Source organism: Mastacembelus armatus, chromosome 24, assembly GCF_900324485.2.
Source record: "Mastacembelus armatus chromosome 24, fMasArm1.2, whole genome shotgun sequence".
In the NCBI taxonomy this organism is placed as follows: Eukaryota; Metazoa; Chordata; class Actinopteri; order Synbranchiformes; family Mastacembelidae; genus Mastacembelus; species Mastacembelus armatus.
The window spans coordinates 10,453,761-10,597,939 of record NC_046656.1 but is presented as its reverse complement, the minus strand read 5'-3'; the positions used below and the strand labels follow the sequence as shown (position 1 = coordinate 10,597,939).

The following is a 144,179-nucleotide window of genomic DNA, read 5'->3' as shown; positions in this document are numbered from 1 at the left end:
ATTTCTGCAGCCAGTAACCAACCCACCAGCACAAGGCATAGGCTCAGACAGATTTATTGCAAGACCAGAACAGTAAGATATGTGTAACACTATATAGTTTACTGTGATGTACTTTTTTTTTTTTTCCATTTTCTATTGTTTCATTGTTGCAACATGTGAACTAAGTGGAGCATTTAACTATATTAATATGTTTTAGCCACTCATCCACCCAGCTCATTTTCAAGCTTTGCTGGCCACAGTCATAATGTAATTTAAAATGATTTGCCAAAGTGAAATATCTCTTTAATCCAGTCCATCCAGTGGGGAGGAAACCACATGACATTCTGTGAAAACCTCAGGGCACCATATTTATTATTTTACAGCTGCAGAAAAAAAAAATGGTCCTGGACACCGCAGTATATTTTAGTTACCGTTGGGTGTGTGTTTGGGATGATCTATCCATTAAGCAAGGCATGTTCTCCACTTCCCTCCACTACACACGCTACCACACACACACTGAGATATTGCAGGTGTAACAGGTCAGCCTTCGAGTGAATGAAGCTGGTTTTTCACTAGTAGCACTAAAATTGTCTGAGTGTGTGTCTTGTCCAGAGAGGAAAACAGCTCACAGGATGCTGCTAATGCACCCTGTATTAAGCAGAAACATAAACAACAAATACTACATTAAAATAGAAAGAAATGTACATGGAAAATGTATATATGTGATATATGTAGTATACTAGTAGAGAAGAAAGTATGAGCTGCTGCAATGTGGGTTACACAGTGATTGAAATATGACTACAATATGACAAAAAGGAGTCATCTCTGAATACTGGATGTGCAAGTCTGCATGGTTGTATATGTAGAAAAGTCCAAAAATGAGAGTACTTTCCAGAAAAATAGTTTCCTGCTTGCATGTAGGTGTTCCTGTGTGTCATTAGACACTTCCCCTCAGAAAGTGCAAGTTGTCCTGCTTATTTGCAAGCATTTTGCTTGATTGCTGCATATAATTATTAAAAAGTCTCTGCAGGTTTTGGGCATTAGTTACATAGCCAGTGATTTTTAGAAAAATGTTTTGGAAATCTGCATGTATGTGTTCCTCATTACCGCATGTGTGTGGTTTTACAGAATTCATGAATTCAGAATGAACACTGAAGACCACCCACACTGAGCTGCACATTAGTGTGCAACTCAAAAGCAGAGTGTGAGATGTGTTTAATGTGAAATGTAGAGCTTACTTCAGTTAAGATTATCAAGCTTTCCTGGGCTAAAAATGAATCAGTGTTAAATAAAGAAAAACTTAGGCAATTAAAAACGTAAATCTCAACAATTACAACAGCAGAAATATTTGTATACACATATAGTTAGCTGTTATACAAACAGACACACTCTCTAACACACAGTTGATGTGTGTGTGCCTGACATCATAAATATAACATTAAACAGGCAGAAGCATGGCCAAAGACTTGTTTTCTCATTTCTCCCTTAAACCATGACAACTTAAAATGCCTGAGAATCTAAACATTTGAATGATTATCAATGATGTTGCCACTGTATGTCTGTATATCTGCTGTTGCCATAGCAATGTACTGAGCTTTATGATCTGCTGTAATATAGGCTATTATGGTGGACACGGATGTTATTCCAGCAGGCAGTATGAGATCACAGAGTGATATTACTGTGACAAAATGATGAGGTCTGGACTAGCCTTTCAGTATTGGTATACAGTGGCAGCTGAATTATACAGCTAAAATGTTTTCATACTGTTATTTTGAGCTTTTTACAAAACAAATAACAATAATAAACAAATAGCATGCAGGCAGAAACACCCTTATCTTAAATGGATTATATTTACTTGTTTCTTCTGTTCAGAACTAATACCGTGGCACAGGCACGCACTCACACTTCTCTAAAACCCTGCTAGTTCTACTCACAGTTGGCACACCAAGAATACCATTATTAATTAATGAACTCTTTCACTAAGATACCAGGATTCAGCGTTAACCGTGCTTGTGTGTTTTTCAAAATACAAACAAAACAAATCCTCAAGCCCGACTTAGCATTTGTTTGTTTAGAGATTTACATTTTATTTTAGTTTTTACCTGGTGGACAATAAGTACTGACATTTTCCAAATTAGTCTGTTTACCTTTATTGTACTTCACAGTTGTGAAATGATGTTTCTAAATATGCAGAGGAGCAGAAAAACAAAGCTTAAATAAGTATTTTTCTAATTCTTAGCACAAGTTGTAGTACCACAGATATTTTGTTTGTTAATCCTACCACTGATGGAATATATAGGGTGAGGTATATTAATATTTGGGGAGCTGTGCATTTTTTTTTCCATATATGCCACATATAAATTTCAGCTGTTCATCAGTGGTTTCTCTCTCTCAGAGACCTCAGCCTCTGTCTTTCTATTGTTGTATTTAAAGGGGCTTGAGAAGAACTGCCTGAAGCCTGCCCTGACTCTAGTCGATTATTATGCATTCACCTAACTAAAATATATTCAGCCTCTATTCCACGTTGCAGATGGCTCTGACCCTGTATGCACCAACCCTAGCGGTGTCATCTGTATAAATACCCATCATTCCAGATATAAATGAACTGAAGTAAATGTGGCAAAACTATTTGCAGTTCAACAACAGTGAAATAAAAAGTACCACTTATAGGTCCACATGGAAACACTGGCTGGGCTCTTTAAATGACTGTGATAAATCTTCACCTTTAAACCCATGTGTCATACTTAACTTCAGTGCTTCCTTGAAAGAGCAAGTCAAGAAGGTTGTTTTCTGTTGTAAAGAACATCTCCAAAAATACATTTTCTGTCTTTCAGTGACATAGAGAGGTCAGACATGCTTTTATCTTTTCCAGACTTGACAACTGCAACTCTCTGTACTCTTTCCCCACTCAGAAGCAACTTTCATGCCTCCATCTGATTCAGAAGTGAGAAGTGGTTGTCCTTGTACTATTTCATTGTTTTCCCTCAGATTTTAGAAATAATTTTAAAGTTAAGTAAAGGCCAGCACACAAGTTATAAGACTGGCCTCAGAATATTTAATAACTCTTAGTGTAGATCCCCTGAATATATGCATACTCTAGACTAGACACATAATATACATCATAAATAGGTATGTGAGGTCATAGGCTGAAGGGAGGATGAAATGTACATGTATGTCATCACATGACATGACAATGGTTTCTTTAACACACACACACACACACACAAACACACACACACACACACACACACACACACACACATAATGACCATATTTTTTTTAGCACATTTTTCAATATAGTCTCATTTTTGTCCTTCATTATCTATAATTGGAAAATAAATAAAAGCCTTAGTACTTCTTCATAGACAACACAAATTTATCTATTTTCTACACACCAGGCATCTATAACAACTGCCTCAGGAGTTTGGGCACACACAGTGCAAACAGGGGATCACTGGCAGTGGTAATTTACAGAAGCCATTTGTCTGGTGCAAAGGCTACAGAGATTTTGGTGTCTACCTAAGAGAGGAGACGTGAATGGCAACAAGTCAGGAGAATCTAGATTCTGACTCAGAAATGAAGGTTGGATTTACTTAAAAAGTTTCAACACAGGTGTTGAAACAGACTCACTTATCAACTGTATATAAATGTTGTTTACCCACTGCTCAGAGTGTGACTTTTTCACACACACACACACACCCTGGGGTGGCTTAGGCAGTTTACTCAGATCAGTATGGTGTCTTTGCACCTTCTTGTCCTATAAATTCTGGGGTTGTTTGTTTGGTTTCTAATCAGTCATGCTTATGTAAGCACAGAGCAGCCATGAACCTAACACCTTATACCAACTCATGCTTGGCACAATGAAAAGAAATTATCCTTCTGTATGGATAAATGAATGGTGCTGAATTTGGGGGCGACCACAAAAATAGGTTCCCTACAGTCTTTGAGACCTAATATATTAATAATAATTACAATTACAATGAGTGCTTGTAAATTGTTAACAATATCAAGATTATATGTCAATCAAGGACTCACGTATGTTTTTCATGAATGAGTCTACATCCATGCTTGCAGCTCTGTAAGGCTGTAATAAGGCAAAAAGCTGCCAATGTAGTCACAGAGGAAGTCCTATGCTTGTTCCCACACACTGTGGGACAATGATATGGGGATGGAGTGGTGTCCAGCTGTCACACAGGCTTTGTCCCGTACTGTGCTTAGGGGCATCTCCAGGTCTCCTACAATTCTGCTGTGTTTAATACTGATCTGGATGTGTATTTACACTCGTATCTATGCAAGCTCTTTGTGGATTTCCCCACTTTTAGTGGCTTATTTTGTTTGTCCTGCTTCTTACCCTACAAATGTAAAGCACATTCTTCATGTATAATCCTAAAAGGTCTCCTTCTGATGCACAGGATGATCAGGGCGATGATAAGTGACGTGACATTCACTGGTTGAGCAAAGAGCTGCATCTCAAGTAGCTGTGTTGTGAACATAATATGAAATATAAGCTTGTACAGTAGTAAGAGAGTGAGGGTGTGTAGGATTGTGTCCTTCCACTCAGACATTTTTTTCCTATAAATGTAATCAAAATGTGATGATGGAGTGGAAGCTGTCCAATCCAGAATACTAATTTTTCATTAATACCTGCCATGGCCGTTTCTGCAGCCTCTGACAGTTCGCAGTTAGTGAAGTGACAAATCTCCAACATCCACATTTTTATTAATATATCTCATTTTATGAAATAGTGGAATAAAATGACATGCGTTCCCAGTCTCTAATCATGGCTTTCCCCAAAAGGTCTGCAGGGAAATTTTAAGAATATCGCATTTAATGGAAATTGGATTACCTTTTAGCTTTCATGTCCTCTCCATGCACGGTTCATTTCATTTAACTGTCTCTCTGATGAATATAGCAGGGAAAATAGTTTTTTAGTCCTTACAGGGAACAAAACACATCAAAAGCAAAAAGTCAAAAGAAAGGGAAGTCAAAACTTTACTCCACTAAACAGCTATCTCAGGGGAAACAGCTAAATCACTGATAAATTTATATGTGAACATATTATCCAATTTTTGATAACAAGGTACAATGAGCAATTTAATGTGAGAAAATATTTGATATAATTAGTTGTTGACAGGAATTCAAACGGAAAACCAAATTTAATGAAATTTGCTTAAGGCAACAGCAATAAAAGATTATGAAATACTGTACAGTCCACACAAGTGTCTCTTCGTATTTAGACTAATGTGTTTTCTGTAATATTATCAGACCTGCTTTATATTAAGAAGCCACACAAACGCTTGGCCTTGGGGTATGCACGGTGGGATTCAAACCTAGTTGGGGGTGGGGTGGCATCATGGTGGCCTCCTGCTCTTGCTGTGTAAAATATTTGGTAACAAATTCGCACATACACACACACACTCACACATAGCTATGCACACATTCACATACACACATTTTATGGCAGCTGTCATATCTGTGTATCATTGCTGACACTGTAAATTATATTATTGTTATTATAGTCATTATTATTGTTATTACTATTATTAATATTGTATTGCACTGTTATCACTGACAATAGTAATGCATTGTTGTTATCAGGTTGTATTGCTGACATAGTATAAGCACTGATATTGTTTATATTGAATATTCATCACTGCAGTTGTTTTCTATTGTCTTTTTCTCTCTTCTCTATTACTCTCTTTCTCTTTCCTTGTCCCTCCTGTCCTCCTGTCCACCGCCTGACTTGTCCTGTAGCTGGCATCATCAAAATAAGATCTATTCAACAAGAGGAGTTGGTTCAACACCTCCTGGAAAAGCAACACTGTTGGCTCAACAAGGCATCCAGATCGTTAATACTGTATGCCAAGCAGCTGGACAGGACAGGTTTAAAATAAAAGAAAAAAAAAAGAAGCCACACAATGCTGATGGAGTCTTTTCTTTACAAAGAAAGTTGCTCTACACTATGTCTCTATAAAATGCAGTGGCAAGCATTCCTCTGAGCCAATTAAAAGATTAGTGTAGGTACAGTACTTTAGATCAGCCGACAGAAGCTTTGTTGTCTGCTATAGGTGGAATTAAGAGGGAAAAAAACATAAAATAAAGTTGGTCTATTACATAAAAAACATGTAATCTCGTCTAACCAGATCCCCACCTCCCTGTCCTCTTTTGTTCTTGTCTACTCAGCTCTGTGTCAGCTGAAAAAACATTTCCAAATCAATTAACTTTGAGAAATGCAATGAGGCCTGAGGTGCAGCAGAACCACTTGCATTGATGATGAGAGGCGGACAGGCAATTTGCCACTTGTTTGGACTTTAATTGTACAGCCTAATGTTTAGAAGAGGAAATCTATTTGTTAAACCCGAGAGGAGGGTGGGGATTTAGCAACTACACTGACTCTTATATACAACAATAATTTACTACTTAATCAATCAAAGCATCGCAAATAAACCATTTAAACTTGATATTTCTCTCATGAACATCTCTTTATATACCAGTATAAACTAAACATTGTTAGCGTGGAAACTGACTAGGCTTAGATAACATGAAAGCCAGTAAAAAACATGGAAGCTCCTGTAGAAATTGAAAAACAACCCTCAACAGACAAAGGTCATATCTGCAAGATTAATAGAAATTTCTGCATTGATTATATTTGTTATACCTGACCTTTTTGTGCATGAAGCCTTGATAATCAAATGGAAGGATGCAGGCTTTCTGTATATTTGCGTGTGATGTACAGTGTGCTCCATTCATGTTACCGCCTTCTATCATTACTGCGACATTCATTGTGTCTATTTATTACTTTCCAACACATGAGCTACTGCTTGACATTTTCTTTTAAGTGTCTTAGTGATTAGCTCAGTATCTTCAAGATTTCTTAGATTTGTTTAGACTTTAATTTCATGATTGGTGAAACACTATTGCTTCTTTTTTTTTTTTAATTTGGATTATTCAAAGGAAAAAAAAGAAATATTCCTAGCATTTTGTGTGTTTGGCTTCAGTGCCATTGATATTACTTGATCACACATATGCAGCCACCTTCATCATCATCGTCTTCATCCCTAATCACAGTGGAACTACAAAAATACCAATTAACAAAAAAAAAAAAAAAAAAAAAAAAAAAAAAAAAAATATATATATATATATATATATAATATATATATATAATACAGTGACTGAGGAGCCTGTTTAGAATGATGACAGTTTTATGTTAAATGGTATTATATTGTCATGTAGCATGTATAATATTGTAAATTGGTAAAACCTCATAATATAATGTATTAGAACAAATCACCTCAAATTGCAGAGTTTGACACAGTCACAATCAAAAGCTTACATGTATTGCATTTCCATTGAAGTGGCTTACATTTTCCTTTACAAGTTGTTGCATCCAGCCTCTGTATATTCAAACTGATGTAGTATAAGAGTTACAATGCACCCATACAGAAGAAGTAATAAATTATATTAAAAACGTGCAGGTTCTGGCATTTAACAGTTAAGGGAACAAAGATTCAGTTTAGAACACACAGCACAATCAATGTGGCAACATATAGTATAACATGCCTACACATGCCCATAAACTCAGACAATAAAGAAAAGCGTGTTGAATTGTCTGTTAGTGTGCCGGTAGCAAAAATATCTATGAAATATTTCCCATGCTGTCTGAGCAGAGAAAAAAATAGTTTCTCTTCCTCCCAGACTCATCTCTCTGCTGTTATCTTTGTTTTTCTTCAGTGATTACACCTAAAAATGTAAGGACTTGTGTTATGGTGAAGGCACTCTGTAAAAATCAGTTGACTTGCCTGTTTTTCTCTGACACTCTGCATCTGTTTTTCACAAAAATGTCACCCCTAGATTAACGCACACACATGTTGAGGTAGTTCATTGTTAAGCTACACATACACCTCAGAGAGAGGAGAGGAATATAGGGAAACCGCATCAGGTAGAGTAGGATGGCAGCTCATTAACTGAACCAGTGAAACATGCATTCAGACTCTGCTGCTCTGACCTGGCTTGGAAGAGGAGCAGACAGCAGTGTTATCACATACTGATTCACTACGACCATCCTGGGGACTGCGTGCATATATGTGTGTGTGTGTGTGTGTGTGTGTGTGTGTGTGTGTGTGTGTGGGTATTTCTGTGCATGCCTCAAGGCTGACCTTAAGCTGCACACACGCCCACACACACCCACACAAACACTTAGCTAAATTGGTAAATGTGGGGAGGAAAGGGCAAGATTGGAGTCCTAGTATTGACTTCTGTGGTTCTCAGTTCAGTTTCATTATGAACAGGGCTTCAGTGTTCATACCGTGTGATACCACTAAACCTCTGTTTTATGACCTGTATGCCTGTGGTTGCCATGGATGAAAAGCATCACTGTGGAGAACTGGTCCACAATATAGGATTACAGTGTTTAGTTTTACAGTCTTTGTTAATGAGCTTCATGGTGTTGAGCACAACAGATGAAAAAAAGCAGCACTACTGCACGCTGAAGTACAGTAAGCATAGGTTGTTTTCTTTATTCAAGTTTATGTTGACACAGTACTCACATACTGACAAGTGTGTTCAGAGGAGTAGTTACTTTAAACATTGCTGTAAACAAGTCAAAATACACATTTTAAATTTTAAAATGATTTAGTTTTTTGTTTTTTGCATTTTCAGTATAGTATTTTGGACAACAATGGGCACAGCACAGATGATTAACTTTAACCATTGTCAGGACTCAAATATTATGGTGAGTACAAGAATTTTATTGTTAGTTTTAGGTTCAATATGGGATTTGTGGAAAAATCATTTTTTGGAAATCTGGTTATAGTATGCATTAACTTTTCCAGTCCATTCTGTTGCATTTGTAGATTGCACAAACAACAACTCAGTACAGTCAATGTGAATTCAGCTTTTACCAGCAACTGTTGCTGTCCATGGTGCTGAACCTTACTGGTACCATCACGACCAGGACTGACTTTGGTTTTTACATGATCTGTTTTCTATATCAACACAAATAAGCACTGTCCTGAAATGCTGATTTAATGATTTTTAAAAAGATTTCTAAAAGGATGAATATATTATAAAAGACAAAGAAACAGAGAGGTGTAGAGTGAGTGGACATGAAGCAATAGAAAACAAAGAATAAGAAAAAAGCAAAAGACGATGCAGGAGTAAAGATGCTATAGAAGGAATAAAAGACTGTTAAACTCTCATTTCTTCCTACTCTGTCCATGACTAAGCACCTCTTTGAAGATGATGGCACTGATCTCACATTCAGAATAAAATAGTCTCTTTATTGTTTGAGAAGACTTTGAAAAGAATGAGATTTTGGTTATATAATAGTTATGGAGACAAGACAGTGGAAAATTGTCATTTTTGAATTGCAAGGAGTGTAAAGCTGCAGGGGTGCTGTTTTCAGGGTTTGATTCAGAATACCTTGTTATAATCTACTTTTAGTTCACATTTGAAAGAACAAACCTTTTCAGTCCATGTACCTTCCGTTCAGTCCAAATCTGTTTTGAAGCAGAAAATTGGATAAATAAAGTTCATTTTTTGCATTTCACTTTAAAAATACTGAACAACAAATAAGCAGTTACATTTTCTCCTGGGGGCAGAGGAATGTCAGGCCTTCCTTTGTTTTTCAGACTTTATTGCAGTTGTCATTTCAATGAAAACACTTTCAGTTTAAGTAATTCTTGTAAAAGGACAGTATACTGTCTTTGCACCTTCTTGTCCTGTAAATTGTGAAACAGCGCCCCTGTAAATGTCATGTGGTGAAACACTGTATTGCACTTCTCACTTGACCTCAATTTTTGCTCTACAATTCGCCACCGCTTTAATTTAATAGTATACATACTTGACAAATCAAGCTCTCCTTTTTTTAAGTAACATCAAAGCTTTGAATGAGGAGAGCTGAATTTTCTAATTGTTGTTGTAATTGCTAATTTGCTCAACCAAAGGTTTACGGAAGCTGCTGCATAGCTGCTGCATAACATAGTACAGTATGTCATGGCCATGCATGAATAATGCTTAGGATAAAGATACTCCATTTGCCTATTTTTGTGTATGTAAAAATTTAAATTAAACCACATGTAATAATACTATTCATTTTTTTCATATATATTTATTAAAACAATATTCCTCCAGTGATACCACATATAATTTAATATAGTTTTGCACCTGCTTGGAGGAATACTGGCTGCATCAAGTTGATTTTGATTGGAAACACAATCATTACTTCATAATTGCCTTTTTGTGTTGTTCTGATCACAATAGAAAAATATACATGTGTGCATACATGAAGGCTGAATTATATTAGAACTGTGGTAGCTCATCACTGGGAAAAGTGTTAATTACAGGAGAATGATGGAAATGTTCCCAGGGGCTCCTGCTGAATGGACTTTCATGGAGCAAATTAGAGGGCTAGACACAGGATTCATTTTCTCTCCTTCTCATATACGCACATACACACTTGCAAGCTGTGTGCATATGTCTGTGTCGACGTGTGCCCATGTGTGTGTCCTTGCAGTCACAGCTGTCACAGAGCTTCAGTTTCACCCTGGTCGACCCTTTGCTTTCAGGCCATTGTGTGCTCCCTTTCAATTTCAGTACACCCCGCGGTGGATACAAGCCATTTTGGAAACTGCTGAGTGTATCGAACTTTTCTGCATGGCTACCGAGGAAGAAAAATCAGCTCATCAGAAAAAGCTCTCTGGGGTTTCCAGACAGGCTGAGACAGGGATTGGTCAATTTACACCTCGGGAAGGTGTTTTACGTTTGTGTTGGATGGTTGTCTCTGCAAAGTGTCTCTGCAGTGTGAGAGTTTACTGTTGCTAAACTGCTCTATTAAAAACATTTCATTTCAATTATATTCTCTCAAGCCACTGCTTATGCACTTAGATGCCAGGTTATAAGGTACACATGACTGATATTAATGCAGTCTAATACCAAAAATTCCAAGTTAGTTAGTGTATGCAGTATATTTTTAATTTTTATATTTTGTGACCCTCAGTGTGAGGTAAAAGTTATTTTTCTTGTCTGTTAAAAGCTAAAGTTCGCTCAGCAGTGGCTGTTTGCAAAGTGAAGATTGGTTTGAATCATTTTTCCATTTTAATCGGTTCAGCTGCTGAAACTATTACTGTAGATGTGTTCTCTCATCACTATTTGCTTTTCTCTCTTCCTAATACCACTATTCCCCATCTGCTCCTATCTACCACTGTGGATCACATATTTCTACCTCTAGCTGCGTCGTAACCTTCCAACACCTCACACACACAAACTCATATATCTCACCTCTCCAGTGCCTGTCTTTGATTTTGATTTGGGTTCAGCCGGGGCATGTTTGCTTTCTTCCTTCTACTCAGCAGCCAATACAGAAAAAGAGCAGCATGGTTGATTACTGTTTGTAGGATGTGTGTAATGGAAGAGGAAGTACAGAAAAAAAAAATATAACCGGTGACATAAAGATTGCAAAGATTTATTTCATGGAAAGAACCTCCTGATGGGATATGTGGTGTTGAACTTTTCTGTGTTTGGCAGGAGAGTTCATGATCCCACTGCACTGCTTTAGACTGAAGGAGGTGAAACACTCATTCATCCATTCATCAATCTTTCAGTTGTTCTCCATCTACCCGGTACCCCTACTGCACCATCAGGCAGTGCACACAGACAATGATTTTTGACTGTTTTTATATATTTCTGACACTGGAAAGTCTCAAGACAGTTTTGAATGACATGAAAAATCCATTTGTGAATGCTGGCTGGAAACGAGAGCTCGGAGTGTCACAAACAGCCAGTAAAGCATCTCAGATTTCCACAAGGTATACAAAAAAAACAAAACAAAAAAAAAAGCACTAGAGGTTAGAGTGCAAATCCACCAGTTTAGAAACTCTATCAGATAAAAAAAGAATAACATGACTTTGGGAATTGTATAGCAAGTCCTCCACAAAAAAGGGTTGTCACAACACATTTATTATGTGCAGTAATGCAATATCGCTGAAACATCCCAAAAAAAGTGAAGCACGGTTTTATCGTTTAATCACCCATTTGTTTAAAAAAACAATGTGTTTATCCAAATCAGAATGAATGTTTGTAAACCCACCAAAAATCCTGCCGTTGTTGTACCTTTTTGTTTATTTTCACAAATTATTTCTTAAAAAGTTGAACTGTGCCAGAACACTGAGCAAATGCAACCACACAAACCTATTCTGTTCCTGTTCCCTTCCTAAACACTGACCTTTGTGTGGACCCTGCCAACTCCAGAACTGATCAGGCAGAGAGTGGTCCGGTGGGGTTGCTGTCTGTTTCTGTCTGTCTGCCAGAGTGCTGTTGCCCTTTTCGCCTACAATAGCACTTCCATTTGAAGCAACTGATTGTTGTGGCTGTGCCCATGGGTCCCATGGAAGAGACATTCAAAGCCGTGCCCTTCTGCTCATTTTGCGGCGCACAGACCACGACACCATTGGTTGGACTCCTGCACCAACTTGAATGTGACCTCACAGCCAAACACTACCACCCATTTCCTTTTGACCCAGGAAATTAGAGAGCCCAAACTCTGCAGCATACTTTGTAATTATTTATGTGGAATAGCAAGAAGAAACAGCAAGACTAATACCATAAACCTGGCTGAACTAGGATTTTTTAGACAATCGCTTTATATAAACTAACTTCTTCTTCTGTTTTTACTATTTGTCATGGACTATGGGCTTATCTCACCAAGATGGTAGAAGGAGAGGAGAGAGATTAAGGTGTAGGGACATTGCTCCTAGCAAAAACACAGAGCACAAATGAAAAACAATACATAATTACTGTGGCCGCTGTGGAAAAAGCATAATTGGTTTTCATCCTTGTGGTTATCTCACATGTAGATAGATGCCAGGATTTACTGAGCCAATGTTTCTACAGTAGCAGACGCACAAAAAGAAACAAAGTACCAAAAAATTCAATGATTTTTTTGTGTGAGCTCTGTAATAAAGCACTTGTGTTTTTGAAGCTTTGTATGAATCTTTGGGACATGCAGATTTCAATGTGATCCGGGAGCGCTTGTTACCCCTTGTGGCGAATGCCTCAATGCCCTAAGATACACCACAACAAGAGTGAAAGACAGAAACGGAGGGAGATAAAACGAGGAAAAGCAAATGGAAGATTGCAGTAGTAGAGAGAAAATCTCAGAGTGCTGGAAAAGGGGAAAAAGACTGAAAGTGTAAAGATAACACTCAATAGAATATTCATGAACATTGCCTCATTTTCATTCATGTTCTGCCGCTGCTGGTGATGATGGGACCTTGACACCAGAGCCCCTGTTTTCTGATATGCATTCCTTCGTGTGCCCCCACCCACCCCATCACTCCAACATGGCCCCAGCTTTCTGACACCTCTGCACCACACTAATCCTCAACCTTCATTTGGATCCCAAGCTGCAGGGGCCCTAACTAGTCTTCTTACCCAGAAGCCTTCAGGGCTCCAGAGCTGCAGTACTTGGGGTGTGTAATATGATCAGGCTGGAGCAGAGCCCTCCACCACTGTTTCCTGTGGAGATAATTTGGACTGAAGGGAAGTCACATTTCTTACTCTTACATGATGTGATGGATGCAGGCGTGCACTCAAAGAGAGGTGGAGGAAACACATAAACGACAAATATTTTTGTTATACACTATATATAAAACACTATTATTTAAACCCAGGATTTATGTCCATATTGGATGATTCCTTGCCATACAATTTATGTCCAGTGGCAATGTTTAGTACTAGTGCAGTAGTGTGCCCTTTTTGTTATGTAGGAAATACAGTATGTGGAGATCTGTGTATGGGCATGTTATTCATCTGTTATTAATAGAGTCTTATTGCATCTGAGTGGGCCTACATGTGTATGGTGACTTCCATTACACTTGGTTAAAGTGAGGGTAAGGGTTAGCCTTCATCTTGTCATTTATAGCCACATGCAGAGGCATGTCATGAAGTCTGGAGAGAAATTGGTTAACTTGTTTTTAATACAGGTGACCCATTATTTGTGTCAACACCAAAAACCACTACCCTACCTGCATAGCTGAACCCCTGCACAACGCTGCAGATGCTCAGTGTGAAAGGAATCTAAGTAGATACTGATCCCATCAATGACATCTGCCTCTAGCCGGCTCCTCTTTATAACACACTATCCTGTTCAGCATCACTCTCTTTTTCATTCCCATTTTATGTCCTGGCTGACTGCAGCATTCACTCTTATTCAGCTCCTCTCCTTTTTTCTCTGCTGCCAGCTCCATTCATGCTGCTTTATGTACATGTGCAACCATGGCAACTGCAAATAGAGCTGTATGGTGTCATTCAATTTTTGTTGTGGATATATTATGTGGAGGATCTGGGTATATCACATATGCAGTCATATACTGGGAAAAGGGCACATTTGCACAAATGTCTCCCTAGACTATTTTACCTGTGTGTTCATTTTGAGGATTGAGAAAAAAAAAATGTAACTTTAGACTTCTCTGTCATAAAACACATACAGAGCTGTGTGCTTATTGTCCAACTCATCCACCTGTAGTTACCTCAAATCTGTTTGTGTTCAAAATTATGACAAGCAAATGCTTTTTTAGTTTTAGTTTTGATCCATGTTTATTTTATTTTCAGACTAGTTTATGCTTGTGTCGATGATTAAAACAGCCAGATATTAGTTTAACTGAATCTGCAGATGAGCTGCCAGCAGTATGGCTTTTCTTTTATGCATCAGTTCTCTTCAGGTACAGCCTGTTCCTTCCATTGCTGTCTCATAGTTTCAGACATACCAGTGATATTCTGCTCTGAAATATATGCATCTGCAGGTTTAGAAAGCAGAGAGCACATAGTCAACACTGAAGCATTGGCATCTACACTGAGGCCTGATATTGAAAGCACTCACTGTTTATTATTGAATAAATGTCAGATTTTCATCCAGACTTTAGTTTTGCAGAACATGTAAGTAAAGTTTAAGAAAACTTTTGCTCTCTTAAAAAATTTCATCACATTTCATCAATAATAGTTAAAAGGAAAGTTAACAAGGCAAAGCATAGGTTTAACAACAAACGGTAAATATCTACATACCAAAGGAAACTATTCCAGCTGTCAGCATGGTGAACAAGGGTGTATGAATGAGGCCTGACTAAACTGGAGTTAGAACAAGGACAAAACATAATGCTAGCTGGAAAATCATGTGGGGGATCTGTCCATGAAACGGTGCTGCAGGTGATCAAATTGTGGAAAACAAAGGTAAACATGAAAAACATGGAGTAAGGCAGCTTGGCAGAGCATGCACGTAAGCCATGATAAACACTTCTGAGACAACTTCTCTGACATGTTTCTCAGGGGCCATGTCTGACAACAATCTGACAGCTGGTCAGTCTGGGCTGCAAATTTAAAAACAAGGTCACCTGGTAACTAATGAACAGGCAAAACTCGTCATGGTATGTCAAAATCAAAGCCTAGGATCAGTAACATTATGTGATTGATGATGAATATGTGATCTTAGGCTCATAAATTGACAAATTTTACTGTAAAACTCAATAAATTGGCCCAGACTTAAAACTTTTTGTGCAAGTGTTGCTCAAATATTTCAGGTATTACTGTATCTCTTTTACCCATAAATACACACATTGCGCAATTTAATCCTCAATTCCAGCTTGTGGCATCAATATCAGTCTGAAAAAATAATAATAATTACAAGCTTTATGTCCAGTTGACATATTGCTGATTGCAAGGGGCTCAATGGAGATTACAGCCTGTGGCACAGACATAATTGATTTTCTGTGCACCTGTGAACACCATCCACTATACCAAGTTCAAGCCTGTGAGTTGGCGTATTAATTTATCAAACTCTGATGTCTGTGCAGGCTCCCTGGGCTGAAACCTCCCTGTAATATGTCACCTTTTACAGCCACCTCTGCAGTGACTCCTCTGCAGTGACATGAATATGGTTTGTCCCTCATTTACGCTTCATGTCTGACAGGACCCTGCCTTCACTCTTCATCTGTCTCCCTCAGTGAATTTCATGTGATCGCAGGCAAATGGTCCCACTGCTGCTGAAACAGATTAGAGCGGCATCAAAGTCTCAGCCTGTGGCTTTTAATACTTCTGGCATATGTCAGCTAATATGAGAGCTGTATTGAGTAACCACAGCCCAAACATCTTTTCTCTATCTACTGTAATATCCTCTTAAATATAATCTATAATATATAATCTATATCCTCTTAAATATAATGTTCATGAAATATAATCTAACTGAGTTCTCTGTTTTAAACTTTGTTAAAAGTTTCAGTTCATTAGCTAGATCGAGTGGTTTGAAAACAGTCAGATTTTAATTGTTTCTCTTTGACTCCTACCAAATAAGGGGCTGTAATTAAAACAGAAAAAGACAGAAAGGTGATAAATTGAGGATGGTCTACAATGTGCCCAAACAAGTAGAGGAAGTAAGGGCTTGGAAGTGACTTCCCAGATACCAGATAGAAATTTTGTTTGTTTAACATTACATAATAATAGCTTGCATGAAATATATGCACATAATTCTATCCTCATGTTTACAGAAATATAATGGGGAAAGTTATGCACCTAGACTTAACGCTTGTTTACCAAGCAACAAAACAAAAATGTCAGAAATGTTCTGTCTCTCCAGCAAAGTTTGATGCTGCCTGTGATCATAAAATACTGACAACATATTTGAAAAAATTGAAAAATCCTTTTAAACTGTATTTCCAGCCTCTTTTTGTCTTTATGTACAGTGATGTCTTACGAAGCAGCATTAACACTGGGCAGGCCTGATGCCCAGGCCCATTTTAAATGATAACCGTGTTTACACTTGGACGATATCCTGTTAAATGTATATTTTTCCACCACCAGTGAAGCAGGATTATCTCTCCGTTGACCCACAGGCTGACCTGTACTGTTAACAGGTTATGCTGAAAAGTGCTGAGTGGTCATTTCTTACAAATGGGATTTCCTTATCTCCAGTGTGAGAGCGTTCTGTCACCAGTAATAGATGACTCTCTCCATTTTGCTCTCTAATTCATTTCCTGGCTTTCTCTTTGCCTCGCATTCTTCCTCTCTGACAGGTGAGATAGATAAAATAAGTGCGTGGAGGTTGTCTGCTGATGGCTTTTGAGGATCTCAGCTTCACGAGGAAAGATAATAGAAATGCAACAAGCCTGTGTTGATAATTTAAAAAGGTGAGTTAGAGACAAAACAGATGGTCATAAATAGCATACAAAGTGTATTTTATAATTAAAAATTGATACACACTGTAAATTATTTAACATGCAAAGAAAAAAGAAAAAGATCATTTTTAATTTGTAAAATCCTCTGCAGTTCTGAGTTATGTTTGTATGCTAATCTGCTGTGTTTTTAATCTAACATTTGCATTCTGCCAAAATGTTCTTATAAAATACCACACAGACACGTAGAACACAGTTAATGGCTTCAACATGGTGGCTGGTTGGTGAACTGTCGGGGGCCCTGTGGCAACAAAGTACCATCTCGTGGTCTTCAGTTACACAAATGCTGCTGAGAAATGTGTAACTTATTGCAACATCTGTCAGGACACACTCAGCATGCAGTCCAATGAGTTCCAGAACCAGGGCAGAAGAAAATAGCAGTAGTCATGGATGAATGTAGAGAGCTTTAAAACTATGGATAATGCTCTCCCCATCCATGTCCTTGGCAGTATTGCAGTTCGTCATGTTGACACTCCTCTTGCTGCCCAAGGTAGCAGCAGACAAGAGCCCCCTTTGCTATAGTTGCCGGTCAAGGTCATTAGTGAGTCATTACAACCTCCTCCTCGCACATTTTTCAACTCTTTAATGACGCGTGCATACACCTGCCAACAGGCAGCGACGGAAGAGTGAAAAATCATCCGTCTCTTTTTCTGACCTCCTCTCAGGTGCTCGCTCTTTTAACTCCCCATCTCCACCCATCCATTAACACCACCCCTCTTCTCTCCTGCTCTCTAATGTTGACTAGGTGCAATATCTTTCCTCTCCTCCTTGACATTGATTCCAGTGATTTAAATCCTACGACTCGTGACACAAATTACCTGTAATTTACAGCCTCCCCTCCAATTTCACTCATAACATGCTCCAGTGAGATTTCAATGTTCCTTCTGTCACTTTCTCTTTTTTCCCTTATTCTTGTTCCTTGCTCTTTGTTCTCCTCAAACACCTTTCTCTCAGACTCCTTGCATTCTAAACTTTACTACATCACTATTTATGGCCCTGGCTCTTCCTTGTAGCAAAAAGAAAGCCTATGCAAGCACAGAGTGAACTCTGACAAAGGCTAAAACCCTCCTTTTGAATGGATGCTGGAATGTAAAGCTGAAAATGAAGTGTCAGCCCTGCCACTTAAATAGACAAAGAGTTGATCAGTCAATGCTCAGTAAAAGATAATGCTGGCCTAAATCACAAGAAAAGCCTGTTTTACTGTAATACTCCAGTTTGAAACACTCTCACTAGCTTCCCCTAAAAAGATCCTCAACAGGCACCAAACTGTTTTAAGTGAGAAAATATTGATGGATATTGTCAAGTTATGTGAGCGTGTTTTTCATTTTATTTATTTATTTATTTTTTTACTTAGGTTCACCGGTTGATTCAGCTTGTGAGAGCCTGAATCATGTCTCTAGTTTTTCCCCCATGAAGGAAATATAAGACTACAAAAAAGAATCCGAAGCACTTTCCTCCAACTTGTGAATCACATGAAAAGGAAAGAGGGGGTTGGACTGTGTCACAGACCAGTGAGTGGAAAATTTGTCACTGTGATGTCTGCAGGTAGAAACCTCACAGATATGACGCTTCAAGAATGGAGGCTCCAATCACCTCTGAAATGGAATTATAGAGCACTTCACAGCTCAGTGGCATTTGAATGCTTTCAGCAATATGCCATGAAGGGGAGGAGGCTCTGACGGCAAGAAAATGATACAGACATACAGAGACCGAAGCAGGCACATTAAGAATTCTTCTTTTTTGTGTATCTAACCCTCTCTGTTCTCAGTCTACAGTCTGTCTCCGTTCCTTTTGTCTTTTTCTATATTCTTTCATCAAACTGCACCATCTCTTACGTCAAGACCTTTTGAACTTCACAGTTATGATGTTTATAGAGTGCTGAAGGAGTTGAAAACAGGTATCAGAATAACTGCAGAGAAGAACTTTTATAATAGTGGATATCTATTTACTTGGGCTGGGCGACCACAGGCCACTTTTTATTTTCAAAATACTGTTCAAGCAAAATGTCTTCCACTGAGTGATGAAAAGACTTTAAGTATTTGCAAGGAAATGCCAGTTCACTGACCTTCAACTACTGATTAAAAGAAAATAGCTCTACAGCACAGAGATGGAGACACAGCAGAGATAGTGAGGTACGATCAAAGATGAGCAGACCATAAGAGAAATAAAGAAACTCTCCTTTAGTGGTGCAGGCCGGTACACATGAATCTAACAGGCTCATTTAAATGATAATGGAATTGGGCAGCGTAGTCCAGCTTGGCTCACAAAGTCCACAAAAACAATCTTCAGTGAATTTAACAAAATCATATTAAGGTTGTGAGCAGAGGGAGATTTAACAGTAAACAAAATGCTTGACATTTCTGTTTTTCATTTTGTGTTGAGCTGTAACTTACTGCCAATCAGTGTAATGGAAAAACCCAAAGACCAAAAAGGCTAAATTGTGTCTATAATGTGGACTTTACATAAGACAAAAGAAATACTGTAAATATAAATATTTAAGGATTTTTCTCATTAAAATTTCATCTGGGTGATATGATTTCATGTGCCTCTTTCATTTTTCTTTATTTCATTTATCCTCTTAAAAATTACTTGTTTTGTTTTTTGTTTTTTTTTTACTTAAAGAGATACTTCTCAGTTTATTGAAGTTGATTTGGTGTCTGGTACTGTACAGTTAAACGCATTAAAGTGATGAAACTTCATAGGTCAATAGCTGGCAGATCTGCAATTTCATTACACTTAAAGTATGGCAGCAGTCCCATAGATCAGGATTTTACCTTTTATATTTGGCAATTCAGATACAGAGCAGGGACAAATTAAAGAAAAAACAAGCTTGGCCCTTGCAGTGAGCTATGATGTTATAGATTTGGGGCCACTTGTCCCCTTAAAGGGAAGGGTCACTGCAAATTAACAAATGAATTCCTCATGGGCGTGGTCTCTTCTAGGTGAGTAAGAAGGGAAGGGTTTCTTCACTCTCACACCCAAACGTAACTTTAATCTCCATCGGATAGTTTGTCCCAGACTGATATTATTATGCTTTACAACCAGCAAAAATCCCTGGAGAGCTGGTTTTAGCACCAAAGGGATTAAAGTGTCAGTCCAATTTAAATTTTAGTATTCTGCTGCTGTGGCCAAAGGTAACAGCTCAATGACAATATAATTTTTATTTGACATTTCTGGTATATCCATTTCCAAATGAGGCATAACACCTTCTCTTTAACTCATTTGTACAATGATTCCTTTGTAAATCATGATCCTCTAGTCATATCTTTGCACACCTGCCAGTGTTGAACTGCCTTGTGCTCTCACTTACTTCTTTTGATCCATCTTTACTTTCTGCTTGCAGCTAAGTGCCCAGTTGAACCCACCCCTAGTTTCTTCATTGTTTCAGTATCTGTGTTTGTGAATGATGGAGGAAGGAGAAAGCCTCCTTAGAGTTGACTCATCTGAACCTTGTCCTAGCCGCATACTCTGACTGCTTGTCACTTCACCTCTGACTAACTCCACGAGGAGATTTTAATTAGATGGTGTCACGGCTTCACACAGCAAAGGTGTGTGGTGGCCCACTAGGACGGCTTAATGAGAGGAGAGTGAGCAAGGTGAGGTGAGGGGTTATGAGGGTGTCATAGAGAAAGTGAGATGTCTGAGAATGAGACATGCCAGTGAGCTCTACTTTCACCATCCAGCTGCTGTGGAGTAAGATCGTGGTTTATCAGTGGTGTACTAGTAAACCAGTGTACCAGCAGATAGCTGCACAGCTGGTGGAAAGACTGAAGATGAAAACAGATGATGCAAATCACTGATTAGTGCTGTGAAAAACGAATCTCCAAAATCTCAACTTTTCATTACGTGACAACAGCTCTGAATTTAACTTTTTTCAGATAAGCCAAAGGGAGTGAAAATGGTTTATTAGGATAAGAACGATAATTCTCTGATGCAGTATGGTGCAAGCCCTTAACACAGACAAGAATGAAGCTTAATGCTGTGCTTCATTAGTTTTAGCCTGCTAACAGACCTTTGAATTGACACTCACATCTCAGCAAATTAAATAGGCCGGATGTTGTGCCATGCCTCAGAGCACTGAAGTCACACTAGCATTGGCTGAATGGCTCCAGTTTGCAGAATGCTTTATGATGTCTGGCATTCACAGCTGTGAAATAATATACAATCCTCACACCCACGCCAACCCCCCTGCTTATATTATATTTTTTGTATTGTTGAATTAGGATTAAGATTCATATTTAATAAGGAGGAATCTGGTCTCCTAGCAGAATCCAAATTGCTGCATGGACTCATTGAGAGCTTCCTCAAATAGCAAATCCTAGTACCTGTAATACACTTTGAAAAGCCAGATGATACCATAGGATCAGCTAAATAACTATAGTGTAACTTTATGCAAACCAGCTAGACATAATATCTCTGTCGAGCCAGGTTTTCAAATGCCTCTGATATATATATTATATATATATATAACATTAACCAAGAAGTATCTGACTTAATTCCCTCATCACAAACACAAAAGGGACATTTTCCTCTTGAGAGAAACAAAAGAAGACACAACGGAGCCTAGTGTGGCAAACACCTGAACAGGAAACAACATTTACCTTGAGACCAGCCAGTCAACAGTAGGTGTCCAGTCCTCTAAATAATGCATCTTCAAAATATCTCTTCCTCTTTCATGTTTACCGGCATAGTAATACATTTCTAACAAATTGGTCAAATTAACCTTATTATGGACAATCTAAACTCTACAAAACATCTTCTCTTTAATTCCATGCTCAGTTATTCCTGTGTAGCCGCTCACATAAACAAAAACCCAGGCCTTGTTAAAATCCTTGCAGAATATTGAACATGCTCCATTTCACAAAGTGCACAATCAATATCTCTGGATGGACAATAAAACACTAAAAGAAGGAAAATGTGTGTTGTCAATTGCTAAGCAGAGCACAAGAAAGACTGGCAGCAGTTACTCAGTTACTCTTTTGCAGGTGGATGCTCTTCTACATCCAAGCCTTTTCTGTGTTTTTCATGCCACTGACTTCCTGTATTTACTCCAACCCAAACAACCTTCCTCCAACCTCCAAATAAGACCCATAGAACTCCAGTTCCAGTAGCATGCTTACATGTTGTAATAAACTGCTGGGACAGCAGGTCAGTCTTGAATGCCAGCCAGCGAGTTGACCACTGGTCCAGGCTGAAAAACCACGTGTCCTGATGACTGTGGTAATGCCGTGTTTCCTTATCATTTCTAGTTTTTAAAAATGTTTCTGCCAGTTCTGACAGGTTCATATAACTTTTGATTATCTCTTAGTATTCTTCTAGTATCATCAACAGTCAAAACCTCAGTTTGTCCAGCACTTTATATAATATTTGTATCACCAAATACCCACAAATCTAACATCTTTCCTATTACTCGCAGCAGTAGGCCACTTTGTGTTTAGTGCTAATTAACAAATGTTAGCATACTAACATGCTGTATGGTAAATATTATACCTGTTTAACATCAGCATTGTCATTGTTAGCATACTGATATTAGCATTCAGCTTAAAGCACTATTTTGCCTAATAATTACAATTTCTTTCTTCACAGAAACTCTAAATTCCTGGCTATAACTCATGGTCTCAACGGGCTTGTACTCTGTTATGTCTAGCTTGTAGAACAAGGTACTATATGTCTATGCTATCAAAAAAGCATTTATGTGCTTTTGTAGTGATGCTCTGTGCATGATGAAATTATTTATGCATAATTACCTCCTGTGAAATGATGGATGTCACAGCTTGCATTTTACACTGTGTGGGCTAATGCGAGGCGACAGGAACAATTCCTCTTCATTAGACCATTCCAGCACGAGATGCAAACGTTCACACCATAGAAAATACACCAAGCAACACCACTGCCACATGCACTCTTCCCCTGTCTGCAGTCTTCATTAACACTGAGCATGATAGAGCAGTGTCGGAACAGCTTCGTCTAACCTGACAGCACAGTCCTTCCAAAATTGAGGACTCCAGGTTTCCTTGTAGTGATAGTTGTTGGCAGGCACCTTCTTTAATCCAATCACAGTGAACCATATTTTCCAGAATGTTTCACTTGGTGTTGCATGTTGGCAAATGTGACAATGAACCTTATTGTCATAGTAGATGCATATGTGAGGCAGCAACAGAGGAAGCACTGTTCTCTGAAGATAAGTCTCTTTACAGAACGAAAACACAGCCTCCTGGATGTATTGTGTACAGCATGTGTTGGGTTGTAGTGTTTTTGTTTATATGATGTGGTTATATATGTGAACCATTGTAAGTGTATGTGTGCAACAGGACCTCTGTATCTTTAGTTAGTCATGTTTTTATGGAAGTCCAGGTTAAAATTTCACAAAAATTTCTCTTGGGCAGTCAAAAGTTTGAGGACACCTCCATCTTTCCAGTTTTGACATTTACACAGTTTAATGTCTGACATTAAAGCATGGAACAAATAAACAATTGGACATAAATACAGAGATCATGGAATCGTTTTGTTTAACAAAAAATAATCTAAATTTTTGACTCACAAAGTAGCCAGCTTTTGCAGATACAGTTGTGCCCATAACTTTACATACCCCTGACAACTGCAGTTGTGATTATGATTTTAAAAAGACAGACATAGTTTCTGCATGTTCAGTTATATTTTGCAAATATACAATACTTTTCAAATTGTGCCAGGCACAGGTATTTAAATTAGTGAGTAACAGGTGGAAACACTTCTCTCTACAATGGATATCAAATATTATGCAGAAAGTTCTTGCCAACACTGTTGCAGAATTTGAGAAGGCAATGAGAGCAACATACTACTTGCTGCAGAACAATGCTGACCAAATGTTGCTTAAGAGCGTGTTATAACACATTCTGTTCTAACACTGCTTTTATAGAGACACAGGATAATCCACAAATAGTGCACACATGTAGGAATTGTTATCTTCAACCTTCAAGGCTTAATTTTCCATTGCTGCAGAAAAGCTGGAAATTGTTAACCCACTACTTCTTCCCTGGAAAAAGGCCTTTTTTGGTGTAACTCTGAAAGTACATTATTTTTCCAGTTTCTGGCTATCTAAGTTTTTTTTTCCCACCTCTGACAATTCTCTGACAATTTCAATAAAAATTGGGAAAATTAGGGTCTTCTCAAACTTTTGACCACTGTTTAATACAGTATGTTAATATGTTCTATGTATCTTATGGGACAGCACATGTTTTTAATGTAAAACCAACATTATGTGAATGCTACATTCACTTTATACCTAATTAAAAGACATCAGCAACATTACATTCTATACCAGTGTTGAACACCAGTCTAGGTTTTTGAGAGTTTGGACTAATCTTAAAGCATTATTGAATGGTATGTGGGAATGAGCTGTAGGTGTCTGTACGTTTGGGCCAAATGCAGACAAAACCAGAGCTTTGTATTTCTGTTTGTTTGTGTCTGAACAGGTCTAAGATAACATTGTAAGCTACATTAGCACTCAAGAGGAAGGTTGAGCTGCTGAACACCTTTTTGGAACTCACCATTTGGGTGCCGGTTGGTGAGCTGGTAATTGAGGATATGAGGGGTTAGAGACAAGGCCCTTTTAGAAATCCCCAAGGGATCAGTCATTATTCTGCGCTGAGGACAGTGTAGCTGCTCCACTGGTGACATTTCAATACATATCTGTCACTGAAAAACAGAAAGAAAACAAGACGCAGAAGATAAGGAAGTAGGATAGTAGTTTTAAAAGCTTCTCTGTGGCTGTAAACAAGGGTTTGATGCATCGGTGTATGTGATCTAACATTAGATTGAGGCGTTGGTATAAGTAACTGCTTGTGAGGTGAGCTAGGGGCTCAAAGTCTACCTCTCGAGAGTCAAATTGCTTAGAGAAATAAGATGAAGCACAGTGAGAGCCGGGAACCAAATGAACAGGCAGGGAAGCTGCTGTCTTAATTCTATTTGTCTATAGTGTTTTCATGTGAAATTAAAGCAGATGTGATGAAAAATTCCATGCATGCAACGATGCATGTAGTTGGATTGTTGAAAGTTTTTCCTATTTGACATCAAAAGCTTCATACTTCTGACAGCACGCTGGCATTTTCTGATTTTACGGAGGTGTGACAAACCACTTCAGAATAATGAATATAATGAAGAATGCTGTCATTACCACCATTAGCAAACATCACCTAAAGCTATACTAAATGCAATTTTCAGCAGTGACGTTTCAATAAGTTGCCATGACAAAAACCGTCTCGCCTGCTGTTCCTCTCTAAGGCCTTATACATATGCGCACCTATCTGTTACCCACACAACTACAGTATGTGAATGTATAATTTTCTTGCCTTTCTGTAAAGTGCTCCCACTGAGACGTCTAACAGCATATATTCTCCAACTTTGTGTAAAATCCTTTTCATTTGGAGAGATAATTGCACCCTTCAAAGTGGCATAATCAGTAGAGGAAACAATTAAATGGAAGAAAGGGGAGGAAGAAATACGGGGGAAGAAGACAGGAAGTGAAATATGCAGTGAGAATAGTGTACCAATATTTTTTAAAGTAATCTAAAACATAGCACTTAAGGTCTTAGTCTTTTTTGGAAAGTGGAACTGGTTTTTAGAAGGGAGTAAGAAATGCATTTCCCTCATAAGAATATGGGTCTACAGCATGAATGCATTGGAAAAATCATACACATATTGATTATTGCATTTCATTTGATTCTAACCTGACTTTTGTAAGTTGTTTTTGTTTGCAGCTTGTCCCTTCAAAAACGTTAGTAAGCCTGAAGGTAAATGAATAGAGGGAAAATTGCTCACTGAGGAAGCAAAGGGGGTTAGGGGTCTTACACAGGTTAAAAAACACACCTCTTAGCCAAAACAGTTGCAATTTATATGTGGTGGACACCCACAGGCCATGAACTAGAGGGATCTATCCACTTGTCTTGGAGTAAAAGGCCCATGGAATGAGCTTGGTGTTAGGATGAATGAGGTGTTGTGCCTGACACCAAGAGATTCCAGTTAATAAATGGTGTGCTTGATCTGGGGCTGGCTGAGCAATTGTATTTGGACAGTCTGATGAATTGGGGACCAGTTGCTGTCCTCACTATTTTCCTGAACAGAAGTGATAATTCATGTCAGAAGGCTTGGTGTCATCTTTAAACTGTAGGTTTTTCTGTTAGAACAGTAACAGAGAGCCCTCGCCTAAATTACTGGAATATAAATTAGTGTTCATTTGTCAATGTACAAGTTTGCAATGTAAATGGAAGACTGAGGTGAAACATATTTAAAATTCAGTTTTGTTATCATAAGACAATACCTGAGAGACTTTTGTAAATGAAAAATGTGAAAGATTCAGATAGAATGATCTGAATGACTTGATTAATTTAGGTCCTCTCTCATCCAAAACAGCATCTCTTCCAAAGTTGTTTACTACACTTTTGTTTGCTACACTTGACCTTGTTGCATTTTACATTTTAGTTATGTCATGTCATTAATAGTTATGTAAAACAGGAACAATTTCTCTTCATTAGTGCTATGCCAGGAGCAAATAACCAAATTATGGACTGTCTTCATCTACATCTATGGCAACAAAACAGCCCAAATGAAAAAACAACAAAAAAAGGCTGTTACCATAAGAAATGTAGGGGAAACAGCTGGACTCCTACGAAATCATGACAAGAAGTTAAAATGCAACATAAAGAATTCACCAAAATGATAAAGAAAAAAAAAAAAACCACATTAGTTAAATGTGACTTTAGGTAAAAATACTAGGGGTAAATTCAAATAATATGCCACAATTAAAATTAGTACAGAACCTGAATACAGAACATGTGATATGTTGGCATTTCTAATTTAACAATAAATCTGAGCCTAATCAGGATTAATTCTTATTTTGTCTCACATCATTCATCTGTTAGTCTGTCAGCTCCTGTGACTCATCTGCATTTTTTCATTCAGTCAAACTGACTGTTCATTTTTCACACCCTAAGAAAAAATATTAATGTTCCAAACAATAATGATATGCACTGTGCTAAATCAGCAAATGTCATATTTATAACAGCATTTAAGTTTGTTGTTGCCTCCTAATGCAATGATCTTTTTTTTCTCTCTAAGGGTCGCAAAGTTATAAATCATGAGCTATACCTCAAGAAAACTGTGTGATTGCAGATTTATACTTTGGGTAAAGGCCTCAGATTTTGGTGAGACTGCCCTCTTGTACTTTCACAGTCAGACTGACCTGAGCACTTGTAGAGTTTCTGTTTTGGGAGCCTGCATCAACATCTATGAGTCACTGAGTACAAGTAGTGAGACTAGGGAACTGACCTAGTCTCACTGTGCCACGCAACTGAACTGTATAGCATAGTTTTGGATGCATGAAACTGTGGGAGGTCATTGCTTTAAGGCACAGTGGTAGACTGGAGCAGATTGTCCTCTGTTACTATATTACCTGAAACAACAAACCACATATCACTATTTAATTTCTCTCCAGCAGAGACATGGAGTATTTGAAGGACAAGGTGCACTGGTGCAGGTCTCCACAAGGGAAATAATGTAATGAATAAATCTATGTGTGAGTGCATGAACATTATTGAATTGGTTAGAATGTGTCCTCTAGTTTTCACATGTAAAAAAAAAAAAAAAAAAGTATTCAGTTCCCCGCAAAGGAAGGTACTCCTCAAACGTTTGACCTGGCTCTACCTCACACGTCACATCAGTTTTCCAACTGTTCATTAACTTCACAGTCAACAACAAATAGTTTGCATATTACGGAACAAGCCATAAACCGATGGCAAAGTTTTAAAATGACCTTCAGTGTTACAAAAGAGACACATCTATAATTTTGCCAAACCATATAAGGGCAAAATCACAGCTTCATTTTTGTATTCAGATAAAGCCTCAGTCAGGCTCTGTGCCCAGAATAGCTTGTGAATGGGTACTAGGCAGAACTCACTATGGCTATGCCAAATTACTACCTGCTTACATGGAGACAAAACATGAAATAGTACTGCTTGATTTGCCCGTGTCTCACACCAGATGCATAATGCATCAAGAGTATGAATAATTTACATAAACTAGTGGAAGGAATCTGTTTGGTGCTCTGCCAACCCTTTTCTCTTCTACTTCCACCTAAAAGCCTGTTTTTTAAAAATTTGTAAAATAACCAAAATAAACCTCCATATTGGAGAGACAGATGGCAGACAGGGTGAAGTCAAGACTCCTATCCAAAATCACACTGTGATGGAAATGGAGGTTGCCATGGAAATCAGGAAATGGAGCAATTTGTTGAAATTCCCCAGAAAGGACACGGTGGTCACTTGGTGGACTCAGACAAAGTCATTCACATCTGTAAATTTTTCTGTACTTTGTGAAATTTTGCTACCAAAAGGTGAAATAAAGGGGTTGTTTCAAAATGTCTACTTCAATGGTATTAACAGTGATAATGTAACCTTAGTTTCAACTTTTACATGTCGGGTAACATCAAAGTCAAACCTTCAGATTTAGAAGATAACTGCAGTCAAATACCTGCTTCATAGACTGTGATTTCCTATCTGAAAACACAGTGGGTACATTCTGTGTGATAACTGTATGAAGTCAGTTATTGGAGATGGATAACAGAAACTCCCAGGATTTTGTGCTATGTACCACAGTGTTTCAAGCTGACACCACAAGAAGGTTGTGGTTGTTGATGTGTTAAGTAAGATTAAGGCCAGTTTACTCACACTCACTCCTATGGGCAATTTAGAGTCACCAATCAACCTGACATACATGTTTTTGGACTGTGGGAGGAAACCAGAGTACCTGGAGAAAACCCACACAAGCACAGGGAGAACATGCAAACTCCACACAGAAAGGCCCCTGATGGGTTTCGAACTAGAAACCTTCTTCCTGTGAGGCAAGAGTGCTAACTACCAATCCACTGTGTTGCCTGTTTATATAGACATGAGATCATCTAATGCTAGCCCACAAAATGAGCAACCCAGAACATCGAACTAGTCCTTTAACTATATTTTGACTGCACTACTAAAAGTCTCACTCAAATGCAGCATGTAATTAGGCAAGTGTAAGTGGAATAAATTTGCACATGTGCACTGTGCTTTACAGTGTTGTCTGAATATTACATACATTAATGGCCCTTTATCTCACAAGTCTTCTTGGAAATTAAAATAAAAAACTTATAAAGGGTTTTGTGGACCATTAGGACATACAGTCCAGTTCTTACGTTCCACTCACAGAGTTGTTTTTTTTCCTAAGCTGTGACACAGGTTTTCTGTTTCACAGCTTGAATGTGGCGATAAACTGTCAGAGGAGTGGTGTTGGATACCAGTTTCACATTGGGTGTGTTTTTAGACATGAACACATAACACACACGTGTTTTACTGCCCTCGTCTGAAGTGCCATGTAGTGTCTGGTTTTAATCAGGGACTCATTTGCTACTGGTCCTGCAATCTTCAGCTCCCATTAAGAAAAAAAAAAAAGAAAAAACAGAAAGAAGAAGAGTGTTGAATATGTCCCGTTGCTAGGAAACTGAAACATCATTTTGACCACATTGTGTTTCGACGTATTTGTATATAGAGTGTGAACGTTCATGTTGATTTATGTTCATACCACGCCTGTTCATTTGATTACATTCAGCTAAATGAAAATGGTCACAGTGCCTAATGTTCCAAATTGGATATATTTTCATTTTGATTGTTTAATGATTAAATTGATTACTCTGGTGTAGCACGGTAATGTCACTCATAATTGCTTCGGAGGTACAAAGTTAGGCAAATTAGGAGCAATAAAACTTATTACAATTGCAAATATCATTATCATTAATCACCAACAGTATTTTCAAATCAGTGGCTTAGCTTAGTTCTAGTGTTACTTGTTGGCAAAGTTAGAACTTCAACGTTGAAGCCAGCCCACACTTGATCCTAAATCTGTATATTTGCTTTAAAGTTATAATCCATACACCCCCTGTATACTTGCACTGCATGCAGTCTCTTTATTTAGTAACTATCAACATTACTGTAGATGTTGACCACCCACATGGCCAACAGCAGAACAATGTGTTGTTGAGCTGAAAAGGACTCAGAGTGAGAGCAGCATATGCTTTGGCTCCAGGAATTTCAAAAAGAATGCACCTGACTGTGATTATATGGCTAAATTAGAAGGAAAATACAACTTTGTGTGTTATCAGTGCTCTGGGTGTTTTTGTGTTGTGTTTACTGTGTTCACAGTGCCTGGTATCCATCAGTCATTCACAGTAGCATCCTTGTAGACAATGATCCACTTAATGTCAATGAGAAAGCGTGTCTGGGGGTTTAACTGTCTTCCATGGAGGTAATAATGTTTAAGATCCATCCATCCATTATCTATACAGCTTATTGTGTACAAGGTCACGAGAGGGCTGGAGCCAATCCCAGCTGGATTTGCGCGACTGGCAAGGTACACTTTGGAGAGGTGCATTATAAACATATTACAAACACATTATGTGGAAAGGAAAGCACAATAGGCTTTGTTCTGAAAGGAGGACATTGTAAGTTTTTTTTTGGGTCAGAAAATCCATGTTCAAATACATGTGCATTTTCTCCAAAGACCTCAAACACTCTTTTGTTCAGCTCTCTTCATACTTCTCTTCACAGGCTTTGTTGATGTTAAGTATGAAGTTCACTATATCTGTCAGAAAGCTGTAACTCTTGCTGCATCCATCATCTTTTAACTTTTCTGTTTGTCATGGATTGACAACATCCAGACACAGCTGGACTTATGAATGGCCTACTGTGCCTCCAGTTTACCAGATTACCCAAACATTTTTACCTGCTCACAGTCATGTAGGGTTTTTACTGTCAGATTACAATGAAAAAACACAGTATAAGCATGAAATCCAGCATGATGGGTCATGTATTTCCTGGAAAATCAGCTCATAAGCTTTGCCTGGAGCCATGAGCAGCAGAGAGCCCCAGCATCACCAATGGGATGTTCTAAAATCCTCCTGCAGCTTGGGGATAATAGATTTGCTGTACTTTATACGTTTATCTGATTAGATATGCAAAGTGTGTGATCACACTGCACATCAGCTATCTTGAGGCTCTGCTCTGCTGCCAGAATGCACAAAGAAAACCTCTTTCTCAGGTGTTTAGAGGTTTCGCGGATGACTGGAGCTCAGGGTCATACCTGTACTTTCATCCCCGTTTCTAATGTCCATCTGGTGCCTACTGATGCGAGAGCTGTGGGTGTGGAGGCACTCTGCAGATGCATGTGTGAGAGCCAGTTTAGACAAATCACGGCAGGTAGCCATTACTGCCACTTGTCTGCTTGTTAAACGATGGCATGATGGGACAGCCCACATGTCCAGTTCACTACTGTGCCCAAATGTTGCTTATTCCAGGCTGTCATGTTGAAAGGGGAAAAAAATAGCTGGATTGCTGACACATGGCTTCATGTTCAGTTTATACTAGGACACACACAGACATGCAATCTCAGACTAACACCTACCACTTTACACTTGCATAAATACTAGGGGTGTAGACATTATTGTGAAATGGACAGGTACAGATACAGATAATAGTTTCGTGTTACATCCATAATAAATGCTTAAGGTTTTGTGTTATTATTCTTGGTTCACGTTTGACAGTCTAACATTAGCAGCATGATGTTTTCCAGCCCAGTAGCCTATTTTGATTTGTGCCCATATTAAAAGATTCTGCACTTCACTGTTTACATCCAATGCCAACATTTAATGCTAGTGTAGGAAGGTGGGCTTTATGTATCAGGAAAGAGGTGGGGGTATGACCAGTGGATGATTGTTTAGCAATTTACCATAAACATGCTTTTTATTTTCTATTGATCGTATATTAGCTGCTACAGTATACGCAGATATTGCAAGAAACACACACACACACAAACGCACACACATAAACATAGTCCAGAGTTTTGCAGAATCATTATTTTCTGAAACCATGGTTCGGTTTTCATATCTTTGTTTTTATTATGTATTTTTAATTTATGTACTGTGTATGTTGTGAAGCTGCATGAAATATGTATCATATTATCAGGGCTGATTCAAAAAGCAATAGAGGACCAGATCTCTTGAATCAGAGGTGAGATGATTAATAGAAATAGACACAGAAGAGACACAAAGAGAAACAAACAGACAGAGACCTGACAAATGGTTTTCCCACGCCAAGAATAGAGAAGCTAAAACAAAGAGTCAGTTGTGATGTCTGTGAGACGTTGTTATGGGACGGAGCATCTTGGGGTTAATTAGAGTCTTTAATTGCATTAAGAAGTTGAGGCTGAGAAAGGGGCTGAATCTGCCACTTGACATTCAGCTGGCATGCTAGCAGCTCATTTACATCTCTCTCCTAGTCATTCAAGCTGTGCTGGGTTGTACTGGCCTGTCACTTCTGTTACCTCAACATCAGGCACTGTGGAGGGATCAGACAGGCAAGCACTGAACATCCTGTGCTACAGTCCGAACATCATCAAAGTTTACAAGGAATCTGATTGGACAGACAGGCTCTAATTGCTCTACTGCTCCCTGAAGAGTGATTGTCCAGTTATAATTAAGCACAGTGCGTCTGTTCAGCTTTGGAGTTCTCCACTTGTTGAAGTGGCATAAGAATAATATTTCGAATATAAAGCTGTAACACCAAAGTGTAAGGAATAGATTAAACATGAGGTTTATGTCTCTTATTTAAGATGAAAATAAAATCAAATAAGAATTTATGTCCAACTCATTTGGTGTCCTGGAAATACAACATTTTCATGACGTTAGTCTTAGCTCAATAGCTATGTAGCCATAGCTGTACTTGGGACCCTTGTCATTTCAGACAAAACAATCTATGCCTGCTAATGACATACAAGAAAACTAAAGTAGGTGAAGCTTATTGTAGAAAAGATGAATTCCAACTGTAGCCATACTTTTTCATATAATCATGCATGTACACAAGCACACACACACACACACACCCACACACACACACACACACACACACACACGCACACACACAATACTCACAAATATTTAAAAAAATGTTTGTCTTTAAGGAAGCTTTCATTGAACGGATTGAAAAAAAAAAAAAAAAAACTAAAAATATAAGCCTGTATCATAAAATCATCTGTTTTCTGATAGTGGTGTTGATTGACACTGTGGTCCTACAGTACAAAGCCTGGCAGATACAGCTGCTCCCAACTAGGGAAACATCGAGAAAGTGAGGATATTGAAAGGACAGTTTTAGTGACAGCTTAGAAGGCACAAAGGCCTTTTTCTAGGGAAAGAAGTCAACTTTGGGGGAGTTTTCTGTAAAATTGGCAGCAACGATCTTACTGTAAGTTGCATTTTGATTAATGTCTTTCATCGAATGCCTAGAAAATATAAAATTCATATATGCTAACTAAAAAAATTGTCAACATATGTTCTGCGGATCACCAGGTGTTTGGTAGAAGATAGAGAACATATAAAGAATGAGAAATATTATGAGCATGAATTGAGATAAAAGGAATGGGAAGATGTCAGGAGAAAATATACATTAAAAACACAAGCCATTACAAAATGGACTGAACTGTGTCACAAAGATAAAATGGGAGCAAAACGGTTCTCAGGATGGGCAGGAAGTGAAAAAGCTTCAAGGGAAGAAAACTGTGGAAAAAAAAAAACAAACTTGCCACTTGTCATATCTTTTGAAAAGAGAGAAACCTGCCCTGAATCATTAAGTCGAGAAAGACTGAAAAAGTTTTTAGAGAAATGAAATTCCCCTCAAATCCACCAAAATGAATCAGCAATTGAGCTGAACAAAATGTCGACCCAAAGGCTTTCATTTGCCTGAATTCAATTTGGGAAATCAGCTTTGTATTTTGAAGCATAAAGAAAAAGAATCCTGTGGGGTAGTGTTGCAGGATTAGTCCTTTGAAAGCAGCAGACAATTCTTTTCACATTTACAAATAGGTCTAAGCTCAGTGAAATGCTTTGTATTTCTATTAGGATGGACCACATTTCCACACCTATAAAAGGGACTTTGTGTTTCTCAGCTCGTACTTTATCACTGACAGACCAGGCAGCATTAACTTAATAAGAGCCAAGAAACCAAACCAATACAAATTACACTGCAGTGTGATAATGAAAACTGTCAGCTCAAATAAAAAAAAAAATTCCACAGGTGCTATTTCAGTTTCAAATGTCATCAATATTACAATATGAAAAAGGACTGAAAGGAACATTAACTCACTGCAAGACCAAACCAGACATCCTTTAAATAAATCAATTAAAGGAAACCCTAATATTGATTTTGTTTTGATTTTCTCCTTTTTTCATAGCCTCAAAAAACCTTAAGGGCATTAAAACTTATTAGGAGAAAGACAAAAGGCAAATGTGGAATTTTTCTCTTTTAATGTCACAAAGTAAGACCCAACAAAATTCAGCTGCTATGGGATATCCACTTAGTCTTTAAAGGAGTTCCCAACCCTGTATTCTCAACCCATCAGGAGCTGGAAGATACCAATTCACTTTATGTTCCCCAACTCCACCCTCAGCTAAATTGGTATGTTCCAGCTTCTGCTTTACAAACATGTGATGGTGATTAAAGTTAAAAACTAGTACTAGACAAACCATGTATACAAGCATCAGTCTTACAATGAAAAATACTATACAGAATACTTTATTTACATCAGTATAAATATATCTAAAAACTTCTGTTGGGTAAAAAAAGCTGCTAGGAAAAGTTCTGCTTGCAAGTTTTCATCTAAAAGTATCTCTGTTGTGATCCACAGAGAATTTAAATGCCAGCTGCTCTGTGTGAACTCCATTTAGTCTTTTAAAAGGGCTACTTCACACCTGAAGCCTTCCCTGAGGACCACAACGAGGCCGGACAGGGAGGAACCGAAGTGCTAGGAGGGAGACTGGGTTTCATATATGATAAAACCATTAAGACAGATACAGAACAAAATACGACACTTTAAAATGCTGAGTTTGATTCAAATATATGAAAATATTTTTATTCACATTTCTGTGTGACACAAAGCCATTGATGTTTCTTATGACCTTATTTGTGTCTATTATTGTTGCCATGACAACAAAGGTCTGTGGCACAACGTTCGTGAGATGTTCCTGTCAGTCATATCAAAGGTTATGGATGATAATAGACATAAAGAATAACTACATATAATACAAGATTATCTAGTATTAGATATATATTAAATATCTAAACATTCCAGATAATCATCTAACAGTATGAACTGCAAATTGCTGAGAAATGCTGAGGTCTATGATTAAAAGCAGATAATGAATGCATGTCCTTCATCACACCTATCGGCCATCAGACTTTGAAATACAAACCTGGGCCATCTCACTAATGAAGCTCAGCTAGCTTGTAAACAAAGCGTGGGGTTTTCAGAGATGGCAAAGGACAGAAATCAGCTTCCTTTCTTCTTCTGCTTCTTCTCCCTGGGGAGCAGGTGAACTTGTGAGCAGGTGGACAGGGGGCATTTCTGGGATTACTAACTATATGATGCTTCGAGAAGCGAAAGGTGACATTAAAGACGATGAGGCAGATAGGCAGCCACAGTATCTGTTTTCATTTTATCCCAGGAGGTGGCACATTTGAAAGTAGAAAAATGGCTAAAGGTCATTCTTTCATTGACACATCTTACAGTGACAATGGTATCTCAGCAACAGCGAAGCTGTCACGTTGTTGTTGTTGGAAGTCACCTTGGCATATGTCAGTACTACGATGCTTCCTCATTCTTACATGATTTTTAGTTTGATTTTACCTTAAATTTAGCTTGATTTTTCCTCTGATTGAGTTTTAGCATCAATGTTGCCTGTTTTTTTCAGTTTGATTAAGATCTCAGCATTATTCTTACTTGTCATAATGGTTTGAAAATGCATTTTCTTATGGTCTACCTGAAAACCCCTCTGAATGTAGTGTAAGACAGACACTTGGAAGTCATGCATATTTGATAGTACATTAATATTTACTGCAGGGTATTTACATTACATCAAGATAATCCATTCAGAATTTCCATTGCATTTTACACCATCCCTGAAGTGAACGTATTGTACTATGCAATTATATTTATTCAGCATTGTAGTACCAACTCATCTTATAAAAATACCAGCTCAAAATTAGTGTTTTATTTCTGGGCTTATTTTTCACATTTATAAGCCCTTAATGTGTTTATCTCAAGGTCAATGAAGTTGAAAAGCAAAACCATTTGGCTGCTGGATGCCACTTACAACATCTACCAGATAAAAGTAAAAAACCCCAGTGGCTTAATTTGCAGTCGCCTGTGAAAATGAAAAAGTCCAAGTCAAAAGGGAAGAATAACGTCTGATTTACAGTGTTACTGCGTTTATCTTGATTCAAAATGTCACACTGCCCCTGGCTGCCAGCAAACCCTTTTCATTCCCTGCACCCCATGTGGTCACCAGGACAAGCTAAAGTAGTTTGCACACATTTCAGAGTGGTCAAAGAACTATACAAAATTGTGTTACATATGCATCAGTACAGGTGCTGCTGCTTTTAAAACCACTTTGAGGCCATTCTAAGATTACAGAGACTCAGGCAGAAATCACCATGATCCAAGTGTGATCATGGTTTCCTTAAACCTTTTAAAGGAAATGATGGAGATTAGAGGGGATTGTTAATGTAAAAGAACATCTACAGTACAATTCCTCTCAGCAAGGATCTTCACTACAATAAAATGCTGAAGTCCAGATCACAGTGAATATCCATCAGTGATTTCTGTAGACACAGTTAAACACACTGATAAGAGGCCATACTTGTCCTCTATCTGCCAAAAAGGAGATGTTTGCAATTCAGTTTGTTTGTCTGTTTGTTTTTTAGCAGGGTATCTGAGGTCAACAGATTGCATGGCATTGCAATGACATTATCACCATCACCATATTGTTGAAAGCATTTCACTCCATGTGAATGCAAAAATATTAAAAAGGATTTCTCACAGCTCAAGCTGTGTGAGCTACTGTAAGTATTTTCTTATGAAACTCTGTCTCCATATAATTCTTAGTTTTCCTGCAGGATTGCCACTAAGTCAGAAATGTTAATGTGAGATTTTTTTTTCTTTTTTCTTTTTTTGCTCGTGTTGTAGTAATTTTGTGTGTTCAGTGTGTTCTTGTCAACCTGCCTTATCTGCTTCTTCTTTAAACAGTTACTTCCTACATTTCCCAGAATTGTTTTCAGGAGGAATTAGCTTGTTCTAGTCACTTCTCAGTTACATTGTACATAAGAGAGCAGAGAAATAGGCTGTCTGAAATCAGACACCTCAAAATGCTTTTAGTAAAGAAAAATCATGACACTGCTAATCCCCAACCAAACACTGGTCTCCTGGTCATAAGCTGGACTTCTAACTTCGTCAAACTCATCTTTATTACTACAGTCACCTAACCATATACAGGTCAAAATAACCTGCTGCCACAATTGATGGCTTAAATAATCAAATAAGAAAGTTCACAAAGTACCCAACATAAAAAATGAATGACTGTGCCGGGCTGCTATCATTACCAAGGCAGTAGGAGAAGATAAGTTTAGACTGAGTGTCATACTAACTAAGAGTCATACTAACCCTGCCTTCATAATGTGCCTTACATCTAAACACAATCTAAATGAACTCTTTCTACCCAAGCCTGATGTATTCTCCTCTCTAAAACATCAATTTAGAACAAAAGTACAGTATATGATATACCCATGTAAGGCACTAGTACAGTTTTATGTCAGAGTGTATGTCTATCCAAACCCATTACTGGCACAGCACACAGACAGGCAGCAAAGCTCTGCTGTGAAGCTCTAATGACCTTCGAAGTGGATGGCCAGTCTCTCTGCGACTATAAAAAGATTTCAGTGAGACTACACTTGTCTGGCTGAGATAGTAGCAAGGGGGGGAGTCACAGCTGTGAGCACTGACTCTGCATGCTCTACCATGGGGGTCAGGCAGCAGCCGTAGAGTCCATTAGCACATTACACGGCCCTCTCAGCCAGGAAACGAGAAAGAGCCATCGAACATCCCATTTCACCCTGCCACACAGATTAGAGTGGTCCTAATGCAGCTGCAATAAGGTGTGCTCCTCATGAGAGGGATGGGAGGAGAGGGAGAAAGGAACAAGAGGATAAGGGTAACAGAGGGTGAGCAAGTGAGTGGGAGAGGAAGGCAAAGAGGATATAAAAAAGAGAAATGAAGAAGTAAATGAAGTGTGAACCACTGATGGTCATTCTCTTTGATGGCGTATCGGTTTAGCGGGTACAGTATAATAAACCGCACCATCATTACGGACAGAGAACAGTGTGTCTCCATATGCGCGGTGAAAGCAGGGCAGAAGTTAAGATAACAAAACCTAACGTGCACTGTATCACTGTTAATCCTGCTTTATCAGCACAATGATGCAATTCTAAAAGTGTCAGTAATGGCTTTTTATTAACAGTCCCCCCGATAACATGTCTGCAGTGCAAAATGTAAAGTACAGCGAGAAGACGATGTTCAACATGTCCCCTGTATGCTTGAGTTGGACGCTACTTTATGGAATCTACTGCATCATGTTAATACTGTTTGTGGGTTTCTGGGCCATGGAAAGTGTGCCCAGAATGTGTCAGTGCGTTTGTTGTGTATGATGAATTATCCAAATCTTCTCATACGAGTTAGGAGTGACGATAGATAAATAAATAAATTAAATAAAATAAAACCTGGTCCATACTAAAGGTGACAAATTTAAATGACTCTAAAGTGCTATATTCATTTGACATAAACCCACATATTACTGCTCCCATTGCTAAGTTATTTTGTCCTTCCCCATTTGTCCTTTGGGTTCAGTTTGTTCTTTGATTTGTTTTCCTTACACACACTGTAATGAACATTTGTGAGAATACATAAAAGTGTAGTTGCATACTTTTATCTCCAAGGCAGTCTGATATCAGCCAGAGGCTTGGTATTATCATGCCAACAACAACACAAAGTGCCTCAGAGGCAAATGAAACCAATCCATTTAATAAACCTTCTCACAGCCTGTGTGTGTCAGGCTTTCAGTGTCTTTAAGAATATGTACCTCCTTTGTAATTTGCTTGAGGTCATTAAAAGAAAAGCACTTGTTCTTCTTGCTTCTCATTTGGTGCACTTGTTGATGGAGGCGATTGGTTGCTGGGAAAATGAGAAAACTAGACAACTCAACCCGCATGCATTTATTTCTAAAAAAAAAAGCATTATGGAGAGGAAGAGAGTGATAAAATTTGAGATACAAGGGAAGGGCCTGGGTGCACAGCGATTCATTAAAACTGATTTGTACGCTTATTCGAATTCCCCGCTATCTGCCCCTGCAGACATGAAATGCCTTTGGGTACATTAAAGCTACAGTGGGAGGATGTGATATGATGGATGCCCTGTCCAATGGATTCACAGATAGATAAACAGACAGTGAAGCCCCAACAATATTTAAATCACTTTTAATATACCCCTGCCTGTACATGATGTGAAAGCCTCTACATGCAGAAATATGAATATCTTTCCATTCTTGGGAGCTGTGTGAGAATACAACCCTCGAACAGAGGTTTGGTCCTTCATCCTATGCACAGCCTTTCATAAATAATGCTTTCTGTGGTATACTAAAAAAAAGTGAATCATAATGTTTTTCATTAATAGCTCTATGAGTCTAGTGAGCCCTCACTGTTTAATCATTGAGGAAAACACATTTGGCCACTGTGTCACACCAGTAATTTCATCCAGGGACATTGACACTGTCTTTATGCTAATATTCCATTAAACTAATCAGTGTGTGCCGAATTATATGCAGGCACGCTTCTGGTAACTCCTGTCACAACAGGTTGCTATAGTGACTAGCTTGTCTTAGCTGATTTGTGGCTAGTATTGATATTTTTCCAATATGTTACATGAAGCTGTCATTTTGTCCTGGCACTAACTGAGCGATTAGTTAATTAGGATTTCTTATCATTTCCAATTAATAATTTTATTAGTTGTTAACCACAGTGTCTTCACCAGCAAACACACGTATGTTACCTCATCAAAACTGTGCAGTTATCCTGAAAACTTTGATGCAAATTTGTCACAGCTAAAAAGTGAGCTCATTTTTGTGTTATGTATTTAGGTTATGCTTGCGGTTCGCTACCTTAAACGCTGCCTTATCTCCAATTAATGAAATCTCTCTACAACTTAACTGCAGCTGCAAATATATTTTTTGAGGAAAACATTTCCTATCCTAGTAAAATGTTCTTCAAGCAGTTAATGCTGTGGACTCTTTTTCCCACCCACCTGCTCTGTGTTTGTTCCTGAACCCGCCTGCTACCGTATTTTCGTGCCCCCAGGGTCTGATTATCATTTGTTCTAGTAAAGTTACTTTACTGCACCAACTTGCCCACTTGTGGGTCTGCATGGCCGTCCTGCCTGTGCTCCAGCTGTGTCAGCTGTGACAATCTCTAGAAGATCTAAAATAACACTTCACATTTATTTAAAGTATCATTACAGACAGAGATTTGGGTGAAAAAGTCTGAAATTAGTCTTCACAATGAAAAAAATTCTAACACTGAAAAAAAACCTTGTAGAAGCTTGTTTTTTTTCTGTGCATAGGTGTGTATGTGCACGTTTAACCGTGAGATGCTGCTACAGCCTCACCGTCACATCTCCAGCTCATTTCCAATCTAACACACAACAGAAGTTGACATTTTCTCTCCTAAATTTATCCCTCTGTACAGACACTCCTGCCTCTTGTTTCAGACCCAGAACACTGGAGGCTCATTCATTTCTGCAGAAGTCTGTCAGTTTCTACAACATGCCCCCAGTGACTTGCGCTGAAATGCCAAGCAACGGCAAAGATATTGCAGAAAGACTATGTTTGTTTTAATCACAGGTTTGTCAGATGGAGGAAATTAAAATGAAACTTGAACGTTCTCTTGGTTATCCTGTGTCTAGCTAACCTGTGCAGGACTTTACAAGAAAGTCTGTCACCTGGAGTCTAAAATATGTCAATTTGCCATATAAACCTCATGCAAATCAATTTATAAGACTCATTTTCTGGATCATACTGAAAGCAATCACAAGAAAATCAAAGTGGCGGTAAAATGGTGTTTCTGTGGCAGATCATATACATCCAGCATGAAATTTCATTGATATGTATCTGCAGTGAAATAAAAGTTTTATTCCAGCAATTATCTTTTGAATTATTGCCGTAATTACAATTAATGAAACAGCTCCCTGACTGTTTTGCATTCAGGTGTGAACACTAGTTTCATGCTAACAAATCTGTAATGTTACATTTTTAATATGCTCTATTAGTGTTTTAATATGCAGCATTGTGTGGAAACACAAAAAGGGAAATTGTTCTTCAGCTAATACTATTTCAACCCAATGATTCTATTACTCATTTTCTCACCGTGCATCATAAAAACATGTATTCATGATACACTGAGAATCATACAGATTATTGTGAAGAACAACACAAAAACAAAGAAGACATGTGACATTGCTGTCAATGTGGTGAATGACTTGCATCAGTAGCAGTTCCTCTGAGAAATGTATGTTTGTAATGAAAAAGCTTATTTTAGAAAAAAGCCAGGCAAGACACAAAGACCCAGACAGGAGGGATAGACAACAAAACAAAACACATCAAACCCCGATGCCAAAAATGCTGCCTCTTATAACATCCTTTCCCATCCAGATTCTAACAGACATTGTCAATCTCGATCTGTCACTCAGAAAAGCCAGCATTTATGTGACTTTTACTGGCTATTGTGGTTATTTTGGTGACGAGCATTTGAAAAGAAGGAAATGGTGTACTTACATCCTCATGTGCATTTGCAGCCTATATAAACACCGGTGAAATACAATGGGAGAAGACAACAAGCTGATTTAAACAGCCAATTTGAACAACAACGTGCTGGTGTTTTAAAAATAGCCTTACATGTAAAGCCATTTCAATGGCTTTGCCTGGTCTGAGCTTGTTCAGTTAGTCTTTTCAGCTTTCCACAGCATAATGGAGCAAAAATTGCCTCTGCCTGCTCAGGGATGAGGATTTTGGAAGGCAGGAGCAGTGTGGGATGGTGTTAACAAAAACAAATAAACATCATGCTATTTTTGGCCAGATTTCTCACTGTTAATATTGTCTTGATTTGGTAGAAGACTATATATCACTCAGTGTTTTGAAAAATAACATATCCACATACATAAATAGCCCAAGCCCAAATACTTTTTTTTTGACAAATACTGCACAGTGTGGCCCAAACGTTTTTTTTTTCACATTTTGGAACTTAGGTTGTTTTACTCAGTAGCCTAAAGAAAAATATCAAGACAGAGAGTAATGGAAAGAGCATGCAACAAGACACTGCACTGTTTTGATCTCAGTGGTGCTGTCAACCTGCTGACATGCTCACAATGACAATACTAACATGCTAGAACAAGTATAATGCTTTCCTTGTTCACATGCTATTATTTGCTATTTAGCAATAAATGCCATTTGGCATTCACTTTGCAGGTATACGATCACAAAACAGTAGCACTGGACACATGAAAACCTTGAGCTGATGATGGTGACGTTAAGAGATGACCACAGATAAATATTGTTCGTCCTTAGAGGAACAGGAATGTCTGCAACAAATTTTAAGGCAATCAATATAAATTTTGTCAAGACGCTTCACTAAAAAACAAAAATGTGAACCTCATGGTGACGCTACTGGAAAAATGAGGGGATTGCAGGGCAAAGTCAGCAGTTAATCCAATTTCAGACATTTCAGTCTGGACAAAAATGATGGACTGACTGAGTGACAGACACACTTTACTGTGCCTAAAGGTAGTCTGTCTTCATCCCAGTGTACTGGGGGAAACTCTAATACTAAACTATTAATATGTAATATATAATGTTTGGAACTAATGGCATACAAGTATATGTATATATCTAATAGCTCCTCTGGCCCACAGGGGAGCTGCAGACTTTCAGGCTTGTTTGTATGTATACTCTGCTACCTCATACAGCAAATTAGGGTGTGAGTCACTGCTTGTATGTGTTTGTCAGAAATAATATCAGAGTACTCAACATCATTTCAGCGATTACCTACGACACCCCTGCAGGAGAGCGGTGCTGGAATACAGATAACCTCTGAAAGATATCAAACAAGAAAAAAAAAAAAAAAAAACACAGACCAAAAGCAAATATATCTCCCCCCTGACAGGACTAATGGTTTGGCAGCTGTATTAATCAATCCTCATCTGTAAAAAAAATATTTGTATTATTCACACAAAGCTGCACTTTATCTCTCTCTACTAAACCAAAAATGATATGCAAAAAAATTGATATGTTTTGTACAAAAGATGCAGGATCCTGGAATTGGAATTAAAAGTCAGGAATTGGTTTTAACCAGAACCTTCAACTACTCCTACACAATATGTGAAGTCCCTATTTACTGACTGGACACCTTTTGTGAGCTCAGTTTGATTTGATTTCTCTTTTCCAAAAAGATTATTCTATAGACATGGCAAATAGATGAAAACATGACACAATAAACATAAAGAGCCCCACATAGCTGAATAGAAACCAGGGCAAGTAACCAAGGCAAATAACATGCAAACATTGGCACATGCATACTTCCTAAGTACTGATTAGTTGCGTTGTATAAACTTAGTTGATTTGATTTGCTTTCTGTTTAATTATAATATTGACCTTTTTTGAATACACTTATTAATACTCAAAACAAAAAACTGCTCTAAGTTTAAGGCCAGCCGACTGTAAGAAATTAACCAAATGTTCCTTCAGCAGCCTGGCTGCTATTCCATAGTTTTAAGGTTGTTGTTGTGAGTTGCTTTGTGGAAAAAGTAATTTGCTTAGAGAGCAACCATTTGACTCTCCAACATTTTTTTTTTTTACCTGTTTTGTCTATTTCTTTGTTTTAGAGAATATATAATACACCCTGGCATTATGCATAAACCAACACAAAGTTTGACATTTTAATCAAATTTACAAAGAAAAGGGCCAGATTGATTCTCTGAGCATGTTATAATAACTCCAAGTTCAATTTGATTTCCAAAATTCACATCTGGCTGAGTTCAGTCATAATCTTAGTAGCTGAGTGTTGTCATCATTTTCTACAAAATGAGTGGAAATGTATTATTTCATACATAACCCCATTCAGTCATCCGTGTCTTTTACAGAGCCATCGGGCTATATGAGACATGCTAAATGAGACTATAATTGAATTAGGGCATTAACAAGAAGCAATTGTCAACTTCATATTTGATTTCACTCAATGGTGAGTACATGCTGTTATAAGTCTATGGCCACTCTGTGGACCACAAAATTATAGTGCAATGAAGAGATATAAATATGCCACAGCATAAATGAATAAGTCCTCATATTTGAATAAAATCATAGACATAACTTGCACTACTTATGAAATTTCTTTTAACTAAGGAAATTAATGTGAAAATACTGGTATATTAGCACACCATCCTTATAATCACAGCAGTAGTCATATTTGTCATGCCTTTGGATTATATTGGAAAATGTATTTAGAAGTATTTGCTCCAAATATAGATTTGTAAAGCCTAGTGACAGTGCAAGGGTGACGGTGGCTCTAACTATACATTTTTATCTTAAATAAGTAAAAGGTCAAAAGTGTAGAGAAAACATTCTGGAAGTAAATCTCACATAAATATTCTATTAATGTCAAAATGAGCTCATAGTTAGATTCTGTCTGAGCTACAAACCAGTGAGGCATGCACTTGAGTCTGTGCCTTGTTTTGTAATAATTTTGGTCTCTCCAGGTGTGTGTGTGTGTGTCTCTTCTTGTGTGTTTGAGAACTCTTGGCTTGGCTGGTGATTAGACCTCTTTGCCTCCTTCAGCACTCAACAGTGAATATTTCTGCTGCAGTCCCTCATTGTGCATTCTGACTCATCTAGAGATTTCTTTAGATGTCTGCCCACAGTGAAGGTGACTCCAATAACCACCTTCACTGCAGAAGTAAGACATGTTTACACTGTCTGTTAGAAAGCACTTGTTGCTAGATGCTAGAAATATGCATGTATGTTTTAAATCACTGAAATTTTGCCTTTATGGTTAAGTTGAGGTCATTTGTTTCTGAAAGCTTCACATCACATAAAATGAACTTAATTTTTAGCCTTTACTGATTTCACAATATATATTAAGATATTTTAAATAAGGTAATTAATGTAAACCAAATTTCACATGGATACATTTTGGTTGTGCACTACAAGAGAATACTGAGGAGATAACAGTTTTCACGTACTGAAAGTTGACAGTAAGAAATGGCAACATAGAGCTTAGTGTCATCTGCATACAGGCATTACTTTATGTCAGAACTACAAATGTAATTGAATATTTACGATTTATGATGAATTGCAAGACCAAGACTTAGGGTTACTATGTCTATACAGACTGTACATAAGAATATGGAGGTATCTTAAATTACTAATTAAATAATTACAAAAAACTATTACTTTGAAATAAATACAGTATTAATTATGAATACCTCTGTACATTTTCTATACATTTTTTTCAATTACTATGTTCACTTTTTTCAAAATCATTCACTTTGGACTAAAGTATGGATCATTTTCCTTGCTTCGACACAATTCCAAGAACATATCTTTTAAATTTTGATGAAAGTATTCTTACTAAACTGAACTTGACCATACTGCTCAACTACACTTTTGCATATTATTGTAAAATTTATGTTCTAAATCTTAAAAAAGCATAAAATGTATGTAAATGACACTTCAATTTGCGATATTTTGCCACATCTACATATAAAAGGAAAGAAAAACTGCAGAATGAAATTGAATAAACTCCTTCCTGGGACATATGACAATGAGCACCTATTTTTATTCCTTTATTACCTGTATGATTCGTGCAAGCAAGAGAAGGTGATAAGTTAGGCTGGATCTGTTTTTTATCAGAGGAGTTTGGCCTTGAACACAAGAATGCAGGTTGTTTGGACCCATGTAAACATGGGGATGGCAGTAGCTTGTTGCCAAATTCAGAAGTTGGGATTGACTCATACTGTTGTGTTTATCTGTAGCTATCCCACAAAGTTACTTTATTGGTTGTATTGGGAATGTGTATGGTTTTGTATTGCACTGGTAGAATTTTTTTAGTTTCTTTTTGTGCTCTTGGAATTTCTCTATGCAACTATGGTGACACACAGAGATAGACAAACACTCAGACTCAGTCACCAATTAGTCCAACTATCATGTCTTTAAATTGTGGAAGGAAGCCAGAGTACCTGGAGGAAATTCATGCGGAGAACATGCAAACTCCACACAAAAGGGTCCCAGGGTTGAACAGGATTCAAACCTGGAACCTTACTGCTGTGAGGCAACTGCTAATATTTTCTAAAGGAAATGTATTGGATGAAGGTCAGGTGTTTAGCTGGGAGTACAGATAAACAATTCTCATAAAACTATATTAATGTGTTTATCATCCACAAAAATATCAGTTTGATCTTTGACGAGCATCTATGCTACTGGGCCAACACAGCAATCTGACCATGATTCTGCCCAGACTACTGTCCCTCATATTCAGTCAGTGCTGCAGTCTCAATTTTCCAACATAAGCAGAAAATATATGTCGTTCCTAATCAAAAAAGAAGTGAAAAAACACAGAAAATCAGAGAAACTGTAATAATATGTGATAAATAATTGGAAAATATTTAATCAATGTAACCATGCTATCACTGCCTGTTAAAATGTGTTCCAGCCACTTACACAGAGCAGATTACACCACCCCAGAGAAATAATGAAAGTTTGAATTGATGATTAGAATTAGCCACGAGGACTGCATGTAACGGTGGCATGGCAGAGTGGTAGTTTGCATTGGCACCTCAGAGCAAGAATCCCATTCCAGCCTGGGGCCTTTCTGTGTGGAGTTTGCATGTTCTCCCTGTGTCTGTGTGGCTTTTCTCCAGGTGCTCCAGCTTCCTCCTACAGTCCAAACATATGCAGGGTAGGATGAGGCTAATTGGTGACTCTAAAATTGCCTTTAGGTGTGACCGTGAGTGTTGAGTGGTTGCCTGCGCCTATGTGTCAGCCCTGGCAATCTGTCCAGGGTGTACCCCGCCTCTCGCTCAATGTCAGCTGGGATTGGGTCCAGCCCCCCTGGCGACCCTGGAAGATTAAGCGGTAGATAATGGATGAATGGAACTGCATGAAATATCAGTTGTGCCCTTTGATTGGCATTTGGACATGCGGCTCTACTGATTACCCAGGACTGACATGCTGTTCATTAGTGGAGACTAGTAATCAAAGGTACACAGGCCCTCATTAAACATTTGCCAATCATGTATCCAGGATCTTCACAAGTCAAAGACAGCCACAGGAAGCTTGGCTTACAGGCACTGAAATTAAGCCCACTATTCTGACAGACGCCCTTCTTTTTATGATACCATGCCAACTAAAAAATGCTAATATAAATTTGGGCTTGAGTTGTATTTTGCTTTTATGTAGATTGTTAATCCTGGAAGAAGCAGGTTTTCCTTCCTTTGAAAGAAGATGAAAATTAATATATATCAGGTACCTCCTCCGCATGAAAGAAATGATACCAAATTTTAAAAAAAATGCAGACTTTAAAAACAACAGTAATCATAGAGGCATATTCTACTATGTAAATGAAATATGTTTCAATTAACATAATTAAGAGCCAATGGGGGTGTGCTGTTACGGTGCACACTGTAGCATTTGATGGTGTGATTTTCTTCAAACTCTGATGGCTCAGTATTCACTGGTGGGTGGGTCATGTGACTATAAAGCAGCCACCTGGGGATATCCATGGTCACACAGAGCAGAGATGCTGCGTGGTTGGGAGGCTGAAGCAGTCATGGCCAGGCACAGCACAACAAGCGCAGTCAGGTGGTGGATTCAAAGAAACCAGAGTGAGATGCTTAAGACGACACCACAAGGGTGCCAGTGATACAGCAGAGATAGGGAGGATCAAGATCAAACAGGATGAGCTGAGATTAGTCACCGGTGAGATTCAGTCCCAGAGAACTGCCATAGTATTTTGCACTGTATCTCATATATAATTATAGTTAAACAAAATGCCACAGATTGATATATACAGAACACTCACTATTACTACAAAGAGAATATAGGCCTTAATGCTCAGTAATAAATCATAACACTAGGAAACTTGTCTGTCAAGATACATTTGGAAACGGTTTATTCCATTTGTTCACCGAAAAAAGCCTGTAATTATTTAATTCTCTTATCGTGAAAGATATTCATTAAAACAACTGACAGTACAAATTACTATGCACCAAATGAACCATGTTCACTTTGCTCTGACAAGTGACTTGGTAACGGATTAATCGCAGCCTGAGCAGGTCTACATGACTGAATTAACCCTCCCTGTGTTTTTTGGGTTTTTTTCTACCTCCACTTTTAGCCACCAGAATGGATTCATCGAAAAGGACATCGAAACAGAGTATCTTACTTAAACCCTGTGTGTGGATATCAGAGAAATAAATTCACATGATCCACATGGGATGATTTAAGAGTTAAATTAAACTGCAATATGACATCTATGATGCTATTAGCAATTATTTATTAAATTCATTCAATTAGCAATTTCTTTTTTATTTGGCCTTCCTTTATGTGAACAACAAACATTAAGTATCCAGATGTGTGCCATTACTCTGACTAGAGGGAGAACTGTGAAGAGTTTCTTTTTAGGCAAAAACAAATGGATCTCTGGTAGAAAATATTGCTGCGTGAGGCAGTAAGTGCACAAGATTTCTCATCAAGAAACTGAAAAAATGAGCCTTGATGCATTCCAAGTGACGTGCATTGGTGAAAGACCAGTTACTATAAACTGAAGGGTGCTTACAAGGATAAAAAAAACAACTCATGTTTGACATGGAGTTGGGCAAGAAGGAACGTCATTGAAGACAAGCCTCCAAATCAAATTGTAGCCCTGAATGTACATTAAAGTCCTGGCTGTATTGGAGAGATATGTGGAGACGCAGTGTGTTTTGACAGCCTCAGCGCTTTGTACAACAATCCACTATGACTGCTCTCTTCATATTCAAACAAAAATTCATGAAAGACCTTCAGCGTCCTACCAAGGATGGGTCCACTTCTAGCTTGATTATTTTCAGACATTTTTTTGTTTTGTTTTGTGTTTCTTTTGGTGGACAGAACCCAAAGCTTTGTTTGAAAAACCATGTGATCTGCTCTCATTGCGAGTGTAAAATCCTACCACTGTATAAACAAAATTAGAATGACCTCTAAAAATGAATAGGATTTCCAAAGCGAGTCCCTCGAATTTAAACAGCTGAAGTGAAAAATATGAAGCAGCAATTAAAACCTGTACTTTCTGATGGATTTCTTTGTGTGCCGAGTTCAGAGATGACAATGGTGTGTTGATAACACGCAAGCAGCAATTCCGTCTCTTCACAGCATGAAATTATCTGAGAAACTGCTGCAAAAGTGTGTAGGCTCTTTGCTATATAACTGAGTGTATGTGACTGATGTTCTTACCTACTGATCTTACCCTGAGCTGAGGGCTTAAAGATATGGAGCCCACAAAAACATATTTTCTTGTTTACCTCAAGGTGGCTGTGTTTAGTATTCTGCATGCAGACATGTAGCTCTGCTGCAATAGCCACATTAAACACACAAAACTAAGGTTAGACTCTACCCACTTTGCAGCTTTTACCATGAGACCACACTTTAGCCTGAGGGTCGTAAATTCATTCTGATTCAGAAACATGACTTGTGGCAGACTCTGGGTAACTTCTGCCAATTATATTTACTCTGTTTTAGATGAAATTTCTCTTACCTTAAGGAAACCTTTCTTAAAGCATAGTGTATATGGCAGGGCTGCTAAATTAATATCTATAAAACAGAGAAATTGCAGCTGTTGTACATGTATTAGTCGCTTTAATAATCTTGGTTTTCCTTTGTGTGATGTAGTTTCAATTGTTTTGAGTTTGTTTAATCATTACAAAAACTGAAGTGTAGCAACAACAACTCCACATTTATGGAGGGTTATGCACCTGGCCATTGTTTTTGTTAAGGGGCAATAACTTCCTGGAGTCTCTACTAGTTGCCTAGCAACTGTTCTTGGTCAGAAACAGTCAGGGACATTACTACCCTGTAAAACCACAACCATCATTGTTTTTACTGTGTCTTCTGACGAATGACCAGGAATTAAAGTTTAGAAGAAACTAGATGCATGAATCCATTTTATTAACATACAGAAAGGAAATAACAGAAAGAACCAGTTCTGCAAACTGTAGAGTGGCCGCAAAGGTGACAGCATTTTTATATATATACTGTTTACATAGCAGAAGAAGAAATCAAATGTTGATAAAATATATATATACGCATTAATATATTAAGAGTCTACTGACAAATAGCTCCTTGCCTCAAATGCTGAAGCTCCTGGTTCAATCTTCTTAAATCATTGACATGATCACATTTTGGACTGGGAGAATCTGAATGCTCAGCTTTAGTCTGTCGGAGTTGGAACTACAGAAACAGCCCACACTGATTGTTCACAGGGGAAGCTGACGTGGATATACGCCCACACACAGATGATTTTAAGAAAAAGTGGTTGCTGTGCTATCATGCACACAGAGGGACTACGTCAGGCACAGTGTCAGCTGATAGTTAGCTTACAGCTAACTCCCAGTTGGTACACTGGAACTGCTGCTACTGTAGTGACCTAGCTGTTTTTGATTGCTGACGCTGAACAGATCCATGCTGTCTCCCCATTCTTCCAGTCTTTAGGCAAAGCTAAACTAAATATAGAGTCACCAGTTTAGCCTAACCACAGTTGGCATGTGTTTGGACAGTGGAGAGAAGTCAGAGTAACCCACACCAGGCATTGGGAGAACATGCAAACTGCATACAGAGAGGCCTTGTGTTGAGCAGGACTCAAACCCAGAACCTTCTTGCTGTGAGAGGACAATACTAACCACGCTCCACCAGGCCAACCCTATTTATGCATTAATGAAATACTGTATTTTATGGACTTTAAGTTGCATGAAAATATTAGTCGTGTTTAACAAAAATGGCCTTGTTGAACAGAAAAAACATATATATACAAGTCGTTTCGCTGTATTAGTTGCATTTCTAATTATACTAATTATAGTCTAAATTAGCCTATGAAGAATGTAGGTTAGCCATAACGACAAGCAGAAGAACATTACAATATTCATTCATCTGTGTTAAGTAACGTTAGACAACTGTGCCAAATCTATAGTATAAGTTTTCCTTTTGGGCGACATTTTCACTTGTGTTACACTAGGAGTTATAGTTTAGCGTGAACATAAAACATTTTTACTTTTTCAACGGTGCAGTATTAGCTTCAGTTGAGTCAAGAATGCCAAGAGTGCCATCTAACACTACTGATTACTCAACAAAATAACTGTAAATATACATGCATAAGTCACTTCGATATAAATCATACTACAAGCCAGGGGAGTAAAAAAAAAGTGTAACTTATAGTCCAGAAAATACGGTAAGATAAGCGATGTGTAATACATGATGTAGATAGCATATGGGTTATCATCCAAAATATGCAAACATCACCATCATCTGGCTCAGCTGTGTAGAAGTTATGACACTTTAAAACTTTATTTTCACATTGTTGCTCATTTGTATTCCCTTCTGTTCCTCCCAGTAAATGTAAGACTGACAACAGATGTTCTAACTCTGAACACGACACTATAGATGAGCCTTTTACCTTCTAAACTCGTCTGTGAGAAGGTCTCTAAAGGTGACAGATGAAACCATGAGGGGAAAGGAAGAAAAAGGTGGGAGGGGAGAACAAGGGTTTATAAAGACATGGTACCTCAGGTTTTAAAGAATTCTCTCCATGCATCTGCCATTATCCCAGTGTGCCTGTCTCTTGTCTCGAAACAGACCTGGGAGTTGCTGAGCCCAAGGATATTAATTTGCAGTCCTAATGTTCTGTGGCAAAGGAATTGGAGTCATCTCAACACAAACAAATTGGATCTTGCAGCTCATCTGCAATGCAAGGCATGCCTAGAGGTATGGTGGCGAACTGGATGACCAGCTCCAACAAGCAGGGCAAGATACAGCTCAGTTCTCTGGTGAGACAGTGGTTTAAGTGGAAGGAAGAAAAGCTGTGTATGATATCTATGATTGATAGGTTTCTGATGAGGTTTTGAGTGCAGCTGGCCACTGGATCTAAATCTATTTGTCAGATATGATTGCAGTGATATTGAGTTAAAGAAAAAAAAGGAGGTGGATGACACTGTGGGGAAAAAATACTGAGCGAGTGAGAAATAGAAATAACAGGCACCACTGCAGGGTAAGAACACAGGATGGTTTGGGAAAAATGTTCAAATAGAGGTGTGATTAGTGTTTCAGAACACCCAGGCTATTACACAGCCTGTCAGAGCCACCTCCCTTTGCACATGCCCTCGTTTCTCTCCCCTGCTGTCCATCCATTGGTCATCCTCAGCAATGATCAGTGCAGCTACAAGACTATTTTTGATCCTCTCACTTTCTGGCTATTTGTTGACCTTTTTTCCCCCATTCTGCTCTGTAGCGTGCTGGTTCAAATGCCAAATGGACAATATTGTACATGAAAGGAAGGAGGTGTCAATACTGCAGATCCCTGGCTGAAAATGGAGGAGCTTTTACTTTAAAGATCAAAATGACAAGATTGTGGTCAGGACTCCGGTTGTGTGCCGTAAAAGGAGATTTAGATCCCAGATAATGATATGGGATTTCAGGCCTGGTGCTTAGGTATCTTTGAAGTTCATCCACTTAAATGAGCTACTTGAACTACACATTAACCCCATGAATACTGTCTAAAAAGTTTAAATAATGACCTCCATTTATCATTAGAAACATAAACCACTCCTAATACTTATAGCCAATAAATTACAAACTACATACTTTTACCCACATATTAGCATTTGTCCTTATGTAAAACATAAAATATTAAGACGTGCTGTATGCTTTCATCTTCATCTACACTGCATTGATGTCTGTGTTTACTTTTTATAATCGGATCACCTTCATGAATATGATATGCCAGTAAAATTCTACCAGTGAAAATGACTACATTTATGGAGTGTTTCAGCAGAACAATAAGCTCTTCAATTCTTTTCCACACAGTTATTATATCAATTATTTTACAGATATTTGTAGAATCTTAATCTCTTCTATTGCATGCTTCTCTTGCATTATTCGAACACCAAAACATAGTTAAAAACATCTCATTTGCATTAAAATGCACGGCATGAAATGTAACAGAATTAAGATTTGTCCACCATACGATGTGTATTTGCAGTGAAGAGTGCATTGTGTTTTCTTACCAAGTTATTTTTATGTGTTGGTATAAAACAAGACATTCAAACAAATAACACATTTAGTCTACGGTATAAAAAAGCCCAGACACTGAAACACATCAGTAGAAGTAGAGAGCCTATGCTGTATATTTGTATTGGAGTGTATTTGACCAACAGCATGGATGGTGAAAATAATAAGCTTATTAATATGCGGTGGATGGGGCAGGAAGACATTTGCAGTGACTGATCAGGTAGCTGCTCCACCTACAGGGAGGTTGAAAAATGTCTTCACAGCTTGGCTGCCTTATGTTAATTAGAGCTCAATAGATTTTTCCAGTAGATAATAATCAAACATTAGTTATGTCCAGTGCAACAGAGATTTTAGAAACATTCCAATTAAGTCTGAATTTATTTGCTATAATTAGTGAGAGTCAAATTAGTTTACTAGTGTGTTTGTGGAGAGTTTCAGCTTGTTGAGGTCTGCTACAAGACATAGAGGATGGCCAAAGGGACCACGTAATAATGTTTGGAGTCCAAAATTGTGATAGAGGTGGACAGTTCTATAAAGCATATATATTCTGTAATTAAGCCTATGAGGTACTTTCATGGTACAGTCTTGGCAGTTGCCAGTGTTTTATCAAACAGTTTCTGCAGTGTCGCAACAAGGGAATAGTTTTGATTTATTGGAATGGAGTATCTGCAGATTTTCAGAAAGATTAGTCCTTCTCGGCTACTTACTGAAAGGCTGTAGACTGATCTACCAATATTGCGGTCCACTGACACAACTCGAGATCAGGGCTGAACTTGGTATGCTATTACCCAGCTCTAATCCTGTAGAGGGTTGCAGGGGTACTGAAACAATCCCAGATGACGGTGGGCGAGAGGTGGGATACACCCTGGACAGATCACCAGTCCATCACAGGGTCGACAGACAGAGAGAGACAAACATGCACACGCAACTTCACACCTTTGGTTAATTAAGTAATAAGTCACCAATTAGCATAACGCCCATGTCTCTGGACTGGGAAGAAGCCGGGAACATGCAAACTCCACAGCCCAGATTTGAGCCCAGATCCTTCTTGCTGTGAGGTGATGCCAACCACTGCATCAATTTTTGGCATTATTTTGATACCGGCTTGTACTTTAAGGTAAACCTAAGGTGTTTACACAGCCATTACAGCTTTCTCTTAGATTGTCATCTAAGAAACTAGGCTCACTACAGACATCGCTTGGCCACCGACATTAATTGTAATTGCCTTTTAAGAAAGCTACTGCTATCTGTCCTAAAACAATTTAACTCATGAGAGATAACAGTCCACTCCAATCATGATCATGTTCTCTTACCAGCAGGCATCTCCTGTGTCTGTGTTTATGTTTTAGTATCACTTGTGCAACATTTTGTACAGTTTACAGGCTAACGTGCTTCCAAACTGCTCAGACTGTGGGTTGCAGCTATTAAATCAGGGAGTGTCTAAGCATTCAGTTATCAGTCCAGCTCTCCAAAGATGGAGCTTTGGATACTGCTGCCTGCATGATTTGCAGAAAAAGACCCCAGAAAAAAAAATCACTCCTTTAAGAGAAGATTAACCTCGTTCACACGTTAGAAGTACTTAGGGAAAGTAAACGTATGCATGACGGGAAGGTGGACTCTGTTTTCTTTAGCCTATTTGCGCACACTGCGAAGAGGACTCCTCTCCATCCGCGTCTCTGAGCCTCCCCGCACCACTACTCATCTCTCCGCCTTCACTCACACACACACACACACGCACGCACGCACACACACGTACACACACACACACACACACACACACACACACACACACACACACACACACATACGCACAGAAGGGGTTTTAACTTTCCGAAGGCGAAAACATTTCAGTCGACTCTCAAGGTAAACGGTTTATTAGAGTGTGGGGGGGAGAGACCTTTAAATTTATAGAGGAGAGAGATTAGGAGACTGTGAAGGCGGTGCGTTGCCGAGCGGAGACCATTTCGCCCGAAATGATTTCTTCAAATGAGAAAGTCTGAGAAATGTCTTTTTTTCTCCGGGCGACACCGTCAGCATCCCAGCCATAATGTACAACCGGGAACAAGCGAGTGTTTGCGTCCTCCGCACAATATTTGGACTGACAAGAACTCAAAGGTAGGAAAACAAAGAGAGCATATTTCCTGATGTCTTTTCGCTTTGTTCGCAGTTTTGCTGTTGATAGTGCGCGTTTTACTTTGTTTTAAACCTTAGATCGGATCCTAATGATCTAATCCTGGAGAGTAAATTCTCTTTACGCAAAATATAGACATACATATAAATGTCTATTGTACTTTAGCGCACATACGCTCCATCTGAGTGCTAAATGGAAATAAGTGGCGAATGTGTCGCATTGCCATGTGTCTGCCGTGGAAAAGGCGGAGGAGGATGTTGTTGATTAAAAACTCCGCACACAGTTTCCACCTGCCACTGCTGGAGCATAAATCCCATGGCTTTGTCTTATGGCTGAGATATGCTTTTGGCATGAAGTCATTTGTGCGCTTTCCACTGTCATACTGACTTTTTTTTTCTGTATAGATATTACACATAGCACTCGGGCCAAAGAGTGAATTACAGAATACAGTATGTTTCACCCAGCAAACAAAGAAAGCCAAATAAAAAAATTAAAAAAAAACATGAAAAGAGCTGAACAAAGGAGTGGTCCTGAGTCTGCTCTAGTACTGTCATTGTATTTTTTTTTTTATGCATGAATCAGTGATTGTTTAAGGTGATAACAGGGATAATTGTTAGATCAAATATTTTGGTGCTTAAGCAAAAAAAAACAAAACAAAAAAACATGCATACAGTGAGGCGTGTATGACAGGTCTCTCTGATCTACCCCTGGTGTCTGCAACAATTGGGGTGGCACAAGTGATGTCAGGACTGATCGCTGCATGAACTGCAGTCCTAATAAATGGGATTGAAAAATCTCGGTCTAAAAAGTGGCTGGTGTCTTGCCATCAGAAACTGGAGACCATAATCAATAGGCAATGAAAACAACTTAGAGCCAGAGCCAGCAACAAACCATTCTGGCAGCAGTGTACATGACTGCTACTGACAGCGACCTCCCATTGAATTATTCAGACACATGAGATTTTTAGTGTCGGATAAGGAAAACTTTAAATCATCTGACAGAGGTGTGGAAAACACTAAGCCAAGTGATAAAAGTCTAGTGGTACAAGGCTCCAGAGGAGTCCAGACTCCCCAGTGGAACATTCCTTGCTAAGGGTTTAATGTTTTATCAGCTTCTCACATAGACATTTAGAGAGCGGGGACAGACAATCAGCAGTTGCTGCTGACACAGGAATAGGGTTCAGATTAATTTCAGATGGATTATGACATTTTTACACAGTCTCCTTTGATGATAGTAGTTCATAAAAGGATCAGTCAACACGATGTTAAGCCCATTACTCACTTCATCCTTTTCTGTTGCTTAATCCTTCATGTGCAGAGTCCAGGGGTGAGGTTCACTGATAGATGGGGTTCGGGGGTGTATTTGCATTTTGCTAAATTAATCTCATGTGTTATCCTGATGTGTGATCATCAATAACTACCTGCTGTTACCTCATTATGCATATTATATGCCAGCCACTGCTTCCAGAATTAAATTACAGGAAGATGAAGTTGTTGTTGTCGAGCGCAGTGAGCAATGTCCAGGAAAAGCTGTGAGACGCACAGCCTGTATGAAACGGGTTGGTAAACACAGCCGACAGATAGGACACATTGGTATTCAGCTGCATCACGCCATGCTGGCCTCAAGGACTGGCTGATAATACCCGCTCTCGGCTTCGGGGTCAGAGGTCTGAAGTTGATTGGCAGCAGGCTGACATGGGGAAATAGAGTGTGCTGACTGGAGTCTAATGGGGTTGAAGCGCAGAGACGTATCAGCGTGGCTGGCATGTTAGCGGTGTCACAGTCTCATTCTTACTCTCCCACACCTGGATGCTTACAGGTTGTTCACTAATCTATTAGCCCCTTGTCGGACACCTCAGGGCCCTTTTACACGGCAGCAGTGCAGCACACAGCCCTGTGCTTTTGCCATCTCTGTCATGCTGAATTGTTTTTCCTCACAACAGCGTTTGCTCTGCCTCATTTGCTTTCAGCTGTACCTCCCACCTCTTTTTACCTCCCAACCGCTGCTGCTCTACTAACACGCCTAAATGCGCCCAACCAGAGAATGGCATAGAAGTATGCTCTCTCCCATTGCCCTCTTCTATGGCTTTGTCACTGTGCCTTTCTTTGCCAAAGCACATCCGCCCACTCATCCACATGCATTATTTACTCACATCACAAAACGCAAAGGCCTGTAAACAGACGTACACACAACCTTGGATATTTCTGCCACATTCATCTCCAGTGATTCTGAGGTGTTTGTGCATTGCTCACTTTACACTGAAATTGCTTATTCACCTTTAAATTCCCATTTGCTGAAAAGAGCCCCTCCTTGCACCGACAACACAGCAGCAACAGAATTGGAAGCATGACAACACCAGAAAGATTTCTCAGAGCATCCCTAAGTAATGACAGGAAAGGTAATCCACTGTCAGCTTGTAGTATTTGTGCAGAGTGTCAGTGTTTTAGTGGTGCAAACAGGAAAATACTTTGTAAGAATACTTTTCTGTGGCTGCATGTATTGGCAGCCATTGTATGTTTCCACCACTGATCTAGTTGAAATATTCTTTTTGACCTTAATGAAGAGAAAAATAAAACATGCATTTTCATCTGAGGCTGCATAATCTGCAGTTGTGAAAAAATATTGAGCTATTTTTGGACAGAAGCCTTCTGACTGTTTGGCAGTGTCTCTATACTGCTAAATTTCAGCATCAAATCTAAACTGCTCTGTAGAAGCCAGTAAAACTAACTCGTCTGATTGCAGACTGTCTCACGTGATTAAGATAAGCAGAACTTCAGTATTAACGCAGTCGTGAATTATTGATGTTAAAATGTAACATGCAGCCCCTTTAACTTAAGTAGCTGTCATTTGAACCAAAAAGTAAAGGCTCTCTGACGTTTTTCAAATTTGGTAACACAAGGCTCTGTTATGTAAAAGATTTCTTTGACACTAAATTTAAACCAGTAAGTAGAAAAATAGATGTCCACAGAATTAGTTCTGATTTTTACTCCACTACAAGGGAGGTCTTAGGTAATTTTCAGCAACAAATTATCTTCCCTGGAATTATCAGGGGTGCATTATTTAGCCAAAGAATGCCTCACTGGAACCTGGGTCAGAAACCATTATGAAAGCAGCAGTGTATAACGTGACAACAGCATCAAAAGCAGACAGAAACCTCAGCACCTGTTCGTTTTTAGTTTTCACACGAATTTATGTGAAGCCCAGGTACTCACATTTTTAGTTAACTCATTCAAGAACTACATGAACGTCCGTTCCCTGGAGCTGTATGTTAACCAAATCGGGCACTGGTGTGGAAGAACAATGTCAGCAGATTCGAGTACAGAACGTCCAACAGGGAGGAACCATGAAAACTTTGTTAGCTGCTCACTCTGCTTCAGGAAGCCAGGGAGCATGGGGCTTCTATTTTATTCATGGGCCAAAAAACAAGAAAAGTATAGCAAGCAAAAACTCTGCTTTGTGGGAAATGAGGTAGGTGAGAAGAACAGGACGACAAGTTCCAAGATTAAATGACTGCATGCAAGGGAATCTAAGAGTAAATTAAGGCTTATAGTGTTTGTTAAGGATTTAAACAGGAGGCAAGTGGTGAAAAGGAAAGAGCATGGGTGAACGGATAACGAGAAGAAATCGCAGCCACTGAACTGTCACCTGATGGTCAGTCAGCATCCCCCTCAGGACACTGGTGCAATGGGACCTCTTTGTCCTGTCCAGTGGGAAAATATTCTCAAGAGTACTGTTTCATTACAACACGCCGCACAGTGCAGAGATGACTGAGACCTAAATTTGAGTCAGCAGAGATTTGTGATTATGATTAAGAATAAGAATCGTACATGAATCGTATATCATAAATTGTGTGCAAGTTATTAACCTATGTACTAACAAGCTATGATCCATATCTCATTGCCAGAATGCTTTTTTGCCATATGTATATGTATGTTTTTTTGTTTTCGATTGGAAATAGCTTCTCTTTAAGCATTTGGAAATACTGCAGTAAGCCAGTCATACACGATTGGGGTCAGGACCCCCAAAAATAATCTGCTTTTGGCATTTCTATTTTAAACCCAGTTTAATCAGAAAAAGGTTAAGGATGACAAGTGAGAAGCAGAGAACTCTGGGTTATTTTTTGCAGAGTGAAAATAGCTGGGAGGGAAAAAATGTATGATTTGGTTTTGATCATTCTGATGGTTAAATGCAGAATAAGCGATAATTAGGTCTGTCTTCGGTGGGGGCAACACTTAAAGCAAATATTAGCATTCTGCTGTGTGGCTGGCAACGGCATAATACTTTATTGACCAAGATATTGACAAACTTACTTATGTGTGCTCTGAAGGCTGTACCATCTATATTAATGGTTTCAGTTTTCTCTGGTTTACATTTATGGTGAAATGTCATAACATTTCAGCTTTATGGCAAGCAGATTGAATTTTTTTTTTTTTTGCTAAAATGGTTATTTCAGAGAGATAAATATATGAGGGCAAATAATGTCAAAAAAGTAGAGCTGGGCCTAAAGAGAATTTCACATGCTTATACTTATAATATTCAAATAGTTATGACCATCTTTGTTAACTCATCATAGTCATTTCTTAGAATGCAGGACAGTTACAGGTTAATAACAAATATTATGATCATATAGTCACGAATAGTACTAAGGAAAATTTGTACCAAACTAATTGTAGTCACTCATGAATTTACACCGATGTGGAGCATGACAGATCTCTGAGCTCTACATAAAGTGTAGGAGGCTTCATCTGATCAGACAGGGAGGCTTATCACACCAACAGTAATAAGACCCAACAAAAATGGAGCAATAACAGTCAAATTAGGTGCATAGAAAATACACAAACATAAGGATAAAATGCTAAAGTCTTTTAAGTAGAAGGTAATGCTTCAATCTGTTGCTGTTTCAACTCTGAGATGTATGTAAGTGTTAGTTTATGAGACTAGGCTGAGAATACAAATTCAGCCTAACTGAATCATTTGCAAGGTGCAACTTTTGACAGGCTGGATGCTGTAGAAGTTGTTGCTGCTGAAGGAATGACAGCTAAACCTTGAGCTGATGTGTTTTGAAGTGTTTGGTAAACTGGTACCTGCTGCTCCATGTCAAGTAAAATTCTCTAAAAACTTTCTGTGTTGCTGTTTGCTTCCTCTGTAGACCTCAGAGTGCTGAACGCTGAATGCCACTGACACCTTTATTGACGCCGTCGCACATCGTCACCGAGCCTAATTCACCGGTCACGCCCCCAACTCTTCTCTAGAGTTAAGATCACTGAGGACCTCCTCCCGCTCACCTGTTGACCCCTGCTGCTATGGAGAATCTGAGTGAACTCCAGAACCCATTGCTGGACAAAAACACTAAGCACATGGTCAATGGTTATGGGGGTGACATCCCTAATAACCAGTACCAGGAAAACATTATTAATTACTTTGCTGGGGGAGGTGGTGAAGGTGAGGGCGGAGGAGGAGGAGGAGGAGGAGGGGGAAAGGTGAATAACAGCAACACAGGGAGCGGAGGTTACAGTACCAATGGGAAGATGAAGTCTCAGCAGCTTTTGGATGCCACCTCACTACATCTGGCAGTAGAGGCCTTCTACAGACCCAACTTCATCCTGTATAAGGAGGACAGCGGCAGCATCAAGGCGAAGGAGTACAAAAGTGAGTGCTGTGAGACCACCTTCACAGAGAAGAAAGCGAAGGAGGCGTCCAACACAGCAGGGGTGGACACACCTGGCACAGAGGATCCTCAGGCCAAACTGCTGGAGGATGGCGAACACATCAAGATCCAAACAGTTTCCTATGAGGTGGAGGAGGAGGAGTACGTGGAGTATGAGGTAAGAGCAAAAATTCATGAGCAGGGTAAAAGGAAAACTGTGATGGACTGGTGACCTGTCCAGGGTGTACCTTTGCCTTTCACCCAAAGAGAGCTGGGATAGGCTCCAGCAGATCCCTGTGACCCTGGTCGAGGAAGAAGTGGGTATAGAAAATGGATGAATGGATGGATGGATGGTAAAAGAAAAAAAAACAAGGAAACTTGATACAATAATTAAATGTCCAAGGCTGATCCCAGGGTACACCCTGAACAGTCGCCACGCTATCACGTCTGACATAACTATTCACATCTACAGGCAGATTAGACTTGCCAGTTAAACTAACCTCCATGCCTTTGGGTTTTGGGAGGAAGTCCATGCAGACATGAGAAGAAGGTGAAAACTCCACAAAGAAAGGTCCCAGCCAGCTGGCAAGTTTGAGCAGAGCTAATCACGGCATACGTCCCCTGTGACTCGTTAATTCATTTCAGCTAATAAAAGATTTTAAGGCAAGTGAGGAACTTTTTTTTTTTTTTTTTTTTTTTTTTTTTTTAAAAGAAAGGCTCATATTATGCTGATGATCAGTCTACCTCAAGCTTGGATACCTGTAGTGGGCTTGTGTTAAATGAGAAAAAGAGCAAGCATGCTTGTATTCCTGTGGTGTTTATACACTTGTTTCATTCCGCCAAATGACTGGGCTCGACGCCTGGATCAGACTGACATTTCACCAACCACAAATCCCATTTGATCCACTGACCTTGGCCTCCATTCCTAACTCTAGTAAAATTCATTATTAGATAATAATAATACACCCACATCTGCCTCACGCAGGGACATTAGGTGCTACAGCAGTACAGCATCAGCTAGCACTAGTATTAGAGGATTTTCACTCTCAACTGCCATGCCCAATAGCATAAGGTACACCAAAGGATTTAGGGGATTGGACAGGCAGAAGAGGGTATTGAGTTTGACCAGCGTCCTGCTACACCTAATGGACTGAATGCCACACACCCATGAGTCCACTAGAATTAACCTGGATTGTGGTGATAAACATGTAGCTGCTGAAGTGCAACGTGACATGGGTACAAACAGCTTGGGTCCCACGCTGCAGAAAGACATAAAAATGAGCATTTCACATTATGAAGAAAGGGAAACAGGCAAGAAGCACATTAACCAATGAGCAAACTACCTGCAAATGTTTTATTTTTCCATCGTGCGTTATCCACGTGTGAACGTGCAAGAAAAGATGAAAGAGAGGACACGATGTTCTGCACCAGCTGAAGGCTCCTCTGAGCTGTTCAAAGGTTAAGTGACCATATTACCATATTGTTCATATTTTTCCTCACACTTCCTGTTCACAAATGAACAAGCACATAAAAAAAGCATCATCAGGCTCTACAGCCAGCTTTGCGATGTAAAGAGGAAAATACACAATGGGACTCATTATGTAGCCTCCCAGCAGTAAAGCTCTGACACCACAAAGAGCGGGGTGTTTCTACCTCCCAGTTACGACCTCAGACAAGAAAGCCTGCTGACGTGCACAGACTTGTTGGCAGTCTAACAAACTGATGGCGTATAATATATGTTATGTAATCTGAATCTGAATGACATGTTACCAAACATGGAGCAGTTTTTTTTAGTAATTATGGTTTGATTAGGAATAGTATTAATTTCATCAAAGATACCCTGTAAAGTTTACTTGTCTTTTCTTATGTTTACATTCATTGTTAGTAACACAAACACATGGAGGCCTTCCTAACACACAAAATCTATTAAACACAATTAGGAAGCTCATTTGAATGTTTGTGATTTTTGCAATATTTACATGCATGTTTGCTAATTTGCCATTTTACTGTTCACTGCCTTTATGGGCATATTTCTGTACTTTATGTATTACTACCAGCAGCTATTGATCAGCAAAACAGCTTGAAATTCACAGCAAGGATTATTATGTATTGTGGCAACTACATGCTTGCATGATACAAATATTGGAACTTAACGTAAAGTGTTCCCGATACCTGTTTAAATGATGGAGAACGATTAGAAACTGCTCCAGAAAAAGAGACATGATCTACAAGCAGCTACGAGACAGGAGTCAATGGTAAAAACATCTTTCACAGATTGAACCGTTGCTTCTTTTTCACATTCCACACCTTAACTGTGATTTTTAAAGTTTCTAATCCTTCTCAATCTTGTCTGCTTCTCTTTATATGCTGCTCCACCTCAGTGAGTTGTATTGATTTAATAAAAGATTCAGTAAGGTGTAATGGCTTTTGCCTGATTCAGCAGCAAGGAAACTGTGAGTGTCCCTAAAATTTATGTTTTCCACCAATCACAATGCTTAATTGAATCTTCTCTCTAATCCATAACCATCATAACCCTCATCACTGCTGACTGATACAGCCATTACAAATCCATATTCATGTTATCTGAAAAGTTTTCATCAGCACAACTAGAGAGAAAACAAGTGACAAAGCCAGAAAGCTTTCTAAGTAATTAGCAAATAATTCTTAAACCAAACCATGTCCCCAGCAGACCAGTAGAGCAAAAAAACTACTGACCTATACCTGATATTGGCCTGTTTAAGAATTGTAGGAGGACTTGGTTTTAAAATGTGACGGAACATTTACAGGTCACCAGCTGTTGTACGCAATATGGGAAACTGTAAAATAAGTTTAAATCCTCACCAATTCATTAAACTCCAGAGGATTTACAAGATGTGCTTGTTTTGCAGATATTAGCAGCTTAGTGTTTTTAGAGCTCATCACAAAAAGAAAACATGTGGAAGCAGAACAAAGTGCTCTGTATCTTATTGTTTAGAAGCTTTATCTTAAAAAACATGTTATTAAATACGTCATAAATTCTGAAATTATCAAAGTGCATGAGTAAAGTACTGATACCCATTGTTTTATTTTCACTGGCTCTATCATTCGTAGTTTAGCAATAAGAGCACAGCCTGTTTTATTCAGAACACCGAAACATCCAGTCATCTTCATGATTAACACTGTTTCTACAAAAAAATGTCAAGTGCAATTTTCATGCCTTACATCTCCATTTCAGTTCCCTTTATATTAGACGTTCCCTTACTTTAAAAATCATAAAAGAAAAATGTCCCCATATTTAGAATTTAGATGCTACAATCAGGATATAAACATTTGATAAATGATTTATAAATGTGTTTATTAATGTACAATTTTGTCAACAAAATTCCTGTTAACCGCTGACTCTAAATTGCCTTTATGTGTGACTGTGCATGTGAATGTTTGCCTATCCATCTGCCACCAATTAAATGAGAGACTGCTGATCTGCCCAAAGTCACCTGGGAACAGACCCACTATTCCTACTGATGTGCCCTTTGCAAGGCCATCTGCACTCTGACCTCAATGTAGAAAATTAAAGCAAAGAGAGCTGTGCCTTCAGTTCTCAACAAGCCCAACACAGAGTTTTTCATGTTCTAGGCCTTTCATCTATCTCCTCTTGTCAGCTCCATCCTTAACAAGTGTACAATAAACACTGGAGGTCTGCCAAGTGGACCCCCCTCTGTCTCTACCTCCCTCCTGGTCTCATTGCTCACTGGCAGGTGAGGCCAGGCTACATTTGAAAAAGGATTCGAAAAGCACTGCTTTTTAAAGCCTTGCTGTAATCCTGCACCACTCCCTGCTGTTAGCGTACTTTAAAATGTCAATGCTGTATAGAAAAATCACACCACAGAGGTAAACCTTATATTTATGTAAGGATTTACAAGCATGAGGTAGCGATTTGTTAAATGTAGTCCATTCCTGATGGTTAGCATTTATCAGCCACGGAGAAATGGCTGCTCTGCATTACACTCACTAAGATTTCTGAAAAGACAATCACAAAGTGTGGATGTCAACAGCTACATTGCATTCTCTGCTATGCTGAAACACAGAGTAGGAGGAGGAAGAACTAAAACTAAACAATGAGGCAGATGAAACACTTTGGTCATTTTTCTGTTTTGCTTGTTTGTGAGTTTTTTAGGCATTGATACATTGACACAGTCTTGTCTCAGTGAACTGTGTAGCTTCTTGGTAACCTTGTAAATGATGTCAGGTATATCTTCTACAATTTATATCTGGACACACATGGTAAGGTCAGTACATCTGACAGAATGTGGATGCAGGAAGAATAAAGTGATAGAACGAGGCAGACCAAGGTCTGGGTATTAGTCTTAAGCACTCATCCTGAAAATAGTGCTGGTAGCTTCAGATTGAGGAGCTAACTCGGGTTAATGAACTGACAGCAATTGATTTGCCTTAACCAGATCCCCTTTCTGCCCTTCTTAACTTCACCATGGTGCCTGGGTTTGCAGACGGCAAATTGTTCACTATCATGGCAACATGTTTTGCTGGTGGCTCCCCTTAAAGTTATAATCTTTTTACGTTGTGGCTCACTTTGACATCTAAGGCTACTGGTGGTAACACTGATAATGTGCAGATAATACAATTCCCAGAGATCTGTTTGAAATTACATGTTTGTGGATCAGGAAACACACTGCAAGCAGCTACAACTGAAGAAGATAAACTCCTGCCAGATAAGATAAGATACAGTCCTGCTTTAAAATGACCAGATGGTCTACAAACTAAAATGCAAACTATTATTAGAATGACTGGAAATACATTTAGCAACTATAGCACAACAAACACTAGTCGCAAACAGTATCAGATATGTATCTGATATGAGGTGATACTGACCCTATATATCTTTGATCTGGCAGTGATTTGGTCTATTAAAATTGTCACATGTGTTTGCCTGCATAAAAATTAACACTTCAGCTAGGGATAAGACCCACCATTTTATTTGTCTCCCATCTGTTACATTTTCTCCAGTACATGAAATTTGCATTTATCAGTACATTTTATATTACCATAATAATTTGAGCACGTGCTAGTCTTGCGCATGTGCATCTCAATAAAAAGATTGCCTCTTCTGAGCTTTTGTGATAACATAGGCATTGAATTGTTGAATTGCTTGAATCATTGGTGTGATATCAATAGAGAGATCAGTTTACACATATACAGTACATACGCATATATATATATATATATATATATATATATATATATATACACACACACACATATGCATATGTGTGTGTGTGTGTGTGTGTGTTTCTGCCCTATGCAGCCTTACAGATCAGACCAGGTTAGACTAGAAAGGGTTATCCATTCGTGCTAAATCTGAGGGGACATCAGCATGTATGACTTTGTTAAATCTAAAATTGTAGCCATGCTTCAGTTCAGTGCACACATATTGTTCCTTTTCTGAAAGGTCCAGCACCCAGTATGAGCCTTTCTAATATATCCTTGTGAAATCATTCAGAGATATCCCATTTCTCATTTAGCAGTAAATGACAAACCAATCTCTTGGATCATTTCAATTCAGCAGTAAGTGGGTCTGTCCAATGGATTTTAAAGCTTGCTCTTCTCAGCTAACTGGGGATATTTATCCCACAGTTTGGTGTGTCTCTTTCAGCTATAGAAACTGTCAGTCTGTGACAGCAAAAAAAAAAAAAAAAAAAAGAAATTCTGACATGTCAAAAGAGACTTTATTGCTGTAAAAGCTTTATAAGCTGTAAAATATGCCAAGAAGGACTAAGTATTTTATCCTGGCTCCTAGATGCTATAAACAGTACATTGATTGACAATTATATACATGCAGTTACAAAACTAAATGTGCCTACTAAGTAGCAGCCCATCATAACCATACGCCTGTGATGTGCTGTCCAATACAAAATGACAGCCGTTTGCCGTGAGTGGAAATGAAATGGCCATTCAGTCTGATTGAGTGCATTTCAATAATTGTTTGATGTCCTTCACTCCCCCTTAGCACATGGCAACAAACAATACCATACATCACACAGATGTCCACTTGGAGCGAAAAGGGGGCCAGAGGAGAGAATGAAGCAGACTTGCTGTGATAATTGAGAACAATGAATCATGGTGTATTAAAAAAATGACTCCTTAAACTTTAAATATTGATTGCTGAAACATTTGTTTACTTACATTTAATGGCCTATGCTCAGTGTGCAGGGGAAGTAATGAAAGATGATGCATTTAGAGGAAATGTGGCTTTTCAGTTGCCATCATTATAATTTCACTCCTTGGCCATTCAAGAGTCAATTTCAAACTTAAAATGTTCACAGTTTTTTAAAGTCGCTTAAGATTTGACACATTATAATGATATAAAATTGTTTAATAGTCTCAATTGTTGTAAATTCAACCAGAACTACTACAGGTACAGACAGGCAAGCAACCATATGGAGTGCCATAGTTGTGCAGAGTAAAAAGAGTCCACCCACCACAGCAGAGACCTCAGTTGGCAATGTTTACAGGTGAGAAGCTGGTGAGGGATTTGTGTCACAGTCACACATAATGACTGGATATGTGCCCGCTGGTTCGCTGCACTATCCTGTGTATACCATTCCCCCAGAACCGGCCATCCCAAACTGGGAAACATGGAAAAACTGGCAGAAACCTGGGATATACAGTGTAGGTTCAGGTCCTCTAGGAAGCACCTTAATGAGTCACAGTCTTCAAAGGATGCCACCACCAAATTGGGATACAGGTTACTATGAGACAGATGGTTATAACAGGTAACCGGGAACAAAAAAAAAAAAAAAGAAATAAGAGATTCTTCCCAGTCCTGAAGTTCCTGAAAGAAGAATAAAGCAGAATTGCCTCTGCAAAATTTCACTGGAGCTTTTTTCATGAATGACAACTCAGAGTATTAAAAAGTGAATAATGAGAAATATGTTTCAGTATTGTAATGAATTTTGAGGAATAACCATTTTGGGATGATTAAAAGTTACAGATCAGAGCAGTTCTTTTTTTTAGGTGGAGACATGCAACAATTGTTCTCTCAGGTTGAGCTTATACCTCAACTCAAGGAATATGTGCATGCAGTCCTAAAGCCAGTACTTAATTAAGTTGCTAAATACAATTAATTCTTTACTGCATATTTGGCTTCAAGTACAAGTTTCTTTATGTTCGTGCTACTCTTTGATGTTGGACCAATGCAACCACAGGGGGGCACAATCCAGTGTCTTCATGTGCCGGTCTCAAGTCCGGGTAAATGCAGAGGGTTGTGTCAGGAAGGGCATCCGACATAAAATTTAAGCTAAATCAAACATGTGAATCAAAAATATGACTTCCATACCGGATCGGTCGGGGCCCGGGTTAACAATGACCGCCACTGGTACTGTTGACTTACAGGGTGCCAATGGAAATTGGACTACTGTTGGTCAAAGAAGGAGAGGAGGAAGGCGTGTTCATAGGCAAAGAGAGAAGAGGAAGGGCAGGAGTGGATTTGTACAGGTTGGCGAGGCAGAGACACAGAGATGGGAAGCTTGTGCAGCAGGTTAGGGGGTGATGGAAATGTGTTGACAGGTGCCACAAGTGTGATGGAAAGATGGAAGGAATACTTTGAAGAGTTGATGAATGAGGAAAATATTACAGAGCACAGAGTAGAAGAGGTGACTGTTGTAGAGCAGGAAGTAGCAAAGATCAGTAAGGATGAAGTGAAGAAGGTGTTGAAGAGGATGAAGAGTGGAAAGGCAGATGGTCCTGATGACATACCTGTGGAGGTATGGAAGTGTTTAGGAGAGGTGGCAGTAGAGTTTTTGACTGGGCTACTTAACAAGATCTTGGAGAGTGAGAGGGTGCCTGAGGAATGGAGAAGTGTACTGGTGTCCATCTTTAAGAACAAGGGAGACGTGCAGAGTTGTGGAAACTATAGAGGAATAAAGCTGATGAGTCACACAATGAAGTTATGGGAAAGACCAGTGGAGGCTAGGCTGAGGTCAGAAGTGAGCATTTGTGAGCAGCAGTATGGTTTCATGCCAAGAAAGAGAACCACAGATGCAACATTTGCTTTGAGAATGCTGATGGAGAAGTACAGAGAAGGCCAGAAGGAGCTGCATTGTGTCTTTGTAGATTTGGAAAAAGCGTATGACAGGGTGCTGAGAGAGGAGCTGTGGTTTTGTATGAGGAAGTCTGGAGTGGCAGAGAAGTATGTTCAAGTGGTGCAGGACATGTATGAGAGCTGTAAGACAGTGGTGAGGTGAGCTGTAGGGGTGACAGAGGAGTTCAAGGTGGAGGTGGGACTGCACCAAGGATCAGCTTTGAGCTCCTTCTTGTTTGCTGTGGTGATGGACAGGCTGACAGATGAGGTTAGACAGGAATCTCCGTGGACCATGATGTTTGCAGATGACATTGTCATCTGTAGTGAGAGCAGGGAGCAGGTGGAGGAAAATCTAGAGAGGTGGAGGTTTGCTCTGGAAAGGAGAGGAATGAAGGTTAGCCGCAGTAAAACAGAGTACATGTGTGTAAATGAGAGTGACTCAAGTAGAACGGTGAGGTTACAGGGAGTAGAGGTGAAGAAGGTGGAGGATTTTAAGTACCTAAGGTCAACAGTCCAGAGCAACAGAGAGTGTGGAAAAGAACTGAAGAGACGTGTGCAAGCAGGTTGGAACGGGTGGAGGAAAGTGTCAGGTGTGATGTGTGACAAAAGAAAGGTGGACAAGACAGTTGTGAGACCAGCAATGTTGTCTGGTTTAGAGACAGTGGCACTGAGAAAAAGACAGGAGGCAGAGCTGGAGGTAGCAGAGCTGAAGATGTTGAGGTTCTCTCTGGGAGTGACGAGGATGGATCGGATCAGGAATGAGGACATCAGAGGGACAGCTCATGTTAGATGTTTTGGAGAAAAAGCCAGGGAAGCCAGATTGAGATGGTTTGGACATGTTCAGAGGAGGGACAGTGAATACATTGGTAAAAGGACGCTGAGGTTAGAGCTGCCAGGAAGGAGGCCTAGAGGAAGACCAAAGAGGAGGTTCTTGGATGTAGTGAAGGAGGACATGAGGATAGTTGGTGTGGGTGAGGAGGATACAGAGGATAGGGTTAAATGGAGGCAGATGATTTGCTGTGGTGACCCCTGAAGGGAGCAGCCGAAAGGAAAATAAGAAGACTCTTTGATGTTGGACCACTATTGGTTTATAACTATATATGGCCAGCATGTTTTAATTGATTTTGTAACAAAATAAAGTTAAACTTACATCAAGAAAAGAAATAAGCAAATCAATAATACTATGATTGTTTAAATTTTAGTTATGTTTCTTCGTGATCTCTGATTTAACCTATGTATTATAAAGTTTAACCCAGCTTTTATGTGCAAATAAATATTTCAAGTGCCCTTCATAAAAGATTCACAATATACCGAGGTGATAGGACATGATGGGAGAGAGAGAGAGATACAGGGGTGACAGACAACAAAGGTCACAGGCTGTGATTATTGGTCAGAACCTTAAATCTGTTCACCGCAAGACCACCCATACAACTGTTTTTCAGATAACATGAAGTATACAGGAGGTATTCTGGTTTCATAGGGCAAGAATTTGTTGCTATTTTTGTTAGACTTAATCATTGATTTCTTTGCTCCTCAACACAGTTTTGCTCGTGCCTTTCAACCTGTTTGCAGAGCACCATGTGAATACTAAACATAACGTGTACCCTTTCCCTGTTGTAGCCTCATTACACCATCCTAAATTGCACGTGTCAACAAGAGGCCACAAGCCAAAGGAAAGAAAAATAGACCTTTTGTTCATTTATTCAACTGTGGTAACACCAGCGACACCCCCCCCACACCACACACACACACACACACACACACACACACGCGCACACACACACGCACACGCACACACACACACACACACACACACACACACACACACACACACACACACACACAACCCCACCCACCTTGGCTCACCGACCATAATGCATGTTTGAGTAGACTGCATCATGACGAGGCTCTTATCATTGTAATCACACACTCTGTGACTGAGTGTCCCTCTGAGGTTCCTCAGTCTGATGGACCTCGTAGGGCTGCTGGGCCCAGGCACTGTGTAAATTACAGGGTCTTGTTAACCACGTGGCAAAGCTTGTATTTCTCTTTCCCAGCCGCCCCCTTTGGTAGCACTCTGTCACACTGTCTGATAAATTACAAACCCTTAAGACAACACCCTAGTCACATCTGGGGCCACAGGCTCCTGCCCCAGCATAACTTAACATGACCATCTGGAGCATGGATAGATACTGTGTACGTGTACGTTGCACTGATGCTACATTAGGATGCAGAGACTGCAACTGAATGTTGTCTTGCAATAGACAAGGAGACCAGATGACCTGTAGATGACTTTTACAAAAACAGGCAGCATCTTTTGTGGAAATGTGATTAAATGAGAGGGGGCTATTAAAGGGTCACAAATCCTAATGACATCTGCCTGCTTCCTTTTCAAACTGTGTGTCTTCTTATGGACGCAGGATACTCTTGCTAGAGATAATGAGATAACATCATGGATAGTTTTCGTGATTTCCCATGAATACCTCATATTATTAAATATGCTGAAAATGTCATATTGTGCAGTATGGCATCTAGCTGATAGCTGTTGCTCATTAACTTTGCTTAGGCATTCTGCCATATAATTGAACTACCTTTGGTTGTGAAGTATTGTAGTTTCTGCCTGAATCTACATCCAAAGCCATCAAAGAAAGTTCTATAAGGATAGGTCTATAAGTGACTGATTGGGATATATCCTCAAGGAAAATAAGTTCAAGGCACAAATCTATTATTGTTTTATTTAAAAGGGAGATTAAAAACAATTATCTAAATAGAAATATGGTGACAAGAATTGAGTAAAGACGACACAAATCGTTTAAAATCAGCGATTTGCCCTTGTGATTTACTGTGTTTTTTAGTTGTAACATGAAGACTATATGTTCTGTGTAAAATATAGCGGGGTAGTTCAGTTCAAAGGTACATTAAAATTCATGTTTATCCACATACCATCTATTCCTAGTACACACAGGAGTCATGGTACATGATATAAAATTAGGACAAAAGAACAAAAACTTCAATGACAAATGTCCCATTTCTGAGAGTGAAGAGTCCAGGGTAAAAAAAAAAAAAAAGTGGACTAGGGCATATTTTCTGTTTGTTGTGGAGGCAATTTGGCTACAAATAAATTGTACAAACCCACATCTTGATTATGCTGTCATGGCAGAGTGGCGAAACCATCCATTAGTGCTTTGTTACCTGTCAGCCTGTTGCCTCATGCTGACAGGATTTACGGCCCAGAAGACATATCTAAGCGGAGCTAGCAGTGCCTGCATGCATAGTCATAGTCACACACACACATCCTCATTAAATGTCAGGCAGAAAATTGGTAAACAAAATCCAGTTTATTTTAAATTAGACATAGCTGTTCAGTAAATGTGAAAAGCCTGTCAATGATGGAGGGGTTTTCATGACCTGTAACTTGAATTACCAGATGGCATATATTTGAGGAAAAAGAAAAAGATAATGGTGTGATCACACACACAATTGTGCATGAAACAGCATTGCATGGGAATTGGGGGGTGTTTTCATATGCTGTGGATCTCCTGTAACCACTGGAAATATTTATGACTACTGACCTTTCTTTACATCTAGATAGCTTCATGTACTGTACATGCAGACCTATCTGCAGGTCTGTGCTGAGTCCAGCTGACTCTTCTCTTGCCTAGCTGACATCCCATAGCTCTCGAACTTCTCTTTCTCTGCTCACCTGTAACCTAAGCTAAGCAAACAGCCAGTATCCCTGGATGATGTGTGTTTTCATTCTCCAAACAGCCAGAAGGCAGTGCAGATATTGTTAGTGAGCTCTAAGGCACAGAGCAGAGCAGGTCTGGCTCTACAGAGATTGCACCCTGGTGTTTCCTTCAGGCCATGAAGGCAGAATGACATGATGCAGAATGTAAGCTGCGATATGCTCATGTGCTATGACCTTTATTGCCTCAGCATTGCATTATGAAGAGAAAGAAAATACATCAATCAACACGGCAGGGACTCATGTTCACAGCTTATAACAGGTTCCTAAGCTTGACACCACAAAGTGGCATTGTCTTGGAGTACTTGGACAAATTAGAAAGGTTTTGCTTGCTAAATCACAAATCTTTTGGAGCCTAATATATTTCTTTTGTCTTCCATCAGCCTGTTTTTGGAGCATATTAATCCACTGTTGTACCTGCAATAAGTGGGCAGGGCTCCGAGACATCTCAACATCACACATACTTATCCCCATCATCACACAACATGAATATATATGTGTGTATTTTAAATTTACTTATTAATTTTACTATCCAACTAAAGCAAATATTTCCAAAGCTCTCACCCACTTAGAGTAATTAAAATTTTAATACAAACAAAAACACCACTCAGCATTGGTCCACAACAAAATTGTAAGTTTTTAAAAGACCAGTCTGTAGTGCCTCTGTTTATTAGTGCATTAGTGGTTCAGTTCCAGCTGAGGACTTGTTGGTTGTTGTTTCCCTTGTCTCACCTCTTCTCATTTCCTGTCACCTTTCCATTATTCACTATGTAAGACAGGTACATAACAATGAAAATGTCAATGAAAAACAATTCTACGCCTACTGCTCTTTGGATTTTGCATTTCATAGTTAACCAAGCGTCTGGAACAAAGTAATATAGGGAATCATGAGCCTGTTGCAATATAGACAAAAATGCCTTGTTTTTTTAAGCAGCAGTAAACTGTATCACTGATGTTTGAGCCCCCAGTCTAACACAATGCACATTATAGTAGACTGCTGCTTAACTGGAAGGCTCAAAAACACTATAAAATATGTCCTCAGATCTACATTGGTAAGGTGTCAACATATGGTCTGGGTAAGACACTCGAACTGGAATGTATTTGAAATAAAGGTCCAGTCATTAGGTACAGCACAACCACAAAAACACATGCAGGGATTAGGGATTAAAATCCTACTGAACATAATAAAAAAACAACTGACAGCATGTCATAAAGCTGAAAAGCCGGAAAACCACATATTTTGCATCGGATTACCATATTTTTGCAACTGTGATGATTTGACACTTGAGCACGGATCAATACTATTTTACTCTCTGTCCATACACCCATCTTTGCCTAATCCCCCATCTCTGATTGAAATATGCATCATAATATTCAGCTAAATTTCTTTGGCATGATGGTAAATTGCTAACCTTGATTTTTTTCATTTCCTTTTCATGTCCCACCCTCTTGTAGAATCAGCCTTCAAATAGGATAATGTGTGAAGGATGCAGCTTAATGGCTCATATAGTAACTGTGGCCTCAATCTGCGACTTCTTTTCATTACATGCACTGTGAAATTCTGTCCTTAGTCTTGCCTTTGTTGTTGGGGAAAATAAACTATAAATGAAGTTTAAGTGGTCTTATTGTACCAGAGAATTTGTGATCCCCTAAACAGTATGCAGATGTTGGAGCCACTATTCTTTTTTGCTGAAGGTATTGCAGTTCCATGTGAGGAATGGTGCATGGAGCGTGAAATAGTTTCATAAAGCTCTGGCGAGGGGGGTGTGTGTTTGATTCGTAACAATTTCACATCTGAAATGAAGTGTACTCTCAAACATTGCTTTTCTAAAATGCCATCTGTTGTTTCAATGACAAAATGTAAAAATCTGCATATCTCAAAACTAATGAGAAGCTACTGGGCCATCACAAAAAGTCCCTGAATGCGAGCAGTGACATTATGTGGAAGCAAATGATCCTGCATCTATGTTTTGATTTCCATTACACAAATGCCTTTTTTCTTTTTTAGCTTTCCCCACCAAGTCTACTTGAAAGTGAAAACTACCTGTGCATAGATTGTTATATTATGCAAAGGAAAAACTAGCTTTCATCTTTCACACTAAAATGCGCTACCTAAATTCTTTAGGTGATCTCAACGTCACCAGAAGCAAAAAGCAAAGAGCTTGCTGGTTCAATCCCTGGATTAGGAAGATTAAATTAGGGATGGGACACCTAAAACAGCACTACCCGTCTTGCTAGAAGTTAGATAAGAAGACGGACACCACTTTCAATGAGAAGCCAGTTGGCTGGAGTTAACACAAAGACTGGAAATACAGAAAAGCAGCAAGACCAGACCTGTCTGTAACAAATGGTGACAGAAATCACCTACCACCATATCTAAATGTGCATAATTTACATGTTAGAGCTGCATTGTTTAATCTGTAGATAAGTGTCTGTAACAAGTTGTGTATTATCAGGGATAATATGCTATTTCTCTTTGTGCTTGGGCAGCTTTTTTGTCTTTTTTTAGAAAAAAACACTCAAAAAGTACCACACATTCCCTCCACACCACCCAACAGCAGCCAGAGCCACAGTGGAGCATTTAGCAGCTCAAGAGCCAATATATTTACTTCAGGCATTTGTAGAGGCCAAACAGCAGCAAGAGAGAGTGAATGTTGATGCTAGAAACCCTACTAGAAATTAATAATATTGTTGCTCTGCAACTGCAGTATGTGTAAATCAGCAACACTTTGCCATATCAATTTGTCATATGTCAAAGTTGTGTTCACAGCTTGTTAATCCTGACACCACATGGTCAGAGAAAAAAAAAATCAATTAACAATCATTGTATTTTTCCACGTACAGGGCACAAGCTGCGTGTATGTTTTGACCTTAGTTGCTGTTCTCTGTGCAGACGGACTGCTCCAGCGACAGTGAGAGTGAGGACAACTTCATAGTTGTCCCTCCACGAGACCACCTGGGTCTGGCCATCTTCTCCATGCTCTGCTGTTTCTGGCCTCTGGGGATTGCAGCGTTTTACTTCTCACAAGGGGTGAGGACACACACACACACACACACATACACACATGCGCGCACACCGTGCAAACACCTCCGAAGCTGTGATCTGTCACACATGAATGATGCAGCATCTGTTTGTCAAGGTTTAAGGGAAACCGGAACCGGTGCATCCACCCATTATAACTAAATTTCATGAATTCATACACATGCGAGGACACAAACACACATGCAGAGGTCTATGTATGACTCATCACCTAAAGATTAAGGGCCATCAAACATAAAAAAGGACTGGCAGATGACTCTCTTACTGCAGACGCAAGGCCACTTTTTACTGAGCTACCCATCAATAACTCAAGGCCAATCTGTAATGGCTGCTTGATGCTCTATAAACCGGCTGAAAGCTGCCTTTAGGAAGAGTATATAAATCACTTTCAAGGCTCTATCTGTAAACTGCAAGGAAGGGGGTGTTCAAAATACTAAGATGAGAGAGGACCTTTGAACTACAGTAGTGGTGTTTTCAAGGGGAATGAAGATGAACCCAATTACTGGTGTGTATTAAAGGGGATGAGCTCTCAGACACATTAAACAGGCTTGTTTGTGTTGCGGTTTGGAATGCAGAAGTGCACGAAATCAGACGAAAACCAAAACTTTCTTTAGAAAAGTTTTTTCTTTTGTCTGATCATTGTAGTGTGCATTTACAAAGGCAAGGCTCTTGAAAGTCAAACTGCCTGACTAAAGACAGTATTTTACTTTTGATGCGAAGATAAACCCACATTATAAAGTATGCACATATGAATTTCATGTATTGGTGACATTTGGAAATACTTTAAATGTCATGTGGCCTGTACTTCCCTTAATTGCAATCACCAAGCCACTGCAGAAGGTCTTTTAACAGCACCAATCGGTGTGTAATGTACCTTGAACTACCTCCTGTCAAGGTACGACCAGGCAACATTGTGATTTTTGAAGCTTTTTCCAATATGCTCTTCACCAGTGACATCACCAAACTGCACATAATGATCGTTTAATGGAGTCCAACCGACCTTCCTGTCTTGACTTCACTCATCTTGCCACTAATCAATTCTGCCTCACTTATGGTGCACCGTCAACATGAAAAGGCAAAATCTGAATCCACGTGTAGAACACACATACGTACAGCGTATGTTTAAAAGTACAGGTAAACACACACACTGTACACACACATGCCGGAGACAGGGAAGCTTTCAGTAAATTGCATTGGCTTTGACTATAAATTCTTATCAAAAGCTTAAACATTTAGCTGTCTTATCTGTAGCTGTGAGTCGTCCGAGGCAGATGAAGGCAGTCAGTGAATTATCTTGTCAGGAACTAATTTGATTCTTCCTGGGTAATTATGGGGAAGTGATGGCTGTGTTTTGGATGGATGGCTTTTCTGCCAATCTCCCTCTTTTAGAAGGTGGCGTCCATAAGAGCTGTCAGGAAAAGATATGGTAGGAGTCTGGGATCGCTCATTTTATAGCTCAATAACCCACTTCACTGGGCTTCATTTCATTCAGTTGTTCAGGAGGTCTCCCAACTAAATAAATGAATTCTGTAGGAGTTAACACATAGGATGTTGTATTTAGTAAAACACGAACTGGAACTTGATAATCTGGGTGAGCTTCCGTTTCTCTGCACCATCTGTACTCAGACAATAATGCAGACATCAGTACTGACATGCAAGTCAACATATGACCAGACAACAGTCTTCTTGTCACCTGTCTTACCTCATAAATAATATCATGCCTAAGGAATGTGCAACTCCTGAAAGAAATAGTATGTAACGTCAGAGAAAAGAGAGCAAAAGAGGTAGCTGGTGAAGCTGCATTTACCCAGTGTTTCTTTTAATTCTAAATGCATTTTGAGCAGTTAGACACACATCATTATGGAGAAAAACGTAACACAAGAAAAACTGGCCCTGCTAAAAGGTAACTGGCCTAGTAACTACTACCACTATGAACAGGATTCCAAGGAATGAGATTCATCGGTCACTTTAGGATTTACACTAGTGAAAAACACAAACAGTCAAATGCTCAAGTAGAGTAGTCCAAAATGACAAATTTAGAAATGATAGCACATCAGCTTTTCCACTTACTCTAAGGACATTTACAAGCAAACAGATTAGCAACTCTAAATGTCTGTGGACAGCAGATCAATAGTGTTTTTGTCCCACTGGAAGGTCAGATGTAGTCAGACACAGAGAGCTGCAGCCTGGCTTTGCAAGGAGACAAATTGAATGACAGCCTCAACGACCACACACGTTAATAGAAATGCACTGGTATGCTATTTTAAATTGCTTGTATCCTATTTGCCAAAGCCTATACATCTTACTCTGTGTAACCTCGTTATGGTAAATACTGCCACACAGTTTCAAATGCCGCATTAACCGCACACACACAAACTGATAATGACTTGAATACCATGAATATCTGGGGAAAATTAGCTCTGAGCCTTTGATTGGGAAGCGAAATTGAGTTTCAATTATTGCCACTAATAGGGTGAGAGTTTTGTTTGGAAAAGCTGATAAATGTTTCTCTCAGTTCTGAGACATCTGCACTGGAAAAGTGCAGAGTTGAGAAGCTACAGCGATTTCTTTCATTATGCAAATAACGCTCCCCTGTATGGCATACAAGTCATTATAATGGATGAAAATGAATGAGGAAATCATTGTGAAACAGTTTATGTATCTGCATGCATGAGTCTGATCGACATAGAGAAAAGGTGAGAGAGCGAGAGAGAGATTCTGGGCTTTTTGTGTTAAGGGTCCTGAACTGACTTCCGAGAGTGCAGTCTCAATGCAGCTACAGCAAGTCTGAGATATTATGTTTTTGGTTTATTTTTTTCTGTGACACGACATTTCAATCATTTTGTCAAGGTAGTGGAGATAAAGCAATAACGATTCTAACCATTTTCCTTTCAAGGGGATTCAAGGAAAGTCCTCAGATTGACATATGTGGTATGTTACACAAAGCTGGTGCTCAGAGGGGCGCGTGTAAGCAGACATGTTCTTTCAACCAATTATTTTCATCTGTTCTTTCAAGACTACAGTGTTATTATATTTAGTCTTTCAGAATCATGTTCCTCTAGAATAGGTCCAGCATACTTGGAGTTAATTATTTGTGTATAGTGGAGAAAAAGACGCACAAATCAATTGTAGTTTCTAAGAGATGTTTTCATCAGAGAAATAAGATAATCCATCCAGCTTCAACAGCGGTGCAGAGAATTAAACTGTCCACTGTCATATTATGACTCTTTTTTTTAGGATTCGGTCTCCCTACAGACCTTGCTGGAAGGTATGTAATACATCGTCTAAAGGACAATGTGCTCTGTCTCGTTTTGAAAGAAAACTCAAATCTAATTTCCCATAAGGCTCCATAACGATGCTTTTGTTTCAATAATTACTGTATTGACATGGTAGCTAAAGGCCCTTCCTTGAATATGTCCTTTGTCTAGATTTGCTTCCTGACCTTTTGAGGCATTTGTCTTTTTCTCTGGCTCTCATTTGCCCTCTTTGTCTTGGACTATTAAGAATTGTCTTCGAAAACCTTTTGAGATCCTTGAGCACTCAATAAAGACGCCCCCAGTATCACTTTTTCAGCACTAAAAACCCAAACTATGAAATGGTAAATTAAGTTCTTTTTAATTTATTATTCCATAGATAAAAGTGCTATAGTTAATATGTTATATACTAGTTATGTGTGAAGTTAATCACTTCATAAGGAGGAAAAAATGCAAGCACAGAAATTAATGTGCTGGTAACACAGCCTACAATACACATACAGGATGTCAGGACAGTATTGGATAAAGTTTTATAATGATCCTGTTAAAATAAATGCCTTCATACCTTAAAGACAACACAAACATAACACGGTGAAATCCAAACATAGTGATCAAGAATTTGCATTTCATTCCCTTACAACAAACATAACAGGCCACTTGAAAAGAGCAGGTAGTTGTTATGCAGCAGTGCTTCCTGAGCTAATGCAGAAAGGACAGATACTAATTAGCTAGTATCTGTCCTTTCTGCATTTTCTTCCCTTGGCAATTTTTCCCCAGTAATAAATGTGCTATCTGTGTCACATTATTCCTATATATAGGGAAAAGCAGGGGTTTACATATCGTGCTCTGTGTCAAATGTAATTTGCATCTGTTTTAATGAAACTGCAGACAGACAGGAGGAAAAATTAGAGTCTAGACTTCGAGTCTAGGTGGCTGCATGACTGTAGTGCAAATGGACAGACATTATGAATAATACAGTATTATTCAAAATTATGGGTACGATGTATAGGTGGTTCCATTAAATATTATATGTTCAAAAAAATATTAAAATGTGTTTAAATAATAACATTTGAAACATTAAATTGAACAAAAAACTAAATCATGTACAGCTCTAGTCTGTGCAAATTTCCAAAGCTGCAAATTTGGACAGCAGCCTGTGTATGGTCTGTTGGTTTCCGTTTTATTTTTTAGCTGTTTAGCTTAACTTCATAGTGCAAGATTCACGGTTAACATTCCTATGTGGTTTAAAACGCACCATACAAACGTACCTCCCACTGGTTTACCATGAATCCGTTTTAGTCGCGTATATGTTCCAGGATCACAAGTCAGACAGACAACATTATCCAAGTCCTTCAGCAGGCTGTTTCAGTCTCAGTGTGCACTTCATTTACCCCAGGCTCTCCATACTGTTACGCATGCAGAGCACACCTGAAAATGAAGCAGCCACAGGGCCAGGCACCTGAACCAGTCGGCTCCACTCAGTGAAGACATGCAGTGGCTCAATTCCAAAGTCCTGCTAGATTGTTGAGCTTCTCCCAAAGTCAAGGTCAAAACAAGCATTTAGAGCCTTGCTTTAGTGTTTACTTTTCTATTCACTGCCACGGTCCTATACAAAATCCACATCTCTGCAGACGCTGCATCTTACTAGGAATCACAATCCCTCTTAACCCCAGTTGAGAACAAGAACTGTAGCCTTGCTTAAAGAGAGTTTCAGCTCACTTCCAAAATGAATAGAATAGGTTTTTATAAAAGAGGGTCATGGCCTCGTCAATGGAGGAACTGACCCCATCATCACACTCACACACATCACTTATATTAGATTCAACAAAATAATGAAGGTCATTCACACGCACACTCTTTATATTTCCAGTCAGTGTTGGCTACTGTTCTGACCAGTGTTTTGTGTTATAGGCTCTATATATTATGGTTATTATTCAGCAACATGCTGAACTGTAAACACCATTGAATCTCATCAAGTAGAAAAGCCAAATTAATAGATTATAATGGATGTGGCAGCATTTGGAATAAAACGGAATTAGTTTATGGGAGGACAATGGAGATGGAAAAACCAATACACAGTCCAAACAATACCACTGTAACAATTTCTACTGCTGTCTGTGTGTAAATTATGCTCCAGTGCTGACCTCTATTCAGCAATGTGAATGAAAACAACAAATCAAAATAGGCATTAGTCTTCCCTCCATTTCCCTCCTCCTGGGAAGCAAGTGCAGTCAAAGCCTTAGATAACTAGAGGATACCCAACACAAGATAAGCCACTATTCAACAGCTGTTCATTGTTGGTTCTATGTCCATTATCCAGGTAGAGTGGAATGGCAAAAGAAGCAAGAACCACTTTTAGCATCAGTTACACAGGTGTTGTTACCTGTCAGATAGGACAGGGTTTACACTTGTTTCGCTCTTTAGCCGGGACTCCCAGGAATTCTGTATTTACCAGCATTAGTAGGATTAAATAGTAGAACTCCAATGATGAATTTTGCCCCAAACTTTTAAACTTTTTTCAGCCCCAGCAAGAAGGTGTTTTATTTTGTTTTTGAGTTCTGCCCATAATGCATGTTTTAACTTAGCTAAATTATTAACACAACAACTTTTTTTTCTGATGTATTTTGACGGCCTAATAACGTGATTATCATAAATAATATTGTACAGCTTGATTCTATTCAAATTCATTCAACTATTACATGAGCACATCCTCATTTTTTAATAATTGTTTTTCAGCGTATTGATTTGTCGATTTGTGAAAGCTCAGTACCCTTTTGAAACACAGGCCACTAAGAGCGTCATTACAGGAGGAGGACGTCAACACAAAGGGGCTAAAAATCATAGTGACTGATAAACAACAGTGTATGATTAAAAACAAGATAATGTGTTTTGTTTTAATATTAAGGTTTTTATTGAGCCAGAACTGAACCGTCAGTCAAGTCAGAGGGCAAAATAAATTATTTACCATTTCTCTGCTGTTTGACTGAGGTTAGGTCTAATATTTACTGTCTTTGTTTGGCTGCTGTGTAACAAAAAGATTTCAGTCCTTTTATACTGTGGTCGGTTCCTCACGCCACAGCAGTATTCGAAAACAAAGGGCAGGGCGATTAACACAGCACCACAGAGAGGCTCTATATGTGTCTATAGTGGCCTGTAAAATGCACTATAACCTTAAATACATGGTAACTGAGTCATGGCAATGGGGGCTGGTGCCTGGAAAATAACAAGTATAAAACCCCTGCACCCAGCAAAGCAATGGCAGCACATGAAGAACTCAATTTTTTTTGACAACATACAGTATTTAGATGCTGTCGTTCAAACAATAGTTCTACAGTTACAATTTATATTCTTAGCTGCTTTTGCAGAGTTTTGGCTGTAATTCTGCTTTTCTCGTGTCACTTATCATAAAGTGCTAACAGTTGAGATGACCATAACCTCCAGTGCTTGACATTTTCACTTTAATTGCTTTTTTTTTTTTTTTTTTTTTTTTAGTCCTGCCATGCTCAATGAGCTCTTCTGGGTTATGCTGAACCACTCACTCAATGGGCCCATCCTCCAATTTTATTCCCTTATTTTTCCTTCTCCCCACCACCTCACAAATAATCAACACCTTCTGTAATGGTTCCTTTGGAAAATAGGTCACTCTTTCTCCTGTATCTGACTTTCTTCTTTTCTCATTTCTTTTCTAGACCACCAAAGCAGTCAACAAAGGTGACTTCCCACTGGCTAACATCGCTTCCCGACGGGCTTTATTCCTCGCTGCCCTCTCTATCACCATAGGCACCGGTGTGTATGTTGGGGTGGTGGTAGCTCTCATTGCTTACCTTTCTAAACCAGGACACATATAGCAGGCGCACCTTCCCTCCACACGCCCTCCAGGGAGCCCAGGAAGAGAACAACGCCCCTCTGGGGAAACAGCATTGGTCCTGCAGACTTTGAGGAAAGTTTTTTTGGGGATGTACAGTTTCTTCCCTCCAGCTTTCTTTCTTTCCAGGCTTCTCTCCCTTCAGACCCTCAGTCAGCCAAGATTAGCCACAGTGACTGGAAACAGGTCAATCTGGAGGGTCAGAAGAAGGGGAATTGGGGATAGACAAAGTTTTTTAGAGTATTGAAAGTGTTCCATGTTGGAGACCGGTTTACATCCCATTAACTTAAACCCATGTTGGCTTCATCCATGTTTGACTGGTTTTTAACATCCAAGCCGCCAACAGAGACTTGAAAAGGACTGAGACAATGACTCCTTGAACTTAAGGAATTATGAACTAGCAAAGTTTGAGCAGGGGTAGAAATCAACACAAAATCACACTCAAACAAACTTAATGTTGTTGTTATTTGAGCTGCTGTTAAAACATGAGTCCTGACACTTGTCATCTCAGTTTGCCGCCAAGCATTTAACAGATCATCTGCCTCACAGTGGAAGATACAAAAAAACACATTAAGTGATGAGGGCTTTCATTTTTGGAAAAAAAAACTTTAGAAAACAAATACAGAACTATTGTCAACAATTTCCATTAATACAAAATAAAACTGAGAGGTTAGAAAAAAATGATCAGAAATGGAGATTGTCTTCTTTCCCAACAATATGCACTGGCTTTATGTACAACAGGCTCAATGGAGCCTCATGCCTGTATTTATTTCTTTACTTTTTAGAGAATGTGTCCATCCATCAAAGACATGCCCTGAAACCTAGCAAAAATCTGTTTGTGTCAGATATAGTTTGCCTACATGTATGCGAACGTGCTATGTTTTTATGTTTATCTTTGTGTTCCCTGCTGTTTAAAGGCACCTTGATCAATCTTGCTTTAAGGTATGTTCATTTATAGGCTTTGAAGTGAAACACAGATGTGGGCTGGCCAGATGGTCAGAATTTCAGGGGAAATGGCGTCCAGTGCCTCCCAAAAACGCAGCACCTGGCAACATGATGTGAAATTAAGTAAGAGCCATGTACAATGGGCAAAGTTATAAGTTGGATAGATAAGGTCATTAAAACGCAGGCCTTACATCAACATCCGGGGTTGCATGTGTAAACAAAGTGTTTCAGCCTGATATTAGCTGTGATCAATTATTCTTTGCATGACTCTAGATGTGGCACCAGTATACCGCTACGCATGACTGATTGGATTTCGGACTTTTTCAGATCATTAAAAAAAAAGCCTAAATTAAAATTGATCAGGCTGTGAAGAGGCTCATATTTTGTGCCATCCTTTAACCCATGTCCCTCACCTCACCTATTAAAACAGGGGCCATTTAATAGTAATAAAGCACTGAGGCATTTCAATTTGTTTCCTCAATTACAATTACATGAATTCTTACACAAATTGAAGAAATTAACAGATTTTTCATCTACGAAGGTCTTATTAAGTACCAGGATTTAGTTTGTGTTTTTATGTCATAGATTAGAAGCCAGGCAGATGCTAGTTCATGCAGTGAAGCCTCAAGAGGGTACATTATACACTTAGTTTTCCCTGCACGGGTCCTGCATTAGTCATACCTGACATTTATGGCGCACAATTAGCTCCCTGTAATGGCTTTTTCTGAAAGAATGTGTACTCTCTGGAGCATAGCCCTAAAATAGCACTACCACATTCACTTCACTAATAAGCCACTTTTGGCATCACTGTTTGCTGTCAAACCCTGCAAGTAAACAATCCATTTACACATCTTCAGCCCTGTGAACATTTTTTAAATAAACGTAAGTCAGTTCTGTTGAGCTAATGAAAAGTGAGCATTGCCTGCGTTCTTCACGAGGGGAAGTTTCCAGTGTACTTTACTAAAATAAAATCCACAGCTAAAGGCTTCAAGCTTTTCTTTGAATTTTATTTTTGGCTGCCTCTATGAGTAAACATCCAGTCATCTTTTGATTAAAAGCAGCCATATAAGAAAAAAGACCATGATAAGCTGAATGCTAATGGATCTCTAGGTACACTACTTGTATGGAGCCCTAAGCTTCATCTCACTGAGTTTCTGGTCATCTGAAAAGCTGTTTATTACACTGTAAATGTTTGGCCTTATGACCTTTGACCCCTCTGGTCCACATGTCCCAGCAGTACTGTAACTCAAGAACTACTGTATTCAGCGTATGCACACATCATGACCATCACTGCAGCTATACTAAAAGACTGTACGCTTTCATCTCTTGGAGAAAGTTTTATTTCTGGTGATGATGAACATGGTTTGTGTTATGTAGCGTGCCATTTAAATGATGTGTTTTTTATCTTGGCAACCTGGTATTGTGAAATGTGGGTTTCAAAATGCTGTTGTTTATTTCCTCTCATTGTGATGAGCTGATGTACACATCCAGGCTACAAAGACATTTGCAGAATCCATCACTCAATGCCAGGGTGATAATGCTCTCTTTGTGACGTGCTCTTAAAGCAAATTAAAGACGATGGGTTTTTTTTTTTTTTTTTTTCATTTCATTTATGTTTGGGGATTTTTCTTTCTTGTGTGGAGGCAACATGTACATAGTGCAAATAAAGACATGTTCAAATGTAACGATAAATAAATCAGAAAGGAAGGATGGCCTTTCTCAAAAGCAAAAACCGTTCTTCTCTGTAGTTTATATAATGATAACCGATAGTCAGACTCATATCCGACAAACCTGAGAGAACACTGGCTGAGTAATTGAGATGCTCGAGTTATCCTTAAAGCAAAAGCAAACACAGACTGAGTCATGGAGTGTAGGTGGTTTTGCCAGAAACAGACTGAGGATCAGCTCTGAAATTTTGTAGCTGCAGTGGTCTCATAGCGGCATGCAGGAACAGGACACCGTTCTTTGTGCTGTCGCTATCATGGTTATTGAGCATAAAAACAGAGCCGCACTCAGCTCAGCATTTTACACTATGAACAATGCAGGAGCAGGACAAACAGACATTTCACACTGTGCCTTTGTATAACACAGATAGTCTAACTGCTGCGATTACCTTTTAGTGCTCTGGGATTGTTGGGGTTATTATTTACAACAGACATTCCCAACCTGTTTCGTCTGATGTATCCCAGAGTTATATCAGATGAGCTTTCCTCATTGACAGCATCCTAATAAGCTGTTACCAACTGGAATAACTACTTCAACTGTTCATGCAGAGAGTTATTCATTACTTTTACCTATTTCAACAGCACTAAGTTCAGATCACGGTTCAAATGTTTAGTCAAAAACAGTTTTGAATCATTCCTAACAATGCTACGTACTAACTTGAATATTTCATCTGTTTATATCTTTTGGTTATTTATTTTAACAGTGTATTCATACTTTAACCTAACAAATATTACTATTTCAGCAGAACTTTGTTCTATTGCTGTTTCTTCCTTCATCTTAATAACGATTACAATTCCAGCCATTTATACTTTTATTTTTTAGTGTATTTAACCCGTTGCTTTAAACTCTTCATTTGAACCATCCATTAGAAAACTCTTTTAACTTTGCTGATTTCTTATCATTTTCACCAGTTTTGAAGTGCTGCATTACAACAGACTTAATCTAGTGTCTATTGTAGTTCTACTAAAGGGAAGAATCGTTCGTCCCATTTGGCCTTTTTATTTGATTTCTTAACAAAAAATGTGAATACACATATATTAATCAAATCACATTTTCTATTTTTAGATTAGATAGTTAATAACCTTCCATGTACTCCCTTACAAATGGGGTACAAGCATCTACTAAAGATTCTTTACAAAAATGTAACCCTGACAGTAATTAAATCCTACATGCACACAAATCCTTCAGTGTCGGAGCTGGTTCTGAGCTCTTGCAGGTTAAACATGGCTGGGTCGTGCTGGTGTACATTCAAACAGCAGTGGGTGTGACTGCAGCACCAGCTGGGGAAGAGCTGCTCTCATTACAGGAGTGAATAAGAAGTGAATCACAAGCTTTGTCAGTGAAGGTGCTGCAGCACAACAGGCAGTGTTGAGATGCTTGCCTAGTCATCAGGGTTGAAAAATAAGACCAAACAAAGAGCAGGCTGCACTTTCTTTTTCTTTTATACCGGGATATGCTAAGCAGAAAATGCTCAACACCAGACACACACAAGCAGATTGAATTAATAAGCACTATAGATCAAACGAAGACTGTTTCCCAGTTTCTGTGCAGACCAGTTTTTGCTCATCTTCTGGTGATGTGTTTGATTCGTGCAGTAAGGATTTCATATGTTAATTTGTGAACTTATTAATTCACTAACAAAAGGCCCTGTTATTATGAAGTTACAAACAGAATTACCTCAAGCTTTCAATCATTTATATTAGGGAGTGTTTTTTTTTAACTCAAAAAAGCAGTGATGACTCCCTCAGCTCCTCTTATCTATGGATGAGTCAGTTTTCATCATTTCAGCAACCACTAGTGTATCAGGGCAAAGATTATTGTGGGGGAGAAATAAGCCTGGTTTTATTTGCTCGCATCAAGTTTCTAAGTGCGAAGCTGCAACACTAGACTGGGGTCTTTTTCTGCAAGTGCAGTTCGGGTTATTCTGTTTCACTCAAGAGCAGTGCAATACCCATGAAAGCTCTACTTTATGAACACTTGCCCACACATGAAAAAAAACTGCGCATCGTTCGACCTCTACAGCTTCCGGTTATATTGTTGACAGGTGCATTGAGCAAAATGGGTGTTGAATGGCTTCCACACTGTGTGAAATTTGTGTTCTAATTACATCTTGTGTTGCACTGGTTTGTGAGTTGGGTCCTTTTCTTAACAGACAATTTTTCACGATGCAAATGCACAATGTAAACATTCAATGTTTTTTTGTCCTCAGAGGTGGAGACGACAGCTTTTTGAAACTAGAAGAAACAGATACGAATGGCAGAATTTGACTGCAAATGTTATTTACTTTTTCTTTGTTCATGGGAGCTTTTCCCAACCTGCCAAACTGGAGATTTTTTTGGGGGGTGGGGCGGTTATTATAACCCAGAGGTTTCAAACACCCTTGAGGTTTGTTTGGGGAGATAAAGGGCCCTGTAAGGATTTCATACCAGCAAGGATGCTGAAGAAAATGGAAAATGAAAAACAAGCAAGAAGTTTTCCCCCACTGTCATTCTCTGTGATATTCCTGCACAGCTGTAAAATAGGAAACAATGCAAATGATTTTTAAACATCTATACTGAGTTAACCTATTGGATTTGTAGTGGATCATGAAGAGACTTTCTGATCATGTGACTGTTTTTTTTTTTTTGAAAAACGGAGAGAAAAGAAATATGCTAATTTCAGGGTTCTAATAGAATTGCTTGAGGCATTAGAAAGGCTTTGGACAAATTTCAACCTCAGATAAAGAGGTTTGTTTAGCTTGTGTGACTCAGGTACTCTATGAAAACAGCACAACGAACAAGTGCGGCTTTTGAGCGAATGTCGTGAATTTAAAATGCAACGGTATTTGGAAAACCAAAGCTTAGAGGAGTGGGTACTGCCTTTTCTACTGAGGAGAAATTGGATGTCTGACAAAGTCTGAACTATAAAGAAAAACAAAAACGCACGCAGATGTTACATTCTCTAAATGTTCTGATCTTGGATGGCAGAGCTAGCCAGGCCCCAGGCTGTACTCGGCTCCATTTTCATAGCAGTCCCCGAAGCTACAGCTATAGATCACAAACACGTTTTGGTCATGAAAAGTCCCTTTGGTACAAACTTATTCCCATCTCTTAACTGAAAGCTTCTGTTGAGTTTTACCTATGTATCTGTAGCCAGTTTATATATTTAGACTGGATTGTTGTGGGTATATTTAATTTACTGCTTTATAATAAGGAACCGTCAATGCAAGAAAGCTGTCCCTGGTGAATACTGCTGATGAGAAGAATGAGTGGTAGATGCTGGATTCTGTCATTTATTCTGGACAAATAGTTGAGAATGATCACGCTTCTCTTTTGGTTTGGCTGCCATTAAGTGAATATTGCGCAATATTCACTTAATATTAATATTAATTCACTTTCAAACCTGTAAATGTGATTTCCAGATGAGAAAATATTATTTGGATGCTGGTTTACTGTGAGACTGGATTTTTCTATTACGTTTGCATGCACAATAATCAACCTGTGGCAGTCTGAGTCAAGAAAAGCTCATGAAAGAGTGCTTGAATTAAACTGCAATTATCTGCACATGTTTACAGTCTGTTTTTCGGTAAATCATCAGCACCACTGTTTACCTTGCAGCAGCAGCAGTTTTTTTTTTTTTTTTATGCAGGCAAATATTCAGGTTATTGAAGAGCCAGTGATTAATTCAAGTCTTGCTCAGAAATTCTAATGCAGAGAAAAACCTCTCTTTTTTTTTATGAAAGTGCAGCCTAAACATACTGCTGCTGCACAGCTGGGCTACAGCTATTTCTGTGCGCACCTTTCGAAGAGCACAGGCAGTGCGTTTCCAGGAACACCCTTTCAAATGCAATGAAAACGAGGAGTTATGTTTTCACATAACTCCTCGTTTTATCTTGCTTCTGCACTTGTCAGTTTGTCTGTAAGCAAAGGGTAGAAAGAGGGCGAGATTGAACTAATTTTAAGGATTTTGAAGCCCTCCGGAGAGAGCCAGATCGCACTGTAAAGATTTATTTATCAGCTTAAAAGCAAGCAAGGGAAAGCAGAATCAGAGACAGGGAAACACTATTTTGTACAGAAGAATCCTTGTATGTACAGCTATTCAAAGTTGGTCAGAGGCAGCAGCTTGGCAGCTGAAGGGAACATATCTTTTTTTGGGAGGGAAGTTGGGGGGGAGATAAGAAAAAGCTAAAAAGCCAACAAAGCAGTTATCAGCGTGGATAAGTGAATCACGCTACAAGGAATACTATTCAGCTCATGCTCATGATGAAACATACATAAAGAAGTCGTTCAACAGTTTGGGAAATTATTAGATTATTAACCTTGACTTTCTTGAGTTAGATAGAACTAAAACTATTCTCAGTCATGACAGTGGTATTGATCTTCCTACTCTTGGCAAGCAAGCAAATACATATTCCAAAATTTCAAACTAATCCTCTAAATATTTTCTTTGACACTAAATCTGAGACTAAATTAAAAAAAAAAAAAAAAAAAAAAGAAGCACAGTTTATGTTTTAGCAGAAGTCAAAACTAATAGCTTTTTCCCACCACACTGGCTTTTCTGTGTTCAGGGCTGTCTGTCTAACATTCACACTCGGAGCTCAGTCATAACTCTTTATGAAATTCAAAAGCTGTCTTCCTCAGGACAAAGAGGAGCAGGGCGAGGATGAAAAGTATAAAATGGACGACTCAAAGCAACCTGCTGCGAGCAGTGCTTTGGGTGAGTGGTGACTGATGCCATTCCTGAGAAACTGCCTTCAAAAGCTTCTATTTTTCTTCCATGTTGCTGATAAAAATGACATCTTCTTGTCGACAAAATTAATGCTTTTCATGTCAGCATGAGTGACAGATGCACCACAGTCGATGTGTCTCAAGCAGAATTCATATTCTATTTCATTAACTGTAACATTATAAAGAAATCAGCAGAGGTGTTAGAGGGGGCTAGGCCTTTCACACTGGCAAATATATGGAAGTGCTGCTGCTAATCTAAACCAACAATTTGCCTCAAGCAGTGATACACTGCAGGAGAAATATGTGCATCCATTGCATTTCTATATAGTGCCAGTTCAAATGTGTTAATTAACAAAAGTTGTTTTAAAAGCAAAATTGATTTTAAAAAAGTCAAGGTTGAAAGAATATAAATGTATACCGATTGAAGACAAATTATTTAGTCTTATTAGTTTCAAGTTATTTTGCCTCTTTTCCTTTTCTCACAGGACTTTTTTGCTGATCTGCACATGTATAAAGTCATTAAATGGTGGGTGAGCCAATTAGAGGAGACTGCTTAGTATTCTCATCTCTATAATAAGTTAGGCAATAAAATATCACTTAATGGCAAGAATGATGACATGCATCCTCTCAAGTGTCATATCTGTCCATTTTCTTAAACTCCAGCCAGACGATGTTCACATGAATGATTCCTGAAAGATTTAAAATTTCAGATGAGTGGCCTCCTTGTCTTCAGTGGACTCATGCCTGATTGAGTTAAAAGCATCTTGGTGGGGGTTTTATTGCAGTTTCTCTCTGCAGACTAAATGAAACCTATAGTAGCATACAGCTTCAGGCAACATGAAATTAACATTAACACTTTGAATAATGCACCAGCTACCCACACACATTTCATACTGTCATTATCTTTAACAATACACCTGGCTCAGTAGGAACATCCCCTGCAACCACCTGCAACTTCTCCTGCTCCTCTGTACTAGACACATACTTTTGTGCCTCGAGCACGAGTTTCCCCCGTAACGTCGGCAAACTTCAGATAGCACACCCCGTTATCTCAGCTTCAGCTACTGAACACAGAGTTTCTCAGGATTAGTTTCAGATTGGAGAGTTCTGCTTTCTAATTATAAGGAGGTATGGGCCTACTTGTCGTTCTTCCGTCATGTAACTCGGGAATAAAGAGTCTGTTTATTTAACACTCAATTTTTCCAGCTGAAATCAATGGTTTGATTATGATTCTAGCTAATTGCTTCAGAGCTAGAGTCTCTTTGATTAGCAGCACTGCTCCAGTCTGAACAGATTACAAACGACACACAAAAGTTAAAGAATTTGCTGCCTTGTGTGCAAAAGAAAACTTGATTTCTAGTCAAAGTTCATTTCTGGGAGACATGCTGTAATGCAGGTTTCTGAATACCTTGTCACAGCTGATGCAAATAAACTGGTTTATTTAAACAGCTCTTAAATTTATTGACTGCTTTACAGCATTGTGCTTGTGCTTGTAAGCACAGACAGAAGCCAGAAACTCAATAGAGCTTACAAGGATAAATGCTGCCTTGGTGCCACGAGCACACTCGGATCTCACAATGACTAGATAAAGGGGGTTCGCCACCTACATGAGTCAATGTGTGTAACCTGGAGAGAGTCACTGAGACTGTTTGACCTTTAAGCAAAGCAAGATGTGAGTGGCAACAATCAGCTGGTGGCAGGGGGAGACCTTTAAAATGGAGACCAGTCACTCAGTTGTCTTGACCGTATGGAAGGAATGATCACTCCTGGGAAAGGTCGTGAGGAGAAACACAATGGATCAGTGCCTACTGTAAATACCAGCAGGGGCAGTGACATGAAACAATATAAGAGAACGTGAAAAGGTAGGACTTCAGAATGAACCGTGGGCTAAAAAAGAAATAAAGACAGAGAGCGAAAGGAATGAAGACCAGGCTGCCCGACAGACAGGTAGTGATTTACTGCCGTCCTGCTGACTCTCACGTTGTTGTCTCTGTCTCTAATTGACAGTCAATTATCTCCCGATGACAGCCCCATCCAATGGCGAGCCAGTCTGCATGAAGGCTTTGTTGACATCCCCAGGGCATGCCGGAGTTTACGAGGCTCGACTCTGGTGACAAATCAATCCTGCTTGTTGACATTTTTCCTTCCTTCCTTTCGCCTCAAGAATCAGGAAAAAGGCCCATGTGTGAGTGATGTCTGGGGCAGATACGCACCTCCATAGCAGGAGGAAGGAAAAAAATGGACATTTTAATAAGTAAAAGGAATTCATTTCAGAGTGGTGATTGCACTTGATTATTATGTTTCACAATAATGGATAATGATGATGATAAGGGATAGAAGAATGGATGTGCTCTTTGAAAAATGTCAGGTCATGCCCTGATTGGAGGCGGACCATCAAACTGTGCTGAGTGAACCACTAGGTACAGGTTCTGAGAAATCACAGACAGATAAAACAAACACATGAAGACCTGCTGAAACCATCTAACTTTGTGGCACAGGGTGTGATGCATGGGCTGACCAGTCAGTTGCTAATCAGTTCAATTATGTTGTGGGCAAAGGAATCTAGCTCTCTGGGTTATTTGAGAAAAAACTCTTATCCTGGGTCAAATGCTGCCTGTGAAACCTGCAGGTAGCAGAATCCATGTATTGATGATACTGCAGCAGCACAATCACAGCAGTGTGAAGCACAAAGAAGCAAAGAGAGACTTGGAAATGTTAGACGAGGCTTCCTTTTCTGTCTGTACGGTCTTTTCTTTTTGCGGCAGAGCTCATGTCTCAGGGTTTCCTTGAGTCACAGGTGTTGTTGTAGATGGATTTTTAAGGCAAGGTCTAATCTCCCATCATCGATGAAAACAGCTTGATATGGGTGTGTACTTGGCTCAGCAATGAAAACGTGCTGTGTGCTGCCAGGCAAGGAGAACCATTCCAAACACCCTCCTAACACCTGTCCAGTCAGCCCACAGGATCCAGCCTAAAATGTTTTCCATCGGTGCTGGAGTTCAGGAGCTCTGTGCTCACAGGGAAATACTAGTAATTGGCTTCTGTTTGTTCCTGGCCTTATCGGTGTATTACTTCCATGGATAATTTGGAACTAATTAATCAGGGTGAGGAGGGAAGGACGGGATTTGCCTTTCTCTTCATTTTCTTTTTATTTATTTTTTTATGTCAAACTCTCTCTTCTGACAGCATTTAGTAAGGCTTTTTGGACCCATTAGAACCAACATCTGGAGTCAGAGATATGCTACAGATAAATGTTTTGAGTATTTCCTGATTTAAGCAGCTTTGTTTTTACACGCCTGATCCGATGTTTCCACCTCACATTGTCACCGCTGTTTTGATTTATTGTTTACATCATGCATCTCCAGGCTGCCCTGTAGCATCTCACACTCATTTGGAATACAAAACAACTAGATATTAAAAAAAAACATACTGTGTTCACATAATTGCTTTGATACAATCTAAGAATTTCATCTATTAATGCCCCAGGAAGTTATATAATGGAAGTTGAGTGTTGTTGAGAAATGATGCCGAAATATGTGCTCTCCAGCTTAGAATCCTATTGTTACACAAATGTAATAAGGAGTAGCAATGTAACATAAAAACATACACAGCACATCCTTGAAACAAGGGAGATAAGGTCAGCCATGGTTTTATTATTATAATTCTAATATCATCAAGCAGACATTAGTGGGCTTTGCACTATTGGCTCACAAGAGGTGAGGTGAGCCAATCCATGGTTCAGACCCCATGGATTGGCTCCAGTGCTGATTCTATAAAGACAAACTGATGGTCTGGGATCTTATAAATCATAAGGATGCTGTGCACAGAACCCCCAGAGTCGCCTTACTCTTGGCAGGAAACCGTCCCTCCTGGCTATGTAAAGCTTTCACATATGAGGTGTTGTTTGTATAGTATGCTGGCCACAAGCTGTTTCGCCATAAAAGATGAACAGCTGCTGTGAGTTTCTCAGGGAGGCTGTATGTTCTATATAACATGCCAAAGTACACACAAGACAAGTCATGTATTTATCTCCAGTATAGTTGGTCGGGAAAAGTGTTGACTGTCAAAGTAGCTGGCGCCTGCATTTAACTTTTGTCCAAAATGATTAAAACACATCACAGAACAACACTATGTTTTTAACGATAATGAAGACAGGCCCTGTTGTCTATTTCAAGTCAATCCAACATACACTCTCCAGCTGTCATAAATACTTATTAGCACTGCAAATCTGCAGCTGAAAACAGTCCCTTACAAATATACCTTTATACACATTTCAGTTACCTTTGCTGAAGCCTCTAGTGTTTTGGGAAGTTGGCCTTAAAACATATTTGTGACATACAGACAAAAGTCAGCAAACTTCATTAAGGGCCTGTAGAATTAGACAGTAACTGAGATTACCGATTCATTTCAAGTTGCATTTTAGGTTTGGGCTGGTGTTGATTTTGAGTCCTGAACATACCACACATGAAAAAAATACATTTTATGTGATAACAAAACACCAGTAAATGTTCCAAATGTAGTGGTGCTGCATACAACTCTCGAGAAAAAGTGACTGTGAATCTAACGCAGATTCCAAATAATTGCATATGAGTATTCAGTCGGGTTTCATTATCAAGAGGAAAGTCATGCCTTACGGAGGTTTTCTATTATTTAACAAACAGCAGGGAACATATCTGCAGTATAAAGCTCTTTGACATGTAGTATTTCTTTGGTGATAAAACATATCCTTATGCATCTGCTTAGCATGAAGCCTGTTCACTACAAATCTATCATTTGAATTGCAGCCCATGGGAGATCCCCCTTGTCATGTTTTTTCCCCCCATCACTCTCAACCTTAGATTGGGGAAGAAGTGCAAAAAAAGCCTCGCATTAATGCTTCGTGTTTTCAAGTGGGGAGCCCATTGAAGGCATTGAGGATGTGTGTTCATTTCATTTGGTTGATATCTAACTTGGCAAGAGAGGTGGGAAGTGTGAGGATTAGCAGTCAGACAGACACACAGCATGAAGGTTTGTCTGGCTCTGTTGACTCTGTGGGATCCCGACAGACTTTGTGCACACGTACACGGGGGCTGGAGGGTAGAGACGAGGCGGCTGTTGATGTTTGAAAACATACACATGCCAGAATGTGGACAGAAAGGTCCTGCACAGATTGACACCCACACACACACACACACACACACTCAGATGAATATGAATACATACTTGTATATATTATTGCTTGTATGTTGGAAGTAACACAATGTCACACTTTCCATGCCCTTGCTGATATTAAATGGACTGGAATAGAAGCTTCAAAAAAGCAGATTGACTCCCACCTACATCAAACACCCACCAGAATTTGTGTGCTTAGTGGAAAGCACAGAATTAAACACACATTATCAGAGCATTTGTATGATGAGCGGAAAGGCTCAAATGCGTTTTGTAGGCTTACACTTTTGCTTCTGATTGCACGTTTATATGTATTCATCAGTCAGCCCTTGATGTGCTTGTTTTTATTTGATTGCAGTTGGAGCTTAAATGATTGTCTGAGACGTTTCTGATAACTGATAATTATTTCAGTCATATTCAAGCAACAATTGTTGTTTATTGTGCGGATTTGCTGTTCTTCTTCATCTTATATGTTAGCCCACTTAATATGTTTGTGTTTTGGACTGTTGGTCAGATAAAAAAGGCTGAGACTTTAGAATTATGCTGATATTTTACTTTTTTTTTTTTTAATTCACTGAGATAATAGGCCCAAATAACTGAAAAAGGTGGGTTAATGCATATTTAACATTCACTTGGCCAAATCAAATGTCCCTGCTACCTGTTTCCATGAGAGTTAACATGCTTGTGTTTGTCTAGAAATTGAAGTAGTTGTTTATAAGTATGTGTTGGGAGATGTTAAATGTCACCATGGGTGCTGTTATACACTAAATGCGCATTGCACCCAGTGTATTAAACAATAAATACAAAAGCAATGGAAGCATGTTCACAAGAATATATGTAAAGATATGCTATTTTGCCAGCATACATTTTAGCTTCTAAGTGTCTCATTTGACATTGGCATGCATAATAACATGCTATGATTCAGATCTAGAGAAAGGAAAAAAAAAAATGTAATGCAATTTCACCACTGGGTCCCCCATTCAGTTTACCTCAATTTGTACAAATGTCTGTGCTTGTATATGTGTGCAGCCATGCATGAATCGTGCATATGTGCAGGCTTTCTTTGTGTGTGAAGAGTGCAGCTGTGGTGTTGTGTTGTTGCAGGTGGCACGTACTGGCCAGCACATGTGTGCGAGTGAGAGAGAGAGACAGAGACAGAGAGAGCCCGTGATCCTTAGCACAGCTGTGATATGGCAATATACTCAGCATCCAGCTCAGCTCAGGGTATTCATACATCATCCCCACTGTTGGAAGATCCTACAGTCATTTGTGAAGACGCGCTCTGGTAACCAGCTCATTTTCAAAGCCACTTGTCATCTGTGTACTCGACAACACAGACACATCGCCTCTAGGGCCCTTTGGAATTAAAAGTGTGACAATTTTCTTTGTAACACCTTAACAAAAATGTAATCTTTATGGATGCGTTATTGGTGTTTACTTGTCCAATCGCAACCTTCTCTTTAATATTCTCCAAATTTATTTCAACGTAATCTTTCTTTTAAGCAGCGTGTATATGTGTGGCTGTATGTGTAATGTATGATTACGGTGTTTGATTCTGTGTTTCACTGCAGCTGTGCGATTGTGTAGGTGGTTGGGTTTTTCAGGGATAAGATGAAAAGCTTTGAGATGAGAAGAACAAGCCCTTTATTATTTTCTCACAAAGATTTATGTGCAATCTTCCACTGTGGCTCAGTGGAGGCTGATAAAGGAAGCCAGTAATCTCAGCCATGAATTTAGTACTAGAGTCAAAGAGTCAACAACCTCTCCATCCACACACAGAACTCTCAACATATGACAGATAATGTAGACTGCAGCTTGAGACCACAAATCACAACCGCATTGTTTCTGTCAGTCTTGTCTCTGAGCCACCACGCGAGCATCTTGAATGTCTACTTGAAATAAATATCGTTTTTCTCAGATTCAGACATCCTGCAGAGGCATCACAGCGACTAACTAGACTTTCCTGAAGATGCATTTATTGACCTGAATGGACTTGCAAAATGTTCCTGGATGTTATTGTAAGAATTTCTAAAGCTATGTGATTGTTCTATATGACTGACTAACCTTTACACAGTGAGTGGTGACAAAGACTATTTCAGAGTGAGAGTGAGTCTCCCATCACACAATTATATTATATTAGTTATAAATATTAAATGATAATATAACTGCAAACTATAGAATTACCTGCTGCAGTAAATAAGTTTCTGTGTACAGTTTCTCTACTCTCATGTTTTGATTATTCAGCACAGGTCTCTGAACACTCTTTTAGCCATATACTTCGAAAGCCAATGGGACAATTACTGAGACACAGTGACACGAAAATGTAATTATAATGTCATTAAATGATAATTAAAAATGCAGCATGCAGAATTCCAGTGGGCTTACTGACTGCACATTTGCCATCTGCACAACCAGTTCAGTGGTCGGCAGTGCCTGTAGGACGCTTGTAGGAACCAAATACTGCTGGCAGCATTGTGTCATAGGAAGTACATTTCTGCACGCCACTATTTCTACTCACAAATCTACACATTCAACATGGCATTAAATAAGTCATACCAGACTGCTCTCACAAGTGTTCAAATTCCCTTTCCTGTACACATCTCGGGTATATAAAAAGACATGAAGTTACCAAGATTCAGTTCATTACACACGCACACAGCAATATTAACGTGTACAGTACTGTATTGGAAAATTATTTACATTGAAAATCACTTGTGGAACGTGAAACATTCAAGGCCTAGAAAACAAATGTTCTCAATCAGCATCTTAATATCTGAGATTAGCTACCCATGTGAACTCAAAATGATGTGCTACTTTTAGTTATTTACCATTTTTGTATTAACGTTTTTTGTTGTTTTGCTGGTTTGAAGAGGACAGTTGGATTACAAAAAAAAAAAAAAAGGACCGCCTCACATCAGCAATTGTTCATCATGCTTATAATGTAAGTTAAACGTGATAACTGCCAAGCAACATGTTAGCATCGTCATTGTGAGCACATTAGGATGCTGAGCCCGCAGCTCAAAGCTGTGTCTAAATACTGCCTCGCTGAGCCTCTGCTGTGGATCTCTGCAAATAATATCTAAGGATTACTTGTAGCTGACAAGGCATGAATACTAAATGTTTTCAAGAAAATATAAGATTTTAAATAAAGTTCTCAGGGGCTTTAACACATATCATCTTCCAAATCCTGTAATCAGACTATAGTAAACATAAAGTAATCCTGTCTTTATTACAAAGACTCGTGTTCACCCTTTCTGATCAACAACACAAATCAAAGTATGTCCATAGGGCATGGCTGGATATTGCTTGTTCAAACAACCCTCAATCAGGAGTTTAGCCCAACCTTGGTCACTGCGTCAGTCTAGAAGTACTAAGCCTACGTAGATAACACATTACTTTTGACTGAAGCATCTTTTCTTCTGCTTTCTTTTTGTACTAAAATCATGCAGGTGCAAATACTGAATTTTGGATTTTAGGGTTCAATAAACATTCATTTTTTATTGATGCAAATACGGCTCAGTTCTTGCAGTTACCCCATGCTGCATGACTTATGAAGCAGCTTCAGGCATTTTCTATGTAACGCCAATGCAGAATGCCCATACACTGCACCAGAGCCCTCAAGACCAAAACCTCTTCAATCTGGTTTACAGCGCACTAGGTAGACTCTTTTAATGTGTAGCGAGTCCATATGGACTGCTGTACAGGTTGAACCTTAGGTGTGTTACTTCTCTGATGAAGATGAGAGAAAACCAATTCAGTCAGGGAGGAGGCAATTCTCTCTTCAGCAGCAGTTTGAAAACTCGCCTAATAACAGTGTTGGCAATAGGAGTGGAAACCCAGATCAGTGGAGATTTTTTTTTTTGTAGTGAAAATATATATAAGACAAAACAATTCTAGGGATCAATTTGTTCTTGGTTTGCATGACTCACACCCCCGAGAGATCAGCCCAGACATTGGCCGATTATGCAGAGTACAATGTGTGAAACAGAAGAAAATGTTTTTTTGTCAATCATATAAAAGTTTCATAGGCACAGAAAGTTATTACATTCCTGCCTCGTTGTTCTTCCTTCCTCCCTGAGCCACCCCTTTGTCTCCCTAAAGACAGGTCTATTTACCAAACAATTTCCACATATGTAGTAGTTAGCCAAAAGCCACGAGCTACATGTCTCATTACTGTTAGGTTTTACAACAGAAATATTAGGGACAGACCATTTCATCTCCTTGGCTCAGTTATGGACTTTTCTTGGATGTGACAGGCTGATGTGTCCAGAGCCAAGCCTTGAGTCACTGCAGAAAGTAATGGTTTCAACTCAGTTACGAGCACAGTTTTATCTGGGTAATTGCCATAAGAATGTGCCACACATATGGGCACAAGCTCAGCAAGGAGAGAAGTGTGCAAAAGATATTGGCCATTGTGTAGCTCTGCTGGGATTGTACGTAGCTTGTGCCACAATATCAAGTCATTGCCACTTACCTGCTCTATTGACTGTTAAACAACAGACCACAATAACAGTGGACCTTGGAGTGGGGAATAGCTCCTGGTCTGCCCATTAGGTGATAAACTGTATCTGCCTCATTTCACTCTTCAGATCAATCTCCCGGCTCATATAGCTGCTAGAATCGGGAGGCAACTTACAAATATACACATTTTTTTTCCAATTTCGTGGCTTTATGAAAAAATATGTTTACAGTGATTTTCAAAAGCAGATGTAATTGATTCCAGTACACCCACCATCTTTTTATGTGTGTCCAATGATAGGATGGGATGGCATTTTTATGTATTCCATGTATATTTGTGTCTTTGGTTGAAGATGACCCCCAACATGATGCAAACCAGGACAGCCAGAGTATTCCCAGCTGACTCCTGAACTTCCCTAAAACAGCTCCTTCTGGAGTCCAAAGAACAAAACAAGAAGCTGGCATCAAAAAATGTGGTCCTGAGGGAGCAGATGGCAAACAAAGAGCTCCACCGGGAGCAAGAGCCAAAGAAACTGATTAAGGCTCTAGAGTCAGAAAAAGCCCTGCAGAATCTAGCAACGATTGGGGGAGGAATTAAGGAGAAAGACATGGGTGTGGTTTCGTATAATGGAGACCCATGAGAGGAGGAGCCAAAAGTCATCAAAGCCCCTCTAATAAGACATTTTAAAAATCTTATCCTGAAAAGGGAAGATGTGGTCATCAAAACTGCTAACGCACACAACGATAGAATTGAATGAATAATGATGTATAGAGGACTATAAGGTTACTATCCCTTGCTCTTTCTCATAAAATCCTTCTACTGAGTGAGTAGCTGCAATTTCTAGACTCTACAAGTGGCTGCATAGATCATCATCCCACAAGCGTGATAGATGTGTGGAAGAATAACTCAGGCAAATGGGAAAGTAAACAGCTGTGGGTGGTGAGCGTATTAGAGGAGATTATACAGGTGGCGAGCTGCGGGGCTGCCCCAGCCCCATTAGCATTAATACCGTCCTGGCTTTAGAGCAGAGGCAACATGCTGCTCCTAAACCCTGCTTCTGGGGCCTCCTCACCCCACTCCAGATGTGTGGCTGCACTAAGCTCACCTATATTCAACGAGGTGTGATGGAAACTTAGCATCAAACTTTTAATGCTGGAAATGGGGGAGTTGTGCGTGTGAGGCAGCAGCATAATAAAATTAAAGTTGTGTATTTATCTCATATTTTATCATGTGTCCCTGATGGGAAATACACATTTACTGTAGAGGCTCATAAAATATCTGGGTGAAATACGGGGCAACTAAACTTTCAGCAGCCTCTCCTTAATCCTACACTTTATTCCTTGTGCAGCATCAGATAAATGCCAAATGTCCCACATTTGTTGCATCATTTGATAGACTATGCCATTCTGTTCATGTGTCTTAGCTAGTTTAAAGTGCCATGCTATAGCTGTGGGCAGCATGCTATATTAACTTATGTAAAAAAAAAAAAAAAAAAAACGTGATAGCTGGTTTTCTTAGCATTACTCAGTTTTAATGATGCCCTCATTGCTCATGCAGAGCTGCTATTTTCCACTGTCATCCAAATACACACTGAGGAGCGAAGAAATGGGGGAAGTAAGGTCTTCGATTTCCAAGATTGTGTGTGTAGATTGATTGCCAATTAGACAGGCAGAAAGCACTCTCTTGGTTCAAGTTTAGGGACAGGTATTGACGCCCCAGGGCCTCTCGCTATGCCTTTGTCTGGGATTTTTTGATAGAGTGCATTTGTGTTGCCATGGGGGCATAGAAATGAACCGTTCTCTTATTTGCACTCCTCTGTTCTCTCAGAGGGAGCTGCTTTTTGAATGCTAAACAGTGTTGCTGTATCTTCAAAAGGTGACAGTGGATTGATCCCCTTGAACAACAGAGGACTTTTCCATCAAATGTGGGATCAATTTACCTCCGTGCCCCACCCAGCCTCCACCACCTGAAAGTAAAGATATAGACCTAAGTTCATATCAGATTGCAGACTTTTTTGAACATTTACTTCCCTCGAGTTCTATATAGGCCAGAAATGTATATAGAGCCAGGAAACTGCAAAAATATATGTCCAAAAACTGCATATCTGATCTTTAGCTAGTTTAAAATTTGAGAAATCTGATGAGCTATATTACAGTGAGTGTACAGTCACAACCTACACTAGAAGCCAATAACTAACTGCAGACACAATATATAGACTATAGAAATAACTTACTAATTGTGAAATATTGATCAGGAACATGAACACTGTATTGGAAACTTGCATGATTTACATTATATCCCCCGTCCTCTCTCCTCAGCATTAAACAAATGCCTCATCGTATCTTTAAGTGCTCCACAGCTGGACTTCATACTGTTTAGGGAAGAGCTGTTTAAAGTCAGTTCATTTCCATTGGAATATTCATATGTGGCTTGAATTTGGAGCTTAGCTCTCTTGATGTTTTCTAAACCTAAACCAGAGTAGTGGGATCAAGTTAACTTTATGAGCTTAGGGTGCATGTTTACATCCATACTGGGTAAATGCAATGACCAAATTAATCAACTGTAGCCAATTTGGAAGGAAATCTGTCTGCTGAATCAGCTTGGAATAGCAGAAAGAATCACTGTAAGCATCCCTCTTTCCCATTTCTTTCTTTGCCAAAACAAGGCTTTGTAGAACGGATGAGGACGGAGGCTTCCACTCATCTTTCAAATACTGTATTGCCCCCTTTCGTTCTGGTTGTTTGGTTTACTTATTAGAAGTCACTGTGATTGGCTGTATTGCAGCTTAGATTGTAACAAGACTCCAAAAGCATTCAAGTGCTCTTCCTCTCTTTTGATACTCTCCTCACTCTCCTCTGTGACATTTGGCGAATGCAATTCAAAGCGACTTTGCATTTCTTAGTTTACTGGAATCAGATAGGTCTTTGAAGTTCAGACTATTTTTTTTGACAGCCAAAGTAATTACTGTTTTTCTCTTTTCTATTTTGTATGTATCTGCAGCCGTTTCTTTGTTCTTTCCTGCTGTTGTGTGGAAGATGATGATGCCTTGGTGGATATGCAGCACAAATAAATCACACTTTCTCAGTGTAAACAAAGAAACTAGATAGGCATAGTCAGACATAGACAAAAAACAAACTGGATGAAAGCAAACATTACCCTGTTTTTATATTTGAAATTCCTGGGAGCATTTCATGGCACACTTCCCAGACTGAGTATTTATTTAGTTCAACAGGTAAAAGATGAGACAAGACAACATGAATGCTTGATGATTTCTATGGGGAAATCAGGGTATACTGTAAATTTAGGTAACATGTGTATTACATCCCATTACACATCACATTCTAAATATAATATAGTTTTAGTAAAACCTCAACAAAGGGATATCGGGAAACACTTTCGAAAGGAACAGATATGTTAACAATTTAGTACTGAATTCAAAAGGTAAACTGAGTTAGATCCTAGTGAGATAAACTATCAGCACCACTATATAATACGCCAATGAATGTATTTTCTAAAACTTCAAACTATTTCTTTAAGATTTTCATTGCTCAAAATGTAGAGATTACTCTATTACCTACTGGATTGTCAATATCAAATCATTTCTTGCTGTGAAACTATATTATGTGTAGAGTGTTTATTATTTTTCTTCCTTAGTCATTTTTATTGCTATGGAGTGATAACCTGATTTCTGAAGGTTCTGAAGTTGAGGTCCTCATCTTGTTTTCTCTTACCTCCAGCCTCTACAAGCAGTGAGTGGCACTGAGAAGAGTTGATTAAAAAGCTATAAAGCCACAGAGTGACAGACAGACACAGAATGACAGATTATTTAAGACAAAGAAAGAGAGACAGAGAGAGACATATGGTTGTACCGGGACTGTCGTCTTTTGGCCGGGCAGCCTCTTGAGTATCGCTTTTTATAGCTGACTTCATGTGAGTGTGAGTTTACTAGCAGGGACACCCTTGACTGATAATGAAAAATGCAGTCAATATCCTTCTGACAGATAAGACCCGTTCGGATTGGACGCACAGCAACGCAGCGCTGCTACAGCCGCTTGCTTCAAATGAAGGACCTGGCCCAGGGGATCAGTTGGTCATCTGCTGCACAGCTCGCAGAGTTTGTTTCCAAAGCTAATAAATCAGGACAGATTGAAGTTCCAGTCTGCAGGGGAAATGCCATTTAATTTACAGTTAATGAAAACAAAGCTACTCTCGCCTCTTCTCTTCATTTGCAGCTATAGCCACTGCATCTAAACAGAAAACAAGTCATTGATTTTTAACCAAAAGACAGGCCAATATAATTGCTGTGGATAGAGCTATAAACGCAGGTGTATATCACTGTAACACAATTGTGGCGCAAGCTCAACAGGTTAAATATAATATAGTTTGAATCAGTGGTCCTTCATGAAGACAAAAGTGAGACGCAAATAAAAACTCCCATCTGAAAGAAGTTGGTCCATGCTATGGTTTTCTATATTGTTTAAGTATGAATACAATTCACTTGATTTACCATAGGCCTCAAATTAATTAAGTCCTCCTCTTTGTGTACAAAAGCAATATCAGCAGAAACCCTGAGGAATCCTTGTCTGTGACTTCCTTCACTGGTGCAGTTAATTTCAGATCTATTTCAAGATCAATTTGACATGACTATTTGCCCATCCCCTACTTTAAGATGTCTGAAATCGTTCTGCATCCTGCTTTAAATCTACTTCACTATGCACATTTCTACATGTGCGTACAATCTGTGCAGCAGATGGACATGTAGCTATTTCTCACCTTTTTATTTACTGTTTAACAAGGTCATATTGCATACCAAGTTTGCCAGTCCCCAGGAACTGGTGCTACGATATCAGAGACGCTGAGTGCATCCTCAACAATCAGCATCCAGAACTGAAAAAGTTTCATCTCCCCAAACTACAGTGCGCTGCTACCATATTAGATGTTGCTATTTGAAGTCATTCAAAAACCTTACTGAAACGTGTCCCTAAGCATCGCACCTCTTGGTTAAACCATGGCAGAGATCAAAAGTGTTTATAGTTGTTCTGAACAGCTCCACTCCAAGTTGGAGTGAAAAACCTGGCTCTCATAAAATAGGGGAGAGATGTGACTTACACTATTGCTCACTTTCTCCCTCCTGCACAGTGGCCATTCATCTTGGAAAGTGGGCGTCGATGTCAGAGTGTCGGTTTCGGAAAGTTGCACAAACAGTGGGGCGCAAACCCCTTAAACTGACAGTGAAAAGGTGTGGCACGTGTGAGGAAGCAGTTCTGAGGAAATATGGTGGACACATGGTGACAACAGTAGATGTGCTATCATGTAAGGATTTTTTTTTTTTTTTTTAACTTAACCTGTAATCACACACAATAATGCAGAACAAAACAGTGCTCCTTGGTAGTAGCACTGTAGATGAAAACTATCTGGACAACCTAATGCAGAGCAGACAAACACTCTTTGCTCACATCCTCATTCTGTGGATGTGAGCAAAGAGCTTCTTATGGCAGAAGTGCTCCAAACATGGAACTCTGCACCAATACTGAAGCAGAAAATCCAGGACAGCCCCAGAGACTTTATCGCCTCGACACAATCTTTTTTATCTTATTCTGCCTCACTGCACCCATTACAACACCAAGATGATTTCACATTACATTGATCTCTATATAGATGAACCTATTGTGCTCAGTAGGTGTCCTGACCGACCGGAATCCTGATTTTTTATTTTGTGAAATTTTGAATTCTCGACCCATACCACACCAGCACTTGAATCTTTCAACCAAAACCTGCTCAAAACAAGTTCTAAATGCCAACACACATGTTAAATGCATCAGAAGCTCTCATGGGGATGATATTATATTGATATCTACCTATATTACACAAAAAATGTTCTCTTTTTCTTCTTGGTGATTTTAGGAAACAATACTGCCCAATTCTCTAGACACAATCAAAAGGTTCTGCTTTGAGAGTAGGCAGATGAACAAATGCACTCAGACAGACGGGTTTCGGACTCCTCTGCCTTTGTGTGAAATATTACAGACCTGATTGGAAGTGACACAGCTATAATTCAGCATGGTGAGCGGGACCAGCCTTTGCTCCAGCACTCTCACAGACACACACATACACCGACCATATGGGTACTTGTACGTTACAACTAATTTTCTCACATGTTCATCAGTATCTCTCTATGTTTATTAGGACTGCAAAATCAGATCATCTATAATTTTACAGCCAGCTGGCATGGTGACAGTGCATGGAAACAAGCATTGACATAAACTTGATATTCAAGACAAACACAACATAACATTGTGATACATACTGGAGTACCGCTGTGAGCAGTCTGGACATACAGTGGAGTTTTAGAATATAATGCATACTCTAATATCTATGTTATGGTGAGCAAATTAAAGTGTCCTAACCTCTATCTGACTTTTACTTAACTTAGTACACTCACACATTAATAAGTAAGGATTACAGAGATGTCCTAATTAAAAAAAAACACTCAATTACATGCTTAGAAATTAGGCACTAATGTTTTTTTTTTCCAGTTTCAGTGGAATATGGGCAGAGATTTTCAGTGAAATCAATGCAATAATAAATACTTTGCAAGCCTCTGAGTATACAGCAGTTTATTTTCATTAATCCATGCTGACAAACACTTTGACTTCATGTTCTTCAAATGTCATCGGATAGATTAATTAGTAAAACGGACACGTCATTGCCTGGCTATGATTACATGGCCGGGAATCTGAAATAATGATTCTTTTGTGAGCATAAATAATCCATAACCTTTTACAGAAAAGCCTCTACACACACTTTAATTCGGGAGTAGAGCTCTCACAAGGGCAGTTGTGTAGAATGCTTAGCTTGAAGGTAAAATGTGTTTCCCCAAGCACACATCTAAGATCTTTTTAGTTCTGTAAATTTCTATAATTATCACAACCCCAAAGCCGTCTAACTGACGCTTGAGACACTGTATGACTAAAACAGCTGTAATAATTCAATCTAATATACTCAGCAAAGGACTTGAATTGACACGAGGGACGACTTGATCAACTCAAGTTGGATTTACAAAGTATTTTATTTAACCCAAATGGCGCAGCTCACTGTTATTGTTAAAGCTTTGAGTTTTACTGTAGTCTGGGGGAATAGGCTGATGTCACATATAATGCATAAGCATCACCTTGGTCTACCTGAAGACATCTGTCCTTCTTGTTACAAGATCTCTGCTCTAAAGAGCCAAGGACATCTGAGTCCTCTTTGAAGGTGAAAGGTTAAAGAGCAGAAGTGTAGAAGCTGGGTCATTTGAAGACATATCAGCAAGCGAGCACCTAAATCAAATAACAGTCTGCTTAACCCATCATGTATAGGTCACATCTACTTACTGAGTGTTACTGTCTGGCTTGGACAAGTATGAGGCACAAAAATGATGGTTCTCTCCAGCCAGGAAGAAAAATTATTCTGGATTATCTCACCCACTCTACTTTCTGCTAAAATGACACAAAAGGGGTTATATTTAACAAGCATGAAGTTGTGTAGACTACTCTATGAAAACTCTGCTGATATTAATACAAGAGCTCCCATTTAAAGTGTTTGCTGAGAGTTACTAATGTAGACAGCCAGTTATTACCCATCCTCTAATTTCCTGTCCCTACTTCATAGCTATTCTTTGGTATGTCGCTCTTTCTTTTTCTTGCACTGAAACAAAATCTAACAATTAGCTCTTATCTTCTCATTCTGCTGACAATAGCTTACGCTGAAATGAGTTCATGGTTCATGGTTGCAGTACTTTTAATCACCACCCTGGACATTAGTCATTAGAGGAACCAACAGCTGTGCCTACACCCACCCAGCTCACAATAGGGCCCACGTGGTCACTATGGGTCATTCATTTGAGATTAATACCAAGGCTTTGTTAATAACACTGGGAATCAAAAGAGGGCATTAGTATGGGATATGGAGAATGGGTTTCCTTACACCAATCCCTGTAGGAAGCTGAGAAAAATGCACATCTTGGGATGGGCAGGCATGTATTTATTCTGCCTTTTCAGAGCTCAGGTAAGGGTGAAGTCCTTGGATGCATGCGTAAGTACACCTCTCTCTCCTTTCTTTCTTGGTGCATTGATATATTCGTTTTCTATATTTCTAATGCAATAAAACTATGAATATAAGGATTATCAATAAAAGAACTTAGAACAGTTAAAACCCCGATTAATAGGGGTGAATTCCTCGTTTAGAGCTGGAATTCAGTTAATTAAAATGTCAAGACATTTTCAGAAACACTTATTTGCTTTCATGCTCAGATTATAAGATTGATACCATTATGTCTGTATGATAAATTCAAAATTCACACATCAGCATCTCTACAGCTCGATATAAATGTTTAATTTTATTTCTTCCACCCATACAAAAACTTAAGTGTAAAACCAAAAATACATGGTTTTACATGGGAGTTAGGTGAGGAACTATTTCTTGGCCAGATTGAGGGACCAGTCTCAGCTGGTTGCCTATAGCACCATCATGGTAAATTTAAAAAAAATGTTAATGAGCTTTCAAAGAGCTGTTAGGCAAATTTTGTTACCAGGCAAACTGTTTTTTTTGCAGCTTCATTTCTAATGGACAGAAAATAGATCAAATAAGTGTGTATCCAAAAATCATCAAACTATTTAAGTTTGAACATACTGTACTGTACTGAAACACAGTCTAGGTGTACCAGGCAAGGTTTCACTGAACAGGTTCTAGAAATGAAAACAATAGTAACAAACAAAATAAAAGTATAATACTGGTTGGTTTCTTATAAAACTGGTAAGCTCCCTCTTACCTTAACTCCACTTCAACTGGGTTTTCACTAGAGATGGATGGATGCACAGGTAGATAATAAATTCTCCTTACACTTTCTTATCTTCAGATCCAACTTTATTAAACTTCACAGCCTGGCCGTTCTGCTCTCTGACTCGAAGTCTGGATGTTACATCGAGGGATCAAGCCTCTGGCTTCTGCCAGCTTGTGTTGAATCGAAATTTTACAGGTGGTTGAACTGTACAATACCACAAAACAAATATACACAAAGGATTATGTGACCGCAAACACGGATTAACCATCACTACCCTTATTTACCTGACCTTGAGCCCTCATTGACATGTAGCTCACAAGAGGCAACTAGGATCAGAGTTGCAATAACCGCTCTTGTTAATACAATGACAGTCTTAGATGTCTGACACACACACACACACACACACACACACACACATACTTTCTCTCCCTCCATTAATCAGCAAAAACGCATCACAGAATTATTGATTCAGTGCAAACAAAGAGAAAGGGAAAACTACTCAAGAGTTGTCATTCATTGATTAATTTGTCAGTGTAGTTCTCTGATCAGTAGCTGCAGTGTGTATATTAGTGTGTGTGTGTGTATTTATTTATTTGCTGAGAGATTAAATGGGAGGTTCTGTACACAACAACAACTGCAGCAAACCTACAGTAAATCACTTTAGAGTAAATGTGAGGGGAAACATAAGGCAGCTATAAGTAAATAATACTTCCTATTGAATTAACTAATGCTTTCCTCCTCTGGTTTGCATTAACAAAACCCTCTTTACCATGCCTTCAAGGTTTGAGCATGTTCACAGACAACATTATGCATAATTAGGCATACAAATTGCACATTATTCAAGGAAAAAAGCTTCATTCAGAACCCCATTTCACAAGCAGATATACACCTTCAGAAAAATTTATTCAGCCACATTTTGAAGTCAAGTATGGCGTCAGATTGTCCCTCTGTGAGTGCCCTGGTTTTACACTCTGCATAACTTTGTCTTTTTTCCATAAAATGTTAATAATCATGAAAAAAATATGCATCTGCTTATTGTAACTCAAAATCTTAAGACTTGGGGTTCTATTTTTGTCAGCTAATGTGACATGATGCTCAGTCTCTTTAAGGAATCAAGATATTTAATGTGTTTATTTGCGTCCTTACTGAGTAAGAACACACATAAACACGTTTTGGTTTCCAACTCTGTTAGATCATAAAAATGCATTGAGATGAATCTAAAAAGCATATAAAAATAGCATCCACGAAATGGGTGGTTTGAAAAAACTTGATGACTAGGGTTTGATGAATTAGGGATAAGTGAACAGTGCTCCTAATGGTTTGGTGAGCTTGTGCCCAGCATGTGCACAAAGGTCTGATATTAGTACCTTTACATCCACCATGCACTTTAGTCTACAAAGCGTATCAGCCATGTACCAGAACTGATGTCCTCCTGCCTGAGCATGAACAGCGCGCTCCTTGTGCTGATGGATGGAATTACCAACCTGACCCAGATCCTTTTTCCCCATGTAGGTACAGCTACTGTGTACAAATACATAAGGTATCCTGCATGTGCACATTGGATAGACACAGGTGCAATGAATTAGCATTGTGGACAACACCTATTTGCATGTACACTAATAACCATTAAACTAACAGATACACTGAGCCCTGGCATAAAAAAAAAATAATACTCCACATGGGCTCTAAGGTGCTCTTATATCTTATTTTCTTCTTTCTTCCTGTAGCCCACTGTTACTAGACTAATCTTGTCACTGAACAATTTGTTTCCCAGACATTATCGGATTTATGCATTACTGGCTGCAGTGTTGTATTATGTTTATTAATGGAGTTATCACAAGAAAAATCTGCACTGCACACCCTGAACTATGCGGTATCACATTGATTTTGTGTCCAAACCACAGTATGTGTACCTGAAGTCAGTTTTTTCATAAGGGCAACCAAACGCACAGGAACTGTCTTTTGAAGCAAACTACTACCACCTAGTGGATAAACCGTCTCCAAGCAAGGATACATGGTTGTGAAACAGAAACTTTCTGAAACCATGTTTAATAATTAATACACTTAAACACACAGGTTGGCATGTTTTTGATAATGTATAAAACATGTGCATGCATCTATATTTTTCATGGAGTGTTATCTTTATGAGTGCATTTATTTATTAGAAATTGACACCTAGGTCAAATTTCAGACTTCATATCGCTGTTCATTTTAGAGGGTGACTGGCAGCAGACCACATGTTTAGAGTCCCACAGGTCTGTTTTGTTTACTCAGAAAATTTGGCATCCTTGAAGTCTTTCTCTGCTTTACTGCTCTGTCTTTCTGAACCAACTGCAGTATGCTAATCCTTGAAGACATCAGCTCCCACCTGCCAACCCTCATTATTTTCATGCTATTTTTGAGATAAACAATCTAGAGTAGTTCAGTGCCAGTGAGATTTCCTCCCATCATGCAGTAATGAAGATGGAGATGGCAACCAGCCCCATAGGCAAAGCAGTCATCAAATATTTACTTATGCCAACGTCGGTAACTTGGGAGATTCTTAGACAATGATAACATGACTTAACAAAATAAAATAAACTTTTTTTTTTTTTTTAAATGTCATCAAATATCTCTTTGTTCATTCATGTGGAATAACAGAGATCTTACCTTCTCTAACATACGGCCTTTGCTGTAGCTGTTCCAGTTTTGTGATGAATGTGTCCATTTCAGTTTTACATTCATATGCTAAGTTCAAAGTTTAGCAGGTAGCTAAAGCCCATGGCTACACAAACTAACATCATACTGAGAAATGTCCAAAATGTGAGGGAATAGTGTTTATCTGACTGGACTGATTAGCTATCAGTATTTATTATCTACTCATTTTCTTATTTAATATAAACTTTAGTCTTTTTATTCTTTTAGCACAGACAGTAGTAAAACGAGAGGGATCAAGGGATGGAACAAAGATCCCACACCAGACCCAAACCAGGGATGTGGTTCAGTTCAGTCTCTCTACATTAACCCAGGCTAAATTACTTTTATGATATAAAAAGAAAACACATCCAGTGACTATTCAACATAAATTAAGTTCTACAGGAGTTTGTTAGGGATATGAAAGCAGAAATACACAGAAATATTTAAAAACATCATAAAGTGATCTATGACAAACTCTGTCTGATGGTTTTTGCCTAAACGTAAAGTACTGAGTACCGGAGGTGTTTTTAGCAACTGAAATGATGAGGGGCTAAGTCATGATTGCACTGGGCCTATGTTTTCTAGGCATGATAGGCATTGGTTGGTTGAGATGGGTTCACCTACATATATAAATAAAACAGATAATGTAATAAAAACTCTAATTAACAGGTTCAAAGGTTACAAACTTATTCAAATGTTAACTTGCTTTCTAAAATGGGTTTGTTTACCTTTTCTCTGGCACTGTCCAAGTCTTTAGATCATTATTGGTTATCTAGTGGTTAAAAAAAAAAAGAACATGGCAGCTATGGCAAACTGTTTTAACATTAAACTGATTTCACTTCAATATCCATATTTCAAGTTTAGATTATCTACTATTACATCCTGACTAGTCACAATTTTGGATACCCGAAATGACGTCACTGACGTCACTCCACCGTTTTAGCTTTTATTCCACCGACTGAATTCACGGTAGAGATATTTGCAAGGCTTTTTAAGAACAATTAGTTATTTAAGACTAGTAAGAATTGCTCATTGAATGGGAAAACTAATCTATCTACAATCACATTAGATTAGTCAAATATCAAATTACAGATCTCTATACGTCAGTACACACAGCTTCCCTCTTTCCCAACTGCTTAAAGTTGATATGATGTATAAAATATAATTGTCTGTCCATTCTACTGTGGCCACACAATAATCTGCAGAAAGAGGCAAATGGTTTCACTGGTGGGACTTAGAGCAGTGTGTTAACTTAGGGACAATTTGTGAAAAATGTAAGTTTCAACTTTGGGCGACCAACTTCGATTCCTACACAATTTAATGTGCTAGTTTTCTCATTTACCTTCCTTTTTGTTCTTGAACTATCCAAGGAGGCCAGACTGGACGTTCCCACTGGAACGTTTCACGCTCCAATGCCATGTGCGCACCTTCCTCGTCCTTCATGTGCGTCGCTAAATTACTGCCCCTCTCTACGACGCTATCATAAGTTCCGCTTCGCTCCACAATCGGTCCGGGACTTTGGAGTTAACTTAGTGTTAGTGTGAACCTTTGACAGGGCCAAACGTGTTCTGGGCTAAAGCCTCACCTCAATATATCACAGTGCAAAAACCTAAGGAAGATTCTTTATGGGTGTGGTAGGAAGAGTAGAAAGTGATATGATAACAAAGAAAAACGCTAAAAATTTGTGATATGTTAAAATTAAAATTAATTTTTAAAATGTATTTATCTGTGGTGTGAATGATTTGGGGCATGTTTTAAATCTCCAACCTCTAGAAGATATCTGGATATGTCAGGATATGGTTTTAAGAAGCAGTAGAACAAGTCTTGCACATATTTGTTCTGTACCTAAGCATAGACAACAAAATAGGTAAGTACAAAATAGGTAAGTAGTAAGCAAAAACAAGTAAATATACGGTTTGAGGCGTCGTTGTGAAAGTCTTTGCCAGACATCACTGTGGTATCACCTGATGAACACCACAGTTCCCCCTGCCCCCACCCCTTCCTCCTCTCTATACCTCTAGCCCTCCCCCAAACTCCTGGATATTGGCCTTATCTCAAACACCTCTATTCCCATGCATGCAATTAACTCCTTCCCCCACTCTGTACTCCATCCCTCCCATTCTCAACCATTGCCTTCATTAGCATAAGCACAATGGCTACACAAAGCAAAGGCAATGAGCAAAAACCACAAAACCAGCCTCAAAGCTTATAGCTGTTATTTAACCACTGGCTTGGTTTGAACTGCTTGTATGTGGTTACACAAAGTAATTTGGTTCCTTTTTTTGCTCTGTTTATCTTTTGTGGTTGTTGAATTGAATCACCCTGGCAAGGCTTGACACATCTTTTAGGTTACAACGTACTACAGACTTCTGCCATTAAAGCGAACTTGTGTTAAGTAGTCTAATTTATCCCACCAGAGAATCAAATCAAGATGGAGCTGACGGAGCAGAAGATTAGATGTCCTTAAAAAGGGGTCGCTGGTATCACTTGACCCAGAATGACGACTCACCAATGTGGAAGAAGCAACTGATTCAGGAAAGTTGGTTTAAGGTTGCCTTAATTGTCGCAGACAAGACGAGACATGTAGCAAATGTAATGATTTTTCAGAGGAAGCCTGTGCTAATGAGGTAACATATAGGTCATGTTCAAAACACATAAGCAAAAATAAATAAATAACAACCCATGATGTTTGAGGAGTTATCAAAGAGAACGGTTGGTGCTGGTTGACAGTTTATTGATATACAGCTGGTACAATTTGCCTCACCTGCTGAATGAACAGAACGTGTACTACCAGTATCAACAGTACCAATTCCAGACGTGATGAACGACAAAAATAAATACCTAAAGAACAAACGTGAATTGAAATCTGTTGTTCAGGGGTATTACACTGGGAGTTCCGCAAAACACACCTGTCTGTGTGGAGACAAGTGGAATGTATCTTCATTTATAACAGAATAGCAGACAAAGGTAGCTTTAGAAGGCGGGTTTTCCATGACCTTTCAGAGAAATAGGTAGTTTTGAAATGGAATGTACAAAAAAATAAAACACCTTCATTTATATTCTGTTTTTTCAAAAATAGAGTTGTTAAAAAAAATTCAAGTAGGAACTTAACCAAAGTGTGCAAACTGGTTAAGACAATACATTCAATAGTGTAATGGGAACCATTTTAGTGCAAATACAGTGTGACAAAAGTCACTTCACAGTGTTGATTACAAGAACAATGGGCATTTAAAAATGCCAAACTCTTAGTCACCTAAAATCTGTGAATCCCTGAGGTGTGTACATTCAATAATAAAAAATGGAGGCATGAAAACGGACTGGAACCCTGTTTATGGAGGATGTCTGATGACGTAGTAATCTCTCAAAACCAATACTGGCTGCTCTTTATATTCAAAGAATCAAAAAACTTCAAACCACCAAGAACCTCTCAGGTCAATTACATGCACTGACAAAAAAAAAGCAAACATTTAAGCATTAACAATAATACTACAATGAAAACTGAAAAAAAAATAAGGGGCCCCAAGTACAATGCTTAGCAGGGATTACAAGAGAATGGAGAAGAAACAGCTTCAAACAAAATGCCACTGAAGAACAGCTTTGAACTGCCTTTTGCCTGGAGGACAACATGCAGGGTTTAAACAGACCCACGACTCAATTTCTTTTCACACACGTGCAAATGTCCAGGAGGGAGGAATGAGCTGCGGTGGTGGGGCAGAGGAAGGACACAATGCTTTTAGATGTAAAGTTAGTATACTTAACAGTCTTTTTGTATGTTTGCAGCAAAATACAGAGGCAGAGAGACAAATGTGTTTCTGGACCAATAAGTTTTTTAAGTAGAGCTTACTCTGCTCCCTGAAACCCATTTTTAACAATATAAAAGAAATGTGCATTTACCCATGAACCAGTGACACCCCATGATGCAAAGCTCGCTTCCACATGTAGTATGTGGAGCGTGGAGTGAAGGGGAAGTAAGACCTGAATTCTTTAAATGTGGGGAAGGATTTCTCCTCAAAGCGTTGCTGCAGGAACAGCTTGGCCTTGGCCTTGAAGTTGGCCAGAGCAACAACATCCATGGCAAACATCTGCTCATCGATGGACGCCCTGCTGTGAAGGTTGTGTTTTAAATGTGGGACATCAAAGGAGGGCGTGGTGGAATTTCCTAGATATTTAGGACTCTCAACAAATGGGAGCACATGCTGACTTTCCATTCCCCTCTCCAGTAGGTTGTCTTCTGTTGCGGTACTCTCCAGATTCTGAGGAAGGCTGTTCTCCTGGGTGACCATCTTCTTCTTCTTGTAATTCTGCCTGCTACGCCACAGCCAATAGAAACAAGGGGACATGGATGGGAACTTGAGCTTGAACTTTGTTAGGGACCATTTTGATTTCTGGACATACAGCTTTGCAGCATCCCTGAGCTGCTTTTTACTCATGTATGCAAGCCTGAAACTCCTGTGTTGCCGCCTACAGATCCTCTGTCTCGGCATCACAGGCTGGACTGGCGACGGACTCTGACACTTGTCAGCATCCGAGCTGTCCTCACTGCTACCAATACTGCTTTTATAACCTCTGTTGAATAACATGGCCTCCCTTCTCCAGTTGTAGTAGGTTGATCTGGAAATCCCTGGGAAGTTTCTTTTGAAGATCCTGAAGGGAAAGGAGGTATTCATGGCGATGCAATTCTGCAGAGAGCGCTTTGCTTCCTGCATGTGTGCCACATTCTGGGCCCGCTCCAGATCCAGTTTGCCGAGGCTGAACATGTTAGCCATGCTGTCATGGTGGTCTAGCTCATCCTGCTTTGCTTCAGGTGAAGACCAGGCCTCTTGCTCTGTGCTCTCCCCAGGGCTAATCTCTCCAGTTGAAGATGAAGTGGATAAGTTCCCTCCCTTCAGGAGCTCATGCTTCCAATTGTAGTAAGATGACCTTGAAATTTCAGGGAAGAATTCTTTGAACTGGTGCAGGGGGATGAGCTTGCCCTCCAAGTAACAGGCCTGCAGAAAATACTTTGCTTCATACCTGGCTGCGGACTTTTTGCAGTGCTCCTGCGTCTGCCTCTTCCAACGGTAGAAGGTTCTTTTTGTGATGTTGTATTTGTCCTTCAGGCTCGGGTAAGACAGCTGTGCATCCTGGTTCAGCAGTTCCTCGCTCTTCACAGGTGACACCTTCTGTTCACTGTCAGGACTTCCAAACATGAGGTCAGTGGTCTGAACTAGTGCGACAAAATGATTCGGCCTGAAAGACTCAGACTGCAGCTCGCCTGACCACATGATGTGGAGGGTTCGTGGCTCAGAGTCTTTAGGCCAGGTCCTAGGACGTATGACTCGGTTGAAATAGGGTCTGATCTTGAGGTTGAACATGGGATAGATGGAGTAGATGTTAAACTGAAGGATAGAAGAGAGGGCGTACACATGCCACATGTTAGCATAGGACCCAGGGAAGCAAGAAGCTTTGACGTCTGCATCAAAGATGGCCTCCAAGACTGCGACTGGCAAGTTGAGCATGTCCTCAGACTCTTCTGCACAAAGACTGAAGCGAACAGCCTGGAGCATCATTTTTGAATCAATCATCCCAGACAGGTAGTACCTCTTCCACAGCACCATTTCAACTACAGTCCGCACCTGTGGGTGACAATATTAATGGAATTAATACTGCAACCATTAATTGCACATTTAAAAAAATTAATGTCTAGTTTTGATGTAGAGACCAAGACCATGAACAATCACTGCTCACCTGTAGCTCCAAGCTAAGTCCAGTGTTGCCCACTAACAGCATGCTAACAGCGTCAAACAGCAAGTTGCCTTCACCCTTACAGTTCAGAGGCAGAAGGTCTCTGGGCGCATCGGCCGGGTACAGGCTATGAGCTGTGGTGTCGACGCCTGCCCACTCTGGGAAATTCTGACAGGGCATCCTGGGGAGCTGGAAAGGAGCAAGGACCTGGTACACCTCCCTGGCCACTTTGATCAAATCACCCAGGCCAGAGCTCTCTGTGGCCTCCTGAAGAGCCTTGAGAACAGACAACACGACCTCGTTTCGCGGAATCATGCCTGGAAACCTGATGAGAGCGGGAGGGAGGAGGACGAGAAGATAAAAAGTTAGAGATGAAGACTGAAGCTCGACATCTTCAAGAATAAGTAAAATCTAAAGATTCTGGTAAGTCTGTGAGCTGATGCTGCAGAGCTCTGGAAACAGCTTTGTTAACAGTAGACTAGAATATGCAGATTACTATGGTCTGTCCTCACACAAACAACAACTACAGGAAAATACTGTTGGTACAATAACAATGGATTCATGCCTGCACCATTTGAAGACATCTTACCTCCTCACTCCACCTAAATATACTGTGTGTTTAGCTTAGGCCTAGTACAAATCACACTGAAGCAAACACTAGTGAAAAAAACAGCTGCAAAACATGGAAAACCCGCTGGTATGACTTATTGTTTTAAATGATGGGAAGTCAGATCCAATACAATCCACACTCGCTAACAGCAAAGCTTAATTTATGTATTTTTTGATGTTACCTCAAACACTTCTACGGAATTTGCACCGCTTTAAGGCAGTTTACGCAAAGTTTGGTTCCATTAAACGCGTATCTTAAATAAATTATCACGCCTGGTTACTCACAACGCAAAACATTTCTGGAAACAAGTGTTTTTCTTACCTCAGCGACCGGAGACTAAAATATGTCTCAAAGGAAGTCACTTTGTTTGTTGGCAGAGGGTTTTCGCAGCTGATACTACACGATCTCTCTCTTTCTCTCTCTCTCTCTCTGGGAGTTTTAATCCATTGTGTGCGCGCAGCTCCAAGAGCGTCCTGTCCTCCGGTGAGCAGTAAGAGAGGAGATGTTGGGAGTGATAAGCGGCACCTCCCATCAGGAAATTATCAATCGTCGATTCGCTTTTGTGTGTGTGTGTGTGTGTGTGTGTGTGTGTGTGTGTGTGTCTCTCTGCGTCGAGAAACACCTCCCTCCCTCCCCCTCCTCTTCTTCTTACTCTACAGCCAGGGTCAATTTCAATGTGAAGTGTTAACAAAAGCCAGTGTGTCAGGAGCACAGAGACAGCCCTGTAACAGGTATCGGTGGTTTTAGGTTTTATAAACACCTTTTTGCTTTTCTTTGTCAAAGCCATCTCCAGATGTCAGCAGTTCATTTTCAAGGTTATTTGTCAAGTGCTCTTGGCATCAGCGGGTTACTGGTCCTTTTGTCTCATAGACAGACAAGCCTTAATATTATAAGAGATATTTGGTACAAAGTTTAATTGTCCCTTTGTCTAAAATTTGTGGAAAAAAATCCACAAAACTATACGATACAGTGAATTTTCTTTTGTTGTTGCAGTTTATTTTATTTCTCAGTGTGCACTCCAGACATGGCACAAAGGCTAGTTTGTGGATTAGAGTAGATATGTGCAGACAGGGTGTGGACATGAGCTTAGTAAGAGGAGAGGAAGGCTCCAGAGCTCCAGGTCTGCTTGTTTCTCCACTTACTTTTAACACCTCCTCTCCTGCCTTTTGCAGGATTTCAGTAATGAAGGCCTTTTGTTCCACACACGCACAACAATCCTAGAGACTGTCCCCCAACCCCCACGGCCCCTACTGTAGACTGCAACCCTATGGCTTCTTACACACACACACACACACACACACACACACACACACACACACACACACACACACACACACATTTACACACCGGGAGACAACAGCATTTGGCCCCCACTGATCTGTCCACTCCAAGGACTTGGCAGACTGGCTGGTGCCTGAGTTCACTGGGGTTCAAGGCTTTGACCTAAAGCTTATCAGCTATGTGGACAATGAGCACAGAGGCAGTGCACATGAAAGGGAACAATTTGACATATCACAGTTCATGTTTGCATTTTGTACATTACGAGGTGACAGGATGCATACAGCTGCTAAAGATCTGCTTCCATCACATGTGATATGAGATGAGGGGGTCATAGCTCACCATACATGACTTCTCCTCTTTGCTCACCGCTTGTTTCCTTGTCAGTGTTTGTGTTAATACCAGCTCATCACCCCCTAAGACTCTTGGCTGTAGCCTTTCTACACACCTTAGGTGATTGTGCTGCACTGCACTGTGAACACAGTGGGCTGGCTGCAAGCATTTAAAATGCAAATAGGGCAACACTGGGACCGGCTCCGGCAGTCTCTCGCCTGCTGTGTCTGTGTGTACTGTATGCGTGTATGTGTGTGTACTAGTAGGGGATAGTAGAAAGAGCTGTTGAGTGAAACCAGCAGTACACTCCAAACAAACTGTAATTTAGCATGTTTGCGTGAGCAGAATGTCAGGTATGTGCCATTAATAGGGTGTTGCATTTGGCAGTGCAGCTTCACCTGAACTGAATTGAATGCCAATACTGCAAATAATGCATTACTATATTCAGCAGCAGTCTCTCCACCTCTTTAAAAAAACAATTTTGATTTTGTTGAGTTACTGCTGACATGAATTTATCCAAAATAAAATGTTCAGTCTGTCCTTTTGTCGTGTTATTGACCTACAGTCAAATCACGCAGGAAAATGAACACAATCACATTTCATGAAGGGGAGAAGTACAAGAAGGCAAATTTACATGAAACAGGAATGAAGATTTACAAAAGTTAGTTCAATGGATTCTCCATCTCTAAGTTTTTCTTTCAGAAGTCTGTTTTTTGTAGATGCGTCCAGATGTTTGGATTTATTACAGACTTAAACACAGCTTTCAAGTTTTGCAAAGAAAAATGATATAGATAATAATTCATGTCCCATTCTCCAACCGTTCATGATGCTGTTTATTAGGTCTATTAGGTCTGAAAGAGATGCAGAAAATACATGCAAGCAGTGTTTTATAATTTTTTTTAATTGCTCTCTCTAAAAAGAAAAGTGCAGTATCTTTACTAAGGTTATTTAAAAAGCATGTACATTTTTTCTGAAGCTAAAATGTTAAATGCGTCGGTCAAAGGGCAAAATAGCTGCCAGGTGATGACTTCTGTAGCTACCTACAGAAATAGTATAGTGATTTGGTGTGGAGCGTTTCACAGTATTGAAATAGGCCTACTGTACATGGTGGCAGCACTGCAGGAGCTCATAAACAAAGTCAAGCTATACTGCAGTTTAAATTTTGGACAACAGATTAAACATATTGGATACAGGCGTATTCAGTGGAGTCACACTCAGTGACCCACACTCTGTCAGAGCCAACTGGGAGAATAATATCAGCGTAAATGACGTCTGTATCCATCACCTGAGGAACAAAAACACACAGTTTGAATAACTTTCTATTGGCCTAAACAATATATATTGCTCTATATATGTGAGTGCAAACGAATTGACTTACATCATTAGTTAGTGACTGGGGAGACGAAGGCTCATCAAGCTGCTGGCCGTCTAAGGAAAGAATACAAATGCACAAATTTACATTTGAATACAAATTGTCTTTACATAATCTCCAAGTGTAGGGAGATGTTGAGTTCTGTGCACGCTGGTGTCTCAAGATTTCCCTGTGCCTATGAACCTTCTGACCTTATGACTCGACATTTACAAAATATTACTGGGAACAGTGAAAACAGATCTTGTGGGATATTACCACATCTCACGCAAGTGATTGCCTCAAAGACCAAAGTGCAGTTGTGTAAGATAACATGAGTATTGGTATGTGGAAGTTAAGAAGCGAGTGTGTGTATGTATAGGACAGGCATCGCTGTGATACATGACAAATTTATATTGTAAAGATTTCATCAGACTCTTCCTAGAGCTTCAATAGGTTTTGTGCAACTTACTTGTTTTTCTTCTGTTCCAAAGAAACATTGCAATCACCGCTGTCAAAACAACACAGGAACCCACCCCTATAGATGCCCCGATCATGTACTGCTGGTCACCTGAGAAGAAACGTATAAATCAAAACCTGCTAAAATCATGTTTTGTACAGCTGCAAAAAGTAAATCTATACCTAAAAAACTAAAGGGCACATGGGGAACTCTTGAATGCCCCTTAGTATTTTGATACCTAAATACCTCATTTGCTTAGCACTTGTCACAACCTTAATTGTTTTCGATTAAAGCTTAAGGTAATGCAGCTTTGAAAAGAATTAGCTGAAGCGTTATTACATTTTCTGCTGTTTTGTTGTCTTGGTATGATTGTTGACATATACTGGAATGTAATTGAAGTTATCAAGCTAAAAGTGAGAGATTGAATGAATGAATTACACTGTACCTTGATGTTCAGTTTCAGTGATGAATCCTCTTCCCTTCCATATGGAAGCTAGAATGAAAACAACATTCATTATTAATTCTTTAATTAGTTTACCAAATAGGAGTCTACTGGTTGGGAGGAGTCCTAAACAGACCTTGGGCTCTGACCCTCATCTCGACTGAAGTGTGGAGTTGATCATTCACAGTCGCCAGGCACCTAAATGTCTTGTTTTCGGGACTTGGAAGGGTGACTGTCAGAGTTACATCACATGAAGAATGCTGTTTTATCTGATGTTGGAAGTCCTCTTCTACCTCAGCGCCTGATTCATCAACCCACATCAGGCCAACCTGTTGTTTTAGCTGTGTGTAGCAGTGTCCCTGCTCCATGTAGGTGAGGAGAACACACTGCAGTGACGCTGTTTTTCCAGGTATGAAGTTTAATTCTGGGGCAGCTGCGGGCGCTGGAAAAAAGAAAGTCTCTCATCAGCTTCCTTATGATCAGGCAAAATACAATTTGTATCAACCCAATAACACGTTAATCTTGACAGTACTCACTATAGTGAGGAGAGAAGACATTTGACTTTTGTTGGCAGCGATGATGTCCAACATCCTCCTGTTTGACATCTTTGATTTGAAGAATGCAGTTCTTGTCTCCTGATTTAGCTGTTTGGATCTCTCCATTACTGACTATGGCAATATATTCACTTGTTCTGTGTTTCCTGATCTTCCATATATAAAAACAGACTAACTCTTCATCACATGGAAACATAATATCATAACCCCTTTTTGCAATCAGACCATTTTTTCCATTTACACCTGGAAATAAGAGATAAAGAAAGGTCAGATTATTCTGTCACATACTAAGACAAGATTGATTGTGTTAATGTTCAAGTTACCTGGTCTGATAAAAGAGATCAGCAGCAGGAGCAGCCACATCACTATATGGAGAGTTCCAGCCATCCCGTCTGCAAACCTGTCCACTCTGAAAAGGTCAATTGAGATTCATGCTCATCACTTTTAACCGTCAAGTGCAATGTCACTTCCTGAGTGTGCCAACATGTAGAAACATGTATAGAAAACTTTTCCATTTAAAGTCTCATTGGCAACACAAAAGCTTAGACTTTTCTCACAGTGTAGGATAAATTAGGTTCACACATCTAATAAGATAAAAATACTGAGATATATCATCAAGGAAAAAAATGCCATTAGGATGTTTCAAATATTCATTTCAGTACTTTGAGATTGGAATTGCTGCCTGTTATAGAGTATTGTGTGCCTAGTATTGTGGATTTGTGTGTCTAACTCAATAAACAGTTTTCACGGTAAAGTTTAAAAATTATTACAGACCTTTTCTCTCTGGTGATGCCTGTCAGTGGAGATAACCTTGGAATATATCTAGCAAACTATAAACAAGAAAAGTAAAGAGGATTAATAATAATAGATTTCAGTGAATAATAACAGATTTCAGTGAATAATAACAGATTTCAGTAAATAATAATAGATTTCAGTAAATAATAATAGATTTCAGGAAATAATAATAGATTTCAGTAGCAGTTGTTAAAGACATGTAACCTTTAATTTGGGTGCAGATTTCAGCTGGAATACTAGTGCTGTTGATTTTTGTCACATTTTTTTTAAATAGCTCTTTATAATTTACTTTTAGGGTCATTTTAAACTCACATTTGAAACCCTGCTGAAGTTGAATGAAGTGCTCCCTTAAGATGTCATTGCTGTTACCATTTCACATCAGCAGATGGCGCCACAGTTTGATTCTTAAAAACTGCAGGGACTCTGGGTAAAGGGTGCTCGTTTGCATTTCAGTTTTGCTCACTGAAGTTCAGTGCTTTACTAAAGATTTATTTCACTTTAATTTTTAACTTTTTTTTTCTAGGAAAAGCTATTCTGGGACATTAAAAGGCACTCATGAAATGTTAACGATGCAAATGTATTTATTTATACTCTCAGTTCCTAGAATCAAGTGGCCGCTCAGTGTCGGTGTTGAATTTTGTTTGCTGGTAACAAATTAGGCTTCCTTCTAAGGTGCAGTCTTTTCACAGTATTAAAGCTTACTTGTAACTCAACCTTAAAGAATAGCTTTCTTTTAAATCTGGATCTGGATTTGGACCTGGCAAACTCTAAATAAGTTGTTTTCCTCTTACATCATACATCATCCTCTTATGATGTATGTACATATGATGATCCTGATGAGTTTTATTTACTGAGTTTTCAATATATTTGTTTAGTCAGTACTCAGTGTTTTTCTGTGTAAGAAAAGCTCAAACATCCTAAAGGAGGTTACATTGTACTATAGAACCAATTAAAGGCTGGTGGTAGCTTACTGGACCACTCAGCCTCAATGAGCTACAATTTAGTCAGACAAACTGTTTACTACACCATGATTCATTGTGTCTGCGATCTTCAGACACAGACTAGCACCTACTAATCTTTGTGAGACACCTATTGGATATTAAGCAAGAAGATCTGCTTGTTTATATTGGATGGCCAGGGAGACCAAGAGCATTACAGTGCTGTTTAATGTCACAGGCATATGCACAAACATAAAAGGTTCTTGCATCGTCTTGGTACACAGCTCACATAGCAGTAAACAATAAAATCTGGACATTATTTGTTGATGCTGTTTACCATAAGAGGCTTATTAATAATTTATTTTGTTTCTCCGTGCTCTATTCCCTCTTTCTAGTTCATTATTTAAATTTATTTTTGGAATTTAAAATTAGATTGTAGCTTTTTAGTTGTCACATGCATTAGTTGCAATATATCTATAAAAAAAAAGTATCTGTAGGAAAGGTGTTAAAGAAATAATCATAATTGCTGAATGTCATGATTTGTTCAAGGACAATGGGTACAAGCCATAAAAAGCATCTATTCTGTGCTTACCCAGACTGTGAAATGTGTTTGTCAGAACAAGCGTAGATAAGATTGGAAAAACCAACCAGCTGCTTAATAACTTTTATTCATCGATTTGTACAGACCTTCAGTAGCAAATCTAGACAAACTGGTTATATATATATAGATATATATATATCTATATATATATAGATATATATATAGATATATATGACTATGTTACAAAAATACTTGAGTTTTGCAGTTAAACCTCTTCGTGGTAACAGTTAAATCAAAACTGATCAAACAGACTTTGAAAACTGCTTAAACTCAGACATTTAGGGAACCACACAACTATATATATATATATATATATATATATATATATATATATATAGACACACTATCACATTAATATAGTTTACATTCTATACATTTTGCATCTGGATTAAATCTTTGTTGCCAGAGATAACAGTTACTGCTCAAGAGGTGGAGCTGATGATTAAACACACATGAGCTTTACATACATAGTAACCATCCCTGCTATCACTATCAAACTGCAATCTAGCCTTGGAGATTTTCAAGTGATTCAGCAGCATTGAAAAGTTCAGACTAATAACAGTTCAACAACAGGACTCCCAATAATTCAACTCTTAGAGTTTGTCAATTCTGAGTTTCAGACAAAACACCTGTGAGTGAATACAAGTTAAACAGGCTTTAGTGCATCTGTGACAGCCTCTACAACAGCCTTTCATTGACAGTCTCCATATACATGACCGCAGTAAATCTAACGAGTTATAGTTTTACAACTTCAGGAAATGCCTGGAAAAGCATTTACAAGAGCAGGTTATGAGCTAAACTGATGATTTGTTGGGGATGCAGGAAAAAAGTTTAATATAAAAAAAGTTTCAATGAAATCTCAATCCAGTTACAGACAGTATATCAATTATTGGTTTAGCATAAACACACATTTGTTAAAACTTGTAGAAACAATAATAATAATAATACCCCACTTACTAACCCAAGGTAAGAAATTAACTTTACTCAAGGGGCAGAAGGTTGTAGGTAAATCAAATATATGCCAATTATTCCTAACTTGAATGTGCTCGAACGAATCTCAGAGTTAAATTGCAACAAATAACCAGCAGGCCACAATTACACATTGATATGTGACAAATTGTTAAATATGAACAGAAGTAAATGAACAGAACAGGAGTCATCCATTTGTTGACCCCGTCAATTTTCTGTTGACTGATTAAGGGCATCCCAAGCATGAATCCCTGCAATACTTGTGGCATGTAAAATGTACTCCTTTAAAATCTATTCAAAATAACATTTAGCTGTGACATTTAATATAAAACAAAATGCAATTTAAAACATTAAATAGTGGGACAAACAAAGTGCCACGTGTAGGGCCATGTTCCACTTCTGGATTGTGCCTTAATATAAAAGTAAATTTACAATGATAAAACATCACATTATTTGGTAAAACACAAAATGTCCAACAAGACAAAACAAAGAAAAAGAAAAGACAATGTCACTTACAATCGTGACTTCCCGATTCACACACTTTGCAATCCATCTGTGAAGAGCCCTTCAGACCAGATGACTTTTCATCATGATGGGTAGTAACATGCACTTTAGGGACGAATATGGTCGGATTATAGCTGCAATGTTTTTTGGTTTGAAAACAGACATAAGTGATAAGTTCTGTATCTTATCACATGCTACATTCCTTCTCCTCACTTTTTGGCTCCTCAGAGAATACAGTTCACAACACAAACAGCTGTTTCAATTTCATCCCACAAAAAAAAGTTATATTCCTATTATAAGGCAAGAAACATGTTTCGATGGATATAACAGATATTTTTTAAAAAAATACTCAAAATCAATTATATGTGCAGTTAAACACTGCATTTTTCAAGATATTTGTAATAGAGATGTCAGTTTCTGTGTCTATAGTGTACACACTACCCAACCACAGCAACTGCTTTGTGGCTCAGAAACAAGTCTAGATATGTGTCTCACAGGAAAATTCACATAAGCTAATTCACAAATCTTAGTCCCTATTTTCCTCATGTTTTTAGAGGTAACACGATGGCCTTTTACAAGTTTGCACTTACAGCAGCAAACCTGAAATTAAAATTATTGCTAAAAATAAATAATGTAGTATATTTTTCCTTTGTTTCCCTTTTCACATGAAAGTAAAAACAAGCATTTATATAAAGCAGGGTTTTTCTGACTCAAAATTAGGAATGACTGCTCTGATGTGATAGTGAGTCAAATAGTAACAAAAGGCTCATGCATTTTCTCTCTCTATTATCTTGTAAAGTGCCAGGTTGAGGGTGAGACCTCTACTGTCACAGGCTGGTGGGTTGGGCCTGTTGCTGCATCTGTGCATGGTGGGTTTGCTGAGCCGGCTCACAGTCTTGTGGTCCTTGCTCCAACCCCCGAGCATACATGAGAACAAGGGTGACAGTAGCAAAGGTAGCAGCATTCACAGGGAAGGCTCGTAGCAGCGTGGAGGTGAGGCCGCGTGTAAATACCATGTATCCCTCCCTCCTTATGCTCTGTCGCACACAGTCAGCTATGCTGCTGTACTGGTTGACCCCACCCACCCCATCTGCCTGGAGGCGCGATTTGATAACATCCACGGGATATGTGGAGAGCCAGGATGCGATACCAGCCATGCCACCGGCAAACAACAGTTTGAGGATCATGTAACGGTCATCAGGCTCACAGCCGAGGCTGCGTGTCAGCACATCATAGGACAAGAAATACACTCCAAAGCCAGGAGTCTCACGAATAAGCGTGGTCACCATGCCTCTGTTGATGCCCCACAGACCCTCCCGTTTGTAAATACGTGCCAAGCAGTCCAGGGAGTTTTTGTACATCTTCTTAGAAGATTTCTTCTCTCCAGTACCCTGCATTTGCATGCGGGTTTTAGCCAGCTCCATGGGGCAGCAGATGACACACTGGATGGCACCTGCTGCTGCACCAGCAAGGAACTGGTTCATGGGGGTATCATGACCCAGCAGACGCATGGTGTTACCCTGGACACCAAACACTATGGCGTTGATGAATGTAAGGCCCATCATGGGGGATCCAATGCCCTTATACAAACCAAATGCCTGTGGAGAGGGCCAGGTGTCACATTAGACAGATCACTTTAACACAAAACAAAATGAAATTATTCAAATTTTCCTTTTAAATTAACAAAAGACAGTTAGGGTCAGCAACTTTAGATTATCAACATTTTCTTAATTTTATTTTTAGGAGACAAGTCTTTTCTTTGTGTGACCTAGCAGGCCAGTGATCTATTTAGAAAATTAGCTCATCTTAAAAGGATCATGTCTACTGTGTTTACTAAAGGTGTACAGTTTAAAAGAAATTACTTCATCAATTCAGGACACCTATGTTTGCCCACCTAGAACTGTCTATAATCCTTCCACAGTAATATAAGTGCTAGCACCACATATGAAAAATGTGAGAATACCATGAAGTTTCTTAAATAATTGTCCTGAAAACAGGTTCTCCTTCATTGAGCTTCTATGTAAAGGTATTTCAGCATTTTTGTTATTGGCCAGAGGTTTTTCAGAAGCTTTGAATAATAAATCATCCAGTGTATTTTAGGAGTTTCCCATACACTCCTGAGGCTGGAAATGGTAATCCTTGTTGCTAAAAAGAGCAAGTTATAATAAAAAAAAAAAAAATGCGAGTGCAATGACTACACCAACAATGAAAAAAAAAAGAGATTATTCAGATCAACAGAGAGCAACAACAAGTCTCTGCCTGAAAACTAAATACGCCAAACAGGTCTGTCCCAATTATAAAACTATACTTATCCCCTCCAGATGTGTTCCCACTTTAACCTCACAACTTATGGGTTCCCGACTCTTTATAAAACACAGAATGTCTAATAAAATCTGATCATGCTGACTTCACTGACTTTAAACTACCTGGCTGTAGCATTCATTTAGGTCCACCCACGGTGTCTTTCACTTTGATTTGAAATCAGCTTGCAGTCTTTCGATTAAAAAATGCAAACGCACTTTACAGCTACAATATCATATTAGTATCAGATTGGATTTGCACAGAAAACGAATCCACATACCGACTCTTGCCGTATGATAGACTGGAAACAGTGAAAGGTCCCACGGTACAGAGGCTTATCAATACTCTGGACCTGCAGTCTCACCTGGGAAACAGTGCACACTTTAGTAAGCTGTTAAACACTGTGCTGTATACCAAAAGAAGGGGCTTAACAATATATTCAAGTCAGTCAGTTGCCCACACTGACTGTATGCTGTACGCTACCTTAACCGTGTCAAATGGGTGTCCAACCAAGACTCCAGCAGCACCTAAAGACCAAGGACAATAACAATTGTTAAACAATAAACAAGGAGAGGAATGGTAGACTCAAACAGCATTTACTGGGTACCAAATAAAATCTTATATGCTAGTTTAAACCCATCCTATACACTCCAAACATCATACTCAAAAGGTATGAAAGTCCTACTCATTAATACAAATGTGACATGGTCTTACTGTCTTCCCATTCAGTCCAAACTGTACTTTTTTTTTGCTGAAGAGCAAGGTTTACCTGAAAACAACTAGTTCAGTTAAGGGGATTATATCCAGCTGTACTGCAATCACACAAAAGAGTGAGGTGTGATAACTGTTTGAACATAGAGATACAGTGCACATTTTCAGTCAGTCTCGGTGAAGATATAGCTTTGGACTTTTTTCTTCATATGAAAAGTGGCAGAAATAGTTCTGTACAAAAGAAATAAAAGCAAGGTAGAGAGATAAATTTAAATCCAGTTTACTTCTTCACACCAATCACGGTACCGATATGATAATATAAAGTTACAGAAATTGCAGGATCTAGTATTGGGCCTTGGACAAGACTCCAAAGGCCGAACCTCTTGTTGGCACTGCTGTGTAATTTTAGAGTATGTTGCCATCTCCATTGTAAAACTTCCTTACTGAGCCAGAGCCAGAGCCAGAGCCAGAGCCAGCACACTGAGCAACATCACACTTAAAACTTTCTTCAGTGTGCCTTTACATAACTGGGGCTTCTGCAGCACATGCACATGTTGCCATGCCAGTCTGGGCTTCTCACCTGAGTCATGAAACTTGATACCAGTTCCTGGGCTGAACAACAAACAACATTAAGATTTAACCAAATGTTACTCCAGGTCACAAGAACTTGATGTACCCACACTACAAACTCAGATAGCAAGCCTGTCTTCTAACATATCCTGCCACGCCATATAAAATATGCCTACATTAGGTTTTAGCAGGTAATACAATATAAATTTGTCTACCTTCTGAAATTCTGCTATTCTGTGATAGATAAATCTTTAATATGTGTGATTTTGCTAGAGCATTGTGGAAATGATCTCAGAAGCTAAGCAGGACCATGCCTGGTTAGCACTTGGATGGGAGACCAACTTGGAAGACCAGGGGTCGCCATCCTCAGATACTGAGGTTATGTTGGAAAGGGCATCTGGCATGAAACTTGTGGCAAATCAATTAAACCTACAAATTGATTCACTGTGGCAACCTTGAATGGGAGAAACCAAAAGTAAAGAAGTATCAGTATTATTTACTTTGGTGAGCATTTGTTGACTTTAACTTAGCTATATAAATAAATTGACTTGATGTCTGGTATTTGTTTTGGCAGACATAAACCCAGGTATCATGTAAGGACTTATATTGTCTTATGGGTACAACAAAAGGTCTAATAATAATAATAATAATAATAATGATAATAATGATAATAATATTAGATAAAAAATATTAAAAAACAACCCGAAGTTTAGGCTACAGCAGATCCCCGTGACCCTGGTTGAGGAATAAGTGGGTATAGATAATGGATGGATGGATGGATGGATGGATAACCTGAAGTTACTGGCCTACCTGTGGCACCACAATAAATAAAATCACAACAAGCTAATCTTACATAAGCACCTGCTTGCATCAGGAGCCTGTCCCTGCAGTAAGCCAGGAAAAGAACAGAAACAGGTGCTTGTCTGACACAGTGAGTGAACATTCACCTCCGCGCACTGGTATGCCTTTCATCATAGTTGTCATTACAAATGTCATGTGTCACCACCCACCGCCCACCACCCATCTCCTAACATCTCAGCATGTGCCCTTAAACTTAGTACAAACGTCACCAGCTTCAAAAACGATACCAATGAGTTAACCTCATTTTGAGTGTTGCACAAACTAGGCCATTCCTGAAAACCAACAACTAACCACCCATCTGACAGGAGATAGTTCCTTGATCTCAATCACACCCAGAGAAGGGAGGCAAACCACACTCTGCCAGTCACTGCCAAAGTAAAGAGAGCAAGGGATTGGTCTGTGAGGGGGTGTGTACTGTTTTAGGCGATTTGGCTATGGTATGTGTATGTGTGTATGTGTATGTGTGAGGGTGTGTGTGCGTGTGTGTGTGGAAAAACACCACAGCCATTCTAGCTCGTAGGCTTAGATTGCACTTAATGGGGTGTTGCTTTCCATTCCAGGGTGTACAAGTTACACCAAGGAAGACATTAAGGGCTTTAGGAAGACTGCAGCATCCTTTGTGCTGGTACCACACAGCAACATGCAATAAATTCAAACTTTATCTACAATGGTTTGTATAGTTGATCTAACTTTCAGAATAAAGTTGTTTCACTATGACAAAACGACTTTAAGATACGAATATAATCGGTATCTACCGACTCTGCAGCCAATGTAAAATAAGTAATTTAACTTAACACGCATTTAGTGCCAGCGTCAAGTGCAGCCAAGAGGATTTACCTATTTACGGGCTTGGCATTAGTCTGCACGACTGCGGTGGGATTTCAAAAATGCTCTGGTAATCTTCGGATAGAGTTGCATCATATGAGTACGGTGTCCTGGCGTTAAACCAACAACAGAGGGACAATGTAACCCCATCAAAGCCGAGTTGTAATGTCTCTAATCGAACCGGCTCCGCTGGTACTGCACCTATTTATTTAATTACAAGGTCGTTAAAATACTGGCTTTAAAACAAGCACAGACTTACCTCCGATGCATCCGGCAACGAAGTCCATCACCGCTTTTCAACGTCACCTGGCTGGCAATGACTAAGTGTTATTATCTAACACTAAACGAAGAGGGATGTTCAGCCCCTCTATGGGTTTTATTAACTACACCGTTTACCTCCCGGTACACCTAACGGTAACGTTAGCCTTCAGTCAAGCTAACTGACACCTCCGTTAACGTTTGTTAGCTAGCATTGGCTAGCTAGTTTCGAGCCCCACTCTAAGACCAGACAGCTTTACAATACGGACAGTTTTATTTTCTCTGGCCGGTTGTTTAGCGTGTTTTTTTTATTATCCTAAAAAAAACTCTCCCGTTCTCCTACACGACCTCCATGAACCGTTACGGCGCCTACAGTCAACGGGGACAGGCGCTCCACCTCCTGCTTCACACGGTTTTATTTTTGAAGCGGCGGCCCAGCGACGTCGGAACTAACTATTAGGGGCGGCTTTACCGGCGTCGAGTCGAGTTTCTGTCCAATCACAGCGGGGACGTGGAGCCGACACCCCTCTCCTCACGTCACGCTCCTCGGCCTTTGGCTGCCTGCGGCGAGGGATTACGTCAGAGGGGTCACGTGATGTTTTGTTTTCGAAGGGACATCCCACGAAGCCTCGTGTCAGTGAGCGGGGAGGATTTGTCAATAAGAAATACTGATCAGCCCAATCTGTCGGACTATTGTTACTCACACATCTGCTTTTTGCAGAAGTGATATGATATGTGAAGGATTCAGTTTATATAAGTCAAACTTTATTTCGGAATACATTCCTCGATCCATCAGCCATCGGATCGCCGGGAGAGTCAATCCCAGCAGACATTAGGCTGAGATACATAAGAAACAGACAAATTCTCATCATTTAGAGTCACCTGAAGAACCTGCAAACTCCACATACAAAGACCCCATTCAACTAGTTCAACGGGATTCGAACCCGGTACCTCCTTACAGTGAGGCAACAGACAACACCGCACCGACCTATTGCCCTGCCAAGACATCTCATGAAACTGTATGAAGGAATAAATTACTGGCTGCCACTAAACAATTTTAGGAACCTTCAGTAACAGTCCTAATCCTTATAGCTAACTCTTATAGCTGCACCAAAGATGTGAAGTATAGGGCCATAGAGAGGAGTAGAAAGTTTTAAATAGAAAACATTTCACGCTTGCACAACACATACCAAACATGAAGCAGCACTGTGACTCTATCATCATCAAATCTACATTAATAAAATGACTTAAATAGGTTCATTTCTTTACATATGGATAAAGGAGCATTACATAAATACAATGTAGGGAAGGAGAGTTTTTTAATCCTCTACATAAAAAGAAACCAAAAAAAACCCATTACATTACTTTTCTTGACATTAAAATGCTCTCGTGTAATGCATCACTATAAGAACTAAATATTACCAAGTCTTCAGCAAACACCTTAGGTAGGTTATCCATGTAGTCTACACATTAAAGGAAGAAGGTGACGAGATTCAGCTTTTTGGAGTGCACTCTAAGATTAAAGTATTAACGTAAAATATAAATTTTTCTGTTTAAAATATATCTTCATCAACCTAATCCCATCCCAGTGCCAATGATAAACATGCAGATAAACCTTCCCATGCATATTAGTGCCCTTCACTGTGGCATAACCCAGAAACACGCTACGCAAGTAAACCGCCTGACCGCTGGTAAAAACTACAAAAGTGCGTGTTACTGGGCCCCTCACTCGCGGTGATGTAGCTCATGCAAGAGGAAGAATTTGGCTCATATCTGTCAAATATCGTTTGGTCAGTCACCAGAGAAGATTAGATTAAACCTGATATATAAACTTGGATGTAGCATCTGATTTTGTTTTTCTTGTGCTTTTGTGCATGTTTGCATTGGAATTAGTTAAATATCAGTTAAACTGAGACCCAGAGCTGCGCACTGGTTTCATAACCACATGTAGTTATCCTGTGATAATTTAACTGAGAGAGCAGGGTTGAATAGTTGTGCTGGCGCCCTCAGCGAAAGGAGAAAAAAGCTGCAAAAATGTCTACAAGGAGTTGAGTAGTGCATCTATTATCAATAGGATAATATCAATTCAACCTATAAAGAAATTATTTTTAAATAAATACTCATGTTTGGCCTTCCCGCTAGATGCACATGATTAAAAGGGATACAGTTATGCTCATAACCTTGAGCACCAGTGTTTTTTCCGGCCGTGTCCTTGATGCTTTTATTTCTCTGGAAATCCACAGGGGCATGTGGCGTACTTGTAGGCTACTCTCTGAATGCTGTGAAGGTACGTGGAGAAGGGTACCTGTATAATAAAGAGACAGCATTTTAAACATTTTTAAAAACATTTTTCATCTTTCTAGGTCTGGCTCCAAATATAGCGGTGTGCAGCGGCTGCAATATTCACACGGAGGGGTAAACAGAGCTGGTGTAGCCCACATGAGAGGTTTTGTGTATGCCTGATAAAAAGGCTGTTGATTAGAAAGCATCCTGCAACATGCCAAGGCTGACAGCAATTTGAGGAATGTGAGTGAGTGAGTCTGGACCAAGCACAACCTGGGGACTCATAGTAATAAACTGAGCTAATGATCGCTGGATGCTTGAACAGGACCCTACATTTGTAAATGTGTCACTCTTGGTTAGGTAACAATATCAGAGGTGTAACTACAGGATCCTTGAACAGAGATGATTCAAAATAAATCCTAGATGAGGAGCAGGACACAGAAATTGTTCTTCACTTTTAAATGATTTCTTTTCCCTTTTCCATTGGGCACATGGCTTCTTATAAAGCATGTCCTTGTACTATCTGAGCCAGGTGCGAGGAGCTGGTTATAGTCTAAACACCAAACTAGATGGCTTCCTGTCTGGTTGGGCAGATGGTATAGCTCAGGTAATGAAAACACTTTACAGACTGCCTGTGGTGTTGAATCGTGCGCCTCAATATTCTGCTTCTTGACTATATTTAACTGCAAATGAGTAATACATATTTCATGTGAAATTAAGGCGCTGAATCATCTTTAATGCAAAAATATCAACCTGTTGTTCCCACATTTTTATAGTCCAGTATATAGTCATAGTCCTGTGTGCTTGGGTTATATGAGACTGAGACTTCCACTTCTGAGACTCTTTTTATGTGCCTCCACATATCAGTGATGTCTCCAGGTGACATAGTAAAAACACATCTGCCGTGTCAGAGTCCAAGCACAGGATGACCAAGCCCAAGTACAATGCGATCAGTCAAAATAACACAAAGAAATAGTTGTTAGTGCACTTGCCAATGCACTTTGCAAATGTACATTTAACTCACAGAGACCTAAAACCTATGGTGATATTGCAACAGATTGCATTAAATTATAAATTCACCTGGTCAGCTGTAAATAGGAATGACTGCATGATTCACAGGGGCATGGGACACATGAGCAGACACATGAGCAGTAAAGAAGTATCCATGTAAACAGATCTGCTTGTACGTTTGGAGCTTACACTGCACATTTAAACTTTGAATGAATGTGAGTGACAATATGAATGAATGATAATTCATCTTTTAACTATATCTTTGCTGAGTCCCTTACAGATGTAGTCAAATATATATGGCCGTCTAAATTTAGGTAATTTTGTCATATCTGAGTTTTAGCTGTGAATTGGATCCTGATGTACCACAGCTTAAAGGGACGTGGCACTTTGACACTAAAACATTCACAAGAAATCCTTAAATACACACAACAAAGGCCCAGTGGGACTATTTCCTGTCCCCATGAAAGCACCTGTGAAACCTGTCACAAGCTTGTCTTTACTGTGTAGTCCTGTGGAGTTTCAGCGCCATCTAGTGCATGATGGTGATACCACAACATCAATGAGTTCAAACTGCATCACAGGACCTGTACAGGTTTTGCTCGACCAAAGACCACGTTACTATATGGTTCCATTTAAAAATTCTCTGAATAGGCTCTTGATAGTCCAAGATACTGATACTAATGTATAAAAATGATCTATATAAAGAATAAAATAATAAAATAAGACACCTCCACATATACCTTACTTCTTTTTGTGTATTACATAAAAGAGCAAATTAATCCTTCTACAAATGAATCCAATATGCAAAAACAAGGTTTTAAATTTGAAAGAATTACGTTGAATGTGCAAACTATACACAAAAACAGGCTGTTCGAACTTGAGGTGGACAGTACAGGAACAAGTTGTGGCACTGTTACCCCAATGAAGCTTCGAAACCTAACTTTTGCTCCGTGAACCAATTTCCAGTAAAAAACTGTTGATGAAGCTTTGCTAGTTTTAACTGAATTTGTGTTGTAAACATACTGTAGCCTCTGAACCAGTGATGTGAATAAAGTGCACAGCAAATGAATAGAGATAGAGTCTGCTTAAGTTTTAGTTGAAAGTGGCGGACGCAGGAAGTCAAAGGCCTAAAATTCCCAGAATTATCCCATGAAAAAGCTTCTTGTATGTAGTAGCCATCTCAATTCTGAGTTAGAGGGACAAACACACCCACTGTTTACTGAAATAAAAGTAATACCAAGTAGAATCCAGGAAAATTTTTACAACATTATAAGCACAATAACCCCATCTCTCCGTCTCTAATTATTTGGGTTCTTGTGTGTGAACTGCCAATTTTGAACTGCATGTGTTAAATTAATGCTTTCATCTGTTTTACATGTGTAACGGACTCTTGCTTATCCCACCATGTGCGAAATTAGGACCTATTATCATGTGCACTGTAATGATTAGATTGCCTGAGGAATAACAGATTTACTCACTGCTTGAAGTGGAGTCGTGTTAGGTGAGACCTCAAGAGATGTGTTTTCTGTCAGTTCTGTGGCAGAGGTTTGGATTACAAGTTGTAAATAAACTTCTTCTCTGTCTTTTAGCATATTTATAGTTTGGATGATCGCATCTGCACATTCACTTTTACATCCAAAAACTCATTTGAGGATAACTTCTTAAACTATCTGCCAAAGAAGATTCATAACTTGAAAAAGAGATTAGTTGCTGTCAATTAGTTAATGGTGACCTAACAGAACAATTATGAGAAATTCTCTTTAGTACACAGCCTTTGATTTACAAGGGCGACAGTTTGGCTGTGAACAAAGCAGCGCAGCACATGCTGAGTCTGTACGCCTTTATTTCAGTTCCAGTGTCGGGCTTCATAAAGAAGGCTTTTTCACAATGGGAGACTTGCTGAAGTTCTAGGAATTGCAGGCTGTACTGTGAAACAAGAAAATCCCTGAATGTTTCCTTTGTTGGCCACTTTTAATTAAACATTGCATGTCTTTTCCCCTTATGCAACAACAAGCCACAATTATGCAAGCATCTAAAGATCTCAGTGAATAAAGTTACAGACTGCTCATGAAATAATGAGATAATTTCACACAAATCAGATCCTGCAACACATTGTTATGATTATTATTATCCCAGATGTGAATATCATTTTAGTTGCATTTTAATAGGTAAATGGGTGGGATGAGTTCTAATACATGAGGCTCTAGCACATGATTCACATCAGAAGAGTATATCACATCTTTCAACTATATCACAGTATCAGTATGTGCTTCTGTGGTTGTATTTTCAGGGACCCTAGTCTGTCTGGGTTGCCCTCATTAAGAGTTTTATATTATTAAGAGGCCCATGCTGTGGACAGTTGTGCAATTATTTCAGAATAATGAACATAAGGAAGTTCTTATATGGCTGCCTATAGTAGTGCTGAAATACATCATAACTCCACCAGCAGGATTTGCGTGAGTGACTATTTAATAATGGGTGGAAAGCTTCATTTTGTTGTCAGAATCGGTTCTTGGTAACTACCACTTCGGCCCTCTTTCACCAATTGCTGTTTGGGCTATTTTGGGAGCTCTGCGCTCCCCTGTTAGTGACGTGTGCTGCTGGGTAAATTTGCAGCTCCGGCGGCCTGGGCCTGCAACCTCAGATGGCATCAATCGGAGGAAAAATGGCAGGGTGGGAGGGGTGAGAAGGAAGGGTAACAGCGAAGATGCTAGAAATACAGAAACAGAGAGGGAGGAACTGGACAGAAAACATTAAAAATACAACTCATGCAATATGATACAAGGACACGAGTAAGGTCTGAATAAAAGTGGTGCTGTTCAGTATGTCAAAAACATAATGTAGCTAATAAATGAATCAAATAGCAACATTTAGGAAAACAGAAGTGTTAGTATATGGATCATTTTAAATTGGATAAAGAATAAAATCAGTTTGCATGAAGAGAATAAGATGAAGGCTGCATTCATAATGACAAATGAATTTTTATTGATGACTAACAAGTGTAGGGAGGCATCATAGGTTATGATGGAGGTGGAGGAGTGGGGGCGCTGTTGTACTTCATACGCCACAAACTAATATTGGCAAAGTAAAGGAGGAAAGGACATGCTGCATAAATGTTTCTGATGCTCAGTGATGCCTTGACTTCTGTTTTTGCTAATGTAATGTGATATATTGTTTTGTTTCCTGCATGGAAGACTGCCTACTGACAAGTAAAGGTGATTTTAATTTGGAATATTTTGAGTATTCAAATGCGAAAAAGCCTTACTGTCAATCATCACTGGCACCCCAAGAAATCCTCATCTCTTGTTTTGCATTTCTCTACTACAGCTTTATTACTCTGCAAAGTCTAACTGAGATCAAGATTGGTCAACACATGCATTCAGTGACCAGTATTCATACTTCATTCCTGTAGTCAGGTGCATACATGCAATACTTCAACCCAGTCTCAGTCTCAGTTCAGTATTAGTGTGCTATGATCTGCTGCCATTATTAGCTGTGAAATTAAATGCGCCCAAAAAGCTGAACAATAATTCTGAAAATGAAACCAGACTAAGTAACTACAAAGCAACATTCATCCTGCAGAAAAAGCCAATAGTGGTAATGCTAATGCTACATTTTAGACTAGTGCATAACATTCGGATTGATTTATCTGTCAGGAGGTGTAATTGCAGACCATGATAAGTCTAACCATTCATCTGTCAGTGACAACTGGATTTAGCGCAACAAGCTGTCAAGTTTGTCTATGGAGTAAAAGGCAGAAGATCCAATATGGCTCAGTGTGGAAAAACTTTCTCAGTATTTTATGGGTTACATGAAGGAGGGGGTGTCTTATAATAACAGCTTTTAAAACTCATTTGTCAAGGTTCTTCATTTCATTGGTGTGCTAGCTTTGGATATTAGATGAGACAGATTTCATTCAAAGCAGGAGTGTTTGTGCTCGTCTGAGTGCCTGGCTAACCAGTTGAGGTAAGGTCGGCCACAATAAGCAGCTCAGAGAATCCATAAGTTGACCAGAAAATGCCTAATCGCCTCCATAGCATCACTAATTGCAAAGGTCTGGCAGCAAACATCCATAACAGGGATCATTCGCTCCAGCACAAACATCCCCAAAAACCCTACTCAGTTTTCTCAGGCACTGAAGAAGAGTTAAGTAGGTATAAAGTGATACTTGCATAAATCAGTACACCACCCTCCTTCTCTGTCCTGTCACATGCAAACACAATTACAGTCATGTCTTCATTTCGGGTTTCACAGTCGGGTTTCTGTGGGGATAAAATGCCTTGCATGGTTTCACTTAATAGCACATTTCATTCATATTCCATTCTTGGATGCAAACTTCTTATGTTTAGGTGTAAAAGTCCAAGTCCAGACCTATAATACATTGTATGTTTATGTCAAATAAGAATTCATTACTAAATATGAGTTAAATGAGGAAAACTGATGTGATCATGACATTCCAGTCCAGTCCGTGAAAAGTTATCTCCCAGGGGCAAACTGGGACATAAGCTCCTTCCTGGAGTTTGACCCAGGGCATAGCCCAACATGTACAAGAGTGTAATAGTATTGTAAACATCTATTATGTTAATTTGATGTAAATATCTATTATGTTAATTTGATACTAAGTTTCATAACAACAATACTCACCCACTGCTGGTGTGATGTCTTCACCCTTGATAAACACCCTGGAACAGATGAAGTCTTTCTTGTAGCTGCCATCCCAAGATGATAGCAGCTATTCATTGCAGTCAAAACACAACAAACAGGCGGTTCATATGATGATTTATGGCAGTTTTGTTCATAATTTAACATTTAGTAATGATGGTCAGTGATAAATGGGCCAAGCTGAATATGCTGCTACACCTGACAGTCTCTATTCACCAAGAGCCCTTTGGTGAACATCTGCACATCGTTAAAAACTGCTGAGTTTACAAAATGTACTAAAGCATAAGACAATAAATAAACATAGTTGTTAGTGTTTATCCTTCTATTAATATATTTTATAGCAGGTCCCAAATGCTTTTGTTTAATGCTGTTATGTCTTGACAATAATTTTAACCAGAGTTTGCAGCCTGCATGTCTCTCCATTGCCTGACACCCAGGCTGGTTCTGTCTGTCTTTACTTCAGCTCTCTCTTTACATCTTGAATCATTTTCATCTTCTTTACTTCATTATTGCATCAGGAGTTTCTTCCTCTCTTGTCTCCTCTCCTCATCGCTTCATTCATGGTCGGATATAGAAAAACCTTGTTGTAAAAATCTTGCTCTACACTATGCAGTAGCCCAACTTGCATAGTTTATATTAGAGGTGGTTGTGGATTAATTAATTCATATCATGGGAAAACAGGTTTGGAGCTGGGCGGTTGCGTTACCTCCAAGGTAAAATAAAACACTGACGAAGCAGTTAAAACAATGCTATGCAAAAAATAACTTCAGACCTAATTAGGCTCAACTACTTTGCAGTTTACAAATAATTATCCTGTGTACCGGTGATTGCTCACCCAGCTATAAGATTGTCAAACCAGGGCAGGACATAATATACTGAAATGTAATGTATATTTCTCAACTGGGATACATAATACTTATCTAATACAGTATAGAAATTTTCATACTATAAAATAAATATGAACACAATACAAAATATGTTTCCAAGATATAAAATATTTGCATATTATTACTTAGTGCAAAAGGTCACAAACAAAAAAAAACAGAAGTTAGTTTGGTATTTTAAAATATACCTGTTATCTAATCCTGACCTCCACCTTCTTTATCAAAGAACAAGTTACTTATAGATACAAAAAAAAAACAACCTATACTCTCTAGATAGAAAGAACAAGGACATGTATCATCAGAAATGTTTTCAGTGAACATACAGAAAATGCAGTGTGTTACAGAAGTTTAAGCACTAGTCTTAATGACAATGTATTCCATTTGTTTTCCTATAAAAGCATCGGGTCCAGCCGTGGTTGAATATTAAAAAAAAAAGTCAACACTGACTTGAAGTAAGATGTGTCCAGAAATTAATTTTTAACCAAACCCACATTCTCTCCCTAACATGATTAGGGAGGTTAGGAATGCTTTGAAGATAGTCCTTGTTGGACCATCGAACAGCTTCTGATATCCCCTTCTCTCACAACTGTCTGGCGTCAGAATAAAACCAACAATCTGACACTCAAACTTGCTTTTAAGGCAGCAACTGACCAGCTGTGGGAGATGAGAAAGTCATTTTTAATATGCGTAAATAAATGCCGCACCATGGATGCTTTCGAGGAAAAACTTCTACACAAGTATGCACCCAGCTGATTTATTATCTCAGCCCTCCATATAACTGCAAGCTCTTTGCCTCGCATTTGACTGTACTAGGAGAAGCTATAAAAGTTCTCTTTCAGCTGGAGTCAGACCACACACTGCACAAACCACTTTATTTCAAGCATGCCCTGAAATTCAGGAAAAACAAGAACTTATCACTTGATTTTCCCAATTATGTTCCTCTCAAAAAGCAAAGGCAAAACAAATTAGTTGTATGTAAACATGCCAGGACAATTGTACAGTGCCATGAAATGTAGGACTGGCAGATGAAGTATCATTTGCGTCATTTAGGAGCAGCTTTTAATAGATAAGGTTGCATGTTTATTTGGCTCCAGTTCAGTAGGGGGGTCAGTCAGGTCAGTCTCTGCCATATAAATCAAACAACCTAGATGTTGCAAAGTTCTATAGAAACTGAGGCACCACTAGCAAGAGATGTCAGTTTAGTTTGGATTTTTAGATTAAGTAGTCATACTTTATTAATCCCCAAGGTGAAATTCTGGAAGATTTTATGTCTCCAGGTAACAGGTGAGCAGCCTGGAGTAATGAAACAGCTAAGTGAAGAACTGTCGAGTGTAGACATATAATCCGGTTTGAGTTACTGGGACTGTTGCAGCCTAAAGTCATCTGGTGTACAGGCTAACAGATGTTGTGTCAGTGTCTTGCAGCCTTAAAGTCCAATGGGGCAGTTGCAGTTGAGGCTGGAGAGGCAGTGAAGCAGAGAAGCCAGTTAAGAAGCAGTTCGAGAGTTTGAGAACAAACCCAAACAGGAAGGTAGACTGGGTTCTGGTTGACAGAAAAGACACAAAATACGTTTAATTAGAACTGCATGCAAAAATGTACAAAATAAAATCTTTCTTAGAAACAGAACGACAAAATGACACAATTATTAAGCTACGTTAAAGCCTACATAATACACCGTGTTAATCAGGGCTAATCAAGGCAAGGGTGGCCTTGCTTGAAAGCTCCTTAATTTCGACTGAGACCCAAGCTACTTTCCCAAAGTCTGCACATGGCATTGGCTTCTGAATGAAGAAACCCGACCACCCACAACTTCATGCAGAAAGCGAGAGAATCCACACTACCCCTAATTTCTAATACTGACCACTAATAATTATGAAATGCCTGAATACTAGCTAGAGAAGCAGCTGCCACTACATCATTACCTACCAGTGTGGTTCTCAAAGGGCAATAGCAGGGCACAAGATGTGCTTGATGAAGCAACCTGAGCTGACCCTAGCATGGCTCTGCAGAATGCATGAAGAAACATGGAGAAAATGAGTCAGAAAGAATCGTTTGTAAGTACAGATAATGAGCATTCACAGAGAGAACAGACAAAGCACGAAAAGAGAAACACAATAACAAGCACAAGGGCAAACATGGTTTGGAGATAGGGAAAAGGAGAAATAAAAATCAGAGAGAGGAGATGTAAGAGCAGGAGAGAGGTGAACGGATGGAGCTGTCATGCAGCGCTGGGACTGAGCCTTACAGCAGGACTGGATGTTGGCATCTCTGATCACTTACTCACTCTGACAGCCTGGTGCTATGTTGGAGGGTTCAGATCAGGTCAGTCACACACAAACACGCAGGAGATTTTGACTCTGACGACATTCTGGCAGGACACACTAAAGAGAAGGAAACACAAAATATTCAAACCATGTGTTGATCCAGATATCGATAGTAGATAAATTCCACATTTCCCCCATTATTCAGGAAATTCTATGCAACAGTTTAAAATATGCTCAGACTTTAAAAGATGGAGAAATTATTACATCAGATTGTAGATTAGCATCATACATGAAGTTTGGTAAGGTTGCAGAATAACAGAAGTTTGAATCATTATGCATAACAGGAAACATATAAATAATAGTATAAAGGTTTTGTTTTCTTTTTTCTATTTCCATCTAATTATGGTGGGGTTAGCTATTTTGTTCAATCACATTTTCCCCCTGTTTTGAGTTTAGTTAAGACACTGTATTTTCAACCCTTTCATCTTTGATGAGTTAAGATTAGGTTTGATTTATTTAGCTCTGTTTTGTTTGTTGCTTTGCTGGACTCACCCTGAAGCCAAACTATCCCCTTTGTATAAAGAGAGCTGTGCACAATAAACTTTAAAGGGCTGAACTCTCATTGTTGCTGGTGGCTCATGGGTGCTGGGAAGAGATGAGTCTCAGCGTTTTCCACTAGACCAGACTGGACTAGACTAGCACAGTGCTTTTGATCATATTATCTGTTGGATCCAAACAAGTCCAGTTAAGACTCCGCCTTTCAGCAACAAAGAAGTGATATTTTCATAAGCAGCACAAAACTTCTGTGGAAGGACGTTGGTGTGCATAGATGAGTAATCGAAGTGACTAAACTGCTTTGTACAGCCGTTTTTTTAATTTTAGCCATGACCACAATCATTGTCCAAGTCCTGAACTTAAGCAAGAAAATGTTAACCCAAACCATGATCAACATCAACGCTTAAACTCCAAAATCAAACAAAACCCTAATCTTCAGCAGAGTGTTTTAATCGACAGTCTGCATAAAATATAAATGATTTGGTCATTTTTACTGAATACCAAAATCCTCTACATATAAAATTTCTATTCACTGCTGCAGATTTTGTTACATTTGTCTTTTCTATTCACTGCTGCAGATTTTGTTACATTTGTCTCATATTAACATAATTATACAGTTTCATTCAGTGATTCCACATTAGGATGCGCACATTTTATATCTTGTCAGATTGTTTTTATTGACATTTACCTGCGTTTTTAATAAAAGGGTCTCTGCTCATTTGGC

At 39.1% G+C, this 144,179-nt stretch overlaps 4 protein-coding genes across 4 annotated transcripts; 1 reads left to right on the top strand and 3 right to left on the bottom strand.

Annotated features, from left to right (window-relative positions):
• Positions 1 to 60,912: 60,912 nt before the first annotated feature.
• Positions 60,913 to 83,217, top strand: syndig1l (synapse differentiation inducing 1-like). Its single transcript, XM_026319014.1, has 3 exons — positions 60,913 to 61,434; positions 75,969 to 76,106; positions 83,059 to 83,217. The coding sequence occupies exons 1-3, from the start codon at positions 60,913 to 60,915 to the stop codon at positions 83,215 to 83,217; spliced, it is 819 nt and encodes a 272-aa protein (XP_026174799.1).
• A 32,387-nt stretch (positions 83,218 to 115,604) lies between these two features.
• vrtn (vertebrae development associated) lies at positions 115,605 to 117,753 on the bottom strand. The gene is made up of 2 exons (XM_026319147.1): positions 117,442 to 117,753; positions 115,605 to 117,329 (listed from the first exon to the last, which is right to left on the bottom strand). The coding sequence occupies exons 1-2, from the start codon at positions 117,751 to 117,753 to the stop codon at positions 115,605 to 115,607; spliced, it is 2,037 nt and encodes a 678-aa protein (XP_026174932.1).
• A 2,721-nt stretch (positions 117,754 to 120,474) lies between these two features.
• On the bottom strand, positions 120,475 to 122,912 carry LOC113137336 (uncharacterized). Its single transcript, XM_026318916.2, has 7 exons — positions 122,787 to 122,912; positions 122,446 to 122,706; positions 122,046 to 122,351; positions 121,913 to 121,960; positions 121,480 to 121,578; positions 121,038 to 121,087; positions 120,475 to 120,944 (listed from the first exon to the last, which is right to left on the bottom strand). The coding sequence occupies exons 1-7, from the start codon at positions 122,848 to 122,850 to the stop codon at positions 120,834 to 120,836; spliced, it is 939 nt and encodes a 312-aa protein (XP_026174701.1). The 5' UTR covers positions 122,851 to 122,912; the 3' UTR covers positions 120,475 to 120,833.
• Positions 122,913 to 125,092: 2,180 nt separating this feature from the next.
• On the bottom strand, positions 125,093 to 132,228 carry LOC113137554 (mitochondrial basic amino acids transporter-like). Its single transcript, XM_026319284.1, has 4 exons — positions 131,798 to 132,228; positions 129,055 to 129,098; positions 128,852 to 128,935; positions 125,093 to 127,868 (listed from the first exon to the last, which is right to left on the bottom strand). The coding sequence occupies exons 1-4, from the start codon at positions 131,823 to 131,825 to the stop codon at positions 127,098 to 127,100; spliced, it is 927 nt and encodes a 308-aa protein (XP_026175069.1). The 5' UTR covers positions 131,826 to 132,228; the 3' UTR covers positions 125,093 to 127,097.
• Between the last annotated feature and the right edge of the window lie 11,951 nt (positions 132,229 to 144,179).

Bases quoted from the DNA above. Each gene is read 5' to 3' on its own strand.
- LOC113137554 (XM_026319284.1), bottom strand. From the start codon at position 131,825: ATGGACTTCGTTGCCGGATGCATCGGAG. The intron at 128,936-129,054 runs GTAGCGTACAGC...ACTGTTTCCCAG, and splicing joins ACCCATTTGACACGGTTAAG to GTGAGACTGCAGGTCCAGAG. The intron at 127,869-128,851 runs GTATGTGGATTC...CCCTCTCCACAG, and splicing joins CTATCATACGGCAAGAGTCG to GCATTTGGTTTGTATAAGGG.
- vrtn (XM_026319147.1), bottom strand. From the start codon at position 117,753: ATGATTCCGCGAAACGAGGTCGTGTTGTCTGTTCTCAAGGCTCTTCAG. The intron at 117,330-117,441 runs GTGAGCAGTGAT...TGTCACCCACAG, and splicing joins GACTTAGCTTGGAGCTACAG to GTGCGGACTGTAGTTGAAAT.
- syndig1l (XM_026319014.1), top strand. From the start codon at position 60,913: ATGGAGAATCTGAGTGAACTCCAGAACCCATTGCTGGACAAAAACACT. The intron at 61,435-75,968 runs GTAAGAGCAAAA...TTCTCTGTGCAG, and splicing joins AGGAGTACGTGGAGTATGAG to ACGGACTGCTCCAGCGACAG. The intron at 76,107-83,058 runs GTGAGGACACAC...TTTCTTTTCTAG, and splicing joins CGTTTTACTTCTCACAAGGG to ACCACCAAAGCAGTCAACAA.
- LOC113137336 (XM_026318916.2), bottom strand. From the start codon at position 122,850: ATGGCTGGAACTCTCCATATAGTGATGTGGCTGCTCCTGCTGCTGATC. The intron at 121,961-122,045 runs GTCTGTTTAGGA...TTTTCATTCTAG, and splicing joins GATGAGGGTCAGAGCCCAAG to CTTCCATATGGAAGGGAAGA. The intron at 121,088-121,479 runs GTAAGTTGCACA...TTCTTTCCTTAG, and splicing joins TTGGAACAGAAGAAAAACAA to ACGGCCAGCAGCTTGATGAG.